This window comes from Centropristis striata, chromosome 22 (assembly GCF_030273125.1).
Source record: "Centropristis striata isolate RG_2023a ecotype Rhode Island chromosome 22, C.striata_1.0, whole genome shotgun sequence".
NCBI lineage: Eukaryota > Metazoa > Chordata > Actinopteri > Perciformes > Serranidae > Centropristis > Centropristis striata.
The window spans coordinates 29274288-29418323 of record NC_081538.1 but is presented as its reverse complement, the minus strand read 5'-3'; the positions used below and the strand labels follow the sequence as shown (position 1 = coordinate 29418323).

The window sequence follows — 144036 nt, the reverse complement described above, 5'->3', positions numbered from 1 at the left end:
GTATTTTTGAGATCATTTTTATGTCTTTTCTTGCTATTTTGTGACATTTTTAGTATTTTGAGGGGTTTTTATGTCTTTTTTGTTGGTAATTTTGTGTCTTTATTATTATTTTTAAAAAATATGTCTTGTGTTCTTTATGATGTTTTTGGGTAATTTTGGGTCTTCTTTGTATTTTTAGAATTTTTTTATGTCTTTTGTTGCTCTTTTGTGTCTTTTTTAGTAGTTTTGAGGTAGTTTTTATGTCTTTTTTCTTTACTTTTTTGTTAATTTTGTGTCTTTTTTAGTATTTTAAAAAATAAATACAAATATATGGTGTATTTTGTCCTGTTTTTGACTGAAATAAAATTAAAAACAGATTTTAAAAAATGTCCTCTGACCTTTTTCTAATAGATACGTTTAGAGTGATTAAGAACATCATTAATTCAACCTCATTATATCTCCATTTGCTGAAGACGAATTGGAACAGGGAATGGTGATTAGTGTCATTTTGTCTTTAGTTGTCATTTTGAGTCCTTTTTTAGTATTTTATTTATTTTTTTGTAATTTTTATGTCTTTTGTTGCTCCTTAATGACTTTGTGTTGTTTTGCAATTTTTTTAATGTTTTTTGTTGCTCTTTTTTTTACTTTTTACATTTTTTTTTTTTAGAATTTTTTTTTATCTCTTTAGTTGCTCTTTTATGACTTTTTTGACATTTTGTCTTTTTTTTGTCATTTTATGTCTTTTGTTCCTCTTTAATTACCTTTTTGTCTTGTTTTGTAATTTTTTTATGTCTTTTGTTGCTCTTTTTTGACTTTTGTCATTTTGTGTTTTTTTGTCATTGTGTGTCTTTTTTAATTTTGTAGTTTTTTATGTCTTTTGTTGCTCTTTTATGATTTATTTTGGTCATTTTGTGTCTTTGTCTTGTTTTGAAATTTTTTGTTTTTTGTTGCTCTTTTTTGACATTTTTTGTCATTTTGTGTCTTTTTTTGTAATTTTTTAATGTTACTCTTTTTTGACTTTTGTCATTTTTTGTCTGTTTGATTTTTATGTCTTTTGCTGCTCTTTTATTATTATTTTTTCATCATTTTTGTCATTTTGTTTCTTTTTTTTCCCCCTTTTTGTCCTTTTGTGTCTTTTTTGATAAATAAAATGTCCTCTCACCTTTTTCTAATGGATCCAACATTTTGGGTGATTAAGAACATCAGTTGAGCTTCCTTTTCATTCGTCACGGCACTAACTGCTGTCCACACAGCCGGCTAATTAATTCAACCTAATTATATCTCCATTTGCTGAAGACTAATTGACTGCAGATCTGTCTGCAGAACGGCCAATTAGAGACAAGACGCATGAAATAAATCTTAATGATTTAATCAAATATATGAATGAAACAGAAGCAGCAGTCTGAAGGTTCGCAGCTACCAGACAAGATTATTAAGACGGATGCTCTTTTTTTATACAGAAATATATGTAATAAAACTTCAAACGCACCAAAGTCCAGCCACAAAATACAGGATCTTAGTTTCAGCCTCATTTTTATCAATAAACTCATTTTAGTTTATTTTGTTGTTCAGGAAAAGATTCAGCAACACACAAAAAATAGAAAACATAAATAAATACAGTGTGTATTTATTGGTCATTCTTGTGTCTTTTGTTGCTTTTTTATGACTTTTAAAAAAAATAATTTTGTATCTTTTACTTAACATTTTTTGTGTGTGCTCAAAATATTTTTATATGTTTAGTTGCTCTTTTATGACTTTTTTTGTAATTTTGTGGGTTTTTTGTCTTTTGGCAATTTTTATGTCTTGTTATTCTCTTATGCCTTTTTTGGTTATTATGTGTGTTTTTTGTATTTTTGAGGTAAATTGTATGTCTTTTGTTGCTCTTTTGTGACTTTTTTGGCATTTTGGTGTCTTTTAGTATTTTTCTGTACATTTTTATCTCTCATTTTGTGTCTTTTTAGAATTTATTTTATGTCTTTTGTTGCTCTTTCTGTCTTTTTTTCTAGTAATTTGTGTCAAATATTTCTGAAAATTCTACTTGTATGCTTGAGTGAATAAAACAAAGCTAAATATCTGTGTATTCCACACTGTAACATTGTGTTTATTCCTCTTTTAGACCTTTCATTTGAGCAGGATCAATCTTTTTGGTCTCTTTTTTTTTTTTTTTTTTTTAACTTTTTTGTTCATTTTGTGTCTTTATTTTGTATTTTGTTGCTCTTTTATGACCTTTTCATGGTCATTTTGTGTTTTTAGTAATTTTTTTTTGTATTTTTTTTAAAGGTCTTTTGTTGTTCTCTTGTGCCATTTTAGGTTAATTTATGTCCTTTTTTCGTTTTTTTTTGTAATTTTGTGTCTTTATTTTGTACTTTGTTGCCCTTTTATGACTTCTCTTTTGGTCATTTTGAGTCTTATTCTTAGTCTTTTTTTGTCGTTTTGTGTTAAATATTTCTGAAAATGCTTCCTGACTCTTTCAGTGAATAAAACATAGATACATATCTGTGTATTCCACACTGTAACATTGTGTTTATTCCTCTTTCAGACCTTTACTTTGACAGAATGAGTCTCAGAGTAAAGCTGAGGCCTCGTCATGTGTTTAAAGAGCTTCACATGTTCCTTCTCCATCGTACAGCTTTCTCTCTCTCTCTCTCTCTCTCTCTTTTCTGCTGCCAAGTCTTTCCATTTTCTCCTCGCCAGCTGGTCAAGGGTCTCCTGCTGCCGCCAGGGCCCGCAGCTCCCTTCCTACTTTCTCCAGCACCTGTTCCTGTTTGGCGAGGCCGAGCGGGATCCTGAGAGCTTGGAGACGAGCCATCTGCTGCCCGGCTCTGCACCGTCCCCCCCGGGCCGCTGAGCGCTGGAGGAGGCCGAGGTGGGTTTTCTGGCAGCTCCTGAAATGTGTGAAGCGTCGGGCTGAATGAAGCGACGGGCTGAATGAAGCGACGGCAGGTTAGATCAGAGGAGCGGTTACCTCACGCAGCTGCAGCGACTCGTCCTCCTCATCACAAAGCCAAAGTTATTCTCTATGAGGGTCAGAAGAATAAGACCTGAATAAAAAACAGGGTCCAAGTATTGAGTCCGGCCTGCAGACTCAATACTACTACTACTACTACTACTACTACTACTACTACTAATAATAATAATAATCATCATCTTTTATTTATAATAGTGCACGACTCTTGAGAGTTTATGTCATTTGTTGCTCTTTTATGACTTTTCTTGTCATATTGTGTCTTTTTTTTTTAGTATTTTTTGGTTATTTATGTCTTTTGTTGCTCTTTCATGACTTTTTGGTCATTTTGTGTCTTTTTTGTAATTTTTTGTATTTTTTTGTCATTTTTGTGTCTTTTGTTGCTCTTTTATGACTTTTGTCATTTTGTGTCTTTTTTGTCATTTTGTGTCTTTTTTTTTTTTAGTATTTTTTGGTCATTTTATGTCTTTTGTTGCCCTTTTATGACTTTTGTCATTTTGTGTCTTTTTTTTGTCATTTTGTGTCTTTTTTTTAGTATTTTTTGGTCATTTATGTCTTTTGTTGCTCTTTTATGACTTTTTGGTCATTTTGTGTCTTTTTTGTAATTTTTTGTATTTTTTGGTCATTTTTGTGTCTTTTGTTGCTCTTTTATGACTTTTTTTGTCATTTTGTGTCTTTTCTTTTTAGTATTTTTTGGTCATTTTATGTCTTTTGTTGCCCTTTTATGACTTTTTGGTAATTTTGTGTCTTTTTTTGTCATTTTGTGTCTTTTTTAGTATTTTTTGGTCATTTATGTCTTTTGTTGCTCTTTAATGACTTTTTGGTCATTTTGTGTCTTTTCTTGTCTTTTTTGTCAATTTGTGTCTCTTTTTTAGTATTTTTTTGGTCATTTTTATGTCTTTTGTTGCTCTTTACGGACTGTTTTGTCATTTTGTGTCTTTTTTGTCATTTTGTGTCTTTTTTAAATCTTTTTCTTTCCATTTTGTGTCTTTTTACAATTTTTTTTTAGTTTTTTTTTGTGTTTTGTTGCTCTTTTATAACTTTGTCTTTTTGTGTATTTTTTTTTTCTTTTTTGTAATTTTATGTCTTTTTTGTATATATTTTTTAATTTTTAGGTCTTTTGTTGCTCTTTGACTTTTTTGACTTTTTAGTGACATGAGCGTGTCATAAACATGACATGGGATGTGTCATGAACATTAATGACACTTTGAAGTAACATTAATGCTCATGATACTTGTCATGTCATGTTTATGACAGGCTTGTGTGACTCTTATCTAGACACCTTCAAAATAAAGTGTTACCATATCTTGCTTAAGTCACAAAGGCATGTTCAAAAAATGCCAAAGTCATTTATTTCTCTTAAGTTACATAATTTACACAGTGTTATTACTATGACAATAGCCATTCTTTGTTACATCCTTTTTGAGTGAAATTATCAATATATGTCATATGTTACACTTTTGGTGAAGTTTTTTGTGTTTCCTGCAAAACTTGAAAAAATGAGTTAGGCGATTATTTTAACAGGGTGATGATTTGTTTCTTGTAATCCAGGGGTCTCAAACTCAAATTACCTGGGGGCCGCTGGAGGCAGTATCAAAATGACCAAAAAATACATAAAATTATTTTAAAAAAGACACAAAATGACCACAAAAATACACAAAATTACCCAAAAAAGACACAGAATTACCAAAAAGACACAAAATAATTTTAAAAAAGACACAAAATGACCCAAAAAATACACAAAATTACCCAAAAAAGACACAGAATTACCAAAAAGACACAAAATTATTTGTTTTAAAATGACACAAAATTACCAAAAAAAGACACAAAATTACCAAAAAAAGTAATTAAAGGGACCTTCGTCACACAACACGGTAAAGTGTCATTCAAATAAAACTCACATTAAACTTTCATACCAAGGTGGGGGCCACAAAATATCGTCAGGAGGGCCGCAATTGGCCCGCGGGCCGCGAGTTTGAGACCCCTGTTGTAATCGCTTTTTGTCTGACCTCATGATTGTAATGTTCCTTAATTGTCAATAAAGAAAAAAAAAGAAAAAAAAGGAAGCAGGGACGGCCGGGTCTGCTGCGCATGCGCAAGGAGGTGGGGCATGGCGCGAACCCATGCGGATATACCGCTATGTAAAATGGCGGCGTGAGAGAGACTCTTTTAAAAACAGAGAATCTTTTTACCTGAGAAGGTGTTCAGCTCACATCCACACCACAGCCTGCACCGCCCGGGACTCAGTCACAGCCACAGGTCGGAACTAACGTCCCCGAACAGGTAAACGGAACAGAAACTGCGTTAAATAAACCGGTGTGAATGAGAAGCTCCGGGCCGTTTAACCGGACGGGTCGGCTGGCTGCTGGTGACCGGGCCCGGTTAGCTCTACCAGCCGCTAGCTCCATGGCAACCGGCCCGGGGACGGCGGGAACAACCCCGAATTACCATGGTGATGAGCCTTTAACCGCGCGGACAGGAGGACGGCAGTTAGGTCACCAGGTTAACCGTTATTCGGTCTGAAACGTTAATTACGGTGTAATTTAAATGGAGGTCTGATAGCCCGGAGCTAACGGTTACCTAACTGACGCTCTGATGCTTTTAATTTGGAAATAAACCTGAAACCTGCTTTATAAACACCGCAACAACAAGACAAAGAGGCGTTTTAACAAACATGAATTCCTACTGTATTTAAGTATCATTTTTATTCACTCTTACTGCATTTAAGTGTCATTTAAATGTACGTATTTATTTTAGTGGTTTATTACTTTCTCTGTTTACATCCGGCCACATTAGTGCTTCTGTATTTTTCTATATTATATATATATATATATATATATATATATATATATATTATATCTATATTATATAATATATTATATATACTATACTGTGATTATCTCTGCATGCACATATATGAATATTTATAAATATTATTATTATCTTCATGTACTGTTTGCACTCATTGTTTAATTTAACTTTTTTAAATAAATACTATTATTAATTACTATTATTACTATTATTATTATATTTTTATTAAACATTATATATATATAAATATTATATATTATTATATATTTATTATATTATTATTATTATTATTATTATTATTATTGTAATACTAACAATTATTACTCAAACTGTTCGACCAAATTATTTTCCAGCATTTTTACAACACGACATTCTGAATTTTTATCTTTAATATTTTCTCATCCTTAAATTAATGTATTTTTTTTGTTCTTAAATTACTTATTTATTATTAACTTTTTAAAAATGATTAGTATTATTATGATCAGCTTTTGTTATTTTGATTAAATATTACTGAAACTGTTCGACCAAATGACTTTTCTGCACTTTTTACAGCAGGATAAACTGTTTTTTTTGCCTGTTGTGTTGTTGTTTAAATGCTTGTTTTTTGTTTGTAGTTTTTTAGTGTGTCCATCTCCATGTCCATAAGATAACGTGCTGCTTTGTGTGTGTGACAGAGCCGGTGGGATGGCGAAGAGGATCGCTGATAAAGAGTTAACGGACAGGAACTGGGATCAGGAGGAGGAGGGCGAGGAGGTGAGGCTCACAAACCAACAAACTGACTCACAGTGAAGCACAAACGCCATTAAATGCACCATAACGGGTTTTGTTGATGGTTGATGTTGTATTAAATTATGACTGTGTTGTTGTTGTTGTTGTTGTTCAGGCCGGAACGTTTTTAGTCGCCAGTGAAGACGTGTTGAAGAGCCGAGCCATCAAGAAGGCCAAACGCAGGAATGTGGGAGAGGTAATAATTATATATATATTTATGAAAAAGTATTGGATTGGGAATTTCTTTTATCCTTTTGCCTTTTTTTTTATTTTTTTAAAAGGATAATTTAAATTTATTTTTTTAAGGTATTTATATATGTTTTTATATTATATATATTTTGAATAACACTTCCGTCTTGTTTTTCGATTTTCTTTTTTTAATCAAGGTTTCTTTATTGGGAGGTAATTATATTTATATAAAAAAATTGATTGGGAATTTCTTTTATACCTTTGCTTTTTTCAAAGGGTAATTTATATTTTTCTTACTTTTTAAAGGTTTATTTTTAATATTATATATTTTGAATCACTTTTGTCTATTTTTTTTATTTATATTAATTTTAACGGATAATTTCTATTTTTCTTTTTTTTTAAATTCAATACTTTTTTTTTTAAAGGTGGTTACATATGTTTTTGTAATCAAGGTTTCTTTATTTATTATCACAATGTCAAAATATAAGTTAATTAGATAAAATCTAATTAATAAAGATATAATGTAACTTACTTGAGTTTCACATCAACTTGTGAGTTAAATATGGTCGATGTGCAGATTCCTCCGTTTCTCTTCATTAGTTGTTTATCCCACACACTTTTCATTAAAGAGCTCCTAAACGTCGTTGTAAACGTGTGACTGTTGCTGTTTTCAGACGGAGGGCAGTGGAACCTTCAAAGGCTTTAAGGGTTTCTCTCTGACGGCGCCGGCGGCGGGCGGAGGCTCCACGGCGTTCTCCGGCTTCGGGAACGGCGGAGGCTTCAAGGGCCTGAGCGGTCTGACCAACGGGAGCAGCGGCGCTCCTTCCTTCGGAGGATTCTCGGCTCCTGCTGCCTCCACCGCTGCACCTGGTGAGGACACAACTTCAGTTATTAAAGTTTAACGGCTTCTAGCAGACGTTGAGTCACGAGGGAGCGCCTCTGGTGGGTCAGAGCGAGTTCAGCCGGTCCGCAGGGGAACCGGTCTGCAGGTGAACTGGTCCGCAGGTGAACCGGTTTGCAGGGGAACCGGTCTGCTGGGGAACCAGTCTGCTGGGGAACCGGTCTGCTGGTGAACCGGTCCGCTGGTGAACCGGTCCGCAGGTGAACCGGTCCGCAGGTGAACCGGTCCGCAGGTGAACCGGTCTGCTAGGGAACCGGTCCACTGGGGAACCGGTCTGCAGGTGAACCAGGTGATCCTGTCTGCTGGTGAATCGATCCGCAGGTGAACCGGTCCGCAGGTGAACCGGTCCGCAGGTGATCCGGTCCGCAGGTGATTCGGTCTGCAGGTGAACCGGTCCGCAGGTGAACCAGGTGATCCTGTCTGCTGGTGAATCGATCCGCAGGTGAACCGGTCCGCTGGGGAACCGGTCCGCAGGTGATCCGGTTTGCTGGGGAACCAGGTGATCCGGTCTGCTGGTGAACCGATCCGCAGGTGAACCGGTCCGCTGGGGAACCGGTCCGCAGGTGATCCGGTTTGCTGGTGAACCAGGTGATCCGGTCTGCTGGTGAACCGATCCGCAGGTGATCCGGTCCGCAGGTGATCCGGTCCGCAGGTGAACCAGGTGATCCGGTCTTCTGGTGAATCGGTCTTCTGGTGAACCGGTCTGCTGGTGAATCGGTCCGCAGGTGATCCGGCCTGCTGGTGAACCGGTCTGCATATGAACCGTTCGGCTCCTGACAATGAAGTCAACCGGCCGACCTGCTGCAGAGACAAGTTCACGTTGTCGGCTCAGGTCTGACACAAGGTTGTTATAGTTAACGAAAACTAACGAAATAACAAGAACTAGTTGTTTAAATTGTAAAAAACATTTGTTAAATAAAAATTAAAACGAGAGTTTAAAAAAAAAACTAACTGAAACTGTATTTGTGATTACAAAACTAAACAAATTAAAGAGAAAATGTCCTTAGTTTTCGTCAGCTTTCTTCATACTTAAACCTTTTTGGTTGATATGAAATCAATTTGATCTATTTGTTATGACTTAATAAACTTATTAGGGCTGAGATGGATCAGACAAAGGAAATAAAAGCAAAATTTATTGTGAACGCACCATAGCTGTTCCGACGCTATTGAATGCACCATACCTGTGTGTGAAGTGCCGTGCTGTGAATAGTTAGTTTTCCCTCGTTACAGTGGCGGGTAGTTAATAAATTCCAAAAATCGAATGCAAGAGCCTTGAATTCATTTTTGCAAAGTTTGAAAAATGTTTAATTTGAGACATGATATTTCTATGGTTCGGAAATGATGAATTTGAATATTATGTAATAAAAATCTAGATTTAATGTCCTGTATTGTTGTTTTAAACAAAGCAGCTTTTTTTTGCGTCTTTGAACTCGATCGTGACCTGATTTCGCGTCATTTTATGATTTGATTTCTATAGAAAGCTCTCTCTGCTGGCTGTCTGTGGGAAACGGAGCTGAAAATGTGTATATATGTGTATTTACATATCTAAATATAAAAAAAGAAAAAAACTTTAATATCTGATAATCAGTAAATACAGTGAAGATGAGATTGAAATAAATCCCAAAAATCAAATGAAAGAGCCTTCAATTCATTTTTGCAAAGTTGGAAAAATGATTTATTTGAAACATGATATTTTATGGTTTGGAATATGATTGAATTAGAATTTTATATAATAACAAACCCAACACATTTAGCAGCTGTTTTGAACTCGATCGTGACCTGATTTTGCATAATCTTCTGATTTGTGATTCCTATAAAAAGCTCTTTCTGCTGGTTGTCTGTGGGAAACAGAGCTGAAAATGCATATATATATAGTTTAAACATCAAGGAAAAGAAAACGTTATGATAATCCATAAATTCAGTGAATATGAGATCGAAATGAATTGCGAAAATTAATTCAAGGCTCTTGCATTCGATTTCTGGAATTAATTTCAAAGTTGGAAAAATGTTTATTGAATATGCTTTAATTTGAATATTATATAGTAAAAAAAACAACATTTAGCAGCTGTTTTGAACTGGATCGTGACCTGATTTTGCATAATTTTCTGCTGGCTGTCGATGTGAAACGGAGCTGAAAATGTGTTTCACTGTCGAGTGTTCTTGGTATCTGAGTGTAACGGAGCTGGATCAGCGCCGTGTGTGTTGCTGTGTGTGTGTGTGTGTGTCTGTGTGTGTGTGTGTGTGTGTGTGTGTGTTGCTGCGGGGCAGGATGGGGGAGGGGCTTCCAGCTGCTGTCACTAACTCGTCTCCCTCCTGGTCTCAGGTCTGACGTTCAACAGCCCCGCCCCCTCCAGCACCAAACAGACCAACGGCTCGGTGGCGGCGGCGGCGTCCAGCCCGGCGCCGCACTCCGGCTCCTCCGGCAGCAGTAAGGAGTACAGCCGGCAGCTCACGGCGCTCAACTGCTCCGTCAGAGACTGGATCACCAAACACGTCAACGACAACCCGCTGTGTGACCTCAACCCCATCTTCAGGGACTACGAGCGCCACCTGGCCAGCATCGAGCGCCAGTACGGCGCCGGAGCTGCTGCCGCCGCCGACGACGACAAGAAGCTGACAGCCTCAGCTACAGCTACCCCTCCTCCTCCTCCTGCTGCTGCTGCCTCCTCCTCCTCCTCGGCTCCTCCAGCCTCCACTCTCTTCTCCTTCTCCAAGAACACGACAGAGAACTCTGCGGTGGCGGCGGCGGCTCCGCTGGGCGGCGGCGTGACGTTTAACTTCGGTCAGAAGGTGGACAGCTCGGTGCTCGGCTCCCTGGCGGCTCCTCCCAGCTTCTCCTTCTCCTCCAGCCAGACCTCCTCCCTGTTCGGAGCTCCTGGAGCCGCTGCAGCCGTCTCCTTCAGCGGGAAGAAGCCGGAGGACGCCCGGCCCGCAGGTACAAACACCCACACACGCTTTATATGTGTCTGTTTGTTTGTTTGTTTATTTATTTTAACTTCATCTCTTCAGTTTATCTGTGAGAGTTCGGGAGAGTTTGTTGGTATAGTCGCTCAGAGGAAATTAACCTCAAACTATTTTAATAACAAGTTCAATATTTACTGTTTCCAGATTCTCACATGATGTTTAAATACTTGTGTATACATAAAATTAAGTTATATAATAAATTGAATGAGAATAAGTTAAAAGACAAACAACAAAGAGCGCAAATAAATATAAATGAAATATTTACGTATAATATTTGTTATTTGTTTATATTTGTTTACTAGTATAATAATAAGCAGGGGAAAGCAGCCCACAGACATAAATATGAATAAAGGAAAAAATAGTACTTGAAGGGAAGGAATTGATTACGTAACACAGACACGCGTGTGTCACTTTCATCGACAAACATCGTCGGTAAAACAGGATTAATGTTCCGTTAGTTAGATTATTTATATTGCAGCACACATAGAGTCCGGCAGCTAATGGTGCGTTCAAGGTCTACACAAATGTCAACATTTTCGGTGTTGTTCCGAGATCCAAGTTCCGACTTTCAGTGTTAATATAACACACCATGAGGCGTTACGGTAAGAACGTGTTAGACCCGCCTTCAAAATAAAAGCAAACACATGCTCCTTTCAAAATAAGAGCACATGGATGTGTTGGCAGTGTCCACCACAGAATATACAAGAAGACTGTCAAAATAAGACGCCTTAAATAAAACATAGAAGAACCCTTCTTCTCCTTTACAATAATTCTCTTAATTATGCAATGATTCAGATGGAATAGTGGCATTAGAATGTGTGAGAGGAACCAAATTTAGGCTTTAAGGGCAAAAATGTTCTCCAGGGGAGCATGACCCCCGGACCCCCAGATTTATTTATTTAAGTTGCTGTTGCACTACTGTTTGTTTACTGTTTTATTTAAAAATAAATGGCTTTAATCTGCTGTATTTATTCATGTTTTATAAAGGGTCTAACCTGAGCCAGGCCTTACCATAATGATAATCATATCACAGTCATGCAGGTGGAGGATGATATATTTTTTTTATAACATACTGGTATCGGATCGGTACTCGGTATCAGGAGGGATAAAAAGTTATCGTAACATCTCTAGTTTAGAACATTAGGAAGGAGACAAACAGCTGAATGAATGTAACATTACCACAATGACTCGATTATTAACATAAAAACTGATTCATTTTCGACTGATTGTCTAATCTGATCTCGTTTTTTTTGTTGAGAAATGTGAAATAATAATAATATAATAATGTTTATTCATTAGACGAGAACGGGGAGGAGGAGTCGGAGGAGCCGCCCAAACCGGAGGTGAAGGAGGTGAAGGAGGACGACGCCTTCTACTCCAAGAAGTACGTCTGTTTATTATTTATTAAATGTTAAATTATGTTAAAACTCTCATTACGGTTTATTGTTTCAGTCACATTCCTCTTTTCAAATAGTTTAATTTTAATAATTTTAGGGGACTTAAAAGAGGAAAAAAATCCACTTTCACAAGAAACCTGATTTATATTTTATTTTAATTCAGAATAAAGATTATTATTGTAATAAAACGCCTGATTAATAGTAATTATTTTTAGTTTTTTGTATTTAATGTTCAATAAATGGTAAATGACTAGTATTTATTTATTTTATGTATTAATTTTACTCTTTGCATCTTATGTATCATTATGTTTTTGAACAATGGATAGTACTTATATTTCATTTTTATCTAATTATATTAAAGAATTGATTGAGATTAGTATTTTATTTAGTAGTTTAGTATTTTTTTTTAGTTTATTTTGTATGTAATAAATATATTAACACATAATGGATTTTAGTATTTAATTAAATTTTATCACTTAATTTAGTTGTATTTCATGCATAATAAATATTATAGATAAATATATAATATAAAAAGATAAATATATATATAGTATAAAGAAAAAATATATAAAGAAAACTAGAAAAATAAATAGGTACAAAAGTGCTGACAAGATGAATTCCTTTTTTAGATTTTAATAAATTATATTAATGGACACTAGTTGAAATTTGTTTTTATGTTTGTTTGTTTTTTGCTCTCAGGACTAAATCTGAATCAACTGACTATTTGTAAAATTATAATACAAACTAAATTAAAATCCTCAGAGCTTCACTAAATATATTTCATGTTTGTAACAACACAGAATCTCAAATTAAGTTTGTTTTCTTTCCATTAAAGTTTGTTCCACCAGACTCAATTAAAAACTCAGATTTTAATTGAATCCAGATATTGAATATGTTAGACAGTGAACATGTGTTTGGTGTGTTTCAGGTGTAAACTGTTCTACAAGAAGGACTCAGAGTTCAAAGAGAAAGGCGTCGGGACGCTTCACCTCAAACACATCGAGGACGGAAAGACTCAGATGATCATCCGCGCCGACACCAACCTGGGTAACTAAACCAACGCCAACGAGACGTTTCAGGACGCTTTTACTCTCTAAACATTCTCCTCTCTCTGTCCTCGTGTTTCACTGCAACATATAAAATCTCTATAAATCTCCTGCAGCTCAATCAGAACAACTCAAACAGTCTTTGTGCAGAATAACACAGTTAGAATGACAGAAATCAGAAAAAAACTGTTGATTTTCTCTGATAAAGTATTTTTTTTAATATGTTAATAAAATGGATTTTATATATAAACACTTTACCAAGTTTCACGAATGTTGTAGAATTTTTTTAACCAAAAAAAAAAAAACACAAAATTACCAAAAATTATGCAAAAGTACTAAAAAGACGTAAAATTACTAAAAAACACGTAAACTTACCAAAAGGCAAAGATGTTAAAATGCTTTCTCCACATATTTAAGTATTGACATGTTTCCAGCCTCTCCTGTCCTCTCCTCTCTGCTTTGTGTAAACAGATTCTCAGAATTTAATGTTTTTAACAGGATCTGGTTTATTTTAAATGACACGTGGAGAATAAAGACATTCTGACACTAATATCAACATTTAACGGTCACTTTTTATAACAGAAACTTGTTTTGTTTCCTGTTTTCCTGAGGATTCTTTGAGATTTTTTAAGGAAAACATACGTGGGGTTTAGAGAGTTCAGAATTTAAAAGTGGTCCCAGAATTGAACCCTGAGGAACTCCAGAATATAACTGACACAGAGCTAAAGCCCCAACACTGACACATGTAGAATAAAGAGATTCTGACACAAATGGCAACATTTAACACAAGTTTTGGTCACGTTTTTATAACGAAAACGTTCGTAACTGATTGAAGGACCGTCAGAAAGTTCAAACTCTGACGATAATGTCTGTTTTTACAGTTTCTTTCTATGTTAAACGTTGGATTTTTGGCGATCTTTTAAAGAATACGTGTCAATCGAAGTTAATGTGAAGCTGGATTCAGATGTGAGATTAAAATGTTTGAGTCCGGATGTTATTTTGAGGTTTTGGTACCTTGAAAGAGCCTGAAAAGTTTAAGCTTAAATTCTGCTGTTTAAGGCATTAAAACGCTGCATGAACCGACCTTGAAATGAACAGAACCAGAGTCCCTGAAGTTAAATGAGTTGAAGGAAAAGGAGACTCACATCAGGACCAGCAGCTCATTAAAGTCCAGTCGGGTTCTTTCTTGGTCCTGAAACTGGATCAAACTTTCCTCCATGTTGCTGCTGTTTGTCTCCCTCCCCCGGTCTCACAGGTGTGTCTCATTTATCTCCTCAGCTTCCTGTCCTCGTTGAAAACACTCTCACTCTTCTTCTCTTCTCTGGATTCACTCTAGAGCTGAAACTCAAGTGGTTCTGAACCTGCAGGCCCGTTTAAAAACGTGCTATCTGTAAAAAAAAAACAAAATAAAAATCTTCCGTTAATCATAGAAAGAAACTGTAAAAACAGACTTTATCAGCAGTGTGAACTTTCCCACAGTCCTTGAACGCATCATCTGTTACTGAGCTTTCTGCTTGGTCATTTTGAGTCTTTTTTTTGGCATTTTGCGTCTCTTTGGTGATTTTGTGTCTTTTGGGGTGATTTTGTGTCTTTTGTTTATTTTATGTCTTTTGTTTTTTTTTGGTTATTTTGTGTCTTTCTTTTTGGTCATTTTGCGTCTTTTTTTGGTCATTTTGCGTCTTTCTTGGGTTATTTTGCGTCTTTTTTGGGTTATTTTGCGTCTTTTTTGGGTTATTTTGCGTCTTGTTTATTTTAAGTCTTTTTGCCTTTTTTGGTTATTTTACGTCTTGTTGGGTTTTTTTGTTTGGTGTCTTTCTTTTTGGTTATTTTGCGTTTTTTTTTGGTTATTTTGCGTCTTTTTAGAGGTATTTTGCATCTTTTTGTGTATTTTTTGATTATTTTGCGTCTTCTTTTGGTATTTTGTTTTTGCAACAACATTCATGACACTTATAATTCATAATTTATCAGAGAAATTCTCATTTTTTTCTGGTTTCTGTCATTCTAACTGTGTTATTCTGCACAAAGACGGTTTGAGTTGTTCTGATTCTGTAGAGCTGCAGGACTTTAAGATTTTTAGAGATTATAGTTAATAAAAGGACACAGAGGAGAATGTGACCTGAAGCTCTTTGGGGCTCAGAGGGTTAAAAATATTTCTCCTCCATCAGCTGACTGACTGTGGTGTCATAGCGCCTCCTGCTGGTCAGACTGAGGAACTGCAGCAGACTCACTGAGTTTAATGTGATTAAATTAAATCAAATCAGTTTTTAGACTAATTTATTTGTTTTTAAATAATTATTGAAATGTGTATAGAGCCGAATTATGCACATTAATACATTTGTTGTTTTTATTAATTTTTCAGTTTAATTTTATATTGAAAAATAAAAAAAATATTCTATAAATATTCCAATTAGGATTTTTATTTTACTAAAAATAAATAATAATAATACTAATAATAAAGTGATATTAATATTCAAACATCATCGTGGAGTCTTTCGCGCTGTTTTTCTAATTTATAAATAAAAAGTGTCTGTAAACAAGTCAATTTAATACATTGTTTTTATTTTATTTTTTTACATTATATATATATTATAAAAACATTTAAAAAATATTCTATAAATGTTCCAATTAGGATTTTAATTTTCACTGACTAAAAATAAATAAAATAAATTGACAGTAATACTTAAACATCACGTGGAGTCTTCCATGCCGTTATTCTAATTTATTAAAATGTGTATATATACACATGGATATTAATACCTTAATTATTAAAAAAAATATTTATTTATCAAATTAGTTCTTATATATATATTTATGTTAATATATACATTACTATTTCTAATAATAATAGTAACAATGATAATGATAACAATAAGACTACTACTACTAATTAAAAAAATAATGTTAATAATAATAATAATAATATTTTTAATAACAATAATAATAGTACTAATCGTGGTGGTGTTTGGTGTGTTCAGGGAACATCCTGCTGAACATCCTGCTGCAGGCGTCCATGCCGTGCTCCCGCCTCGGGAAGAACAACGTGATGGTGGTGTGCGTCCCCAACCCGCCCGTCCAGGACCAGAACCCGGAGGGTCCGGTCCCGCTGCTGATCCGCGTCAAGACGGCCGAGGACGCCGACGAGCTGCACAAGACGCTGGAGGAGAAGAAAGGCTGAGAGCCCGCTGGCCCCGCCCCCTCCCCCCCGAGCTTTTAGACTCCACCCCCTCACACACACACCTGCCCCGTCGCCCCGGTAACCACCTCACACACACACACACACACGGTTGGTGGTCGTACTGTGAAACCAGAGCAGCGTCTACATTCCTCCGTCTCTGTTTGTTTCTCTCTCCGGACGGTTCGGAGCGTCGAGTTCCTCCAACGATTTGGTTTTACAAATTAACCCTCGCAGCACCACTTCACCTTTTAACGTCCGTCGGGGCTCAAAGCGTTTATCTGGATCTATTTATTGAGTCGGCAGGTCGAAAGCGGAGAGTCGCTCTTTTACTTTGTTTTTCTGTAAACGGACTCGGTTGTTGTTGTTTTGTTGTTTTTTTGTTCCAAGTGTCCTTCGTGTGGCCTTCGGCTCGTCTCACAACATTTGTAAAGACGTTTATTGGGGAATAAAAGGAAACAAACAAACAAACAAACGTCTGCTGCTTCTTCATTTTGTGTCTCATTATTACAGATTAATATTTTTCATTTAATGCATTTTATTTTCTGCAGTGTCTGAGGAATAAAATGAATAATTTCTCACTCACCTTCAAACTGTTGAAACTCCTTCTTGTCTGTCCACAACTCAGTCTGGAAGTTTCTTTTCTCTGGATTCACACGAGATGAAACCATAAATACTATAAAATATAAAAATACTGGACTAACAAACTGCTAACATACTATACAAAATATGCTAAAAAGACTAAACACTAAGCCACTAAAATACTGCATTTAATGTTCTAAAAAACATCATACTAACAGCACAAGGAGTACTATACAAAAAAATGCCAAAATTAACACTGTAAAATATATTTAAATAAAACAAACCCCCCAAAAAATACAAAAAACCTATTAAAATTGCACAAAAAAACCCCAAAACATTAAATTATATATAATAAAAAAGTGCCTAAAGAAACTGTACTGAAACAGCTATAATACATTAAAAACCCTTAAATGTAATATTAAAGTACAATAAAAAAAACTGCTAAATACTGTCAAAGATTACGAGATTAGTATTTTCCACTTTCACTCACTCAAAGCTTTTTATTTAGTGCATTTTTCTGCAGTGTGAGTAATAAAAGGAACTAGAAAATTTCTAAAGAAATTTTGATTGTGTGCTTGCCTCTGGACCATCATTCTCGTGGCTCAAATCAACAGTCAAACTGGGACTCTGTCCTGAGTTCACAGACACCTCATACAAGTCTGTAGGACAAACGGTTCACAAGTTAGTAAAAGGGGGCGTGGTCACTCAAAGGGGGCGTGGATTAAATCAGCAGTTAAACCGGGACTCTGTCTTGAGTTCACAGACACCTCATACAAGTCTGTAGGACAAACGGTTCACTAGTTAGTAAAAAGGGGAGTGGCTACTAAAAGGGGCGTGGCTACTCAAAATGGGCAGGGTAATAAACCACCAGTTAAACAGGGACTCTGTCCTGAGTACACAGACACCTAATACAAGTCTGTAGGACAAACGGTTCAGTAGTTAGTAAAAAGGGGCGTGGCTATTAAAAGGGGCGTGGCTACCCAAAAGGGGCGGGGTAATCAACCACCAGTTAAACAGGGAGTCTGTCCTGAGTACATAGACACCTCATACAAGTCTGTAGGACAAACGGTTCACTAGTTAGTAAAAAGGGGCGTGGCTACTCAAAGAGGGCGTGGCTTCAATCACCAGTCAAACAGGTACTCTGTCCTGAGTTCACAGACACCTCAAACAAGTCTCTAGGACAAACGGTTCATTAGTTAGTAAAAGGGGGCGTGGCTAGTCAAAAGGGGCGGGGTAATCAATCACCAGTTAAGCAGGGACTCTATGCTGAGTAATCTGACACCTTATACAAGTTTCTAGGACAAACGGTTCATTAGTTATGAAAGGGGGCGTGGCTAATCAAAAAGGGCGGGAATTTATGAAATATTGTTATGTAGACAATCAGTGATGAGCCATCATCATGTATGACAAGTTTGAGGCAGATTGGACAATGTATGGTAAAGTTAAAAGAGTTAACTGTTTCCAGTTAAAATGTCTGTGTTGGAGGAGGGGAGAGGGAGGGGGGGGGCTTTGGTAGCTAAGCAACCACGTGGCCAGGTGGAGTCGACCAATCAGAGCAGAGCAATCAACAGAAACTAACTGTCACTGACAATGCTTTGCTAAAGTGAGCAGCCAGAGGTGGACAAACTGAAAATTCTGGCCTCGAACAGAAAGCATTTTTGGCAAAACCATAATACCTATCATTGATCCGACTTCACTTTGAGCGTCCTGAGTTCTTCCTCAACGTCTACATATATTTTTTTTTAAGAAAAATGAAAAAATAGCTTTGTTAGAGCGATTTTAAAAAACTCTTAAATCTGATTTTTTCAAAAATCCTCGTGTGATTTTAATATGGGACACAATGGGGCAGTTGGTCCGTTTTGGTGGCACTTCTCTGTGTCCTCCGCCCAAACTATAACTCTGACAGCTTTACCAGAGGATTGTGAGTGAGAGGACAAATTTTCCTACGTTTCTATGTATAAATTATTTCTGTAGAGTGAAATTTGCGGCCTGGAGCGCAGTTTTCAAATTTATTTTTTGACAATTCGTTCTCTCCCTCTACACTCTGTTTGGTGACATCACCACTCTGGACTCTCCATAGGGTTACATTGGGGGGATTTTTTGACGTGTTTTTGCCCAATAATTTGAAAACCGTTTGTCGAAACCCTTATAAAAGTCATAGCACACTTGTCATGGGCGAGCCGGTCGATATGATACCTTTTTTGTGCATGTGCGACCAAAACTCTGGGAGGAGTAGTCGACCGAAAAAAACACGGAAGAAACGGAAGAATAAAAATAAGAAATAGACCCGGTGAATAGTAGTTAGTGTGCTTTTGCAAGCAAGCACACAAAATAATTTCTCACTTACCTTCAAACTGTCAAAACTCCTAAAACTGCCAGAAATACTATAAAATATAAAAAACTAAAAAAAAGTAATACTTAATAACAAACTACACGAGGGATACTATAAAAAAAAAAATCCAAAATAAAATACTGAAAAATGTTTTTAAAAAACAAACTGCAAAAATGCTAAAATAATATACAATAAACCTTAAAACTGCTAAAAAAAAATTACAAAATACGACACTAAGATACTGAACTAAAAAAACATGATACTATATTAAAAATACTTTCAGTGGATTATATTTTTCATAAATTTACAGGAAAATAATTCACATTTTGTTGAAATTAAGCAGAAATCACTATAATATAAAAATTAAACACTACACTAATATACTGCACTAAAAAAATAAAATAAACATGGAATACTACATTAAATAATTCATTATATTTTGTAGAAATAAACATCACTTCAGTAAAAAGAAATCACTATAATAGAAAATGCTAAAATAATATTAAAACTGCTAAAAATGTAAAATACTACACTAAGATACTGCACAAAAACAGAAAAACAAACTACTCACAAGCCCCCGGCTGAGCGCCGCTGTGTTGGAGTTCTCCCCGAGGAACGAGAGGGTCGCCTCCTTGCGAAGGAGTACCCGGCCTTCTTGGAGTCTCTGGGTGGTGTCCTGGAAGGGGAACCGCCTGGGGACTCTATAGTTCTTCTGGGAGACTTCAACGCCCAAGTGGGTAACAATGATGGTACCTGGAGGAGGTGATTGGGAGGAACGGCCCGATCTGAACCTGAGTGGTGTTCTGTTATTGGACTTCTGTTCTAGTCACGGTTTGTCCATAACAAACACCATGTTTGAACATAGAGTTGCTCACAAGTGTACCTGGTACCAGAGCACTCTAGGCCAAAGATCGATTTCATTATCGTATCGTCAGATCTGCGGCCGCATGTTCTGGACACGCGGGTGAAGAGAGGAGCGGAGCTGTCAACTGATCACCACCTGGTGGTGAGGTGGATCAGGTGGTGGGGGAGGCTGCTGGACAGACCTGGCAACCCAAACGTGTAGTGAGGGTGAACTGGGAACGTCTAGCGGAGGCCCCTGTCTGCAGGGTCTTCAACTCACACTGGAAGAATTTCCCCAGCATCCCGGGTGAGGCTGGGGACATGGAGTCCGAATGGGCCACGTTCAACATGTTCAAAGCCTCAATTGTTGATGCGGCTGGTAGGAGCTGTGGTCTGAAGGTAGTTGGTGCCTGTCGGTCGAACCCGAAAGGGGGACCGGAGGGTGTGTTCCAATTACCGTGGAGTCACACTGCTCAGCCTCCCCGGAAAAGTCTACTCCAGGGTGCTGAAAGGAGGCTCCGGCCGATTGTGGAACCTTAGATTCAGGAGGAACAATGCGACTTCCGTCCTGGTCGTGGAACAACGGACCAGCTCTTTACCCCCCGAGGTTCCTGGAGGGGTCATGGGAGTTTGCTCATCCAGTCTACATGTGTTTTGTGGACTTGGAGAAGGCTTACGACCGTGTCCCTCGGGGAACCTTGTGGGAGGTACTGCGGGAATATGGGGTACCGGGCTCGTTGCGACCAGCTATCCGGTCCCTATAAAACCAAAGTGAGAGCTGTGTCCGCATACTCGGCACAACGTCAAACACGTTCCCAGTGGGTGTTGGCCTCCGCCAGGGTTGCCCCTTGTCTCCGATTCTGTTTGTGGTTTTCATGGACAGGATCTCAAGGAGCAGCCGGGGGGAGGAAGGGATCCGGTTTGGTGACCTAAGAATTACATCTCTGCTTTTTGCAGATGATGTGGTTCTTTTGGCCTCATGAAGCCGGGGCCTCCAGCACTCACTGGGGCGGTTTGCAGCCGAGTGCGAAGCGGTTGGGATGAGAGTCAGCACCTCCAAGTCTGAGGCGATGGTTCTCTGCCGGAAAATGGTGGACTGCCCCCTCTGGGTGGAGAGAGGTACTGCCTCAAGAGAAGGAGTTCAAGTATCTCGGGGTCTTGTTCACGAGTGAGGGTAGAACGGAGCGTGAGATGGACAGGCGGTTTGGTGCGGTGTCAGCAGTGATGCGGGCGTTGTACCGGACCGTCGTGGTGAAGAAGGAGCTGAGCCGGAAGGCAAAGCTCTCGGTTTACCGCTCCATCTACGTTCCAACCCTCACCTATGGTCATGAGCTTTGGGTAGTGACCGAAAGAACGAGATCGCGGATACAAGCGGCTGAAATGAGCTTCCTCCGTAGGGTGGCTGGGCTCAGCCTTAGAGATAGGGGGAGGAGCTCAGACATCTGGAGGGAGCTCGGAGTAGAGCTGCTGCTCCTTCGCGTCAAAAGGAGTCAGTTGAGGTGGTTTGGGCATCTGGTAAGGATCCGGCCCGGATAAGCGGAAGAAAATGGATGGATGGATGGATAATTCATCATATTTTGTAGAAATGAGGCAGAAATCACTGTAATGAAAAATGCTGAAATAATATTAAAACTGCTAAAATTAACAAACAAAATGCTATATTAAAAAAAGTACTTTCAGTGGATTATTTTTTTTAATTTACAGTAAAATAATTTTATTATAATTATTTTCATATTTTGTAGAAATGAAGCAGAAATGAGACAGGCATTTTTCTGGTTTCGTGTATTTAATAAATAAATCCAGTAAAATGTGAATCACAGAAACAAACAAAATCTGAAACGCTTCAAAAAGTCCAGAAACGTTTTTTTTTTTTTTACGGAGCGAACCGTCGAGTCGCTCGTCGTATCAAACGGTCGCCGTGGTTACATTCAGCTGAGAGGAAGTCAACAAACACTTTGATCAGGACGGCTCAAATCAATAATCAATAAACGATCAATAACAACAACAACAGCCGGCTGCCACTCCGTTAACTCTTTAAACGCCAAAATCCTCCACAGCATCAGAGTTTGATTTCAGTCGTTTTTTTCATATTTTGTCCTGAACGGCTCGATTTTAATACCAATAATCAATAATAAATCTAATTATTAGCTCCAACTTAACTGTTTATAATGCTCCAATTCTATTTTGTATTTATTAAATTATATTTAAAATTAATAAAATTGTAATGTTTTTACAGTAGTCTGTATTTGGAAATATTTGGAAAAAAATAATTTATTAATTTATTATTATTTATAATTTTATATATTTTAGAATTATGGCATCAAGAAACTGAATAGGCAAAAACAAATAATTCATAATAAATCTAATTATTAGCTACAACTCTCATTTACTGTGGCCCAATTTTGTTTTACTATTCATTAAATTATATTTAAATTTTTTTATTTTTTTTTATGTTTTTAGTTTGTATTTAGAAATATTTTTGTTGAGCCCACTTATCGAAAAAAGATATGTTTCCCCTTATTATTACACTTTTGTCACAATGAATTCTACATAGAAATAAAAAATGTAAACATTAAATTTTTTTATCTCTCCATTAATTTAATTTTTAAAGCCAATTATCGAGCATGAAAAAGACTTTGATCTCTGAGAACTTGTGTTATTATTTTAATAATTTGCTCTGGCTCTGATGGTGTTGACAGATTTTGGCGTTTCTGCAGATAATAAACGTGAAAAATGATCTTTGGAGCCTCAGCTGGTCAGTATGGAGACGAGATGAAGGTGAGTCAGATTTAAGGCTTCAGGAGCTCAGAGGGACCAACAAACACCTGGATCCATCAGGACCAACAAACATCTGGATCCATCAGGATCCATCTGGATGAATACAAACATCTGGATCCATCAGGATGGACCAACAAACATCTGGATCCATTAGGACCAATAAACATCTGGATCCATCAGGACTTACAAACACCTGGATCCATCAGGACTTACAAACACCTGGATCCATCAGGATCCATCTGGATGAATACAAACATCTGGATCCATCAGGATGGACCAACAAACATCAGGACCAACAAACATCTGGATCCATCAGGACCAACAAACATCTGGATCCATCAGGACCAACAAACATCTGGATCCATCAGGACAAACTCAAACATCTGGATCCATCAGGACAAACTCAAACATCTGGATCCATCAGGACAAACTCAAACATCTGGATCCATCAGGACAAACTCAAACATCTGGATCCATCAGGACGCTGCTTCACGTTTTATTCCCTTTTAAAATCTTCTTCTCTGGTTTTTATTCCCGTTTTCAAGTCTCTTCCAGTTTTTGAGTCGCAGTTCTTTTTTTAATTTTTTTTTTCTTTCAACAAAAGTAAAAAGTCGGAGCTGAGTTTTTTCTTTAAGTCGACGAACAGCTGATTCTAAATACAGATGTTGTCCATCCAGCCGGAGTTTCAAAATAAAATAAAATCAAACAAACTAAATAAACAAGAAGTTCATGTGTCAGAATAAAATGAGTTAAACCATTAAACTGTCTGTTTCCATGGAAGCTGCCAAAATAAATTAAATTAATTAATATACCATTAAATGTAACAAAAACAAATGTAGACATTAATTAATAATGCAGATGTAACATTGCTGCCTGAATTTATTTTTAAATAATTTCCCATTTATTTACTTTAACCATTTCATTTTGCATTTATTTTTATTTAAAGCAGCTGTATAGTTTATTTTTAAATAATTTGTAAATGTATTTTTTCCATTTTCTTTTCTTTTTTTTAAAGTATTCTTTTCCGTAAAATTATTTATATCTGTCGTTGAATAATATTTATGGTACATTTAATGGCATGTTAATTCATCTGACGTGTCATTTTTTTCCCTTTGCACACCCCCATTAATTATTTCCCAATAATATTTATTTGTTCTTCAGGGGGCGTGGGGTCAGATTTGTTTTTATGATTTTATTAATTATGGTACATTTATTGGCATAAAAAAGCAACAAAAAAACTTATTTTGGCATTTCTGTGCAGTTCAATCTAATTAATGTCTCAAACAGATTCACCTTCACTCACTACTTAGCCATTAATTTATGATTTAATTAAGCAAAAATGATTAATATGCTGCGATTAAACATGAAACACGTAGAAATAGTTAATAACTGCTGGTACAGGCTCTCAGCTGTGCTTCTTGTTGGTATTTCAGCACTTTTGAAAAGTTTTTTCTGACAAAATAATCGACGTGAAGTCAGAGTTTTTATATATCAGAGTGAACCGAAGAGTGACTCGTCGTGTTATAAACGTGTCGGCGGGACTGAGCCTCGCCGTCCCTCTGACATCACTTCCTGTGGTGGTGGATCCGTTAAAAAGTGGAACAGAAACAGAAGAGTGTGGTGAGAAGCAGAGCCGTGGTGAGTCGAGGCGTCTCAGTGAGGAAAAGCAGCAGGATATTTACAGGAAAATCACACATTCTTCACTTCCTGTCAGAGTTTCAGCCAAAGCCTTTGTTTCACACTGAGGTCGTCATGTGATCCCGACGGACGCCGGCCCGTTTCCACGGAGACGACCTTGCTGGACACAGCAGGGACGGAAAGGAGGAGGGGGAAGAGGCACTTCCTGAATGGCTGGTTTATTTGTTTGTTTGTTTGTTTCTGGCGGTGTCCTCTGAAGCTGATGTTTGGTTGTTGGTCTCAAATGTGGACACCGGGGGGCGCTGCTGCTGCTGCTGTGTCTCAGTGTGGACACCGGGGGCGCTGCTGCTGTGTCTCAGTGTGGACACCGGGGGCGCTGCTGCTGTGTCTCAGTGTGGACACCGGGGGGCGCTGCTGCTGCTGCTGTGTCTCAGTGTGGACACCGGGGGCGCTGCTGCTGTGTCTCAGTGTGGACACCGGGGGGCGCTGCTGCTGTGTCTCAGTGTGGACACCGGGGGGCGCTGCTGTGTCAGGAGGCACTTGGTTGTGATGCTCTGAGGGAGTCCAGCTCTGCTGCTATGTCATCAGGATCGGCTTCTGCCTCACCTCCAGGATGTCTGGAGCACAAACAACAACAACAGCAACACAGAGACACGTCAACAACACAACAACGACACGTCAGAGACTAACACTAAAAGTAAACAACTAACTAAATAGTCAACCAACAAAGTGAGTGCAAATAAAAACTTGAATAAGCAACTAATGAACTTACTGATAACTTACTAAGTAACTAACTAAGTAATTGACAAAGTAATTAATAATCAAAGAGATCATCCAACTATCTAACTAATTAACTAAGTAAGAAGCTATTAAGGCTCATACCCAAATAACTAAATTAGTATGAAACTTCAGGTCTTTAACTAACTTACTAACCAACTAAATAAATAACTAACAGACTAAGGTAAATAACCATGGTTATTAACTAAGTGACCAACTAACTAAATTAACTGACAAAGTCGTGAACAATCTAAATAACTAAGTAACTGACAGACTAAAGTTATAATACAACTATCTAACTACCAACTAACTAAATAAGTAACTAACTGAAAAAGCAAGAAACTATCTAGGTTCTTACCCAAATAACTAAATTGTTAAACAGCTGCAGGTAACTAACTAACTTAGTGACTAAATAAATAACTGCCAGACTAAAGTAACCATCCAACTATCTAACTACTTAACCAACTAACTAAGTAACTAAGCAACTGATGGACTAAAGTAATAAACTATCTATTCTTACCCAAATAACTAAATTAGTATGTAACATAGTTACCAACTAACTAAATAACTGAGTAACTGACTAAGGTTATTAACTATGTAAGTAACCAACTTACTAAATAACTAATGAACAATCCAGGTAACTAAATAAATTAGTTACTGACAGACTAAAGTCATCAACCAACAATCAAACTACTTAACCAACTAACCGAAAAGCTAAGAAACTATCGAGGTTCACACCCAACTAACTACATTAGTATGTCACTGCAGGTAATTAACTTAGTTACTAAATAAGTAAGTAACTGACGATTAAAGTAACCATCCAACTATCAAATGACTTAACCAACTGACTAACAAAGTAAGAAACTATCTAGGTTCATACACAAATAATTAAATAGCTGCAGGCAATTAATTAACTTAGTTACCAATTGACTAAATAACTAAGTAACCAAATAAATCTAGAAATAAATAAACAATCAAAGTAATGTAACCAACTAACCGAATAAGTACTGACAAAGTAATAAACTATCCAGGTTCATACCTAAATGAACTGACTGACTAAAGTTACCATCCAACTATCTAACTACTTAACCAACTAATTAAATAACTTACCAACCAATAGAGTAATGTAATTAACTGTCAAGGTTCATAGCCAAATAACTAAATTAGTACGTTACGTATGTATTAGTACGTTTCTCATATAAATATATTTATTTCAGAAAAAGATTGGCCTATTTTATTCCATAGGCTACTTTTATTTAAATGTGCACTTTATGGAGCTTGGATTTTTTTTTTCAATAAAACTACTTGTGACATGTCATGTTTGGCTTTGACTGAACATTTGCTCTCACTTTGCGATAAAAATATCAGGATGTATATCAATATTAAGCCTAAATATATCGGGATATGACTTCTGGTCCATATCGCCCAGCCCTAATTGGGCCTACACCAACAATCAATGAAAATTTTAATGTAAAGAAAAGAAATTTCTTTTGGTATCATTTTTTTTGTCGCAGCCACAAGGAGCCACTGTACAAGACCTGAAGAGCCCCTGGTCCAAGCAGTAGTAGTAGTAATGGTGGTTTGGGGTTCAGTGAGTGAGTGTGTGTGTGTGTGTGTGTGTGAGACCTGTGGTGATGCGGTGCAGCGGCAGGGTGACGTAGGTCAGGTGTGAGTAGAGCAGGAAGAAATCTTCTGTCCGGTTGAGTTTGAGCCAGGAGCCGACCAGAGAGCGTCCGGTCCCGGAGAGAGAGCGAGATCGCAGGTTGGAGGTGGTGTGAAGGTCTGAAACACGGTAAAACAACATTATGTCACACTGTTAGTGCTCGCTAGGGATGGGTACCTTTCACATCTGAACCGGGTAGAGACATTGGAGAGATAGCAGCTGACGGCTAGCAGGCCTAGAGCCGGGCTGTTCGTCTCTGCGCCGCGGTGGAAGAGGGCAGCAGCTAGTGGCCGCGGTGAGCAGACAGGACCAGACGAGGTGGTAAATAAAAAAAATAGTGCGATCGTCAGCTCACTTGTTAATCAAAGACGTCAAATGAAAACAGGTTGAAATCAATGATCAGTTTAAAGTTAACGCCGTTTAGGTACCGAAACATGGTACCGTTTGATTTTACATGAATCGGTACTCGGTAGTACCGACGGAATTCGGTCGGTACCTATAAAAGTACAGAATTCGGTACCCATCCCTTGTGCTCGGGCCCTAATAATATGAAAATTATATATTAATATGTTGGTCATGAGTTGCCTTAAAAGGTGAAAAAAAAAGTTGTTAATAAAAAAATTCTACATGTCCGAAAACCAGTCTGATGTCATGAGGACCATGGGTGCTATAAAAATGTATAAAACACATAAAAATGTATGAAGAAAGTTGAAATTATTTTATCTATACAGGATGCAGAGGGGCACATATGCTGAAATATGAAAGTTGAGCTTTAATAATGGTATGATGAAAATGATTTAGGGTCAAAAAGGAGCCCAGGACCACAGGAGGGTTAAATATGTTAAAGTTTGGTTGTATTTGCGGTTTAGTATTTAAGTGATTTGTACCTTCGTCGTCCTCCTCCCTGAAGAACTCCTCGCTGTCGTTGGCAGAGTGAGACTTCTTCATCTCCGCGATCCGGTTTCTGGGAACTTTACGTCTCAGAGACGGAGAGAAGAAAGACGGACGGTTCCTCTCCGGGGTCGGAGGCGTGCTGAACGACGTCACCTGCAGGACGCACAATATTTAGACATTAAATATTTGTATTATATATATACACATTTATACTTATTGATGCTTTAATGCTGCAGCTGGTAAATATGGAGCTCATTTCAATCATAATTTATTAATTTATGATATTTTGTTGTTAATCTGAATCTGCAGAAGATTTAAAAATGTCAAAATATATAAAGATATAGTATATTTATTATTAGTATTATTATTAGTATAAATTTGTATTGTTATTATTATAAACTGTTTAAATAGAACATTTCATAACATAAAATGCATCTCAATGTGTTCTTTAATAAAAGAAAGTCAATAACACAAATAAAATACACTGATACATACTTTTAATGCAGGGATTTTAATTTATATTTGATTCTTATTAATTCTTATTGATTCTTAATAGAATTTTAAACAGTAATTTTGTACTTAATTTTTTAAATATATTTTATTAAATTTTCCTGTCTTGTGTATGCTTGTTTTTTGAAATTATTTATCTAAAATCTTAATTAATTTTAAACAGTAATTTAGTATTTAATTTAGCATTTAACCCATAAGAACCCATGCTGACACATGTGTAACAAACACTTAAAATGTTCTAGAATCTCCCATATACAGCTTTATGCTTCACCTTAACTCATTAAGTCCCTTAGACTTAAAACCCATTTAACAATTCTAATCCGTTAATATCCTGTTGTGCAAATTTGTGTTTCTGTAAGCAGAAAGGGTGAAAAAAAAAAACCCATCAGAAATGTGTTCTATGTTGTCCACTTGGTCTGTGGTATATCCCCCATAATTTTCCTTCAAGGATAAATAGGTGTGGGTTGTTATGGGTTAAATTTTGAATATATTTAATTAAATTTTTTTGTCTTGTATACTGATATTGTTCCGTGTCATTTATGTTTATTAAAAGTAAATAAAGAGAGAGAATGGTAGACGTGTTTCCTGACACATCTGGAGCAGCGACTGTTAGAAGATGCAGCGTTTATTATTGATGCGACCTGATTCCAGACTCTGTGTGTTTGTGTGTGTGTGTGTGTGAGTGAGTGTGTGTCTCACCCTCTCGTGCATGGGGGACACGCCGTCCTCCTCGGTGCCGCAGGGCGACGTGTCTCCGGTCGGCACCCTGCTCACCGCCATCTCAGCGTGACCTTTGCCCTGCGGACCTTTCATACGCACAAACTCCATGTTGTTGTATTTATAGAAGCCGAAAGACATTCGCTGGGCCATCTTAGCCGCCACGCTCACCTGGAGACAGGGAGGGAGAGAGAGAGAGAGACAGACGATACTGTTATTAAATAATACAATAAATAAAATATGTATTTACATTTTTTTATTTTTTCTAAACTCCTGCATGACGTTATTCTTCAGCTTCAGCTGTGATTTCAGATTAAAACCATCAACAGTGAACTCGTAGTTCAGTATTACCAGAATCTAATGAAATATGTCAAACTGACATTATTCATTAGATGACTGAAACTAAAACTGACTCAAAGACCAGGAGGAGCAGCAGAAACACACTGATGGGGTTTTTCAAACGGGAGCCGGTTCATAGCTGGTTCAGCTCTTAAGAAAAATGCTTCTTAAGTGCCACTTTATTCTTAACTTTGCTCTTAAGACAAAGTTTAAGAAGATTTGGTATTCATGAAGACATTCTTTTCTTCTGTTTTTTTCTAAGATAGAACTTGAGAACAAATGAGATTCTTGAAAACAAAGTTCTTAGATTTCTTCTTAAATTTCTTCATAGCTTTAAGAGAAGCCCTCAGCAGACTTACCCTCAGATCAGATCACATTTTATGACAAATTAATGCAGAAAACTAGATCATTTAAAAGGGTTCACATAATTTTTCTTGCAACTGTATGAAAGCACATCATCTGCATACACAACTATTTGATGTTCATCACTAATTTGTATAGACAGACGGTCTCACCCGGTTGTCGTAGACCTTCTTCAGCGCCTCGTAGCGGATGGATCCCTGGAAGATGACGCCCTGGAACGTGTTGCTCTTGTCGCTCGCCACCAGCTCCACACACACCATCTCTCCCTCGCCCACCGTCATGTCGCTGAACACCTGAACACACCGTGACATCACAGTTATTATCATCTATTTTCATAGTAAGTAGTAGTAGTATCAGGGCTCTTGTTTCTGTCTGGAGGTGTTCCTGAGTTAAAGAAGCTGCGTCGGCCTCCGTTACCTCCTCGAAGTTGTCGATCATGAAGAAGATGTTTGGGTAGCTCATCTTAGACTCCTCCCCCTTGCTGTCCATGGCGTGTTTGCTGGGAGACGCGAACACTTCCTGACACTTCTTCTTGTGGATGTGGATGTCTCCGGCGTCTGAGCGCGTGCAGACCGCACATGTCACCACGTAGTCCAGCTGCAACACACACACACACACAAACACACACACACACGCTTATTAGCAACACATCATCTGCATAGAGAGACACACACACACTTATTAAAGGTACTGAGTCATATGTTCAGGGTTGGTACGGCTGCTTGAAATCCTTGAAAATGCTTGAATTTTAATGTTGAATTTCAAGGTTTGAAAAGTGCTTGGATTTTGGATTTAGTGCTTGTAAATGCTTGAAATTCTTACTGTATTTCTCTTACAATCTGACTATAGATAACCACATTTCCAATGGAAAAATATATATAAACTGAATAGCCTATAATCTGAAATGAAGACCGCTCCGCCTGCGTCTTCTTGTTTCTGAGATGTTTCTTGTTGCTCTACTTTATATCTTCTTACTGAAGGGAGTTTTTCTAGTTCCTAGTGGATGTGAGGGCTCCTGAAGTAGCCTATTTGTGGGTCTTTCCTCCTAGTTTGATGATTTTTTTTTAGCTTTACTTTTGCTCCTAGCCCCTAGATTCCCATACCAGTATGTTTTATGAGATTAGCAAACTACCTTTAGCTGTTAAAAGTGTAATACCATTGCTGGTGGTTTGGTTAAGTGAAATTACCCCTTTTAGTATGGAAGTACTCATCTAAAACATGACATTTACAACTGTTGAAAGGTCCTGGAAAAGCTTGAAAATGGACCTTGGAAAGTGCTTGAATATGACCACTGAAACAGTGTTCGAACCCTGTCTGTTCTGTTTATGAGGATTTATTGTTGGAGGAAATGTGTTCAATGATCAATGCACCAACACATCGTCTGCACACACACACACACACACACACACACACACACACACACACACACACACACTGCTGACCTTCTGCAGGATGAGGTTGAGGTACACGCTCTCCTCCCAGTCGATGTCGGGGTCCCCGAGGCCCGGCAGCTTCTTGGAGTCCCTCCTGTAGACCTCCACCTCCACCTGCAACACACACACACACACACACACACACACACACACACACACACACACACACAGTTAGTTGGTCTGAGGACTCTGCAGACTTGCCGTCATGTCGTCTTCAGGAGGAGACCTGCTGCAGATGTACTCATCTGTTGCCATGGCAACATCAAACCATGCTGCATAATAACCTCATTAACAAAGAAACAAAAGGGTTCAAAAGTCAAAAGATTGCATCTCTTAGCTTTGGCAAACAGAGCTCAGATGCATCAATAATATAATAATAATCTAATGATATATTTGGAATATATAGAAACAATCTGCAGAACAAGAACTCTTACTTTTGATACTGTACAGAAATCAGAAAAAAAGAAAAAGGTGAATTTTCTCTATATATTGTTTAAAAATGTTAAAAAAAAAAAAACTTAAAAATTAGCAAAAAATATGTAAAAATTCCACACACAAAAAACATAGAAAATGAGCCCAAAAGTTTTTTTTTTAAATGAGCAAAAAAAGATGTAAAAATGACCAAAACATTACTTAAAAATGAACAAAAAATACATAAAAATCACACAAAAAATATCAAAAATGAGCAAAAAAGATACACTTAAAAATTAGCAAGGACGTAAAAATTAAAAAAAATATAATAAATATTGTCATGTTTTAGCAGAATTTAATGTTTTTAACAGGATCTGATTTTAAATGACACATGGAGAATAAAGAGATTCTGACACAAATATCAACATTTAACACAAGTTTTGGTTCCTTGTGTAACCGCGGCGACGGATCCTGAATGTTTCAGTTTAAAGGTCAGTTTTTCACTTTGATTTACACTCTGAAGGAGGAAAGAGGAAGCGTGTTAACTGGCTGCAGGAAGTGAAGCGTCTCGCCGCCACAGACACATTTTCCCTTCGTGTTTATTTTATGGAGTTCATAATGTTTCTGCCTCTTAAAGCTGCAGGATCCAACTGAACGGTTTCTGTTCCTGCAGCAGGAAACAAACTGCTCCGTCTCTGAGGAGTTCTCTTACATATTTAATTATTATTTTGATTTTTCATGATTCATGATTTTATTCAAAAATTAATGTTCCTCTCAGTCATGCTTAATTTATTTATTTTTAACCTTTTTAAAACTGCATTTTTTATTGTTTTGTATTTATTTTTAAATTAATATGTTAATACTTTTTTAATACATTGTTTATTTCAATTGATTTATTTTATTAGTTTTTTCTCTTGTAACCTTTATTTAAAGTTAAAAAAAATTTAAAATTATTTTGTATTTTTTATTTTATTTGGAAATTTACATTCCTCATATTAACGTTTATATAAAGAGACGCCTGATCGTCTCTCACAGCGTAACCACGGCAACCATCCCTGCGCTCTGATTGGCCCGTGAGTGATACGAGTCGTGGCGTTAAAATCATCATCAGGTTTATTTAAACGTCTCAAACCATCCACACGACATTTCTTTGTTCTTTCAGGTACAATGTAAACGGTAACCATGACAACCGTCAGTAAATATCTGTTTTTAAAAATATAAATCTGTAGAATAACTGAAGTTTTTTTATTCTAATATGACAGGAAGTGTTTGGAAAGGCAATGAAATACAATAAGTGTGCCTCCCTGTCACAGACTCATTCAGGAGAAATCCTCAATTAATAATATTTTATCAATAATAATAATAATAATAATATTTTAATAGTAATAATTATTGACCTTCTTGCCCTCGGTGTTGTCGGCGCTGACGTAGGCGAGCTTCCTGCGGACGTAGAACAACATGTCGTCCTGACGAGGAGCGAACTTCTCCATGAAATACGTCGAGAACATCCAGGTCCAAAACACGATGCGGTCGTCCTTAAAACAGCCTGCAGGATAAACAACAACAACAACAACAACAACAATAGGTCAGCAACAACAACAACAACAAGGAGCAGAGAGGAGAGGCTGTTTACACAGAGCTGAGAGGAGAGGACAGGAGGAATATGTACAATATGTGGAGGAATCTCTTTATGGTCAGTTTGGGGTCTTTTTTTGGTATTTCTGTGTCTTTTTAGTGTCTTTTTTGGTATTTTTTTGTCTTTAGGTCTTTTTTGGGGTAGTTTTACGTCTTTTTGTGTGTTTTTTGTGTCTTTTTATTTACTTTTTGTCTTTTTTATGTCTTTTTTGGGGTAATTTTACGTCTTTTTGTGTCTTTTTTTGTATTCTGTGATTTTTGGGGTATTTTGTGTCTCTTTTACGTCATTGGTTGGTAATTTTGTGTTTGTAACAACATTCATGACACTTGAAAAAAATGTATTAGAAAAATTCAACTTTTTTCATTTTTGTCATTCTAACTGTTATTCTGCACAAAGACTGTTTGAGTTGTTCTGATTGAGCTGCAGGACTTAGAGATGATATATATTTTATATATTTTATATATTACAGTGTGATACAGTGATGAAGATGTAAAAAGAGAAACTGCAGCAGCTCGTTGGGATCTTTCTCTCTCGTTGTGGTTAATCGTTGAGTTTAAAGCTCCTCCAGAGTTGTGCAGCAGCCTCGGAGACGTTCAGAAAAGTCCCGCTCTATTTTTAGCTCCGCATCCCATTTTAAAAATACATCAACTGTTCTGAAGCTCAATCTGCTCGTCTGATGGAAGAGAGAGATCCAGAGGACCAAACATTCACTGGATTATTTTACACCTTTCTACTGCTTCTATACATTCACTGCACACGCCATTAACACAGGTACATTTACACTTTTACTACAAATATTAACCAATAAATAAAAGCTGAAATCTGTAAATTAATATAATGGGACGTTATAGATTTTTTTACACTATTATTTAATTGTTTGATGGTCTTGAATGTTAAATTACAGTGAATTCTGTGTAAAAATACAATAAATACCGATCATGTTATTGAATATAAAATTTAGGAAACTTTGTGTTTTCTGACTTTACATTTAATGTAGAAAATAATATTTTAAAAAACAGTAAAAAGTTTACACTACAGCGTCTTATGTAAATCTGTAGAATAACTAGTTTAAAGTTTTTTTATTTTAATATGTAAATACAGATATTAACTGATTACTGTCTGTATGTTTAAAGACATTATCTTTTAAACATTTGGTTTTTTACAACTTTTTTTTTTACAGTTTCTGAAAAACGACAAAGAATGAGAGAAAAAAAAGTTGTAAAAACAAATACTTTACAGATAATTTATTTAAAAATACTTTTTTTTAATTTTACGTCTTTTTGGGGTATTTCGTGTTTTTTTCTATTTTTGTGTCTTTTGTCATTTTTCACGTCTTTTTGTGTCTTTTTTTTGGCCATTTTACATCTTTTATATGTCTTTTTAAAATATTTTTTGTCATTTTACGTCTCTGTCTTCTTTTTGTCATTTTACGTCTTTTTTGTCTTTTGTCATTTTACGTCTTTTTTTGTCATTTTGTCTTTTTTTGTCATTTTACGTCTTTTTTTACTTTTTTTGCCATTTTAGTCTTTTTTTGTTATTCTACATCTTTTTTGTCTTTTTTTGTATTTTTGTGTCTGTACCAGCATTGATGACACTTCAAATTAACTTATCAGAGAAATGTAACTTCATTCAATCCCAATTAATTACTTTATTAATCCCACAATGGGGAAATTCAACCTCTGCATTTAACCCTTCCTTGTTTACACACAAGTGAACACACCATGCAGTGGGCAGCACATTACTGCAGGAGGTCAGGAGCCGTGTTAGTGTCGGTACCGGGGTTCGAACCCGCGACTCTCCAGTTACAAGCCCGATTCCTAACATTTAGGTTACTATTTGTAATTAGAGTAAACAGGTTGTGCTGCAGGACGACGGGGACCGTGTGACTGTCTGTCATGTGACATGTGATGTGATGCTGCAGGTGACGAGGCAGCAGGTCGGCTCAGAGGATTAACCGTGAAGACGTCACGAGTCTCTGCGTCTCTGCAGGATCCTCCTGACAGATCTCACCTAATCCCACTGACTGAAGAGTTCGACTTCAACTTCAACTAACTTTCTGTCCAATCAAACTGCACAAATATCACCAAAAATAACCCGTTTATCATAGAAAGAAACTGTAAAAACAGACATTATCGTCAGAGTTTGAACTTTCCGACGGTCCTTGAACGCATCATCACTTTTAAAAAGTGACCAAAACTTGGTGTTAACTGTTGATATTAGTGTCAATTAAAATTAGTGTGTGTATTTTATTTTAATATTTTATTATATTCTTTTTTAGAAGTTTTGCTATTATTTAACTGTTTTTATTACAGTATTTCTACTTACTTTTATTTAACTGCTTTAATACATTTTATTTTATTGCTTTGTTTTATCCCAGAGGGCACCTTGTTTATTTTATTTATTTTAACACATTATTATATATATATTTTGCTATTATTTATCTGTTTTTATTACAGTATTTCTACTTTTTTTTTTTTTTTTTTACTGTTTATTTTATTTGAACGTTTTTTTTTTGTTTGTTTGTTTGTTGTTGTGGAGTTCAGGCTGAACACGTTCATGTTGTGACACAAACAGCGATTCGGATGTAAACAGACGGAGACGTCCTGCTGAGGCCTTCTGTCTGCATAAAGTATAAATAATATTACATAAACATCAGGAGACTTTGGAAAAGACTCCCAGAAAACTCTGGTGTCCCAGAGTGTGTAGATCAGGGGTCTCAAACTGGCGTCCCGCGGGCCAATTGCGGCCCTCGTGACGATATTTTGTGGCCCCCACCTTGATATGAAAGTTTAATGTGAGTTTTATATGAATGGCACTTTACCGTGTTGTGTGTGGAAGGTCCCTTTAATTACTTTTTTTGGTAATTTTGTCCTTTTTTTTTGGGTCATTTTGTGTCTTTTTAATTTTTTGTTAACTCTGTGTCTTTTTTGTTGTTAATTTTGTGTCTTTTTTAAGTCATTTTGTCTCTTTTTGCCTTATTATCTCAAAATATTACATCAAAATGACTTAGTAACTCAAAATATCTCAAAAATAATTAATAATCTCAAAATACATCAAAATTATTACAACGTAGTATCTCAAAAATAATGATTCTGTATCTTGAAATAATAACTCGACACTCTAATATCGCAAAGTAATGACAGAGAATCCCAAAGAAGTTTCAGAATAATGACTTCATATCTTAAAATAATGACTTCATATCTCAGAATAATAACCTAGAATCTCTAATATTGTGAAACAACGCCTCAGTATCTGAGGATAAAGACTCTCTAGCTTAAAGAACGTCACAATATCTCAAAACGATGATTTAGTATCTAAATATTGACACTGAGACGGAGTAATTAGTCCTGTCACTATAATTACTATATCGACTTATTGTTCGATATATTAAAATGAACACAATCGTTTTTTCTGGACTCAATATATTGTTGTTTACATGTGTGACTTTTGTGTTTAAAGTAAAGCTGTAAATGTTTGACAGGCAGCACGAACTGCTGAAACAAATCTATATTCCCAAGCAGCCAGTCCAGCTGTTTATATGATATTTTAATAATAAAATGATTTAACACATAATGATTATCTCAAAACTCAGTTTTATTAACAGAACCTGAAAGTCTATTTTATTTGTTTTGGTTGTAGTTTATTTATTTACGTTTTATTTATCGAGGATATTATATATTAATATTTCTTTTCCAATGTTTAATATTCTCCAGATTTAAAAATGAATTGTTGTGACAGAGAGACAGACAGAGAGACAGACAGTGAGACAGTGGGTGAGACAGAGAGTGAGACAGAGAGTGAGACAGAGAGTGAGACAGAGAGTGAGACAGACAGAGAGACAGAGAGTGAGACAGTGGGGGGTGTGGCTCCTCTGTAGATCAAAGGTGATTATCTATTGATTAAATCAGCTGCTGATTGTAAATAAACTCATCAGATGATCTGATCCATCAGGGGACACACAGCAGGTACACAATAATAAATAATAATAATAATATATGAATAATAACATAAATAATAATGATAAATAAATCCAGCTCACTGAGCTGCAGGGCCCGGCAGGTACACACAATAATAAATGAATAATAACAATAATAATAATAATAATAAAAATTAATAAATAATAATTAAATAAATAAATAATAATAAATACTCTGACCGAGCTGTGGGGCCGGCAGGTGCACACATTAATAAATAAATAAATAAATAATAACTGACCCAGGCCGCTGATCACCTGGCGGACATTCAGCCGGCTAATATAAATTATTATTATTATAATAATAATAATAAATGATAAAAATAATAACTAAATAATAATAATAATAATAATAACTAAATAATAATAATAATAATAATAATAATAATAATAATGGTGCTGACCCAGGCCGCTGATCTCCTGGCGGACGCTCAGCCGGCTAAATAAATAAATAATAATAATAATAATAATAATAATAATAATAATAATAATAAAAATAACTAAATAATAATAAATAATAACTGACCGAGGCCGCTGATCTCCTGGCGGACATTCAGCCGGCTAAATAAATAATAAATAATATAAATAATAATAATATAAATAATAATAATAATAATAATAATAATAATAACTGACCCAGGCCGCTGATCTCCTGGCGGACATTCAGCCGGCTAAATAAATAATAAATAATAATAATAATATAAATAATAATAATAATAAATGATAACAATAATAATAAATGATAATAATAATAATAATAATGGTGCTGACCCAGGCCGCTGATCTCCTGGCGGACATTCAGCCGGCTCCTCTCGTCGCTGATGGCCTTCAGCATCTGGATCAGAGAGCCGTCCGGTTCTCCGGTCTCCTCCGCGGGCCCGACGGCCTGACACGAACCGGGGAAGGACGCCATCTCCGCGCTGCTGGGACCATGACAGTCCGGATCCACTACCGACGGACCGAGGCCCGGCACCGAGGACAGACAGGGGGGACACCGAGCCGCGGACCCCCCCGCCCCCCTCGGGTCTTCCCTCTGATAGTCCCGGTAGAGATCCGTCCGGTCCGGTACCAGGTCCGGCACCGGGTCTGTACCGGGTCTGAGCCGGTCGGTCTGTGGTCGGTCTGCGGAGGGAGACTCCGGTCCTCCTGGTGGATCAGCTGGAAACACCCAGAACACTTCCTGTAACAACACGAGGCTCTTAAAGACACACACACACACACACACACACACACACACACACACACAGAGAGAGGCGGGCACCCGCAGCTGGTGTTACACAGGAAACTGTCACCGGATCATTCTGTGACCAGGAAATTCAGATTTAAAAAATAATGATTATTAGATTTGAATTATTATTATACCATAGTTTGTATTATTATTATTATTATTATTATTATTATCGTTATTATTTTAAGTATTATTTTAGTGTTATTTTTATTTTTAAGAGTTTTATTTATTCATTTTAAGAGTTGTATTTATTATTCTTATTATACTTTTTATTTTATTTTTTACAATTATTTTTAAGAGTTGTATTTATTATTCTTATTATACTTTTTATTTTATTTTTTACAATTATTTTTAAGAGTTGTATTTATTATTATTATCATTATACTTTTTATTTATTTTTTTTACAATTATTTTTGTGAGTTGTATTTATTAATTTTAAGAGCTGTATTTATTATTATTACACTTTTTTTAATTATTATTTTTATGAGTCGTATTTATAATAATCATCATCATAGTAAGTTAATTATTATTTCCATTTGATTACAGTAAATAAAAATAAATATACAATTAAATAAAAATAAAAAGGACAGATTCAGTGACCCCAATCACGAAATTCTGCCGATTTTTTAAATAATAATTACAAATATTAAGTATATATATATATACTTAGACTACTTTTATAAATATTATATTTTATTATTATATTATATCTAAATTACAGCTATTGATTATTATATTTTTATTATTATTAAATTATATCTAAAATACAGGTATGTATTATTATATTTATTTTTATACTATATCTAAATTACAGCTATTTATTGTTATATTTTATTATTATTATTATATCTATATTACAGCTATTTATTATTATAAGTCTGTTTCAAGCAGTGAACAGGTCGTGACTCCGGCCCCTCCGGGCTCAGCGGGTCGTGAATCAAACGCACCCTGTTAGCATTGATGCTAAGCGGCAGCAGCGAGCAGCTAGTCCCCGCCCGGCTGGGAAATAAATACAGGAAACAGACAACAAAGTCTCCGTGAAGCGACTAAAATATGAATTAACATAATAACTGAAAGGTTAATGAGTCGATATTTACTCTTTGTTTACTTACCGGAGGAACTTCTAAACAACGGTACCGGAGTAAACAACGGAACAAATCACGGGAGAGTTTCGGTGCTTCTCCGGAGGGATGAAACCGTTAAATAACCGTTAAATACCCGTTAAATAACCGTTTAACAACCGTTAAATAACCGTTAACTGTGTCTGTTTATAGCCGGTTCGGTGGTTCATTAACGGACAGTTTAACGTCCTGTTGTCGGTTGGATTGTTGCAGCAGGTGTTACAGAGAAAACTGTCACCCGTTAAATCCTGTGACCCAACAGACACTAACGGAACACGTTAACCGGCTCCTTCTGTTTATATCATTTAATAAATAAGGCGAAGAATACAAAATAAACTTAATAAATAAATCAACATTTTTAAGTTTTAAAATGTTGTTTTTAATTTGCTTTATTATTATTATTATTATTACTACTACTACTATATTATTATTATTATCATAATTTTTACGAAGTTTAAAATCTACAAAATGTACAAAATAGAACAGCTGTAAATGCTGTTAGTGCATGTGTGTGTTGCCTGTAGAGTGAATAAAAATTATTTTCTTTTTTATTATAATTCATTACTGTTATTAGTAGTATTATTATCAGTGTAAAAATTTTGTTTAATTTGGGTTTTTTTTGTCTATTTTTGTCACTGCCACGTTTTGTATTATTTTATTGTGGGATTTTAAATGTGTGACGCAAGCATTTAAAAAAAAAAAAATATATATATATATATATATTATTTATTTATATTTTTATTATATATTATACTATATATTATATATAAATAATAAATATTTTTAAGTGTCATAAATGTGACACAAGCATTTTTTTAAATAATATATATATATTATTTTTTTATTATTTATTAATTTATATATATATATATAATTTTTTTTATTGTGGTACAAATGTGTGACAGAAGCAGTTTTTTCTTCAATTAATAATAATAAAAGATTTAACTAGGTGATATGAAACAGACATCATGAGGACTCTACCTAATTACAGTCAGGTCACAGGATGTGACGGGTAACAGAATTCTCCGTAACACCGGTGTTTCACCGCAGCAGACCCCGCCCGCCCCGCGGCCCTCTCCGGCGGAGAAACAAGTGCACCCTTTGTTTCAAGACAAAAGATGACGTCATTGTCTGCTGAGCTCAAACCATGGAGGAAGTGGTTTGTCTTTTTGTTTTGTTTTTTATGTTTTTATTTACAGAACTTTATTCAGTCCGTCTCCAACATGATTATTAAATGTAATAAATTGATAATTCATTTTTAATAGGTTTTATTTGAGGATTTAGAGGTTTTAAAAGACTAAAAAGATGCATAAAAATGTATATTTATCAATGTTTTCATTAAGATATTCACTCTTTTGAATTGAAATATTATTCAAATGTATATATATTTATTATATTGCATTGCTTTTCAGATTTGTTTTATTTTACTCTATTTGATGTCTTTTTATATTTACATTTGTTTATATTTTATTTCAATACATTTTGGCTTTTCATAATTTAATGTCTGCTTTTTTTTAATGTTTAGTTTTTATGTTATGTATTTTTAATATTATTTAATGCTTTTTCTTTAATTACCTTTTTATGTTTCATTATTTCTTACAATTGTTATTTTTTTGATTGTATTTTATTTAAATATATGTGATATATGTATTTTTTTAATTTCCTTTAAGTTTTAATTGTATTTTAGAATTGTATTATATTATTTTTTATATTTACTGTATCTTACTGTCTTATATTTATTTATATATATATATATATATATATATGCTTCTTATACTTTGTTACATTTTATTTATTTAATGTTAAAAATATTTCATATTTATAATCTTACCTGCACTTTGAAAAATTGTAAAAAAAAAAAAAAATGTATTAATGTATACATTATTTACATCTTTTTATATTTATTATTTACTTTCTTAAATGGATTTTATTCATCGCTTCTTTAATTTTTTAATTTTGAAAAATGTAATTCTGGTTTTCAAGTTAAAAGTGATGAAGAAACAGAGGAAAGTTCTGATTAATAGAATAATTTTATCTTTTATTGAAGCAGTTTTTGTGTCTTCGGCGAAACACAAAAAACAGAAAACAAACAGAAGAGAAATTTAAGAAAGAAATCTTTGACTAGAAAAGTTACAAAATATTGCAGATTATTCCAGTTTAAAGCAAAAAAAAAGAAACGTCTTTCTCCGTCCTGCAGAAACAATCAGGAGGTTTTATTTGGAAATAATGAGACTTTTTTTGAGCCAAAATTAAAATAAAAATGTTCAATTTCATGTCATTTTTTCTGTTTTTAATGACGTGTAGATCGTTTTTTTGGACCTGTGTTTATGAAATAAAATATAATTTAAAAAAAAAACAATAAATAAAATAAAATAAAATAAAAAATACAAAAAAGAAATAAAACAAAATGAAACAAAAATAAAGAAACAAATGAAATTAAAAATAAAATGAAATATGAAAATAAAATAAAACGAAATGAAAAAAAAATATATAAAAAAAAAAAAATTAAAATAAATGAAATAAAAAATAAAATAATGTAAAAAATAAAATAAAATAAATTTAAATAAAAAATGTAATTAAATAACATAAACAATAAAACAAAACAAAATTAAATAAAAAAATAAATAAAACAAAAGTCTAAATTCTGTTTTGCAGATTATTCCAGTTTAAAGCAGAAAATCATTAAAAAAAAAATTTTTCCTCCGTCCTGCAGAAACAATCATCAGAAAAATCGTTTTTATTTGGAAATAATGAGATGAAATGAGACTTTTTATGAGCCAAAATTATAATAAAAGTGTTCAACTTGATGTTATTTTACTGTTTTTAATCGTTTTAGATGGTTGTTTGGACCTGTTGTTCTTGTTGTTGTTGTTTTATTGTTGCAGAAGAAGAAGAAGAAGTTGTTGTTATTGTCGTCTCAGATGAATCCTCGCCGGACGTCTGCAGGGCGTCCTCCCGCCCAGCGGCTCCTCGCCGGCCTCCCGTCGGGGCCGAAGGATCCGAGGGGTCCGTGGGGTCCGAGGGGTCCGAGGGGGTCGTGGCGAGGCCGGGGGAAGACGTGGTGCAGCGCCGGTCGCTGGTCGTACTCGCCCCCGATGATGCCGGGGACCAGCGGGGCCCCGGGGCCGACGGGGCCGACGGGGCCGAAGGGGCGCGGCAGCGGCGGGACGGGGACCGGCAGCGAGCGGCGCCGGAAACTCTGCAGACGCTCAGAACGCAGCTGATAAAACCTCCGGTAGAGCTGGACACAGACGTAAAACATTAGGTTTCATTAAAAATCTATTTAATAAATACATGAATAATTGACAGTAATCTAGACATAAAAAATAAATAAATAGAAAATAGTTGGAAGACATAAAAAATATTATAATACAATAAATAAATAAAAACAAGCATTTAGATAAAAGCTGAAGGTAATCTAGAGAATAAATAAATAAATGAATAACTGAATAAATAAATGGATGAATAATTAAATAAATGAATACAGAAATAAATAAATAGATGAAGTTAATCAAGAGATTTTTTAATTAATGTTCAACTAATAATAATTTCTGAAATATTTTATTTAAAAGAACAAGAAATTAATTCAGAATTTAATATTTTTTTATTTCCATTTCTGCCTCAGAAAACACATGAGCAAAAAAATATATATCTATAAAATTAAGCAGCCAAAAATTCCAATGAATTATTATTTATTATTATTTTGTATTATTATAAATTACTATTTGAATATTATTATTAAAAATGTTGACATTTTTGATATTTTATGTATGAAAATGTATATTTTAACTATAGGAAATATAAAGATAATATTAGTGTGTCACCTCTCTCCAGTCGGTGTCTCTGGACCTGCTGAGATCTCGATCTGAAACACAAATATTAATCATTTAATAATTCATCAACACCATAAAAAGTAATCAAGACATAAAAATAATATAATACAAATAAATTAATAAATTAAATTAAATAAATATAAAAATTAAGCAAGGTAATCTAGACCATAAAAAACAAGAATAAATAAATGTGTGAATAAATATGCATTTTTATAGCAGATGGTAATCTAGACATAAAAAAATAATACGAATAATAATTTGACGATAGCTGGAAGAAAATTAATGACACAAATAAATTAATAAATTAAATAAATATTTTTTTTTTCAAATGATGAAAGCTGAAGATAATCTAGACATGAAAAAAAATAAAAATAAATGAATGAATGAATGAATAATAAATTAAGAATATAAAATATAAAATAATTAAATGTAAAATAAAAAAACAAAATAAAATATGAAATATATCATAAAACAAAACAAAATAATAAATTAATAAAATAAAAAATAAAACAAAACAATAAATAAATACAATAATAAAAAATAAAATAAATTTAAATAAAAAATACCCCAAAAAATTGAAAATAAAACAAACAAAAGAACAAAATAATAAATAGATTAAATTAAATTCAATATCAAACAATTAAATTCAATAAATTCAACTGAACTGAATTAAAAAATAAATAAAATAAAATAAGATCAAATGGAATAGATTGAGCTGTGTGTGTCTCTGTCAGTGTGTGTGTGTGTGTGTGTGTGTGTGTGTGTGTGTGTGAGACCGTTGAAGTCTCGTCTCGTCAGGTTTCTCCAGATCGTCGAGTCGTTGATCGACGTGTTGAAGCGTCGACAGACGGACGACAGACGAACGACGGAGCGAACGTCGAGCAGACGAACGACTCGAAGCAGCAGCTCGGGAGGAAGAGCGGCGAGGCCGAACGCCACCGGCAGCGCCATCGCTACACACACACACACACAGTGATGTCACAGTGATGTCACACAAAACCTTTTACAATTAAATTAATTATAAATTAAAATGTTTTATTTTCTTGAAATATAATTAAACTAGAAAGAAAAGCAAAATATCTTAGAAAATAATAATAAAAAAAAAATTAAAATAATTAATGAACATTTACATTTAAATAAATATAATAAAATCATTTTTTAATTACACTGAAAATAAATAAATAAACATATTAGCCTACCATAGACTGACTGTGTTGTTGTAATGAATAAAACCATATTAGTATTAAATTAATTATTCTTAATCTGTGATTATTTTCTAAATTAAATTTAAAAATAAATTGTAAATGAATAAAAATAAATAAAACATTAAATATATACACATTTAAATATTATAAAATAATTTAAAAAACGTTGAAAATAAAAATAAAAATGTTAGCCTACCATCAACTTATAATAATAATAATAATAATAATAATAATAATAATACATTTATTTATATAGCGCTTTTCTAGATTCTCAAATACACTTGACATAGAAGAAAAAAAGAAAATATTTTTTGTTGTAATGAATAAAACTATATTAGAACAAAATTAATTATTCTTAATCTGTGATTATTTTTCAAATTAAAGTTTTTAAAAAAGTAATAAAATATAAATACAATTAATTAAAATAAATAAAACATATTACATTAATACATATAAATACATATTAAAATTAAAAAAATATAAAATTATTTTAAAAAATTACATTTAATTAAAAAAAGTAAATAAAAAGTAATAATTTTACTGCAGGTAAAACACTGACTGTGGATAATAAATACCTCATATTAAATTAAAATTAAAGTAAATTAATCTGAAATAATCCTTTAACTTGATCTGGAATTTAATGAAACAACTAAATCAAACTCAGTAATAATAATATTATATTTGTTATATAATGATAATAAATAAAGTAGATATTAATAAAGCGCTCCGACCTTCTCTGGCGGCGGCGATCAGCGGATACGCCAGCTGGTCTTTGAACAGTCGAGACAGTTTGTTCAGATCTCTGAACGCTGCAGCGGCACTTTCTGCTCCACAGACACACACACACACACACACACACACACACACATTAATATTGTTGATGTTATTAATATCGAGGTGGAGGTGGGCGGAGCTCTACCTGAGCAGCGGTCGGTGACGAAGCTCTGCGGCGTCACACAGATCTTCCTCACGGCGTCGGAGACGTCGTTCACCTTCAGAGTCGCTGCAGGAAAACAAACGTTTTTAGTTTTTATTTAATGCAAATAATAAGTAATTTAAAAACCTTTTTAAAAAAAAGGTTATAATGCTATTTTTTTAACAATAAATTCATTCTTTTTAAAATAATAATTAACTTAAAAACAGTATTAATGCTAATATTTTCAACAATAATTTCATTCACTTTTTCAATTTCGTTAAAATAATAATTGACATACAAAAGGTATCACTGCTAACTTTTTTAACAATTAATAATAATATACAATAATTAATTAGAAACCATGTAGACATGCCAATTTTTAAAAATAATAATTATTTTTCTAAGTGTATTTTTTTCCCCATAAAAATAATAATTGGTATTTAAAAGGGTATTAATGCAATTTTTCAAATACTATTTTATTAACTTTTTTTAATTTTAATAAAATAATAATTACCTTAGAAAGGTATTAATGCATTTTTAAACAATATTTTTATTAACTATATATATATATATAACTATATAATATACTATATAATATAATTTGTAGATTAATTGATGATAAAAAAAATAATCGTTAGTTGCATTCCAAAGAAAGATGTATATTTCAAATAATGATAATTATTATTATTATTATTATTTTCATTTACTGTACAGTGCAAACCCACACATTTTTAAGTCAAAAATTAAATGTATGATATTAATATTCTTGGTGGTGTGTGTGTGTGTGTCTCAGCGGACCGTTGATGACGAGTGTTGTTCCCATGGAGACGGCTACAACCAGAGCAACGCTGCCTTCACACAGAGGATGAGAGTAAGAAAACCTGAAGACTCCAGACGAGGAACGCCAACCTGCAGGCATCGACCCGGGGCACAGCACGCCCTACACACACACACACACACACACACACACACACGCACACACACGCACACACACACACACACACAGAGACACACACACACACACACACACACACACACAGACACACATACAGTCAGCATAAACTTTCCAATATAAAAGTATTTCCTTGCAAAATGTTCATAATTGTAAGATCATAATGAGCTGGTTATGTGTCTCAGTGTCCCCGTGTCTCGTGTCTTAGTGTCCCCGTGTCTCAGTGTCCCCATGTCTCAAGTGTCCCCGTGTCTCGTGTCTTAGTGTCCCCGTGTCTCGTGTCCCAGTGTCCCCGTGTCTCAGTGTCTCGTGTCTCAGTGTCCCCGTGTCTCGTGTCTCAGTGTCCCCGTGTCTCAGTGTCCCCGTTTCTCGTGTCTCAGTGTCTCCGTGTCTCGTGCCTTAGTGTCCCCGTGTCTCAGTGTCCCCGTGTCTCGTGTCTCAGTGTCCCCGTGTCTCGTGTCTTAGTGTCCCTGTGTCTCAGTGTCCCCGTGTCTCAGTGTCCCCGTGTCTCGTGTCTCAGTGTCCCCGTGTCTCAGTGTCTCCTTGTCTCGTTTCTCAGCGTCTCCGTGTCTCGTTTCTTAGTGTCCCCGTGTCTCGTGTCTCTGTGTCTCGTGTCTCTGTGTCTCGTGTCTCAGTGTCCTCGTGTCTCAGTGTCCCCGTGTCTCGTGTCTTAGTGTCCCCGTGTCTCAGTGTCCCCGTGTCTCAGTGTCCCCGTGTCTCAGTGTCTCCTTGTCTCGTTTCTCAGCGTCTCCGTGTCTCGTTTCTTAGTGTCCCCGTGTCTCAGTGTCCCCGTGTCTCAGTGTCCCCGTGTCTCGTGTCTCAGTGTCCCCGTGTCTCGTGTCTCAGTGTCTCGTGTCTCTGTGTCTCGTGTCTCTGTGTCTCGTGTCTCGTGTCTCTGTGTCTCGTGTCTCTGTGTCTCGTGACTCCGTGTCCCCGTGTCCCCGTGTCTCGTGTCCTACCTGAGGGACGAAGCCCGTCTCCAGCATCATCAGGTGTCCGGCCACCATGATGGCGTCGGGGGCAGCGTTGGGTTGAGCTGAGTGATGGAGGATCTCCAGAGAGAGAGGAGCCTGGCCGCGCTGCGCCTCGCTGCACAGCATCGGCTCCCAGTGAGGCGCCGCCGCCGCCGCCGCCGCCGCCTCCTCGTCGATGCACGCCGCCTCCTCGCTGCACGCCGCCACCTCCGGCCCGCTGCACGCCGCCGGCCCGCTGCTGCTGCGGCTCGGCTGATAATAATAATCACAATTATTTAACATCAGTAAAAGAGATCAAGAAATCGATGATGTTCCAAATATTGAACATAAGTGAAGTGGTTTCAGTCGCTGGAGGTCAACTACAACATTACTGAGTTCTAATATAGTTCAATAAAAAATAAGAACACAGCTGAGCCAGTTTTTAGGCTATTTTATTCTAATTTTTGTGAAAATACATTACACATATCAGATATGTGTTTATTAAGTTGTTGTTTAGTTTTTTTTTTTAAATATTCTCATTTTGCTTGTGTTTTATTAATTCTCAACTGTACGTCACTTTGGAAAAAAAGCGTCCGATAAATGACATTATAGAATTAAAGACATTTAACTTGTAGTTTCTCTTTTTTCTGTAATTTTGTGTTCTTTTGAAAATTTTGTGTCTTTTTTTGTCATTTTTGTGTCTCTTTTGGTCATTTTGTGTCTGTTTGGTCGTTTTTACATTTGTCACAATGTTCATGACACTTATAATTCATAATTTATCTGAGAAATTCAACTTTTTTCTGATTTCTGTCATTCTAACTGTGTTATTCTGCACAAAGACTGTTTGAGTTGTTCTGATTGTGCTGATTCAACAGAGCTGCAGGACTTAAAGATTATAGAGATTTATAGAGGTTTTATATGAGATGAAGTGTTTCTACAGGTGAATTGTCACCTGGTTGGATGTCATGCTGCCGGTCTGTTGGTTCTGTTGGTTCTCTGAGCCTCTGGAGGTCCTGCTGGAGGAACTGGAGGAGCTGGAGGAGCTGGAGGAGCTGGTGGTGTTGGCGGTGTTGGCGGCGTTGGCGGCGTTGGTGGCGGTGGCGGCTGCAGACTGGGGCAGGACGACGCAGAGCAGATCTCCGGAGACGATGCCGCAGGACGACAGAGTCTGACCCGAGTCAGACAGAAGCTCAGAGCCGTTCAGAGACAAACTGAACTGAGTGTCTGCACTGAAACACAAAACACTCTCACATCACAATGGAATAATAATATATTTACATATATATATATACATATTTATACATATAGACTGTTTATTATCTGTATTTTTAAAGAAATGATCTGTAAAGTAACTTGTGGTTGTTTACTGTTATTTAACGGTAAGCGTTTGGCAACTTTTCTGACTTTTTTTCAACAATATCTTTAACTATTTTTCAATTTTCTAAAAATAATTATACATTTAAAAAAATGATTATATTTATATGTATATTATTATTTAAATAATACAAAATAACTCCTAAGAACAGAATATGCTGGAGAATTATTATATGAATAAAAATAATAAAATATAATGAAGATAAGATATGAAGAGCAGAGAGAGTTGAGGCTTGTTTCCAGGTCTGTGAAGATGATTATTAATATGAATAGTTTGTGTTGATTTCTGGTGTCTGACCTGAGTCCGTGATCCGGCAGCAGTGAGTCCCTGATCAGGTCCTGCAGCTCCGTCAGACCCGGGTCCTCTCCCGGGACCTCCAGCCGGCTCGTCTGCCGGTTGATCCGAACCCGCAGCTTCATGCTGAACACAAACAAACAGACGCAGAAAACTCAGACTGAACCCTTTGACACGTCTCGACCCTCAGAGCCGGACTCGTACTGCTTAGACCAGAAGAACCCGGAGCCAGTTATCCTTTAAGTGGACCACATAGAACACATTCTTGATGTTCTAAAAAAAAAAATACTAGCCCTAAATGTCAAAAATCTGTGATGTGACATATACATTACCATGGGCGTTTATGGTATTTATGTTTATGATATTTTTTATTTTAAAATAGAAAAAAACTAGACACATTTTCTGCTTACAGAGACACAAATTTGCCTTTTTATTTTGCATCTCCATAACATTTATCAAAATTGTGACTTTAATTTGTTCAGGATATATGGTCAGAACAAGTTAAATACAACACAGGACACAACTATTAATGGATTAGAATTGTTAAATTGGTTTAAACTTAACCTAGTAACAAAAAATAAGCTTTTCAAAATTAGCTACTTTTACACATTTCTGTTTCCAGTCACACAGTATGTGTCACTTTGGGATTTAATGAGCTAAGGTGAAGCATAAAGATTCTAAGATTTAAAGTGTTTGTTACACTGGTGTCACCATAGGTTCTTATGGGTTAGACCAGCGGTTCACAAACTTTTTTAGCCACGCATCCCCAATCCCCCACACCTTCAAAAAAAAAAAAAATGCAACAAGCTTTATTATCACCATATTAAAGGCGGCATGTTTAATCATGCTCAAATGACCAGAACACACATATAATAAAATAATCACCATCACAACAATGAGTCTCACATTGGAATGAATCTGAAACACAGTTAAACAGTTTCAATATAATGCAACAAAGTTATGAACAAGCTTCCACTTTTAAGAGCAAAGAGGATGATGACAGGCTCAGGATCAGAGGCAGAGAGCAGAGAAGTCGGGAAAATGTTATTATTATTATTATTATTATTATTATTATTATATATTTTGAGCCGCGTTGAACAAAAATTGCAGCAAGTTTAAATGAGCGTGGAGCTAAACAACCCGTCATCATAACAGGCTCGAAACATGGAAGAAGAGAACTTCTTCTATGCTTCATTTTAAGATGAAGTGCATTTTAAATAGCCTGAATGTATTAATAAATTAATATTACAGTTTTTGATTTTACATTCCCTGGTTTAGAGCATAAAAAGCGATCTTTAAAAGCAAGCTATAAATATATTATACATTATATTCTTCTTCTTTCATTGTACTGGTTTTCCCCTCCTTCTGACTAAATGATTGATATCAAACACTAATTGATGTTTGAATATTTTAACCCTTTATATGCAGGTTTGTGTCATGATGTCACCATGTTTATTGAGCTGCTGCAGTCAGCTGATAATAATCTGTTTGTTCTGAGTTTGTGATTCAGATGATTCAGTTCATGCTTTTGTGTATATATTGAGTGTATAAATCTCTATATGCTGAATATGGTCAAAATAATGCAATTATTATTATTGTCTGTTTTTTTGGTAATTTTGTGTCTTTTTTCTGTCTTTTTGGAGAATCTGTGTAATTTTTCTGTAATTTTGTTTCTTTTTTTGGTAATTTTGTGTATTTTTCTGTAATTTTGTGTCTTTTTTTGTCATTTTATGTCTTTTTTGGTAATTTTGTGTCTTTTTCTGTAATTTTGTGTCTTTTTTTGTCATTTTATGTCTTTTTTGGTAATTTTGTGTCTTTTTTGGTAATTTTGTGTCTTTTTTCTGTCTTTTTGTAGAATCTGTGTCATTTTTCTGTAATTTTGTTTCTTTTTTTGTAATTTTGTGTCTTTTTCTGTAATTTTGTGTCTTTTTGTCATTTTATGTCTTTTTTGGTAATTTTGTGTCTTTTTTCTGTCTTTTTGGAGAATCTGTGTCATTTTTCTGTAATTTTGTGTCTTTTTTTGGTCATTTTATGTCTTTTTCTGTAATTTTGTGTCTTTTTTTTTGTCATTTTGTGTCTTTTTTGTCATTTTATGTCTTTTTTGGTAATTTTGTGTCTTTTTTGGTAACTCCTCTAGCCATTAAATAATGTTCTGTCTTTCTAGAACCAAACTCCATCAGGAATCTCTGGTCTTTTCTGGTTTGATGAGTCATTCTCGTTGTTTTCTGTTGGGAGAACTGAAGCTTTGTGTTAGTAAAAACACAGACTGTAATTAATCATTCGGCACTAAATTCAGACTGTTAAAACCTTTTATTTTCCGTTAACTAACGTTGGAAACTCAACGTTTGGAAGAAAACATTCACCGAGACAAAACTACCAACACATTAATAATAATAAGAAATAAACAGATGAAAGGAATTTAACAGAGTTTTTGGCATGAAATCTGCTTTTATTTCTTAAGAAATTAAAAGTTTCGTTTTCGTTTCCGGTCTGAATGTTTTTATAAACTGCTGCGTAACAGTGAGTCTCAGCTCGTTAACGTGTTGTTAACCAGGTTATAAGTTGGTTTGTTTAACCGCCGAATTAATGATCAAAGCAGTCGGAGCAGAAAAAACACTTACTTGGTGAGTCAAAGTGAATAAATCCGGCTTGTTTTAAGCCATTTCTCTCTCTTCAGTCTGTAAACAGGTGAAGCAGCGGAGGGACGAACCGTCAAACCGTCACCCAGCAACCGACCACTTCCGCTTTTCAAAGTAAAGAATGTCACAATAAAATCCTCGTTGGACAGAGCGATTAGCTCTTTAACCCTCCTGTCGTCCTTCCGGGTCAGATTGACCCAATCTGTTTTGACTATTCCTTCTTTCCTCCTTCCTTCCTTCTTTCCTCCCTCCTCCTGCCTTCCTCTCTTCTTTCCTCCTTCCTTCCTTCTTTCCTCCTTCCTCTATCCTCCGTCCTTCTTTCCTTCCCTCACCCCTCCTTTCTTTCTTTCCTTCCTTTCCTTTCCTCCCTCCTTCCCTTCTTTTCTTTCCTCCTTCCGCTATCTCCTTTCCTTTCTCTCTTCTTTCCTTCCTCCTGCTTTCCTCTCCTTTCCTCCTTCCTTCCTTCTTTCATCCCTCCCGCTTCCATTCCTTCCTCTATCCTCCTTCCTTCTTCCCTTCCCTCGCCCCTCCTTTCTTTCTTTCTTTCTTTCTTTCTTTCCTCCTTCCTTTCTGCCCTCTTTCCTTCCTGCCTCCCTCCTTTTCTCCCTCCTTCCTTCTTTATTTTTTCCTTCCTTTCTTCTCCTTCTCCCCTTTCTTTCCTCCATCCTCCTTCCTTTCTCTCTCCTTTCCATTCTTTCTCCTTTTCCTCCTCTCTTCTTTCCTTCCTCCATCCTTCTTTCTTTCCTTCCTTCTTTCCTCCATCCTTTTTTACTTCCCTTTGCGTCCTTCCCTCTTCTTCCTTCTTTGACCCGAGGACAACAGGAGGGTTAAGAAAACCATGTTAAATGTCTAGATATTAAATTAAATTAAATTAAATTAAATTAAACTCTTATCAGCTATGTTTGTTGTTATTATTATATTTGTCCAAACAAATGGACCTTTAATTGTACCAGACATTAAAATGAACAAGAAACTGAAGAAAACAATGGTGGTCTAATAATTATTTCCATGACTGCAGATATAGAAAACAGAAAAAAGAATATAAAAAATAAGACATATACATACCTACATTCTATACACATACACACATGTCAAAGTTATAATAGTTTAGGATTTTTAATTAGTTTTAATTTTGTTGTGAATTTTTGTTTTCAAATTCAGTTAGTTTTATTTTTTTGGAAATTGCTTAGTTTTAGTATAGTTTTTATTAGTTTTAGTTTTTTTTGTTATGGGGTATTTGTTGGGTGGTAGGTTCAATAAGGTCACAATAAATGTTTCCTTTATTTTCTTTGTCTGATCCATCTCAGCCCCAATAAGTTTATTAAGTCATAAAACCAGATAGATTAAATAGATTTCATATCAACCAAAAAGGTTTACGCATGAAAAAAGTTGACAAAGACGAAAACGAAGGACATTTTCACTATAATTTTAGTTAGTTTTAGTTAGTTTTGTAACCACACAATACAGCTTCAGTTAGTTATTGTTTTTTAAAAACTCCCATTTTTATTTCAGTTAACGAAAATGTTTTTTCAATTCTAGTTTTCATTATTTCGATAGTTTGCGTCAACTATAATAACCTTGACACATATACTTGAGCTGCTGTGAAAACTTAATTTCCACACTGCGGGATCAATAAAGTCTGAGCTTATCTTATCTTATCTTATCTTATCTTTTATTTTGAAGGTCAGCCGCTCAACATCCGGCTATATTGATGTGTTTTTGCTGAATTTGGCGAAACTTGTTTGACTACAACTACGGCGAGTGAGCCGTTTCATTTAGCGAACACTTCGACTTGCGAACACAATAACAAGCTGTCTTTAAAAATTACATGTTTCTCTACGAGCTCTGAAGGTTTATTGACACCATTAACAATCATATTTTATCCTTTTAAAGGTTTATTTTTTAAATGCGTCATACCAAATTAACAACCGCGTTTTTGTTTCTCCTGGGCTTCCGTAGTAGCGCTCTGCCTGCTGACTACTTGGCATTAAAACCATTAAAACCAGTGAAAGGCAGCTTTAAAAACCTCTGACACGTCAAAACTGCTGTGATCGGAACAATGAGCCGGACTTATAACGATGAGCTGCAGTTTCTGGATAAAATCGGCACAAACTGCTGGAGGATTAAAAAAGGTTTTGTCCCCAACATGCAGGTGAGAGAATGATAGCTAACAAGGCTAGCTGGTTAGCTTCCAGTCAAACATACAGTCATTCAGCACATGTTGGCAGCTAAAGGAGACTTTAACCTGGAAGGAAACTCCCTCTGCAAATATAACAACAACAAACTAAATGTGCTCACTGTAATCTATGAAAATCAGCCTTAAAATCAGCTGCAAACAATAGTTAAACCTGCTGATGGAGCTCAATGATGCAACTATTGGTAATAAAATGTTAGCAGAATTAAAGGGAGGATCCTATTTATATGAAAACATGTCAAATAAATAAAAAATATAACCTAAAGTTAGGCTACTTATGCATCTTTAATAATAATTGACAGTTTTCTAATTTAAATCAGCAGAGTATAATCTGACCAAGACCATTTATTAAACTATTTATATTGAAACTCTGTTTGTTTATCAATATTTAACATTAATATTTCACTAAGGATCCATTAAATTTGATTAAGATTCATGACAACAAAACCTGTTAGTTATATAGACTAAACAAGCAGTGACTCCCCTCTGAAAATATGTCAATAAATAACTTTATTTACTCACAATAATCAATGAAATCAGCCGCAAACAATAGTTAAACCTGCTGACGGAGCTCAATGATGCAACTACTGGTAATAAAATCTTAGCAGAATTAAAGGGAGGATCCTATTTATATGAAAACATGTCAAATAAATAAAAAATATAACCTAAAGTTAGGCTACTTATGCATCTTTAATAATAATTGACAGTTTTCTAATTTAAATCAGCAGAGTATAATCTGACCAAGACCATTTATTAAACTATTTATATTGAAACTCTGTTTGTTTATCAATATTTAACATTAATATTTCACTAAGGATCCATTAAATTTGATTAAGATTCATGACAACAAAACCTGTTAGTTATATAGACTAAACAAGCAGTGACTCCCCTCTGAAAATATGTCAATAAATAACTTTATTTACTCACAATAATCAATTTTTCTTTCAGGTTGAAGGAAACTTCTACGTCAACGATTCTCTGGAGAAACTGATGTTTGAGGAGCTTCGCAACGCCTGTAGAGGAGGAGGTGAGCCGCGCCGACCTTTGACCTGCTGAGGTCATCTCTAATGTCTAACTTTATGTATTAACTTTATGTATTAACTTTATTATTAACTTTATTTATTAACTTTATTTATTTACCTGCTGAGATCATCTCTAAAGTCTGACTTTATTTAGTAACTTTATTATTTACTTTATTATTAACTTTATTATTAACTGTATTATTAACTTTATTTATTAACTTCATTTATTAACTTTATTATTAACTATTTATTAACTTTATTATTAACTTTATTTATTAAATGTATTTATTAACTTTATTATTAACTTTATTTATTTACTTTATTAACAACCTGCTGAGATTATCTCTAAAGTTTAACTTTATTTATTACCTTTATTTATTAACTTTATTATTAACTTTATTTATTAACTCTATTTATTTACTTTATTTATTAACTTTATTTATTAACCTGTTTATCTCTAAAGTCTAACTTTATTTATTAACTGTATTATTAACTTTATTTATTTACTTTATTTATTAACTTTATTCATGAACCTGCTGAGATTATCTCTAAAGTTTAACTTTATTTATTACCTTTATTTATTAACTTTATTAATAACCTGCTCAGATTATCTCTAAACTTTCTTTCTGTCTTCAGGTTTCGGTGGATTCCTTCCAGCCATGAAGCAGATCGGGAACGTGGCGGCGCTGCCGGGGATCGTCCACGTGAGTATCCTGATTACTTTCTCTTCATGTGAGAATAAAAGTCTCCCGAGTGTTGAATCCTGGGACGTGTTATTGTTTCCTCAGAGGTCCATCGGCCTGCCGGACGTTCACTCCGGTTATGGATTTGCGATCGGAAACATGGCGGCCTTCGACATGAGCGACCCCGACGCCGTGGTGTCTCCAGGTACCAACATTTCTACTTCACTGTTCTGATGCTCGGTTGAGAGACGAAATCACAACTTTAATCTGGAAAATTATGGGTTGTTTTACTTGTAACAATGCCCCCCTCCCCTCCCCCTGCTTCATAATTACTTTTAGATGAAACTGAAAATCAGTTTGAACAGGAGAAAGACAACAAGAGTTTCCATGTTTTTTCTTGCAAATTTATGACTTTATAACCTCCTGAGAAAATTTTCATTCTTTTCATAATCTTAACCCTTAAATCTAACCCGAACTTAAATCTCAGAGAAAGTTTTTCAAAAAAATCTAATTGTGCAATACCAAAAAAACAACAACAATAATCTTTGATAGTGAACAAAAAGAGCTCATTATAGATACAATCATGGAAAAAAAATGATTAGAGCATCATTGCTTTCTTCAGTTTCTTGTTCATTTAATGCCTGTAGCAACTAAAGGTACATTTGTTTAGACAAATATAATGACAACAACAAAAATAGCCTATCAAAGTTTAATTTAAGAGCTGCTATCTAGACATTTAACATGGTTTTAATGATAATAACCAAATTCATTATAAAGAGAACCATGGAAATGTCTAGATATCGGCTCTTAAATTAAATGTTGATAGGCTATTTTTGTTGTAGTTGCACCTTTAGTTGTACCAGGCATTAAATGAACAAGAAACTGAAGAAAACACGGGTGGTCTAATCATTTTTCCATGACGGTATATAAAGGTATGAATCTGTATGAACAAAAAGATCACATTATAAATGTGTAGAGGTGTGAATCAGCATGGACTGTAGAGGTGACTGACCTGGTCTCTGGCTCCTGCAGGCGGCGTCGGTTTCGACATCAACTGCGGCGTGCGGCTGCTGAGGACGAACCTGGACGAGGGCGACGTCCAGCCGGTGAAGGAGCAGCTCGCCCAGTCGCTGTTCGACCACATCCCAGTGGGAGTCGGCTCCAAGGGGGTCATCCCCATGGGGGCCAAGTAAGCAGGGAACCTCGGGACTCGGTCTGGAGAGACACGCTCACCTGTTGACCTGTTGACCTGTTACCTGTTGACTTGTTGACCTGTTGACTTGTTGACCTGTTGACTTGTTGACCTGTTACCTGTTGACTTGTTGACCTGTTACCTGTTGACTTGTTGACCTGTTGTTGACTTGTTGACCTGTTACCTGTTGACTTGTTGACCTGTTACCTGCTCACCTGTTGACCTGCTCACCTGTTGACCTGCTGACCTGTTGACCTGTTACCTGTTGACCTGCTCACCTGTTGACCTGTTGACCTGTTGACCTGTTGACCTGTTGCCTGTTGACCTGTTGACCTGCTGACCTGTTGACCTGCTCACCTGTTGACCTGTTACCTGTTGACCTGCTCACCTGTTGCCTGTTGACCTGTTGACCTGCTGACCTGTTGACCTGCTCACCTGTTGACCTGTTACCTGTTGACCTGCTCACCTGTTGACCTGTTGACCTGTTGACCTGTTGACCTGTTGCCTGTTGACCTGTTGACCTGCTGACCTGTTGACCTGCTCACCTGTTGACCTGCTCACCTGTTGACCTGTTGACCTGCTCACCTGTTGACCTGTTGCCTGTTGCCTGTTGACCTGCTGACCTGTTGACCTGTTACCTGTTGACCTGCTCACCTGTTGACCTGTTGCCTGTTGACCTGTTGACCTGCTCACCTGTTGACCTGTTGACCTGCTGACCTGCTCACCTGTTGACCTGTTACCTTTGACCTGTTGACCTATGACCCGTGTGTCCCCAGGGACCTGGAGGAGGCGCTGGAGATGGGTGTGGACTGGTCCCTGAGGGAGGGCTACGCGTGGGCCGAGGACAAGGAGCACTGTGAGGAGTACGGCCGCATGCTGCAGGCCGACCCCAACAAGGTCTCCTCCAAGGCCAAGAAGAGGGGCCTGCCCCAGGTACACAAGGAGGAGGAGCTGCTGCAGCTTCTCCTCCTCCTCCTCCCTCTCCTCCTCCCTCCCTCTCCTCCTCCCCCCCTCTCCTCCTTTGAATTTTATCCAAATTATTTTTTCTTTAAAAGTCTAAAAATACATGAAAATCATATAAAAAGAATTTACAAATATTTATGGTTTGTATGAATAAAGATGTGTAACTATAAAAAAAAATAATAATAATAATCCCTTTGTTTGCAGCTGGGGACTCTGGGAGCAGGAAACCACTACGCTGAGATCCAGGTGGTGGACGAGATCTACAACGACTACGCCGCCAAGAAGATGGGCATTGACCACAAGGGACAGGTGTGTGTGATGATCCACAGCGGCAGCAGAGGCCTCGGACACCAGGTCGCCACAGGTAACGACTCACCTGACACGACACACACCTGCACGACACGACACACACCTGCACGACACGACACACACCTGCACGACACGACACACACCTGCACGACACGACACACACCTGCACGACGCGACACACACCTGCACGACGCGACCCACACCTGCACAACATGAAACACCTGCACAACACAAAACACCTGCAGGCACGACACACCTGCACAACACGAAACGACACACACCTGCACGACATGACACACCTGCACAACATGACACACCTGCACAACACGAAACGACACACACCTGCACGACATGACACACCTGCACGACACGACACGACACACACCTGCACGATGAGACCCACACCTGCACGACGCGACCCACACCTGAACGAAACAACACCACACCTGCACGACGCAACACCACACCTGCACGACGAGACCCACACCTGCACGACACACACCTGCACGACGCAACACCACACCTGCACGACACACACCTGCACGACGCAACACCACACCTGCACGACGAGACCCACACCTGAACGAAACGACACCACACCTGCACGATGGGACCCACACTTGCACGACGCGACACAAACCTGCACGGCACGACACATGTTGTGATGTTGTTAATAATAAATGTGTGTTGTTGACAGACGCTCTGGTTGCCATGGAGAAGGCGATGAAGAGAGATAAGATCACGGTGAACGACCGTCAGCTGGCGTGCGCTCGCATCACGTCACAGGAAGGACAGGACTACCTGAAGGGCATGGCGGCCGCCGGGAACTACGCCTGGGTCAACCGCTCGTCCATGACCTTCCTCACCAGACAGGTGATAACAACACATAAACAATAACAACAGGTACACACACCTGCAGGAGATAACAACACAAACGATAACTACAGGTTCACACACCTGCTTAGGACCAGATTTGACTGATTTTGGACTCGCCGGACAAAAGCACCACATTTTTCCCACATGCTCTCTTTCACTATAGGTTTCAATTATTTTTTTTCAACAAGATGGCGGATCAGAGATGGCAGCCATATAAAGTCTATGAGAACCAGTATATCTTCCAAGCCCCGTAGAAGGTCAATCTTGGTGTCAAAATCTACATTTTTTTGTGTCAAAGAATAATTTAAAGCTATTGAGAATATCACTAGATGATTATTTGATCAAATAAATACGTCATTTTGGCCATGTATTTACATATCAAGGTTCCTAAGCGGTTGGACATATATATATATATATATATATATATATATATATAAATAATAAGCGTGAAGCTAATAAAGTTCAATAAAATGTATGCATGTTATTCATTTTATAGAATACATGCACTGTATATGACCTATATCAATATATAATAAAATGAACATATCTATTTGATCAAATAATCATCTAGTGATATTCTCAACAGCTTTAAATGATTCTTTCACACAGAAAATGTAAATTTTGACACCAAGATTGACCTTATAAGTGGCTTGGAAGATATATTGGTTCTCATAGATTTTATATGGCTTAACTTATGGTGATGGAGAGCATGTGGAAAAAATGTGGAGCTTTTGTCCGACGTGTCTCTTTATTTAGCTCCGCCTCCTGACTATAAGAACAGGTACACACACCTGAGACTGATCCCCGGAGGTGTTTTATGTTCCAGGCGTTCTCTAAAGTGTTCGGTACGACGCCGGACGACCTCGACATGCACGTCATCTACGACGTTTCTCACAACATCGCCAAGGTGGAGGAGCACATCGTGGACGGGAGGCAGAAGACGCTGCTCATCCACCGCAAAGGATCCACCAGAGCCTTCCCCCCACACCACCCACTGATCCCCGTCGACTACCAGGTAACCACCTCCTCCTGCTCCTCCTGCTCCCCCTCTCCTCCCCCCACACCACCCACTGATCCCCGTCGACTACCAGGTAACCACCTCCTCCTGCTCCTCCTGCTCCCCCTCTCCTCCCCCCACACCACCCACTGATCCCCGTCGACTACCAGGTAACCACCTCCTCCTGCTCCTCCTGCTCCCCCTCTCCTCCCCCCACACCACCCACTGATCTCCGTCGACTACCAGGTAACCACCTCCTCCTCCTCCTCCTGCTCCCCCTCTCCTCCCCCCACACCACCCACTGATCCCCGTCGACTACCAGGTAACCACCTCCTCCTGCTCCTCCTCCTCCTCCTCCCCCTCTCCTCCCCCCACACCACCCACTGATCCCCGTCGACTACCAGGTAACCACCTCCTCCTGCTCCTGCTCCTCCTCCTCTCCCTCTCCTCCCCCCACACCACCCACTGATCCCCATCGACTACCAGGTAACCACCTCCTCCTCCTACTCCTCCTCCTCTCCCTCTCCTCCCCCCACACCACCCACTGATCCCCGTCGACTACCAGGTAACCACCTCCTCCTACTCCTCCTCCTCCTCCTCCTCCTCTCCTTCTCCTTCCCCCACACCACCCACTGATCCCCGTCGACTACCAGGTAACCACCTCCTCCTGCTCCTCCTCCTGCTGCTCCACCTCCTCCTCCTGCTCTTGCTGCTGCTCCTCCTTCTCCTCCTCCTGCTGCTTCACCTCCTTCTCCTCCTCCTCCTCTTGCTGCTGCTCCTCCTCCTTCTCCTCCTCCCTCTCTTCCTCCTCCTGCTGCTCCTCCTGATCCTCTTCTGGGCCTCCTCCATCTCCTCCTGCTGCTCCTGCTTCTGCTGCTCCACCACCTCCTTCTGTTCCTCTTCTGGGCCTCCTCCTCCCCCTGTCCTCCTCCCTCTCCTCTCTTACTCTTCCCCTCCTCCCATTCCATCCTCCCTCCTCTCTCCTCCTCCTACTCTACCTCCCTCTCCTCCTCCTCTTCCTTCTCTCTCTCTCCTCCCTCTCATCCCTCTCCTCCTCCCCCCTCCTCCTCCTTCTCCTCCCCCTTCCTCCCCTCTCCTCCTCCTCCTCCTCCTCCTCCTCCTCCTGAGGCCGTGTTGTCTCTGTGTCAGCTGACAGGTCAGCCGGTTCTGATTGGAGGGACGATGGGGACGTGTAGTTACGTCCTGACGGGGACGGAGCAGGGGATGACGGAGACGTTCGGCACCACGTGTCACGGAGCGGTACGACGCTTTACTTTCATTCATTCACCCGAAATGTGACTTAATACATCGTTTCAAGTTTTAATACCCAAATATCAATAAAAAAGATATTTACATCATTGTATTATGATAGTTTTCTGAAGATAAAGTTGAATTATATTATATAAAATTATAATAAAAAATTAAAATTCCAGGAATAATAAGTAATATAAAATCACAAACAATATGTTAAAATATATATCACACGATCAATAAAGTAAATTAAAAAATTAAATATTCTTTAGAATATTTTATAATTAGACCCTTTTTTTTTAAAACACAAAATATATGTATATTGCAAAAATATAAATATTACAATAAACCAGTTTAATTCCTGTAGAGAAAAATAAACATGTTGTATGAAATAATAATATTAATTGAATTAAACAGAAACTTTCTTTAAAGGTATGGAAGCAGCTCACTATTGAAATAAAATAAAATAAATAAATGACTAATTTAATATGCTAATAAATGTACCAAAAATGATATTGAAAAATATAAGCATTAATTATAGATAACAATTTAGCTTCTTTATTTACTTTTATATTAATTGTATATATTTAAGTTGAATTGGTTATTAAATGTTAAATATTTTTTATCTGTTTTGCATTTATCTTTTCATATATTTAAATGTTATTTTTAAATTAATGTATTTATTATTTTCCCTTTCAAGTTTTTTATTTTCCAAATGTTCTTTATGTATTATTATTTTCTTCTGCAGAAATATCACATTTTCACATTTTTTTAAATTAGTTAATGTATTGACATTTATTTATTTAATAATTTATTATAATTTGATTTTAATTTCTGCAGCTTCTATCTTTCATAAAACGTTGAGAGTTTGATGTTAAAAAATTGCTTTTATTTTGTTGCTTAAAATAAAGCTGGTTCCTGTGAGTGATGAGGACCTTTAGTCTTGCAAAGGCTTTGAAATTGATCGCAATTATTAAATTTAACATTCAACAAAAAACAACAAAGAAAATAACTCAAAAACAATTTCTTTTTTTTCTTTTTTTTTGTTGTTGTCCACTGATTAGGTTTGTTTGTTTGTTTTTATTATCTTGATTTTCTCTCGTTTTTGTGTTCATAAATAAAATAAAATCTTCATGAGGTACAAAATTAACAGTTTAAAAACTTCTCATTGACTGTAAATGTGACAGAAAAGCAGCTGATTAAAAGACGAAGGTTACTAAATAATAACCATGGCTCGTTTCAGGGCCGCGCTCTATCTCGAGCGAAGTCCCGCAGGAACCTCGACTTCCAGGACGTCCTGGACAAACTAGCGGATCAGGGCATCGCCATCCGGGTGGCCTCGCCCAAACTCGTCATGGAGGAGGTTCGAATAGTTCACCTTTTTATGGGGCATTGCAGGAGCAGCTTTTCTCTCATTAAAGCTTTTATTTAGTTTTTGTGGGGGAGTTTTACACAGGTACACACACTATAAGAACATCAGATAAACTGTAAAGAGGCTGTTCCTGTTCTGCTGAATATCTTCGTGGCAGTACATTTTAATTCTACTGATTTGTAGGGAAAGTAAAGTAAACATTTTTATTTGTATACATACATCTGAGAGCACCTGTTTAGAATAACGGAGACATAGCAAATTCATTTTTGCTAACCCTTTTGCTCTATTTTCCTGATTAATATATTTTGCTTTGTGTTTTCAAAGTAAGTGTTTTACTTTTTGATATTACTTGTTTAAACTAAAACTCAATGTTGTTGATTTTAGGACTTTTAGGTGAAGTTATTTGAGATTTTGAGCATGTTTAGCAGGCAAGAAATTAGGAGAATCCCCTTGAAAGATGAGATGAACTCCACAAAGCTGTACATTTCTCTGTAGAATTCAGATTTTTAGACTAATCACAAAACATGTCTTGTTTTTATACATTCCTTTCTTGACAGAAGTTAGATTTTTGTCTGCATTTACTGCAGTCAGAGGCATTCATTTAAACCCAGCAATAGATGAGACTTCATTCTCTGTTTGACTATAGTGCCATGGGAGCATTCACGTCAAAATTGTCAAAAATGTTTTAATCTTTGAAAAAGCTTTGAGGCCAGTCTTCTTCAGCTGCTCCACTAATTCTGCTAGCATGGTCCGATCACTTTCTGTATGTCGACGATCAATGATTGTTCTCTGAACGTTTTTTCTATATTTTTCAGGCTCCTGAATCGTACAAAAATGTGACGGACGTGGTGAACACGTGTCACGACGCAGGAATCAGTAAGAAGGCGATCAAACTGCGGCCGATCGCTGTGATTAAAGGCTGAAGCTGCAGAGACTCCTAAAGACTTTTACTCTGAAACAGGAAGTCGTCTGGACTCCTGGGAAGCAGAGGATGTTCGCTTCATTTTTTTTTCTTTATGTTGTGGGGAATGAATTTATGTTTGAAAATGTTATTTCTAACCTAGAAAAAAAAGGTGGATTTTTTTGTGTTGATGCCAAATGTGATGGAAATAAAGCGAAGCACTTCAAACTGAGTTTTTTATTTTTTATTTTAACTGAACACAAAACTCTCAAACTACTGACATTTTCTGAAAATTTAAAACCCAACTATAACTTTAAGTTTTACACCAATAATAACAAATTACAAAAGATATGCTTTCTTAAATCACATACAAATAAATGTAAAATAACAATAATTATCTGTAATTAAATATCTACAGCTCATTATCCAAAACAAAACTTTGAATTCAAGCTTAATGCCAAAAAGAGAAAAAAAATACATTTATTTCAATTTTTTGTACAATAAAGTTATAGTATTATTTAGTTTATTTTAACTTTAAAATTACAACGATCTGTAATTAGATATATACAGCTCAAGGTAAATCTTTTCTTTTATATTTACTGTATTATTTCTGTTTATTTCCTGAATATGAATAAAAACAATTAATAATACTCATCTCTAATTAAATTTGTTGCTCATTGAGGCTTTATGGTCATAACAATTTGCTGTTTTTCTTTGTAATTTTATGTTAAATCAGTTTCATATTTATGTGTGCTTTAAAATTTAAATCTAATAACCAGAAAATTATTTCATTTTATTAGTAATGTTTTTTTTAATCAATGTAAAACTTGATCAAATTAGGGACATGAACTATAAATTAAAAACCCAAGTGTTATTTATTAATAATTTAAAGTTGAGAACATTTTACTGGATTCACCCGCAGTGTCTTTAAAATGTTTAACTCACAGATTTCACAGTGAAACCTCATGAAGACAATTATGGTTGAGTTAGAAGTTTTCTTTTTAAATATGTAAATGAGGCGTTATCTAATGTTAACTTTTGGTGAATTTAGGAGAAATCTACAGACGCAAATAAAGTGAAGTTAAAGAAAAATGTTCTCTTTCCACCAGTCTGAAAGACGAACAACATTTAAATTTTACTTGAAATCTGAAGAGTTTAACCTGCTGCTCTTTACATCACTTTTGTTTATTTGAGTTCACAGACCTCAGCAGAGATTCCAAAAGCAAATATACCAAAAAAACGAACTCCAGCGTGGAGCGGCTGAGTGAACGTGGTCTGGACTCTGTGGAGGAGGGTCATGGTTTTAGAGACGCTGTAGAAGGACAGAATACCTGCACTGTGATCCAGGTACACTCCCACTCTGGAGGACCAAGGACCTGAGACAGGAGTTTTCACGTTGTTGTACCGAAAGGTATAACTGTTATTGTTACAACCTAAGGTCCAGGAATTGTTATTAAATCCAAACTTGCAGTCCTCTGAGCTCCCTTCTCTGCTGATGTTCTTGTATGAGACTGCTACAGAAACTAAACCTGTCCACTCCACCTCCCAGTAACAACGTCCAGTCAGACTCTCTCTATTCAGGGCCTGCCACACATCAGTGAATCTGTCTGGATGATCAGAATAAGCCTGTTGTTGTCTCATTAATGTTACTTTCCTGTTCCCCTCAGATAATAACAACTGTGTGTGTGCTGTGTTTGGATCCAGAGTGATTTCACGTGAATACTGTAAGAACTCAGCTCTGGTCTTTGGCTCTGCTGCCGGCAGTAAAACATCCACTTCAGTCAGTGAGGCGTCTGTCCATTCGTCTCTAAGAACGTCCTGCAGTTTGTCTCTGAGTCGTGACACGGCTGCTGTCACGTGATCAAGGCGGTGGCTGTCACTCCTTTCTGCTGCAGCTGAGACCGTGTCGTGGCCTTTATGTTCCTCCACAGAGCAGAGATAACAGATAGACTGCAGATCGGTCCGGCAGAACATCTTCATCACCTCATCGTGACGAGAGCAGATGTTCTCCTGCAGCTTCTTGGAGGGCTCCACCAGCTTGTGTTTCTTAAATGAAGCCACATCATAATGAGGCTGGAGGTGTTGCTCACAGTACGAGGCCAGACACTGCAGACAGGACTTGAAGGCTTTCAGTTTTCTCCCGCTGCAGAAATCACAGGCCACATCTTCTGGTCCAGCATAGAGGTGGTCAACAGGAGCAGCTTGGAGGCCAGTCTTCTTCAGCTGCTCCACTAATTCTGCTAACATTATGTTTTTCTCCAGGTTGGGCCTCGTTATGAAGATCTTCCTGCACTGAGGGCAGCTGTAGACCGGCTTCTGATCCTCTCCATCCCAGTGGTTGTTAATACACTTCATGCAGTAGCTGTGTCCACAGGAAAGAGTCACCGGATCCTTCAGTGGATCCAGACAGATTGAACAAGAGATGCTCTTTTGGTCCAGCTGAACTTTCTGCGCCATTTCACCTCTCAGAGACGAAGCCTGTGTGACAGTCAAAGGCTCAGTTCTATTGTCGTTACACAACACAGGGAGGAGTTAACAAGCTTTTCTACATTCCAGGATGAGGAGCAGCACAACTTTCAGATTTGTTTCTGTGTTCAAATGAAGCCTCAAATGTGAAACCTGCTCAGTTTCACAGTCCTCTGTTTCTTTGTTCACTTTCATCCATGATTCATTAAGTTTCCAGTTTTCATGTTTTATATGGGGGAAATAAATAACCTGTAGTTATTCTGCTCCTTAAAACGCATTTGTTGTTACACAACACAGAAAGGAATTATCAAGCTTTTCTACATTCCAGGACGAGGAGCAGCATGACGAGATTGAACTTTGTTTCCTCATTCAAATGAAGCCTCAGTTAACCCTTAGAGAGCCACAACAGATGGTCAGGAGACCTCTGACACCACATGGGTTCTACTGTAAAGAGTCAGACACACAGACCCCTCTCTCGCTCTCTCTCTTTCTCATCTGCTTGCAAAGGCAACATTTCTACCCTCCGTTCATGAGGGGACCCAGGTATGGGCCCTCCAGAGACCAAAGCCCCACCTCTTTCCTCACTTCCTGCAGAGACCTCCTGCAGCTTACTCTCCAGACTGCTATGCGCATCAAAAGTTGGATTAATGAACACAAAGTTCATTGCAACCGCCCGAGAAGACTGCCTCAACAAACAAGAGTGAGCAAAACATGTTTCAGCAAATTATTGAATTCCAGTCTGCAAGCAAACTTTTTTCTAAAGCCTTCTTTGCCAAAAGGATTTCTGCTTCCCCCCTCATCGATGGACTGTGGTAATGTACTGGGCTTTAGATAAGATAACCAGCAAGGACTAAGCACAACGTATTGACATGTAATCAATGATTTAGTTTATGTGTTATTTTCAGTATTATTAGTGTAATATTTGTGTAGCCATATCACTTGAAGTTGTATGTTAATCTTGCTTTACACAGACATAACGTCTTACATGCAGACTAATTCTACCAACTTACTTGAGTTGCTCACACACTAATTCACACATGATATACTTCAAAATGGCTTTTAAGAGACATAAAGCTTTGTAGAAGCTTACACAGCAACACATGGCCCATTGTCCTCTAAGACAGGAAAGGCTTTATGGTTTTATAACCCTTTGTTTTAAAAATGCGATTTGTCCATCTTGCCTAACACACACACACACACTCTCTCTCTTTTTCTCTTTCTCTCTCCTCCTCTTCCAAACCCTTATAAATAAATAAATAAATAATCTTAGATTACATTGTGTAGCTCTCTATACTCTATAGCTTGTGTGTTTTTGTTTACATTACACTAAATACCCTTTTGGAATATACATGCTATGCAATTCATGTTATACAATACGAACGATATGTTTGTCTCTTCTATGAAAACAATTCTAAATTCCTTCAACCACTACTTAATATGAATATGGTAATTTGATTATAATTATTAATATAATTATTAATGTTCATAATTGATAGTTTAGTAACTTTATGAGACGGATTTAGGTGAATTGGCCTTTTAAAAAAAAACATTTTGTTTTGTTTCTGAGGTGGAGCCTGATCGTTCACATATATTAATTAATAAATATGATGAATAAAATATATTTATATTCCTGCTGCTGTGAATGTTGCAGATCAACTCAAAGAAAATTCAGAAGATGAATGTTGTTGTTACACAGTTTGTCCAGCAGGGGGCGCTGTGGCATCAACTCCTCACAGAAGAGACGCTGTCCAGCTGCATGATGGGAAATGTAGGATCCAGTGTTTGTGGAGTAAAATAATCATACTTTTCTCCATCTTTTCTCTTCAAAAAAAAAAAAAAAATTACACCAATAACAACAAATTACCAAAAGATATGTTCAATAATATTCTTCTTTCTTAAATCACATACAAATGAATGTGAAATAACAATAATTATCTGCAAAGTGGCCCTAACCTTCCTCCCCTGTACATCACATCAGGCCAGACCCCACTTATCTACACGTTCCCCTCTCACATGGTGTTATCAGAGTTATAAGCTCACAGTTTGGGTTCCCACAAGGCCTTGTGTCTTGAATATCAAGTAGGTCACCGCCTACTTCATGTCCCACCATGACAGGAAACACCAACTTTCCTTCACACTTAGTAGAAGCCTGATTAATTCAAATGTAAAAACAACAAGCAAAACTGGTTTACAGAGGGCACAAATATCTTAGCAGTAGCTTAAAACGACCTTACAACGAGCTTAAAGCTAGCTCAACTGTTTCATAACACAAAATTATAATTCTTCCTACTACGTTGTTGCCACTGCTGCTGTTGTCAGTCTTATTATCTTGCCTCGCTCACATCACATCCCCTGCTAGTTACAAAGCTCCATAATATAACTGGCAAAAATACAAGAATTTCATGTATCGGCCTACAATGGGAAAATGGTTGAATTTGGTGGAATACAGTGAAAATGTCAAATATCACTAATTTTCTTCAAAATGAAATGCTGACATTACAGAATGCATGGTTTTATACCATAATGAAAGTGAGATTAATAAATGTGGTTTCAATGGAAGTCCATGAGGCATTTTTGGCCAAGAAGGTGTCCAGAGGGAGTATCTGGCACTACATAAAAAATACTAATGCAATCAAATCAGTTCTGTTGCTAATCTTTTAGTTGTTTTAAAAAAAAAATTAATTATGAAATAATTTATTCAAATATATAACCTGGCATTTTAAAGGTTAAAATAAAGACATTTTTTGAACAAGTCTGAAGTTGTTAAAGAGATTTATGAAAAAAGGCAGAGAAAAATATTGATGTATAGTGATTTAAAAGCAGTTTTTTGTGCCACAAAGGTGTCCAGAGGTTGCATCAGTACAGTATATATATGTAAGTTAGAGACATTGGATTTCAAAAAAATTACTAAAAAGAAAAGTTCTTGCATAAATTAATGCTGCTGTGAGGTTTGCAAACCAGCAGATGTCACTGTGCCGCTGCTGAGTCTGAAGCCTCAAAGCTTCACAAAGCTTCCTGCACCGTCCCTAAAAACACATACAATTTAATACAAGTTTATTACAGCATGTGTACATGGACACAGATACACTTTACATTCTTTCAGCTTTATACAGTGTGTCCAACAGAGTCACTTTTAATCACCGCACCAGGGAGGAGGCAGATGTTACACATCAGGAAATGTTTCTAGTGAAAAATGTTGATCCTCAAAGAGATGAAATCAGACAAATGAATGTTTTGTGTTTGAGTCTGAGACAGATCTGCTTCACAGTGCAGAGTGTGAGTGATGGTGAACAGACTGAACTTTGATTTCAGTCAGCAGAGTTTCTGTCCACAGGAGAGACTCTCAGACCTGCAGAGGACACAGAGACACTGAGGCACCAGAGGACCAGAACCCAAACCCAGGATAAAGAGGTTGAGTGAATGTGGTGTTGAAGGTGTGGAGGTGGATCAGTGAGTGAGAGGAGACTCTGTAGAAGGACAGAGAGCCAGCAGGACAGTCCACATACACTGCTACTCTACCAGAGGAGGAGGAGGAGGAGGAGGAGGAGGAGGAGGAGGAGGAGGAGAGGTTTGTTCTTCTGTTATTGTGGCAGACAGAGTAACCACCACCAGAGCAGCTCAGACTCCAGGACTGATCATTCCTTGCAAACTCACAGTCTTCACTGCGTCCTCTCCTGCTGATTCCTCTGTAACTCACTGATATATCAACTGTTCCTCTCCACTCGACCTCCCAGTAACAGCGACCAGTCAGACCAGTTCTACACAGCAGCTGAGGCCAGTAGTTAAATCTGTCTGGATGATCAGGATATGACTGATCCTGTCCCACATGTGTCACCTTCCTGTTGTTGTCAGACAGTTTGAGGTTTCTGTTTACTGTGTTTGTGTCCAGTTCCAGTTCACAGACATCTGATGGAGAGAACAAGACACAAAACAGCTGCAGGTTATCATCTGTTGATTTATTAACAACTTTACTGACAATTACTGAAAGAAAACCATTCAAAGTTTGACAGTGTAACAGTAAGTTAACATGAGAGTCAACATGTCAGTAATATTGTGTGTTTTTCCTCGTGTGGACTCGAGGATGACAGCTGATGGAGATCCACATCAATAAACACACGTAGTGAATAAAGTCTCTAATAAAAGTGACACATCATCTTCCACTGCAGCACAAAGCAGCTCTGAACCATCTGCTTTATTAAACTGTTATTAGCTCCACCAAAGAGTCACATTCAGCACAACGTTCAGATCTTTGATCATCAAATGTCAAACTGTCCACTGCTACAGAAAACTTTCACCACAGTCTGGATTTTTAAATGAATATCAGAGGGCTGTGGCTCCACCAACTGGCTTTAAGGTGCTTTTCATCGACCAGGGGCCAGATGCAAAAAACTCAACACACAAATATGCAAACACATTGTTTTCTTGTGTGTATGTGTCGTACATCTGGTCGCAGGTCTCCCAGTCAGGGAGGAACTGGAAGGTAAATCCACCTCAACTCACTTTATTCAACTTCTCAACAACTTTTCACATTAATTATGTCCTGTTTTGTTTTTGCCTTGTAAGGTTGTTGTTTTTTTAACACTGATTCATTAAAAACACCCAGAGAAGAAACTGAAGGAACACGTAAACTTTTATCAGTCAAACTACTGAAGTTTACGAGCAGCACCTGAAGGCAACAAAACTCTTGTATAAAATCAGTGAGAGTCAAGAGAAGAAGAAACACAGTCAGCTTTCTGTTGGCTCCACTCTTCATTAAATGTATTTATTAGTTTTGTTGGATAACTGTGTTCACTTTCTTTGTGTTTGTGGATTTTAAATGGATTGATTGAATTCTAACATCTTTCCAGCCACACTGACTGAAAACAGAAGCTGAATCCTGATTGAAACTCTGGAGAAATTCATCATCCAACTTCAGTCAATAAAAAGTCTAAATGTGCTGTAACATGTGCAGCTGAGTTCTGATGAATGAAGCTGAAACACACTCACACTTCCTCACACCAGGTCTCAGTCTCTGCAGTCCACCATGGTCCACCCTGCAGGAAGAGACACAGTCACAATCAGCTTCATATCACCATTAAACATCAACCAGAGACACTCAGTTAGAGACAGAGACACAGTGGCCCTCATTTATCAAGCGAGCGTAGAAACCAGCGCAGATCTGAGTGTATATTTCGTCTTACGAGAGGGTCCACGTGTGATTTATCAAACGATCGTATCTCTCCAATCACAGCGTAAGAATGATCAGCTGTTGATAAATGTGGCGGCTCGAAACATGCATAATTTAAATACCACGCCCTAATATATATAATATATATATAATATATACCCGATTCAGAAGACTCGCCTTCAGAGTTTACGACACCGAAGGGCGCAATGCGGCCGAAAAGAGGATTTTTTCACCCTCTAAAGTCAGCTTTATTAGCAAAGTGCACCGTTACAAATGACAACAGGGGCTATATAGACATATTAAAGAAATACGCAGCGACGGAGGTTTATGAAATAAAAGTACTAATAGTTATAAACTCAAACAAGTTCACTGAATATTTTACATTTGGAGCACGGACTTAGAAGTTTTCAGCTTTTTGGTTAAAGGAGGTAAACAATGTTTTAAAGTAAGTTTTATTTCAAAAAGAAGAGGAATTTCTCAGAGTCAGAAAGTGAAACGCTGACGTCAAACAGCTGCAACACAACAAACTGGTTTTGTTCGGCAGCAAAAAAAGTGAAAAAGAAGGAAATCAGTGGTGCTGTCAGCAGAGTAGCGGACTATTAAACTCCCGGCGAAGTTTGAGTAATTACATCGTGATATATAAAGCCTAATAATCTATATAATATCTGAATATTGCTATTATTATGATGGAGATATATTATTCACCTCTTTACATTTACTAATAATGATGTCCTAGTCAGAGGAGCGTGTGGCAGCGCTGATTGGAAATGTTTCTATTCGGGCAGCACCGCTGGTAAAAGAGACGCTGACGCTCCGGTGTCGGAGCTGGATAATAATAATAATAATCATAATAATAATAATAATAATAATAACAGTAAACAGCAGAAGACAACAACATTTAATATCCTCAGCTGGTATTCTGTTTAAAGAATTTCATGATCGCAGGGTGTATTTATTTTTGGATTATGTTTTAATGATAAACTATGTAGTCTAAACATGTTTTGCTTTGTCACTATTAAAAATCAAAACACCACAGAGTTTTATCAGCTCCAGGCATCGATACAATAGTCTAAGATCAATTCTCCGACTCAGACGTGTGGACTTCACGCTGACTCAGATTTGCGTACACGAGCTGAGAGCAGACTGAGATCTGATCGTACCGTCCGCTCACGTCCAAATTGATAAATGCCGAGGCTTGCGTAGAAATCATCTTACGCCCACTTTACGCTCACTTTCTGACGTACGCTCGTTTGATAAATGAGGGCCAGTGAGAGGTGCTGTCTGTCCACCTGTCCACACCTGAGAGTGTCCACCTGTCTCTCTGTTCATACCTTAGAGCCGGGTGTCAAACTCAAATACACAGTGGGCCAAAATTAAAAAAACGCTTCAAGTTGAGGACCGGACTGGTTCAATGTTTATTGCAACACTTTTTTAAATGAACTTTTTGCACATACTGACCTTGTAAATAACAAAGCTTACAAGATATTGAATATAAAAACAATATTGAGCAATAAATAAATGAAAAATCAGTTGCATTAATTTCTTATGGCTAAATCTGCAGCTTTTCCAAAGTAATTGCTAATGATAACATTTTTCCACAGGCCATCAACAGCCAAAAAATAATTTCCTCCAAAAACAAAAAACAAAAACGCATTTTGAATCCGTGTATCATTCGTTCTTACCATTTTCAATTGGCAATCAAAAATCAAATAATGAAAAATTGACTGGTTATTTTGTATTTTTACAAAAAAACTGAAAAAGTGCTTGTTTTTTCATATTTCAATATTAGGCTCAGATCAAAAATACGAAATGGAAAAACGGTTTTAATATTCAATTGTTTGACTGCGTTCCAGTGAGCCATTATTTGCTTCTCTGTAGTCAAACCAGCCGTCCCTATATAATGTAGTGCGCCCGTATTGTGATATTTATGGTAAATTCATTGAAACTGCTCAGAGCGAGCTGACATGAAGGATAAACACTTCACTGTCATTCTTTCTCACTTTTTTCATTACAAAACTCTTACCTGCAGAGAGGAAATGAACACATCATGTGAAATAATCAAATTGCATCGCGCCGAAAATGTATTTGTTGTGTCGACGTGCAGTTTTAAGATTTCAGAATAAAGTGTTACATAACCAGGCCAAATACCAGATAAATATGGAAAGAAGATTAATTGCATGATATTCACAGAACTGTCCACTGTAGTTTTTTTTTATTTAATAAAACACATTTTCGCAAAATTCATAATAAAATGCACTTGAATATTTACTGTACAGTAAATATCCAAGTGCAGGGATGAAACATGGAAACTGCAGCACCCACAGAGTCATACTTTGCTTTTAGTGTGTCACTAGACTGGAGTTCAATCAGCTCCATTTGGAGGTTGGATGGTGCGATTTCCACGTCAACTGCAAATGGCTTACTGAGCACCAAGTATACTCAGTTTTTCGGCGAACTACACGTTTGGGACCACAGCGGTAGAGACCTGCTCCTTCATAGTTTGGCAGCACTGAAAATGGCTCAAGTTTTCTTTCAGCATCTGTGTCTCCCACAAGCAGTTTGGTTTGAAAAGCTCTAACTTCAGCAGACATATCAGTGATCACACGGCCCCGTCCCTGAAGCTGCAAGTTGAACACATTGAGATGGCTCGTGATGTCACACAGAAACTTTTCATCCTGGAGCTCTGTTGTGTCTTTCCCTTTGCTTTCCATGAACTGACAGATCTCCTCACGCAACTCAAACATCTTTTCAGCACTTTTCCTTGGCTTAGCCATCGCACCTCTGTGTGATAAGGCAAGTCACCATATTCTGAACCCAACTCCTCCAGAGAAGACTTGAACTGGCAGTGATTTAAACCTTTGGCTCTTATGAAGTTAACTGCTCGTCTTATAGTGCTCATTACATGTTCCATTATCAAGGCTTTGCCACACAACGGCTCCTGGTGTATGATGCAGTGATAAGATGTCAGCTCACCTGTGCCGTTTTCTTCCCGCATCTTTTCTGGGATCCTGCCCACCAATCTACTCTTTTGACCGCACATCACAGGCGCTCCATCTGTCAGTCCCACAGGTTTATTCCAAGGCAGCTCCATTTCATTTACACACCTAGATACCTCTTGAAATACATCTTTTCCCGTAGTTGTGCCATGCATAGATCATAATCCCAAAAGTTCCTCTGTTACACACAGACTTTAGTCCACTCCATGGATGAAAATCGACAGCTGGGCAGTATCAGAAGTGTCGCTGCTCTCATCCACAGCAAGGGAGTTTGCAATGAAATCTTTCCCCTTTTCCACCAGCTGTTGTTGTAGATTTGTGGCAAGCTCACGTATACAATCTGCAACGGTGTTCTTGCTCAGGCTCACATTTGAAAATGCTTAACTTTTATCCGGGCACATGACCTCGCAAACTTTCATCATGCAGTTTTTGACAAATTCTCACTCGGTAAAGGGCCGGGCTGATTTAGCGACGATAAAACTGGCCTTTACAGCAGCATCACTTTGTGATTTGAAAATAGCCTGCTGTGACACTAGACTTTTTTATTAGTGGTGCGTGCAATATACCGACCGGACAACTCTAAACCAATCAAATATTATCCTGCAGGCCAGATGTGGCCATCTGGCCTTGAGTCTGACACGTGCCTTAGAGCGTCCACCTGTCTATCCATACCTGAGAGTCTCCAGTCTCCAGTGTGGATCCTTCAGTCCAGCAGGCAGAAGCTTCTCTCCTGAGTCTCCTGGATGATTGTAGCTCAGATCCAGAATTCTCAGATGGGAGGGGTTGGAGCTCAGAGCTGATGCCAGAGAAGCACAGCCTTCCTCTGAGATCATACAGCCTGACAGACTACACACACACACACACACACACACACACACACACACACACACACACACACACGGTCAGCACAAACTCTCTAAAATAAAAGTATTTTCTTGCTAGATGTTCATAATTGTAACCATTTCAGACACTGATGGAGCTAAAAAGAAGACTGCAGCTGTTAACATAGTGGGTTTACTTCTAAAAACACTTTAATTCTGACCTGAGAGTTTCCAGTCTGCAGTGTGGACTCTTCAGTCCAGCAGAAAAACTCTTCACTCCTGAATCCTGCAGGTCGTTGTTACTCATGTCCAGGTCCCTCAGACTAGAGGACTGGGAGCTGAGGACTGAGGACAGAGCTTCACAGCTTCTCTCTGAGAGGTTACAGCCACTCAGCCTGGAGAGAAATCAGCAAAACATGAGAGAACAAAGACAAACAATGGAAACTACATTTAATCTGGATAGTGATGCGATCACCTACAGAGCTTTGTTGGAGGCTTTGACCACTGGCAGCAGCCTCAGAAGAGCCTCCTCTGAAGCAGAGTATTTCTTCAGGTCAAACACATCCAGATCTTTTTCTGATGACAGTAAGATGAAGACCAGAGCTGACCACTGAGCAGGAGACAGTTTATCTGTGGAGAGACTTCCTGATCTCAGGGACTGTTGGATCTCCTTCACTAGAGAACGATCATTCAGTTCATTCAGACAGTGGAACAGGTTGATGCTTCTCTCTGGAGAAAGATCCTCACTGATCTTCTTCTTGATGTATTTGACTGTTTTCTGATTGGTCTGTGAGAAACTTCCTGTCTGTGTCAGCAGGCCTCTGAGGAGAGTCTGATTGGTCTGCAGAGAAAGACCCAAGAGGAAGCGGAGGAACAAGTCCAGGTGTCCGTTTGGACTCTGTAAGGCCTTGTCCACAGCACTCTGGTAGAGATGGGTTGATTTGCCCCCGAACACTTCAGACCACCGGGAGGTTGATTGTTGTTCTGTCATCAGATTGACTCCAGACTTGATGAAGGTCAGATGGACATGAAGAGCAGCCAGAAACTCCTGAACACTCAGATGGATGAAGCAGAACACCCTGTCCTGGTACAGTCCTCTCTCCTCTCTAAAGACCTGTGTGAACACTCCTGAGTACACTGAGGCTGCTCTGATATCGATGCCACACTCTGTCAGGTCTGAGTCATAGAAGATCAGGTTTCCTTTCTGCAGCTGATCAAAAGCCAGTTTTCCCAGAGACTCAATCATCTTCCTGCTCTTTTTACTCCACTGTGGATCTGTCTCAGCTCCTCCATCATACTTGACGTTCTTCACTTTGGACTGAACCACCAGGAAGTGGATGTACATCTCAGTCAGGGTCTTGGGCATCTTTCTTCCCTCTCTGGTCTTCAACAGATCCAGAACTGTAGCAGAGATCCAGCAGAAGACTGGGATGTGGCACATGATGTGGAGGCTTCGTGATTTCTTGATGTGGGAGATGATTCTACTGGCCTGCTCCTCATCTGTGAATCTCTTCCTGAAGTACTCCTCCTTCTGTGGGTCAGTGAACCCTCTGACCTCTGTCACCATGTCAACACAGTCAGCAGGGATCTGATTGGCTGCTGCAGGTCGTGTGGTTATCCAGAGGCGAGCAGAGGGAAGCAGTTTCCCCCTGATGAGGTTTGTCAGCAGCACATCCACTGAGGTGGACTCTGTGACATCAGTCAGGATCTCAGTGTTGTGGAAGTCCAGAGGAGGTCGACACTCATCCAGACCGTCAAAGATGAACACAACGTGGAACTCTTCAAACCTGCAGATCCCTGCTTCTTTGGTGTCAGGAAAGAAGTGATGAACAAGTTCCACCAAGCTGAACTTTTTCTCTTTCAGCACATTCAGCTCTCTGAAAGTGAATGGAAATGTGAACATTATGTCCTGGTTGGTTTTGTCTTCAGCCCAGTCCAGAGTGAACTTCTGTGTTAAGACTGTTTTCCCAATGCCAGCCACTCCCTTTGTCAGCACTGTTCTGATTGGTTCATCTCTTCCAGGTGAGGCTTTAAAGATGTCTTCTTGTCTGATTGTTGTTTCTGGTCTGTCTGGTTTCCTGGATGCTGTTTCAATCTGTCTGACTTCATGTTCATCATTGACCTCTGCAGTCCCTCCTTCTGTGATGTAGAGCTCTGTGTAGATCTGATTCAGAAGGGTTGGGTTTCCTGCTTTAGAGATCCCCTCAAACACACACTGGAACTTCTCCTTCAGGTTAGACTTCAGTTTACGTCTGCACACTGGAGTGTGGACATGAGTTCCTGAATTAACAAATAAAATTAAATCAGCGAGAGAATTATATCGACAATCAGAGAATCTAAACATTTAATTGTGTCTGTAGTTTTTGCTCCTTCATCTGATTAATTCCGCTCATCAGTTGAGGACAACAGCTTCTGATCTGATGCAGATGTGTGCATCATATTTATTGCAGAGATTGGAAGTGCAAACTTTGCCCATGTTGTTTCCATTTCATCTTTATAATGTTATATTATAAAAGAAAATCCACTTACTGTTCTTCAGACAGTCAGCCAGCTCCTCCTGCTTCATTCCTCTCAGGAAGTTAAGTGTGATATTCAGAAACTCCTCTCTGCTGCTCCTCCTCTGCCCCTTATAGTCCCACTGACTCTCTAAGTATTCTTGGTAATCTGGACTCAGAACCTTCTGGATCTTCTTCAGCTCGTTCTTCACAAAAGTGACGATGTTCTCCTCCAGCAGCTGGAACAGAATAATAAACTGAACATTTAGTTAAAAGCTCACATGTGACTCATCTGTCAGTCTGAAGGCCTGCTGGTCCAAACAGAGCAGCATCAGACTGTTAACACCTGAATGGTAGTTAAGCATTAATCTGTAGTTCATAGTGAAAGGTTTATTTATACATGTACGCACCATAAATATGGAGTCCAGATCTGTTTGTTGCTGTTGGGCAGACTGACCACTGAGGCCCTCTGAGCTCTCCTGATGAATTCTGCAGAGGAAACATCAAGTGTAGGAACATTTAATGACATAAATATGTAAACACCTTTAACTCTAAATGAGTTCTGTGACAATGACACAATGACAGAACTGTTGCTCCGTGGTCTACAAGCATTTTTACGGCAACATTACGTAAGCCTAATGGTGTCCTACTGGCAGAAGCTTTAAAGCAGGTGATCATGTTTGAGCTGACTGTACCCTGGGTCGGACAGAGAGAGGACCATATGTCAGCAGATGTTAGAACAGTGTCTGTAACTCTAACTGTTGATGTCAGATGTTGAATTGAATTAGAATAGATGTGAATTTTCAAGTCGTCCGGATCACATCAGAGGCTGCTGAAAGATCCAGATGGTGACTGACCAGAGGGAAGGAACTATGTGGTGTGGAAGGAAAAACTGGGACTTATAGTAATGTTTGTTGTTTAATCACTACATGTAATACATCACACAGTCACAGCTCAGGATGGGCCAACTGTAGGCTAATCTTCTATGGTTCATTAATCACACAGTTACAGCCATAGTTGCAGCAAAAGAACAGGGCCAGCTATAAGCTAGGCCTTTATGCGTGATTAATCACACAGTTATAACCAGCATGATTCTTTGATGAAGTTAGAAAAGAGCCAGAGGAAGGACTGAGCAGTGATTCTTTAATGAGGCTAGGCAGGGGCGAGTCTAGGGTCAGAGCTTTAGGGGTGCTGAGCACCCATTGAGCCCCGCTGCCACCACCCACCCTCAATCAACAGTCATTAGAATTGATTAGATTGAACTTTATTGTCACTGAACAAAGTAACAGCTACTTGGACAACAAAATGCAAAATATAGTCCATCTTTCTCTCTTTCCCTTGGCACTGACAATCATACACAAATATATTGTAGCAGACCATTTCCTACATTTTTAGTTATTTTGTGTCTTTTTTTTTGGTAATTTTGTGTCTTTTTTAGTTATTTTGTGTCTTTTTTTTGGTCATTTTGTGTCCTTTTTAGTAATTTTGTGTCTTTTTTAGTAATTTTGTGTCTTTTTTAGTTATGTGTCTTTTTTTTTGGTCATTTTGTGTCCTTTTTAGTTATTTTGTGTCTTTTTTTAGTAATTTTGTGTCTTTTTTAGTTATTTTGTGTGTTTTTTTCTGTCATTTTGTGTCTTTTTTAAGTAATTTAGTTATTTTTCTGTCATTTTGTGTGATTTTTAAAGTTATTTGTGTCTTTTTTTGGTCATTTTGTGTGTCTTTTTTAGTTATTTTGTGTCTTTTTTTGGTCATTTTGTGTCCTTTTTAGTTATTTTGTGTCTTTTTTTTAGTAATTTTGTGTCTTTTTTAGTTATTTTGTGTCTTTTTTTGGTCATTTTGTGTCCTTTTTAGTTATTTTGTGTCTTTTTTAGTAATTTTGTGTCTTTTTTCTGTCATTTTGTGTCTTTTTTAAGTAATTTAGGTTTTTTTCAGTTATTTTGTGTGATTTTTTTAAGTAATTTAGTTTTTTTTCTGTCATTTTGTGTGATTTTTTAAAAGTTACTTGTGTCTTTTTTTGGTCATTTTGTGTCTTTTTTAGTTATGTTGTGTCTTTTTAAGTAATTTTGTGTCTTTTTTCTGTCATTTTGTGTGATTTTTTTTGTTATTCTGTCTTTTTTCTGTCATTTTGTGTCTTTTTTGTAATTTTGTGTCTTTCTTTGGTCATTTTTTTTTATCCTTTTTAGTTATTTTATGTCTATTTTTGGTCATTTTGTGTCTTTTTTCTGTCATTTTGTGCCTTTTTTAAGTAATTTAGGTTTTTTTGGCCATTTTGTCTTTTTTTTTAGTAATTTTGTGTCTTTATAAGTTATTTTGTGTCTTTTTTTTAGTAATTTTGTGTCCTTTTTAGTTATTTTGTGTCTTTTTTAGTAATTTTGTCTTTTTTCTGTCATTTTGTGTCTTTTTTTTAAGTAATTTAGGTTTTTTTCAGTAATTTTGTGTCTTTTTTTGGTCATTTTGTGTCTTTTTTGAAGTAAATTAGGTTTTTTTCTGTCATTTTGTGTGATTTTTTTTGTTATGTTGTGTCTTTTTTCTGTCATTTTGTGTCTTTTTAAAGTAATTTAGTTTTTTTTCTGTCATTTTGTATCTTCCTTTGGTCATTTTGTATCCTTTTTAGTTATTTTATGTCTATTTTTGGTCATTTTGTGTCTTTTTTCTGTCATTTTGTGCCTTTTTTAAGTAATTTAGTTTTTTTCTGTCATTTTGTGTCTTTTTTAGTTATTTTGTGTCTTTTTTGGCTATTTTGTCTTTATTTTTTAATTTTGTGTCTTTTTTCTGTCATTTTGTGTGTTTCTTAAGTAATTTAGTTTTTTCAGTCATTTTGTGTCTTTTTTTAGTTATTTTGTGTCTTTTTTGGTCATTTTGTGTCCTTTTTAGTTATTTTGTGTATTTTTTCTGTCATTTTCTGTCTTTTTTTAGTAATTTTGTGTTTTTTTCTGTCATTTTGTGTCTTTTTTAGTTATTTTGTGTCTTTTTTTGGTCATTTTGTGTCCTTTTTAGTTATTTTGTGTCTTTTTTGGTCATTTTGTGTCCTTTTTAGTTATTTTGTGTCTTTTTTAGTAATTTTGTGTCCTTTTTAGTTATTTTGTGTCTTTTTTTTGGTCATTTTGTGTCCTTTTTAGTTATTTTGTGTCTTTTTTAGTAATTTTGTCTTTTTTCTGTCGTTTTGTGTCTTCCTTAAGTAATTTAGGTTTTTTTCAGTTATTTTGTGTCTTTTTTGTAATTTTGTGTCTTTTTTTGGTCATTTTGTGTCCTCTTTAGTTATTTTGTGTCTTTTTTTGGTAATTTTGTGTCTTTTTTAGTTATCTTGTGTCTTTTTAAGTAACTTTGTGTCTTTTTTCTGTCATTTTGTGTCTTTTTAAAGTAATTAATTTTTTTTCTGTCATTTTGTGTCTTTTTTGTAATTTTGTATCTTTCTTTGGTCATTTTGTATCCTTTTTAGTTATTTTATGTCTATTTTTGGTCATTTTGTGTCTTTTTTCTGTCATTTTGTGCCCTTTTTAGTTATTTTGTGTCTTTTTTGGCCATTTTGTCTTTTTTTTTAAATTTTGTGTCTTTTTTCCATCATTTTGTGTCTTTCTTAAGTAATTTAGTTTTTTTCTGTCATTTTGTGTCTTTTTTAGTTATTTTGTGTCTTTTTTGGCCATTTTGTCTTTTTTTTTTAATTTTGTGTCTTTTTTCCATCATTTTGTGTCTTTCTTAAGTAATTTAGTTTTTTTCTGTCATTTTGTGTCTTTTTTAGTTATTTTGTGTCTTTTTCTGTCATTTTGTGTCCTTTTTAGTTATTTTGTGTCTTTTTTGGCCATTTTGTCTTTTTTTTTTAATTTTGTGTCTTTTTTCCATCATTTTGTGTCTTTCTTAAGTAATTTAGTTTTTTTCTGTCATTTTGAGTCTTTTTTAGTTATTTTGTGTCTTTTTTTGGTCAGTTTGTGTCCTTTTTAGTTATTTTGTTTCTTTTTTTGGTCATTTTGTGTCTTTTTTAGTAATTATGTGTCTTTTTTCTGTCATTTTGTGTCTTTTTTAAAGTAATTAAAGTTTTTTTGGTCATCTTGTGTTTCTTTTTGTAATTTTGTGTCTTTTTTAAGTAATTTAGTTATTTTTCTGTCATTTTGTGTCTTTTTTTTTTTTCTTTTAGTAATTTTGTGTCTTTTTTTGGTCATTTTGATACTGCCTCCAGCAGCCCCCTGGTAATTTGAGTTTGAGACCCCTGTTCTAAAGTAACGATAAACTTTAACAACAGAGACACAAGTACACACTTCACAGGTACGCAGTTAATTTGTCGCACTGCTCTTTTTGTTTAATAAACGGACCAGTTTGACTGTAGCTGCGCTAATGGCGCTAACGAAGCTAACCGGGCTAACTGAACTAACTGGAAAACGGTGCCTGGACTCCAGTACTCGCCGATATGGTGTCGGAATCGGAACAACTCCAGGTAAAAGGAAAGTATGAGACAGAGCTTTGGAGCAACTTACTTAGTTGATTCACAACACTACAACTAAAGGATTCTCACTCTGTGTGTGTCTCGCTGGATGCCGGTCGGCCAGCGGAGCGGTGCAGAGGGAGCGGGTGAGAGGAGGATGGTACCATTTGCGAAGCGGGGGTGTTTTCATTTTCATCCTTTACATATACATTTAAACCACAAACTACGGAGTTTGTTTTGGATATAATTTAAGTTTTTCAAAGACGAACTAAATTTTTAGAATAACAACATTTCAATAATCTGAGATGCAGCTCAGCACTGCGAGTCAATGATTTTGCTTTGTTTTTTAAATCTTATTTAGCTTATGTAATAGTTAGAAGCAGGGCATGAAATTGGCACCCGAGCACACACTAAATACGGGTAAATTTTGTGATTGGCGGGTGAAACTGTCAATCAACCTGCCACGTTGGCGTGTAGCCAATAAGACAACACAACACTGAGCAAGTGTTGTGTGTTGTTGACCAATCAGGTAGCCTATTGTTGTTGCTAAAAAAGTCCTGCCGTTTTCTTGGATTTTCAAAAAAAACAAAAAAAAAACAAAAGGTGGCGGCATATTGCTGGCGTGAAGAGGCCGCTGGCTGTAACAGAACAAAAAGAGGATGAGCAGGACGATTCAAAGAAAAATTAAAAAAGACGTTTTAATACAAAGTGGAAAGTGGAAAGGGATGGCAAGGTTCGCGACTGGCTGGTGTATGACGTCACAACAGAGGAGATGCACTGTCGTGATTGCCGTATGTATGGCTCGGAGAAAGCTAAATCAAACCTATTTGTAATCGGGACACAAAACTTAAAGTTAGAGGCAATTAAAGACCACAAGTCCTCAAAAAGCCACTTGCACACGATCAGTTGTAAGGTGGGGAAGACGGCTCCCCCAGAGCAGACAGCTGCGGTCAAGGCACTGACGTTGATGAAAACAGCGCAGCTGGAGAGGATGAAGCTCCTGTTTAGGAACGTCCATGCCATTGGAAAGAATGCCATTGTGACTAATGGATTGCAGTTGGGTGTTCACTAAATAAATGAGACCATCAGTGAGATGATTGGCTGTTTGTATTTCTGTTATTTTCTATTCTAAATGCCTGCCACACCAGGTCAGATACAGTTGTAAGGCATTATCTAGGTCTAGTCATTAATGAGATTAAGTTGGTTGATAATTCAACAGCACTTTAACGTGTATTCAGGTGGATTTCAAAATCCATCTGCCACAGTGGCTGTTGGCCAAAAAAGTTGACTTCAGGCCCTGGTCAGAAGCATATATTTATGCAAATGTACTATATTCCTTTCAGTTTAAACATTTAAGTGTCATTACATTGATGAAGGCTGTGTAATGACTTGTTTACGACTCAGATCACAAAGTCTAAGACCTGGACATGAGACTTAATTGTAAGGGTGAGGTGACACGTCGATTAACGTAACGTACATCGATGCGTCGCAGGGAGAAAGTAAGATGGCATGGACTCCACGAGCTGCAAGCTGAGGTGAAAAAACCTTGCCAAATATTAATAGAATTGTAAGAGTATGTTGTGCGGAGACTGAACAACATGGTGCTCTGCCAGTTAGAAATGGTATATACAGCAGTACTACCACTATGCACGAGTACTTGAAGCAGAAGCATCCCAGTGAACCCACCGTAAGCCCTGTTTACTTTCTGTCTTCACCCAAAGTAAAATATATTACTATTATAAACAGGATGAATGTGTTGCTGCTGATAGTAATTGAGTTTCTCCTGTTAATGTCTGTTCCTGCATCACTGCTGCTGTTAAACGTTACGTTACACCACGTTTCATTTCACATTGTTATTGGCCGTTTCACATTTGATTGTTACAGTCTGTAAATCCTTTCAGCTATTTAAGCAACACTGATGGAAAAAAATATGACTCCAGGGATGAAATAAATGATTTTGATTTGTCCAGTATTTAAGTAGAAATTCTGATCCAGTTCAGGAAAAATGTTGATATTACATACTGACAATTATTTTGTCTATGTATGTATTATTAATATAATACAGCAGTAATACAGAAAGTATACTAATTTTTTAAAATATTACACACTTCCCTCTAAGTTAGGAAGGAGTTTACTGTTGCTAGATTGTTGAACTGCTTGACCGTTTTGTTACTGGTAATAAAAGTGACTTGAATTTTACATTTCATTTCACGATTACCTTTCATTATTTTGCTATTGTATTGCTAAAAGTAGATTTGCATTATATTCCTTTTAATTAAATGGAACAAGCTTTTGCATTAACTTTGTTTTGGAGAGTTTATGTTGAAGTGTAAAACACAGATTAGCTTGGGCTACTTTCTGTTGAGGAATAATGCCCTGCAGTGCATAGTTTGTCATATTTATGTAGTTAGTCATATTTATTTATTTTAAAGAGAAGATTAATGAATATAATATTGAAATATTAAAAAAAAGTTTAGAAAATATATATTTTGGGTAAATTGGTTGTTATACTGACGATAGTGCAGCAATACTTAATTGTGACTTGTAAAACAATGACTGTCCAACCGCTGGCATGCAGCGATCACTTTGTTAGTTCAGATAATTTAATAAACTTGTTAAATTAATTTTAATAGCATCCTGTTTTTGATCAAAAATCTAACTTTTTACTACCTTCAATGCAAAGTTCTGGGCGAGTCAGATATCAACAAATTTCAGTTTTAAATTCCTACCTTCCATCAGGAGCTTGTCCAACTTTAAAGTTAATAGGGCGACCCTTAGACTGGTCACTCTTCATGGACACACAGCTGGGTTCAGGTCCAGATCCAGGTTGTCCGACTTTAAAGTCAGTAAGGTGACCCTTAGACCGGTCACTCTTCATGGACACACAGCTGGGTTCAGGTCCAGATCCAGGTTGTCCAACTTTAAAGTCAATAAGGTGACCCTTAGACCGGTCACTCTTCATGGACACACAGCTGGGTTCAGGTCCAGATCCAGGTTGTCCAACTTTAAAGTCAATAAGGTGACCCTTAGACCGGTCACTCTTCATGGACACACAGCTGGGTTCAGGTCCAGATCCAGGTTGTCCAACTTTAAAGTCAATAGGGCGACCCTTAGACTGGTCACTCTTCATGGAGACACAGCTGGGTTCAGGTCCAGATCCAGGTTCAGGTCTCTCCTGATGCACTCTGATAAAAACAAGAAAATGGACAATAACATTCATCGAAATGTAATCAGATCAAAGATTCTGACTAATTTTTGTTGACTAATCAGATTTATTTTATGTCCAGGGGGCCTCATGTATCCATGAATCAACGCTGTGTATGCACAAAATCATTGCATTGCTGTTTTTCCTGCACACGCACCGCAAACGTTTGTTTGGCGGAAAGTACTGTCTTTCCTGCTCTATTTAAAATGTGTTTCATATCTAAACTCAAACTACACACAACTGGCATTATGTTTACAGTTCATAGCTCTCAGAAAATGGACGAAAAATGCCATTTTCCACCCTCAATAACCCGTTCTAAATATGAGGGGATAGATTTTATTTTTTCCATCTATTATCATATTTTAGATTTCACCTGCGTACTGCTGCTTACTTATGCAATAATAGTATGTTGAAGTCTATATTTTTTTTCAGATTGTATATTTTCTTAAGTCTATAAATTCTGCTATTTACACTTTTTTTTATAAATACCGAATTTCCCTCCGGGGATCAATAAAGTACTTGTGATTCTGATTATGGAGCGCACACATTTTTCACAGTTAACCTGTTTTAATTACTGTGTCAAAGTGCCGATCGCCGACCGTTTCCCCTTACTTTATTGGAAATTCGGTATATATAAAAATAGTGGAAATAGCAGAATATATAGAATTAAGAAAATATACAATCTTAACATCAAAACATATAGACTTCAACATACTATCATTGCACAAGTCAGCAGCAGTACGCAGGTGAAGTCTAAAATATGATAATAGATGAAAAAAAAACATCTATACCCTCATATTTAGAACGGGTTTTTGATGGTGGAAAACGGCATTTTCCTTCCATTTTCCGAGAGCTATGAACTATAAAAATAATGTCAGTTGTGTGTAGTATGAGTTTAGACATGAAAGACGTTTTAAATAGAGCATAAAAGACAGTAGTTTCTGCCAAACAAAAGTTTGCGGTGCCACCGCACATTCTCACGGCACCTCGATAGGTTGCTGAGCTGTCCGCACATTCTCACGGCAAGTTCACTTTTCATACATGTGGCGTGTGTGGAAAAAACAGCGTACGCAATGGTTTTTTGCGTACGCAGTGTTGATACATGAGGCCCCTGGACAGTTAGAGATCCTCATCTCACCTCTGAGCTTTGGTCTGGCTGTCATGTTCCCCACACAGAGTGGTTTCAGAGGGAGGGTCTCCCTCCTCTCTGTCCTCACACTGATCCATAGCAGAGTCCACACCTGCAGGGAGAGATTCACTCTGTCACTGCAACAACAACAACAACAACAACAATATTTCACAGTCACTGAGTCTTTGTATTTGTAGCTCTTGAGGAAATACACATATTGAAGTGGTTACAACTAATTCAACGAGTTAACTATAACCTCAATTAGCTTACAAGTAGCTTACGTAGAATACTATTAACTTACAACTAGCTAAACTGGTTGAACAATTAGTTTACACTCAACAGCTTGTTTACAACTCACTCAATAATAACTGAACAGGTTTACAATAATCTTAAAACTAGCTTAACTATTTTACAACCACTAGAAATAACTCGGCAGGTTTATATTGAGCTCAATAACAATACAAGTTAATCAATTAGCTAGCAACAGGTTTACAACAAACTTACAATGTCCAACTAGTTTACTAGCTTGCCAATAGCTTACATCTAGCTAAACTAGTAAACAACTAGCTCAATTAGCTTACTACTAGCTCAGCTAGTTTACAAATAGGCCCAACAAGTTTAAAATGTCCACACAAGTTAACTAGCTTACAACTAGTTTACAATCAGCAGTATCAGTTAGGTTACAACTGCTTTACAACTAGCTGACAGCAAGTTAACAACTGACTCAGAGCTTACTAGTTTACCACTAGCTCAACTAGAAACTAACTCAACAAGTTCACCATTAGCATTACAGGTAGCTCAGCTAGTTTACAACTAGCTTCTAACTCAGCTAACTCTTATAACTAATGGCGAGCCAGAGTACTCAGCTTATTCAACAAGCCAACAACTAGTTTACAGCTGGCTAGTTAAGCTATACAAGTCCTCAAAGAGGATGTGTGGGTTTTTTTTACAAGCTACATGATGTTTCACAAATTATTCCAGCAGAACGTTTACAAGAGGACCCAATTCCCAAATAGTCAAATTTAACTTTGCTAACAAAGTACGTTTACATGCTTAGTGCTACTCTTGTATTGTGTTACTGGACGTTTCGCCATAAATTTGAGTTTGAATCAGCTTCAAAATGGTTAGCATGTTAGCATGTTAGTTGCTGTCAAAGCAGTGGGTGATCCTGATAAACACCTTTTAGCAGAGTCAAACTGTGTTTAAAATTGTTATTATAAAACACTGGAACACAAACAGACAGACCTGAGATCAGCTCAGAGTGTTTAACAGTGAAAAGAGTCACTTACCAAAAGATTCACATTGAGGAAAAACAACTGCGTCACAACAGAAAAACACAGGAGGAGGAAGTAAAGGTAAAATACAGGTGAGAGAGAGAGAGAGAGAGAGAGAGAGAGAGAGAGAGAGAGAGAGAGAGAGAGAAACGTCCCACTCTAAACCAGTCGAGCAGAGGAAAAGTTTTAAGACAAGTCTGGACAACTGAAAGACTGTAACTGATGTAACTGATATGAAAGCGTACACTCAAGAATGATCAGCCTCACATGGGACTGGATGAAAATATGACAATAAACCATGTGAAAGTGTTTCTTGCTGACAGAAAGACTCTCAGACTCTTTATCCCTTTAAAAGTATCCATAAAACATATTAACAGGGAAATGACAGATCATGAAAGAAAAAAAACGCTTTCTCGAGAGTTTTGTCTCCCATTTATTATAAATGAAGAAAGTTGTCTGTGGTCTATTCAAAGCCACCAGACTCCATGAACAAAAACAGTCATTTTCACCTGACAGAACTGGGGATCTTCAGGTCCCGAAATGACATAATCACACAGTTTGGTTTGTTAGTTTTGATGCTTCCAAATTCTTTAAAACAAAAGCTTGAGAGCTGATGACTTCACGTGCGACTGCAAAATACCAAAATAAAACACATGCATTGTCCGTTCGTACTTGGGCTGCAACTAACGACTATCTTCATAGTCAAATACTCATCGATTACTGAAACAATTAGTCGAATAATTAATTGCACATTACTTCATGGCTCTTATTTAACTATCAAGCTTTTAAATTTAGTTGGAGGTTATTCAATGCATGTGCTAACAATAAAGACAATAAATATAAATTCCTCAATCAAAAATATGTCTAAACTGCTGATTTAGCCATGACTAATACAAAAGATAAAATAATTCAAATCACATTTTTATCCATTTAACATTGAGGACAGACAAAGTGCAAATGTTAAAAGTGTAAATTAAATCAAGGGTTTGTTGAAATAATGCTCTTTAAGGCGAGGTGAGAGCTTTAACCCTCTGATGGCGAGTCCCAGGTGGAAGAGGTTAAAAGCCAAAACAACTCTGTCTATAGACAGCTGATGTTAGCTAGCTGAGAAGCTAATTATCTCACCTGGACGAGTCGGCATCATCCACAATTCCCACGTGTCTTCTTTTCAAATGTTCGTGTGTGACCGACGTTGAGTTCCGCTTTACAAATCCTGCAGCCGATCCTCTTCTTTTACTGGTTAAAGGTGAAATACTTTTGACGTGATGGTGTTGCATCAGCTGCCATGTTGCTATATTGTGTATTTACCTGTTGCTTCCCAGTCACTGTTTGGCACGAGCAACTCTCAGCAAAGATAGAAATGATGTCAGACGGCTCACCGCTCAGAAACTCAGCTCCGGAAAACCACGACAGGTCGATGATGTCACAGACTAATTATTGACAATTCAATTAGTCTGCAACTAGCTTAAGCTAGCTCAACTATTTCATAACTATCTAAAACTCCCTTACATTTAGCTCAATGAACTTACAACTAGTTCAACTATTTAACAACTAGCTCAATTGTTTCATAACTATCTTAAACTAGCTTAACTTTGTATAAGCTCAACAAACCCACTCGTAGCATACAACCACCAAAACTAGCTTAAAAAGACTAAAACTAGCTCCATTAACTTACATCTAGCTCAACTAGTTTGCAACACAAAACTGCCACAAAAAAATTAAAGAAAGCTGAAAACTTCCTTCCAACAAAGTAAACTAGCTTACAAATAACTCAACTAGCTTCACTAGCTAACTGTGTGTTGCAGCAGTGCATTCTCTTCATTGATTTCTATAGTAAACAAACATTCAGTGCTAGATAACTATTTTACAACTATCTTAAAACCAGCCGAACTTAGTAAAAGTCGACTAATTCAAATGTAGAACTAGCACAACTGGTTTACAGAGAGCACAAATGAGTCATGCGCAGCATCAAACTAAAATAATTAATTTTTGGTGTTTTTGTGGAAAGAAACTATGAAATAATTCAAATATTAAAAATGGCATTTAAAGTGTTACATTTCTGAAAATTATTGAATATTTAGTAGTTTGAAGTTGAAAAAAAAAATTGATGTATGGTGATTTAATAGCAGCTTTTTTGTACATTTTTGCCACAAAGGTGTAAAAGACATGTAAAAGTAAAATACATTCGATTAAAAAAAGGTTAATACATTTTTTTTATTATTTGTTGCAAAAATGAATGCTGCTGTAAGGTTTACAAACCAGCAGATGTCACTGTGCTGCTGCTGAGTCTGAAGCCCCAAAGCTTCCTGCACCGTCCCTAAAAACACATACAATTTAATAGTTTATTACAGCATGTGTACATGGACACAGAAACACTTTACATTATTTCAGCTTTATACAGTGTGTCCCACAGAGTCACTTTTAATCACAGCACCAGGGAGGAGGCAGTAGGAAGATGTTAGAAGTTACAACTTGACTCCAAAAGTCAGCTATACATTTTGTAAAGCACTTTGAATATAAAAAGTGAACCAACATTAATCAGATCAGTAGTATTTATTGATGAAAAAGTAACCATGTGTTGTAATTTTAAAAAATGAAGGATGAGGAATCGAACAGAATCATGAATTAGATAATCAAATCTACTCTTGAGACCAGTGAAGATGCAAAGCCCTATTAATTACAGCAGCATGTTGAAATGTTGGGAAATGAGTTCTCTTAAAGTTGGAGAAGTTGTTGAGGGTCTGACTAGCTAATCTGAAGGGATCAGATGTTGATGTGGAGAAAAAAAACACTCACTATGTTGCAGCTGGTCAGACACCAAGCTGAAGTTGGTTTGAGGATTAGCGACCGTTGGTAACGAGCTGTGAAAGTGCCGCCCGCAAACCAATGCTAAACTAACTTCACTTACACACCAGCTAGCTGTTAACTAGCTAACGTTAGCCACTATTAAAAACACCACCAGGCTATTACTAACAGCTTTACAATTCATCCGCTACTTGAACCTTAATGTAAAAAATAACTGTTTTCACAAAATGACCGTGGCTGTTGAAACACCCTTTTTAAATTTAAACTGGCTAACATGACTTAGTGTTGCCTAGCAACATTAGCTGTTTAACGTTAGCTCAGTCAGTTCGTGTTAAATAACTGTTTCAACAGTCAAAACTCGACCGCTGCTATCAAGTTAAATTAACATCTAACATGTCTAACTAAGTCAGAACATTAATTAATTCACACAAGATGTTAAAATCTACCTTTCTGTCCACCTCTCCGGAGCAACTGAAACAGTGTTTTCTTCTTCTCTGTTTGTATTTCCAGTGTTATACCGAGTTGTGGCTGCCCGCCGAGAAATAGAGACAGAGCAACCTATTTTATACAGTCTATGGATTAAACTGATAATTAAATAAAGATAAAATTAGCATTTTAATGTCCCTCCTTAGATTAAATTAAAGGAATTAAACAAAGAATAGACAATGAAATAGCTGAATAAGCAAATAAATAAATAATTAATTATATCTACATTTGAACTTGGATTAAATAACTGCAGTAATTAAAGTGTGAAAATATAATAAAACATTTTTTGGGGTTTTGTCAGCAATCATAATGTAAGAAATTGTTTTTAAACCGTCTTTAATTTGATTTAATTATTACAAAAAGACCTTTTACCATCGCTAAAGTTTTTACTCAAGAGAAAACTGTTTGTACTAAATCTATGTTTACTGTGAATTAACTCAATATGTCTATTTCATCTTGTATTAAATTATCACAGTACTTGTTCATAAAGTATATTAATAAATACATATTGATTTAATGCAGTGTGGACATTAATAGTTAAATCAGAAACATTTGAGACATAATTAAATTATAATTAAATATATATATTATAATAATTTGAAGAAAAATATACAAGCTGAAGTAGCTAACTGTTAATAAATTGTATTAATAAATACACATTTTATTTATTTATAGAATTTTTTATCAATGCAGTGTGGACTTTTGAAATATAATTAAAGTGTTGAAGTATAATGAATGAATATAGGCTATATACATATATAAATTCAAAAATGAATAAATAATTAGTTTTTTATGTATTTGTCCCATTGTAATATGACTATTTAATAATTTAGACCATTATTTTTATTTATTATTTATATCATTTAGTATTACTTTTATTTAGTTATATCTTAAGTATTTGTTTTGTATTCAGTTTGTAAATTATTCATATTTTTAATTTTTGTCTGTTTTATTCTGTATATTAATTCTGGCCCCAGGCTAGCTGCTGATTAGCAATCTCTGGCTATCACAATGCATTGTGGGAAATGTAGGCGGCAGGTTTTAAAAAGAAAAGAAGACAATATCTCTGATTCTGCTGAACTGATTTGGATCCTTTTTGTGTGCAATGCGTCATCAGTTGAGTCTTGAATGAACGTGAAACTTTAAAGGTTAAATAATTAGTAGAAAATACTGTTTTTTTATATAAAATGTACAATCTTGTGGACATGAAGACTGAAGGGAAGGACGGAGATTCATCTAGTTTTATGACTTTGTTTTTCACCATTTATTCTCCCTTTTAATGGCGCTTTGCTCGCACTTAATGAACGTGTCACAGCGAGAAAAGAGAGAGAGGAGGAGAAAAAACAGTGAGCACCGCTGCAGTGTGTGGACATTATTTGATGTAAAGTTAGATGCTGTACACGTAGTGATAGGTAATTGTTTTCATGTGCATACATGATCCTCCATGGCAGCGGAGTATGGCTGGAGATCAGACGTGGGTTTTTTAGACAGTGGGAAAGGAGCCCTATGCGACTGTAAGCTCTAGCAGCGTTTAAAAACCCACGTTGAGCCGATAATTTCAGTGTCAGAGAGAAAGAGAAAGAAACACACACCGCCCGCTCACAGTGAGACAGAGACAGACTTTCATAGTGCAGATAATACAGCTAAATTAGACAGTTAAAATACATTAAAAGTTGAAAACTTACCCTTGTTGTTGGCAGTCTTCCAACATTACCAGCCGCTCTCTGCCAGGGAGGGAGGGGCACCGCATGGCCGATCAATGTGCTGATTGATCGGCCAACGCACGCACGTATCGGCCGAGGACGATACAAGTAAAAAACGCAAATATCGGCCCGATATATCAGCCGGCCGATGTTTTGGTCGACCTCTAAAAAATACTAATGCAATCAAATCAATTTACTTGCTAATCTTTGACATATCCAAGACTCTAATCACCACCAAAGCCCCAGCTCCCTAGTGTTTATTATATGGAAAATAATTATTTCATTTGTTGTATTTGGAAGAAATTATGAAATAATTCAAATGTATAAACTAGCATTTAAAGGGTTAAAATCCTGAAAATGATACAATGTTTGGTAGTTTTAAACAAGTCTGAAGTGGTTTAAGAGATTTAAGAATAAGAAAGCAGAACAAATATTGATGTATGATGATTTTATAGCAGTTTTTTGAGTGTGTACATTTTTGCCACAAAGGTGTCCAGACGGTGCAAAATGCATCAACAGAGTATAAAAGATATGTAAGAGTAAATGACATTGGATTTAAAAAATGGTACTAAAAAGAAAGGTTCTTGCAAAAGTTCATGCCTCAAGCTGTAACATGTCCAAAGTGATCACCAAATGAAAAAAAAAAAGAAAGAAATGTACAAAAATGCTTGAAGAAGGCATCTTGAGTTAAGAGCTGCTGTGAGGTTTATAAACCAGCAGATGTCACTGTGCTGCTGCTGAGTCTGAAGCCTCAAAGCTTCACAAAGCTTCCTGCACCGTCCCTAAAAACACATACAATTTACTACAAGTTTATTACAGCATGTGTACATGGACACAGATACACTTTACATTCTTTCAGCTTTATACAGTGTGTCTCACAGAGTCACTTTTAATCACAGCACCAGGGAGGAGGCAGATGTTACACATCAGGAAGTGTTTCTAGTGAAAAATGTTGATCCTCAAAGAGATGAAATCAGACAAATGAATGTTTTGTGTTTGAGTCTGAGACAGATCTGCTTCACAGTGCAGAGTGTGAGTGATGGTGAACAGACTGAACTTTGATTTCAGTCAGCAGAGTTTCTGTCCACAGGAGAGACTCTCAGACCTGCAGAGGACACAGAGACACTGAGGAACCAAAGGACCAGACCCTAAACCCAGGATAAAGAGGTTGAGTGAATGTGGTGTTGAAGGTGTGGAGGTGGATCAGTGTGTCAGAGGAGACTCTGTAGAAGGACAGAGAGCCAGCAGGACAGTCCACATACACTGCTACTCTACCAGAGGAGGAGGAGGAGGAGGAGGAGGAGGAGGAGGAGGAGGAGGAGGAGGAGGAGGAGGAGGAGGAGGAGGAGGAGGAGAGGTCTGTGCTTCTGTTATTGTGTCTGACATAGTAACCAACATCAGAGCACCACAGACTCCAGGACTGATCATTCCCTCCAAACAAACAGTCGTCACTGTTTCCTCTCCTCCTGATTCCTCTGTAACTCACTGATATATCAACTCCTCCTCTCCACTCGACCTCCCAGTAACCGCGACCAGTCAGACCAGTTCTACACAGCAGCTGAGGCCAGCAGTCAAATCTGTCTGGATGATCAGGATATGACTGATCCTCTCTCACACATGTCACCTCCCTGTTGTTGTCAGACAGTTTGAGTCTTCTGTGTACTGTGTTTGTGTCCAGTTCCAGTTCACAGACATCTGATGGAGAGAACAAGACACAAAACAGCTGCAGGTTATCATCTGTTGATTTATTAACAACTTTACTGACAATTACTGAAAGAAAACCATTCAAAGTTTCACAGTGTAACAGTAAGTTAACATGAGAGTCAACATGTCAGTAATATTGTGTGTTTTTCCTCGTGTGGACTCGAGGATGACAGCTGATGGAGATCCACATCAATAAACACACGTAGTGAATAAAGTCTCACTAATAAAAGTGACACATCATCTTCCACTGCAGCACAAAGCAGCTCTGAACCATCTGCTTTATTAAACTGTTATCAGCTCCACCAAAGAGTCACATTCAGCACAAAGTTCAGATCTTTGATCATCAAATGTCAAACTGTCCACTGCTACAGAAAACTTTCACCGCAGTCTGGATTTTTAAATGAATATCAGAGGGCTGTGGCTCCACCAACTGGCTTTAAGGTGCTTTTCATCGACCAGGGGCCAGATGCAAAAAACTCAACACACAAATATGCAAACACATTGTTTTCTTGTGTGTATGTGTCGTACATCTGGTCGCAGGTCTCCCAGTCAGGGAGGAACTGGAAGGTAAATCCACCTCAACTCACTTTATTCAACTTCTCAACAACTTTTCACATTATTTATGTCCTGTTTTGTTTTTGCCTTGTAAGGTTGTTGTTTTTTAACACTGATTCATTAAAAAACACTCAGAGAAGAAACTGAAGGAACACAACAACTTTTATCAGTCAAACTACTGAAGATTACGAGCAGCACCTGAAGGCAACAAAACTCTTGTATAAAATCAGTGAGAGTCAAGAGAAGAAGAAACACAGTCAGCTTTCTGTTGGCTCCGCTCTTCATTAAATGTATTCATTAGTTTTGTTGGATCACTGTGTTCACTTTCTTTGTGTTGGTGGATTTTAAATGGATTGATTGAATTCTAACATCTTTCCAGCCACACTGACTGAAAACAGAAGCTGAATCCTGATTGAAACTCTGGAGAAATTCATCATCAAACTTCAGTCAATAAAAAGTCTAAATGTGCTGTAACATGTGCAGCTGAGTTCTGATGAATGAAGCTGAAACACACTCACACTTCCTCAGACCAGGTCTCAACCACTGCAGTCCACCATGGTCCACCCTGCAGGAAGAGACACAGTCACAATCAGCTTCATATCACCATTAAACATCAACCAGAGACACTCAGTTAGAGACAGAGACACAGTGGCCCTCATTTATCAAGCGAGCGTAGAAACCAGCGCAGATCTGAGTGTATATTTCGTCTTACGACAGGGTCCACGTGTGATTTATCAAATGATCGTATCTCTCCAATCACAGCGTAAGAATGATCGGCTATTGATAAATGTGGCGGCTCGAAACATGCGTAATTTAAATACCACGCCCTAATATATATCATATATATATAATCTATACCCGATCCAGAAGACTCGCCTTCAGAGTTTACGACACCGAAGGGCGCAATACGGCTGAAAAGAGGATTTTTTCACCCTCTAAAGTCAGCTTTATTAGCAAAGTGCACCGTTACAGATGACAACAGGGGCAATATAGACATATTAAAGAAATACGCAGCGACGGAGGTTTATGAAATAAAAGTACTAATAGTTATAAACTCAAACAAGTTCACTGAATATTTTACATTTGGAGCACGGACTTAGAAGTTTTCAGCTTTTTGGTTAAAGGAGGTAAACAATGTTTTAAAGTAAGTTTTATTTCAAAAAGAAGAGGAATTTCTCAGAGTCAGAAAGTGAAACGCTGACGTCCAACAGCTGCAACACAACAAACTGGTTTTGTTTGGCAGCAAAAAAAGTGAAAAAGAAGGAAATCAGTGGTGCTGTCAGCAGAGTAGCGGACTATTAAACTCCCGGCGAAGTTTGAGTAATTACATGGTGATATATAAAGCCTAATAATCTATATAATATCAGAATATTGCTATTATTATGATGGAGATATATTCTTCACCTCTTTACATTTACTAATAATGATGTCCTAGTCAGAGGAGCGTGTGGCAGCGCTGACTGGAAATGTTTCTATTCGGGCAGCACCGCTGGTAAAAGAGACGCTGAAGCTCCGGTGTCGGAGCTGGATAATAATAATAATAATAATAATAATAATAATAATAATAATAATAACAGTAAACAGCAGAAGACAACAACATTTAATATCCTCAGCTGGTATTCTGTTTAAAGAATTTCACAATCGCAGGGTGTATTTATTTTTGGATTATGTTTTAATGATAAATTTTGTAGTCTAAACATGTTTTGCTTTGTCACCATTAAAAATCAAAACACCACAGAGTTTTATCAGCTCCAGGCATCGATACAATAGTCTAAGATCAGTTCTCCGACTCAGACGTGTGGACTTCACGCTGACTCAGATTTGCGTACACGAGCTGAGAGCAGACTGAGATCTGATCGTACCGTCCGCTCACGTCCAAATTTATAAATGCCGAGGCTTGCGTAGAAATCATCTTACGCCCACTTTACGCTCACTTTCTGACGTACGCTCGTTTGATAAGTGAGGGCCAGTGAGAGCTGCTGTCTGTCCACCTGTCCACACCTGAGAGTGTCCACCTGTCCCTCTGTTCATACCTTAGAGCAGGGTGTCAAACTCAAATACACAGTGGGCCAAAATTAAAAAACGCTTCAAGTTGAGGACCGGACTGGTTCAATGTTTATTGCAACACTTTTTTAAATGAACTTTTTGCACATACTGACCTTGAAAATAACAAAGCTTACAAGATATTGCAAATAAAAGCAATATTGAACATTAAATAAATGAAAAATCAGTTGCATTAATTTCTTATGGCTCAATCTGCAGCTTTTCCAAAGTAATTTCTAATGATAACATTTTTCCACAGGCCATCAACAGCCAAAAAATAATTTCCTCCAAAAACAAAAAACAAAAACGCATTTTGAATCCTTGTATCATTCGTTTTTACCATTTTCAATTGGCAATCAAAAATCAAATAATGAAAAATTGACTGGTTATTTTGTTATATGTTTTTTATTATAACACAAAAAAACTGAAAAAGTGCTTTTTTTTCATATTTCAATATTAGGCTCAGATCAAAAATACGAAATGGAAAAACGGGCACCAGGAATTAATTTGATTTTAATATTCAATTGTTTGACTGCGTTCCAGTGAGCCACTATTTGCTTCTCCGTAGTCAAACCAGCCGTCCCTATATAATGTAGTGCGCCCGTATTGTGATATTTATGGTAAATTCATTGAAACTGCTCAGAGCGAGCTGACATGAAGGATAAACACTTCACTGTCATTCTTTCTCACTTTTTTCAGTATAAAACTCTTACCTGCAGAGAGGAAATGAACACATCATGTGAAATAATCAAATTGCATCGCGCCGAAAATGTATTTGTTGTGTCGACGTGCAGTTTTCAGATTTCAGAATAAAGTGTTACACAACCAGGCCAAATACCAGATAAATATGGAAAGAAGATTAATTGCATGATATTCACAGAACTGTCCACTGTAGGTTTTTTTTATTTAATAAAACACATTTTCGCAAAATTAATAATAAAATGCACTTGAATATTTACTGTACAGTAAATATCCAAGTGCAGGGATGAAACATGGAAACTGCAGCACCCACAGAGTCATACTTTGCTTTTAGTGTGTCACTACACTGGAGTTTGATCAGCTCCATTTGGAGGTTGGATGGTGCGATTTCCACGTCAACTGCAAATGGCTCACTGAGCACCAAGTATACTCAGTTTTTCGGCGAACTACACGTTTGGGACCACAGCGGTAGAGACCTGCTCCTTCATAGTTTGGCAGCACTGAAAATGGCTCAAGTTTTCCTTCAGCATCTGTGTCTCCCACAAGCAGTTTGGTTTGAAAAGCTCTAACTTCAGCAGACATATCAGTGATCACACGGCCCCGTCCCTGAAGCTGCAGGTTGAACACATTGAGATGGCTCGTGATGTCACACAGAAACTTTTCATCCTGGAGCTCTGTTGTGTCTTTCCCTTTGCTTTCCATGAACTGACAGATCTCCTCACGCAACTCAAACATCTTTTCAGCACTTTTCCTTGGCTTAGCCATCGCACCTCTGTGTGATAAGGCAAGTCACCATATTCTGAACCCAACTCCTCCAGAGAAGACTTGAACTGGCGGTGATTTAAACCTTTGGCTCTTATGAAGTTAACTGCTTGTGTTATAGTGCTCATTACATGTTCCATTTTCAAGGCTTTGCCACACAGCGACTCCTGGTATGATGCAGTGATAAGATGTCAGCTCACCTGTGCCGTTTTCTTCCAGCATCTTTTCTGGGATCCTGCCCACCAATCTACTCTTTTGACCGCACATCACAGGCACTCCATCTGTCAGTCCCAGAAGCATACTCCAAGGCAGCTCCATTTCATTTACACACCTAGATACCTCTTGAAATATATATTTTCCCGTTGTTGTGCCATGCATAGATCATAATCCCAAAAGTTCCTCTGTTACGCACAGACTTTAGTCCACTCCATGGATGAAAATCGACAGCTGGGCAGTATCAGAAGTGTCGCTGCTCTCATCCACAGCAAGGCTTTCCCCTTTTCCACCAGCTGTTGTTGTAGATTTGTGGCAAGCTCACATGTACGATCTGCAACGGTGTTCCTGCTCAGGCTCACGTTTGAAAATGCTTAACTTTTATCCGGGCACATGACCTCGCAAACTTTCATCATGCAGTTTTTGACAAATTCTCACTCAGTAAAGGCCCGGGCTGATTTAGCGACGCTAAAACTGGCCTTTACAGCAGCATCACTTTGTGATTTGAAAATAGCCAGTTGTGACAATAGACTTTTTTATTAGTGGTGCGTGCAATATACCGACCGGACAACTCTAAACCAATCAAATATTATCCTGCAGGCCAGATGTGGCCATCTGGCCTTGAGTCTGACACGTGCTTTAGAGCGTCCACCGGTCTCTCTGTCCATACCTGAGAGTCTCCAGTCTCCAGTGTGGATCCTTCAGTCCAGCAGACAGAAGCTTCTCTCCTGAGTCTCCTGGATGATTGTAGCTCAGATCCAGAATTCTCAGATGGGAGGGATTGGAGGTCAGAGCTGATGCCAGAGAAGCACAGCCTTCCTCTGAGATCATACAGCCTGACAGACTACACACACACACACACACACACACACACACACAAACACACGGTCAGCATAAACTCTCTAAAATAAAAGTATTTTCTTGCTACATGTTCATAATTGTAACCGTTTCAGACACTAATGGAGCTAAAAAGAAGACAGCTGTTAACATAGTGGGTTTACTTCTAAAAACACTTTAATTCTGACCTGAGAGTTTCCAGTCTGCAGTGTGGACTCTTCAGTTCAGCAGAAAAACGCTTCACTCCTGAATCCTGCAGGTCATTGTTACTCAGGTCCAGGTCTCTCAGACTAGAGGACTGGGAGCTGAGGACTGAGGACAGAGCTTCACAGCTTCTCTCTGAGAGGTTACAGCCACTCAGCCTGGAGAGAAATCAGCAAAACATGAGAGAACAAAGACAAACAATGGAAACTACATTTAATCTGGATAGTGATGCGATCACCTACAAAGCTTTGTTGGAGGCTTTGACCACTGGCAGCATCCTCAGAAGAGCCTCCTCTGAAGCAGAGTATTTCTTCAGGTCAAACACGTCCAGATCTGTTCCTGATGACAGTAAGATGAAGACCAGAGCTGACCACTGAGCAGGAGACAGTTTATCTGTGGAGAGACTTCCTGATCTCAGGGACTGTTGGATCTCCTTCACTAGAGAACGATCATTCAGTTCATTCAGACAGTGGAACAGGTTGATGCTTCTCTCTGGAGAAAGATCCTCACTGATCTTTTTCTTGATGTATTTGATTGTATTCTGATTGGTCTCTGAGCTACTTCTTGTCTGTGTCAGCAGGCCTCTGAGGAGAGTCTGGTTGGTCTGCAGAGAAAGACCCAGGAGGAAGCGGAGGAACAAGTCCAGGTGTCCGTTTGGACTCTGTAAGGCCTTGTCCACAGCACTCTGGTAGAGACGTTTTAGTTTAGGTTTGTCTCTGAAGACTTTAGATAGACGAGATATTGGTTGTTCTCCTTCCATCAGATTGACTCCAGAGTTGACGAAGGTCAGATGGACATGAAGAGCAGCCAGAAACTCCTGAACACTCAGATGGATGAAGCAGAACACTCTGTCCTGGTACAGTCCTCTCTCCTCTCTAAAGACCTGTGTGAACACTCCTGAGTACACTGAGGCTGCTCTGATATCGATGCCACACTCTGTCAGGTCTGAGTCATAGAAGATCAGGTTTCCTTTCTGCAGCTGATCAAAAGCCAGTTTTCCCAGAGACTCAATCATCTTCCTGCTCGTTTTACTCCACTGTGGATCTGTCTCAGCTCCTCCATCATACTTGACGTTCTTCACTTTGGACTGAACCACCAGGAAGTGGATGTACATCTCAGTCAGGGTCTTGGGCAGTCTTCTTCCCTTTCTGGTTTTCAACACATCCAGAACTGTAGCAGAGATCCAGCAGAAGACTGGGATGTGGCACATGATGTGGAGGCTTCTTGATGTCTTGATGTGGGAGATGATTCTACTGGCCTGCTCCTCATCTGTGAATCTCTTCGTGAAGTACTCCTCCTTCTGTGGGTCAGTGAACCCTCTGACCTCTGTCACCATGCCAACACAGTCAGCAGGGATCTGATTGGCTGCTGCAGGTCGTGTGGTTATCCAGAGGCGAGCAGAGGGAAGCAGTTTCCCCCTGATGAGGTTTGTCAGCAGCACATCCACTGAGGTGGACTCTGTGACATCAGTCAGGATCTCAGTGTTGTGGAAGTCCAGAGGAATTCGACACTCATCCAGACCGTCAAAGATGAACACAACATGGAACTCTTCAAACCTGCAGATTTCTGCTTCTTTGGTGTCAGGAAAGAAGTGATGAACAAGTTCCACCAAGCTGAACTTTTTCTCTTTCAGCACATTCAGCTCTCTGAAAGTGAATGGAAATGTGAACATTATGTCCTGGTTGGTTTTGTCTTCAGCCCAGTCCAGAGTGAACTTCTGAGTTAAGATTGTTTTCCCAATGCCAGCCACTCCCTTTGTCAGCACTGTTCTGATTGGTTCTTCTCTTCCAGGTGAGGCTTTAAAGATGTCTTCTTGTCTGATTGTTGTTTCTGGTCGGTCTGGTTTCCTAGATGCTGTTTCAATCTGTCTGATCTCATGTTCATCATTGACCTCTGCAGTCCCTCCCTCTGTGATGTAGAGCTCTGTGTAGATCTGATTCAGAAGGGTTGGGTTTCCTGCTTTAGAGATCCCCTCAAACACACACTGGAACTTCTTCTTCAGGTTAGACTTCAGTTTACATCTGCACACTGGAGCATGAGTTCCTGAATCAACAAATAAAATTAAATCAGCAAGAGAATTATATCGACAATCAGAGAATCTAAACATTTCATTGTGTCTGTGTAGTTTTTGCTCCTCCATCTGTTTTATTCAGCTCATCAGTTGAGGACAACAGCTTCTGATCTGATGCAGATGTGTGCAGCATATTTATTGCAGAGATTGGAAGTGCAAACTTTGCCCATGTTGTTTCCATTTCATCTTTATAATGTTATATTGTAAAAGAAAATCCACTTACTGTTCTTCAGACAGTCAGCGAGCTCCTCCTGCTTCATTCCTCTCAGGAAGTTAAGTGTGATATTCAGAAACTCCTCTCTGCTGCTCCTCCTCTGCCCCTTATAGTCCCACTGACTCTCTAAGTATTCTTGGTAATCTGGACTCAGAACCTTCTGGATCTTCTTCAGCTCGTTCTTCACAAAAGTGACGATGTTCTCCTCCAGCAGCTGGAACAGAATAATAAACTGAACATTTAGTTAAAAGCTCACATGTGACTCATCTGTCAGTGTGAAGGCCTGCTGGTCCAAACAGAGCAGCATCAGACTGTTAACACCTGAATGGTAGTTGAGAATTAATCTGTAGTTCATAGTGAAAGGTTTATTTATGCATGTACGCACCATAAATATGGAGTCCAGATCTGTTTGTTGCTGTTGGGCAGACTGACCACTGAGGCCCTCTGAGCTCTCCTGATGAACTCTGCAGAGGAAACATCAAGTGTAGGAACATTTAATGACATAAATATGTAAACACCTTTAACTCTAAATGAGTTCTGTGACAATGACACAATGACAGAACTGTTGCTCCGGAGGAACATTACGTAAGCCTGATAGCATCCTACTGGTAGAAGCTTTAAAGCAGGTGATCATGTTTGAGCTGACTGTAGCCTGGGTCGGACAGAGAGAGGACCATATGTCAGCAGATGTTAGAACAGTGTCTGCAACTCTAACTGTTGATGTCAGATGTTGAATTGAATAAGAATAGATGTGAATTTTCAAGTCGTCCGGATCACATCAGAGGCTGCTGAAAGATCCAGATGGTGACTGACCAGAGGGAAGGAACCATGTGGTGTGGAAGGAAAAACTGGGACTTATAGTAATGTTTGTTGTTTAATCACTACATGTAATACATCACACAGTCACAGCTCAGGATGGGCCAACTGTAGGCTAATCTTCTATGGTTCATTAATCACACAGTTACAGCCATAGTTGCAGCAAAAGAACAGGGCCAGCTATAAGCTAGGCCTTTATGCGTGATTAATCACACAGTTATAACCAGCATGATTCTTTGATGAAGTTAGAAAAGAGCCAGAGGAAGGACTGAGCAGTGATTCTTTAATGAGGCTAGGCAGGGGCGAGTCTAGGGTCAGAGCTTTAGGGGTGCTGAGCACCCATTGAGCCCTGCTGCCACCACCCACCCTCAATCAACAGTCATTAGAATTGATTAGATTGAACTTTATTGTCACTGAACAAAGTAACAGCTACTTGGACAACAAAATGCAAAATATAGGCCATCTTTCTCTCTTTCCCTTGGCACTGACAATCATACACAAATATATTGTAGCAGACCATTTCCTACATTTTTATTTATTTTGTGTCTTTTTTTGGTCATTTTGTGTCCTTTTCAGTCATTTTGTGTCTTTTTTAAGTAATTTAGTTTTTTTTGTCACTTTGTGTGATTTTTTAAAGTTATTTGTTTCTGTTTTTGGTCATTTTGTGTCTTTTTTAGTAATTTTGTGTCTTTTTTGGTCATTTTGTGTCCTTTTTAGTTATTTTGTGTCTTTTTTAGTAATTTTGTGTCTTTTTTAGTAATTTTGTTTCTTTTTTTTCTGTCATTTTGTGTCTTTCTTATGTAATTTAGTTTTTTTTCTGTCATTTTGCGTGATTTTTTTTAGTTATTTTGTGTCTTTTTTGTAAAGTGTGTCTGTTTTTCGTCATTTTGTGTCCTCTTTAGTTATTTTGTGTCTTTTTTTGGTCATTTTGTGTCTTTTTTAGTTATTTTGTGTCTTTCTTAAGTAATTTAGGTTTTTTTCAGTTATTTTGTGTGATTTTTTTAAGTTATTTTGTGTGATTTTTTAAAGTTATTTTGTGTTTTTTTGTAATTTTGTGTCTTTTTTAGTTATTTTGTGTCTTTTTAAGTAATTCTGTGTCTTTTTTCTGTCATTTTGTGTGATTTTTTTGTTATTTTGTGTCTTTTTTTTGTAATTTTGTGTCTTTCTTAAGTAATTTAGTTTTTTTTCTGTCATTTTGTGTCTTTTTTAGTTATTTTGTGTCTTTTTTGGTCATTTTGTGTCCTTTTTAGGTATTTTGTGTATTTTTTCTGTCATTTTGTGTCTTTTTTAAAGTTATTTAAGTTTTTTTGGTCATCTTGTGTTTTTTTTAGTAATTTTGTGTCTTTTTTTGGTCATTTTGATACTGCCTCCAGCAGCCCCCAGGTAATTTGAGTTTGAGACCCCTGTTCTAAAGTAACGATAAACTTTAACAACAGAGACACAAGTACACACTTCACAGGTACGCAGTTAATTTGTCGCACTGCTCCTTTTGTTTAATAAACGGACCAGTTTGACTGTAGCTGCGCTAATGGCGCTAACGAAGCTAACCGGGCTAACCGAACTAACTGGAAAACGGTGCCTGGACTCCAGTACTCGCCGATATGGTGTCAGAATCGGAACAACTCCAGGTAAAAGGAAAGTATGAGACAGAGCTTTGGAGCAACTTACTTAGTTGATTCACAACACTACAACTTAGGATTCTCACTCTGCGTGTGTCTCGCTGGATGCCGGTCGGCCAGCGGAGCGGTGCAGAGGGAGCGGGTGAGAGGAGGATGATACCATTTGCGAAGCGGGGGTGTTTTCATTTTCATCCTTTACATATACATTTAAACCACAAACTACGGAGTTTGTTTTGGACATCATTTACGTTTTTCAAAGACAAACAAAATTTTTAGAATAACAACATTTCTTACTCCAAGTTTCAGGGGTGCTGAAGCACCCCTAAAAATAATCTGAGATGCAGCTCAGCACTGCGAGGCAATGATTTTGCTTTGTTTTTTAAATCTTATTCAGCTTATGTAATAGTTAGAAGCAGGGCATGAAATTGGCACCCGCCCACACGCCAAATGCGGGTAAATTTTGTGATTGGCGGGTGAAACTGTCAATCAACCTGCCACGTTGGCGTGTAGCCGATAAGACAACACAACACTGAGCAAGTGTTGTGTGTTGTTGACCAATCAGGTTGCCTATTGTTGTTGCTAAACAAGCCCTGCCGTTTTCTTGGATTTAAAAAAAAATAAAAAATAAAAAAATGTGGCGGCATATTGCTGGCGTGAAGAAGCCGCTGGCTGTAACAGAACAAAAAGAGGATGAGGAGAACGATTCAAAGAAAAAAACCAAAAAAAGACGTTTTAATACAAAGTGGAAAGTGGAAAGGGATGGCAAGGTTCACGACTGGCTGGTGTACGACGTCACAACAGAGGAGAGCACTGCCGGGATTGCCGTATGTATGGCTCGGAGAAAGCTAAATCAAACCTATTTGTAATCGGGACAAAAAACTTAAAGTTAGAGGCAATTAAAGACGACGAGTCCTCAAAAAGCCACTTGCACACGATCAGTTGTAAGGTGGGGAAGACGGCTCCCCCAGAGCAGACAGCTGCGGTCAAGGCACTGACGTTGATGAAAACAGCGCAGCTGGAGAGGATGAAGCTCCTGTTTAGGAACGTCCATGCCATTGGAAAGAATGCCATTGCCATTGTGACTAATGGATTGCAGTTGGGTGTTCACTAAATAAATGAGACCATCAGTGAGATGATTGGTTGTTTGTATTTCTGTTATTTTCTATTCTAAATGCCTGCCACACCAGGTCAGATACAGTTGTAAGGCATTATCTAGGTCTAGTCATTAATGACATTAAGTTGGTTGATAATTCAACAGCACTTTAACGTGTATTCAGGTGGATTTCAAAATCCATCTGCCACAGTGGCTGTTGGCCAAAAAAGTTGACTTCAGGCCCTGGTCAGAAGCATATATTTATGCAAATGTACTATATTCCTTTCAGTTTAAACATTTAAGTGTCATTACATTGATGAAGGCTGTGTAATGACTTGTTTACGACTCAGATCACAAAGTCTAAGACCTGGACATGAGACTTAATTGTAAGGGTGAGGTGACACGTCGATTAACGTAACGTACATCGATGCGTCGCAGGGAGAAAGTAAGATGGCATGGACTCCACGAGCTGCAAGCTGAGGTGAAAAAACCTTGCCAAATATTAATAGAATTGTAAGAGTATGTTGTGCGGAGACTGAACAACATGGTGCTCTGCCAGTTAGAAATGGTATATACAGCAGTACTACCACTATGCACGAGTACTTGAAGCAGAAGCATCCCAGTGAACCCACCGTAAGCCCTGTTTACTTTCTGTCTTCACCCAAAGTAAAATATATTACTATTATAAACAGGATGAATGTGTTGCTGCTGATAGTAATTGAGTTTCTCCTGTTAATGTCTGTTCCTGCATCACTGCTGCTGTTAAACGTTACGTTACACCACGTTTCATTTCACATTGTTATTGGCCGTTTCACATTTGATTGTTACAGTCTGTAAATCCTTTCAGCTATTTAAGCAACACTGATGGAAAAAAATATGACTCCAGGGATGAAATAAATGATTTTGATTTGTCCAGTATTTAAGTAGAAATTCTGATCCAGTTCAGGAAAAATGTTGATATTACATACTGACAATTATTTTGTCTATGTATGTATTATTAATATAATACAGCAGTAATACAGAAAGTATACTAATTTTTTAAAATATTACACACTTCCCTCTAAGTTAGGAAGGAGTTTACTGTTGCTAGATTGTTGAACTGCTTGACCGTTTTGTTACTGGTAATAAAAGTGACTTGAATTTTACATTTCATTTCACGATTACCTTTCATTATTTTGCTATTGTATTGCTAAAAGTAGATTTGCATTATATTCCTTTTAATTAAATGGAACAAGCTTTTGCATTAACTTTGTTTTGGAGAGTTTATGTTGAAGTGTAAAACACAGATTAGCTTGGGCTACTTTCTGTTGAGGAATAATGCCCTGCAGTGCATAGTTTGTCATATTTATGTAGTTAGTCATATTTATTTATTTTAAAGAGAAGATTAATGAATATAATATTGAAATATTAAAAAAAAGTTTAGAAAATATATATTTTGGGTAAATTGGTTGTTATACTGACGATAGTGCAGCAACACTTAATTGTGACTTGTAAAACAATGACTGTCCAACCGCTGGCATGCAGCGATCACTTTGTTAGTTCATATAATTTAATAAACTTGTTAAATTAATTTTAATAGCATCCTGTTTTTGATCAAAAATCTAACTTTTTACTACCTTCAATGCAAAGTTCTGGGCGAGTCAGATATCAACAAATTTCAGTTTTAAATTCCTACCTTCCATCAGGAGCTTGTCCAACTTTAAAGTTAATAGGGCGACCCTTAGACTGGTCACTCTTCATGGACACACAGCTGGGTTCAGGTCCAGATCCAGGTTGTCCAACTTTAAAGTCAATAAGGCTACCCTTAGACCAGTCACTCTTCATGGACACACAGCTGGGTTTAGGTCCAGGGTCAGGTTCAAGTCTCTCCTGATGCACTCTGATAAAAACAAGAAAACGGACAATAACGTTCATCGAAATGTAATCAGATCAAAGATTCTGACTAATTTTTGTTGACTAATCAGATTTATTTTATGTCCAGGGGGCCTCATGTATCCATGTATCAACGCTGTGTATGCACCAAAACATTGCATTGCTGTTTTTCCTGCACACGCACCGCAAACGTTTGTTTGGCGGAAAGTACTGTCTTTCCTGCTCTATTTAAAATGTGTTTCATATCTAAACTCAAACTACACACAACTGGCATTGTGTTTACAGTTCATAGCTCTCAGAAAATGGAGGAAAAATGCCATTTTCCACCCTCAATAACCCGTTCTAAATATGAGGGGATAGATTTTATTTTTTCCATCTATTATCATATTTTAGATTTCACCTGCGTACTGCTGCTTACTTGTGCAATAATAGTATGTTGAAGTCTATATTTTTTTTGCAGATTGTATATTTTCTTAAGTCTATAAATTCAGCTATTTACACTTTTTTTATAAATACCGAATTTCCCTCCGGGGATCAATAAAGTACTTGTGATTCTGATTATGGAGCGCACACATTTTTCACAGTTAACCTGTTTTAATTACTGTGTCAAAGTGCCGATCGCCGACCGTTTCCCCTTACTTTATTGGAAATTCGGTATATATAAAAATAGTGGAAATAGCAGAATATATAGAATTAAGAAAATATACAATCTTAACATCAAAACATATAGACTTCAACATACTATCATTGCACAAGTCAGCAGCAGTACGCAGGTGAAGTCTAAAATATGATAATAGATGAAAAAAAAACATCTATACCCTCATATTTAGAACGGGTTATTGATGGTGGAAAACGGCATTTTCCTTCCATTTTCCGAGAGCTATGAACTATAATAATAATGTCAGTTGTGTGTAGTATGAGTTTAGACATGAAAGACGTTTTAAATAGAGCATAAAAGACAGTAGTTTCTGCCAAACAAAAGTTTGCGGTGCCACCGCACATTCTCACGGCACCTCGATAGGTTGCTGAGCTGTCCGCACATTCTCACGGCAAGTTCACTTTTCATACATGTGGCGTGTGCGGAAAAAACAGCGTACGCAATGGTTTTTTGCGTACGCTGTGTTGATACATGAGGCCCCTGGACAGTTAGAGATCCTCATCTCACCTCTGAGCTTTGGTCTGGCTGTCATGTTCCCCACACAGAGTGGTTTCAGAGGGAGGGTCTCCCTCCTCTCTGTCCTCACACTGATCCATAGCAGAGTCCACACCTGCAGGGAGAGATTCACTCTGTCACTGCAACAACAACAACAACAACAACAACAACAACAATATTTCACAGTCACTGAGTCTTTGTATTTGTAGCTCTTGAGGAAATACACATATTGAAGTGGTTACAACTAATTCAACGAGTTAACTATAACCTCAATTAGCTTACAAGTAGCTTACGTAGAATACTATTAACTTACAACTAGCTAAACTGGTTGAACAATTAGTTTACACTCAACAGCTTGTTTACAACTCAATAATAACTGAACAGGATTACAATAATCTTAAAACTAGCTTAACTATTTTACAACCACTAGAAATAACTCGGCAGGTTTATATTGAGCTCAATAACAATACAAGTTAATCAATTAGCTAGCAACAGGTTTACAACAAACTTACAATGTCCAACTAGTTTACTAGCTTGCCAATAGCTTACATCTAGCTAAACTAGTAAACAACTAGCTCAATTAGCTTACTACTAGCTCAGCTAGTTTACAAATAGGCCCAACAAGTTTAAAATGTCCACACAAGTTAACTAGCTTACAACTAGTTTAGAATCAGCAGTATCAGTTAGGTTACAACTGCTTTACAACTAGCTGACAGCAAGTTAATAACTGACTCAGAGCTTACTAGTTTACCACTAGCTCAACTAGAAACTAACTCAACAAGTTCACCATTAGCATTACAGGTAGCTCAGCTAGTTTACAACTAGCTTCTAACTCAGCTAACTCTTTTAACTAATGGCGAGCCAGAGTACTCAGCTTATTCAACAAGCCAACAACTAGTTTACAGCTGGCTAGTTAAGCTATACAAGTCCTCAAAGAGGATGTGTGTGTTTTTTTTTTACAAGCTACATGATGTTTCACAAATTATTCCAGCAGAACGTTTACAAGAGGACCCAATTCCCAAATAGTCAAATTTAACTTTGCTAACAAAGTACGTTTACATGCTTAGTGCTACTCTTGTATTGTGTTACTGGACGTTTCGCCATAAATTTGAGTTTGAATCAGCTTCAAAATGGTTAGCATGTTAGCATGTTAGTTGCTGTCAAAGCAGTGGGTGATCCTGATAAACACCTTTTAGCAGAGTCAAACTGTGTTTAAAATTGTTATTATAAAACACTGGAACACAAACAGACAGACCTGAGATCAGCTCAGAGTGTTTAACAGTGAAAAGAGTCACTTACCAAAAGATTCACATTGAGGAAAAACAACTGCGTCACAACAGAAAAAAACAGGAGGAGGAAGTAAAGGTAAAATACAGGTGAGAGAGAGAGAGAGAGAGAGAGAGAGAGAGAGAGAGAGAGAGAGAGAGAAACGTCCCACTCTAAACCAGTCGAGCAGAGGAAAAGTTTTAAGACAAGTCTGGACAACTGAAAGACTGTAACTGATGTAACTGATATGAAAGCATACACTCAAGAATGATCAGCCTCACATGGGACTGAATGAAAATATGACAATAAACCATGTGAAAGTGTTTCTTGCTGACAGAAAGACTCTCAGACTCTTTATCCCTTTAAAAGTATCCATAAAACATATTAACAGGGAAATGACAGATCATGAAAGAAAAAAAACGCTTTCTAGAGAGTTTTATCTCACATTTATTATAAATGAAGAAAGTTGTCTGTGGTCTATTCAAAGCCACCAGACTCCATGAACAAAAACAGTCATTTTCACCTGACAGAACTGGGGATCTTCAGGTCCCTAAATGACATAATCACACAGTTTGGTTTGTTAGTTTTGATGCTTCCAAATTCTTTAAAACAAAAGCTTGAGAGCTGATGACTTCACGTGCGACTGCAAAATACCAAAATAAAACACATGCATTGTCCGTTCGTACTTGGGCTGCAACTAACGACTATCTTCATAGTCAAATACTCATCGATTACTGAAACAATTAGTTGAATAATTAATTGCACATTACTTCATGGCTCTTATTTAACTATCAAGCTTTTAAATTTAGTTGGAGGTTATTCAATGCATGTGCTAACAATAAAGACAATAAATATAAATTCCTCAATCAAAAATATGTCTAAACTGCTGATTTAGCCATGACTAACACCAAAGATAAAATAATTCACCATCAAATTTTTATCCATTTAACATTGAGTACAGACAAAGTGCAAATATTAAAAAGTATAAATTAAATCAAGGGGTTTGTTGAAGTAATGCTCTTTAAGGCAAGGTGAGAGCTTTAACCCTCTGAAGGTGAGTCCCAGGTGGAAGAGGTTAAAAGCCAAAACAACTCTGTCTATAGACAGCTGACGTTAGCTACCTGAGAAGCTAATTATCTCACCTGGACGAGTCGGCATCATCCACAAGTCCCACGTGTCTTCTTTTCAAATGTTCGTGCGTGACCGATGTGCTCCCGTGATACTCGAAGTCCGCTTTACAAATCCTGCAGCCGATCCTCTTCTTTGCTGGTTTAGGGTGAAATACTTTTGACGTGATGGTGTTGCATCAGCTGCCATGTTGCTATATTGTGTGTTTACCTGTTGCTTCCCAGTCACTGTTTGGCACGAGCAACTCTCACCAAATATAGAAATGATGTCAGACGGCTCACCGCTCAGAAACTCAGCTCTGGAAAACGCCACGTCAGGTCCATGATGTCACAGACTAATTATTGACAATTCAATTTGTCTGCAACTAGCTTAAAGCTAGCTCAACTATTTCAAAACTATCTAAAACTCCCTTACATTTAGCTCAATGAACTTACAACTTGTTCAACTATTTAACAACTAGCTCAACTGTTTCATAACTATCTTAAACTAGCTTAACAATATAAGCTTAACTAACCCACTCATAGCATACAACCACCAACACTTGTTTAAAAAGCCTAAAACTAGCTCAATTAACTTACATCTTAATCAACTAGTTTACAACACAAAACTACCACAAAAAAAATTAAAAGGAGCTGAAAACTTCATTCCAATGAAGTAAACAAGCTTTCAAATAACTCACCAAGCTTCACTAGCTAACTGTGTGTTGCAGCAGTACATTCCTTTCATTGATTTCTATGGTAAACAAACGTTCAATGTAGATCAAGTTTATTTCCACAATTTTAAACTATCTTACAACCAGCCTAACTTAGTAGAAGCCAGACTAATTTAAATGTAGAATACAACTAACACAACTGGTTTACAGAGAGCACAAATATCTTAGAAGCAGCTTAAAACGACCTTACAACTAACTGAAATTACTACAAGCTCAAATGAGTCACACATAGCATCACACTACTTTACAAAGAGCTTAAAACTAGCACAAATATCTGAGAAGCAGCTTAAAACGACCTTACAACTAGCTTAAAGCTAGCTCAACTGTTTCATAACATAAAATTATATTTTTTCCTACCATGTTGTTGCCACTGCTGCTGTTGTCAGTCTTATTATCTTGCCTCGCTCACATCACATCCCCTGGTAGTCACAAAGCTCCATAATATAACTGGCAAAAATACAAGAATTTCATTCATCAGTCTACAATGGGAAAATGTTTGAATTTGGTGGAATACAGTGAAAATATCAAATATTACTAATTTTCTTCAAAATGAAATGCTTACATTACAGAATGCATGGGTTTATACCATAATGAAAGTGAGATTAATAAATGTGGTTGGAATGGAAGTCTATGAGGCATTTTTTGGCCAAGAAGGTGTCCAGAGGGAGTATCTGGCACTACATAAAAAATACTAATGCAAATAAATTATGTTGCTTATCTTTGACATATCCAAGATTCTAATCACTACCAAAGCCCCAGCCCCCTACTATTTATTACATGGGAAAAAAATATTTTTTGGTGTTTTTCTGGAAATAAACTATGAAATAATTCAAATATATAAACTGGCATTTAAAGTGTTACATTTCTGAAAATTATTGAATGTTTAGTAGTTTTGAGCAAGTCTGAAGTTGAAAAAAAATATTGCTGTATGGTGATTTAATAGCAGATTTTTTGTGCATGTACATTTTTAACACAAAGGTGTCCAAATGGTGCAAAATGCATCAACAGAGTATGAAAGACACGTAAGATAAAAATATATTAGATTTAAAAAATGTTACTAAAAAGATAAAAGTTTTTGCAAAAATGAATGCTGCTGTAAGGTTTATAAACCAGCAGATGTCACTGTGCTGCTGCTGAGTCTGAAGCCCCAAAGCTTTACAATGCTTCCTGCACCGTCCCTAAAAACACATGCAATTTAATACAAGTTTATTACAGCATGTGTACATGGACACAGATACACTTTACATTCTTTCAGCTTTATACAGTGTGTCCCACAGAGTCACTTTTAATCACAGCACCAGGGAGGAGGCAGTAGGAAGTTGTTAGAAGTTACAACTTGACTCCAAAAGTCAGCTATACATTTTGTAAAGCACTTTAAATACAAAAAGTGAACCAACATTAATCAGATCAGTAGTATTTATTGATGAAAAAGTAACCATGTGTTGTAATTTTAAAAAATGAAGGATGAGGAATCGAACAGAATCATGGACTAGATAATCAAATCTAATCTTGAGACCAGTGAAGATGCAAAGCCCTATTAATTACAGCAGCATGTTGAAATGTTGAGAAATTAGTTCTCTTAAAGTTGGAGAAGTTGTTGAGGGTCTGACTAGCTAATCTGAAGGGATCAGTTGTTGATGTGGAGAAAAAAAACACTCACTATGTTGCTGCTGGTCAGACACCAAGCTGAAGTTGGTTTGAGGATTAGCGACCGTTGGTAACGAGCTGTGAAAGTGCCGCCCGCAAACCAATGCTAAACTAACTTCACTTACACACCAGCTAGCTGTTAACTAGCTAATGTTAGCCACTATTAAAAACACCACCAGGCTATTACTAACAGCTTTACAATTCATCCGCTACTTGAACCTTAATGTAAAAAAATAACTGTTTTCACAAAATGACCGTGGCTGTTGAAACACCCTTTTTAAATTTAAACTGGCTAACATGACTTAGTGTTGCCTAGCAACATTAGCTGTTTAACGTTAGCTCAGTCAGTTCCTGTTAAATAACTGTTTCAACAGTCAAAACTCGACCGCTGCTATCAAGTTAAATTAACATCTAACATGTCTAACTAAGTCAGAACATTAATTAATTCACACAAGATGTTAAAATCTACCTTTCTGTCCACCTCTCCGGAGCAACTGAAACTGTGTTTTCTTCTTCTCTGTTTGTATTTCCAGTGTTATACCGAGTTGTGGCTGCCCGCCGAGAAATAGAGACAGAGCAACCTATTTTATACAGTCTATGGATTAAACTGATCATTAAATAAAGATAAAATTAGCATTTTAATGTCCCTCCTTAGATTAAATTAAAGGAATTAAACAATGAATAGACAATGAAATAGCTGAATAAGCAAATAAATAATTAATTAATTATATCTACATTTTAACTTGGATTAAATAACTGCAGTAATTAAAGTGTTGAAATATATATATATATTTTTTAATTTGGTTTTGTCAGCAATCATAATGTAAAACATTTTTTTTAAACCGTCTTTAATTTGATTTAATTATGACAAAAAGACATTTTACCATCGCTAAAGTTTTTAATAATGAGAAAATTGTGTTTGTACTGAATCTATGTTTGCTGTGAATTAACTCCAAATATGTCTATTTCATCTTGTGTTAAATTATTGCAGTACTTGTTCATAAAGTATATTAATAAATGCATATCGATTTAATGCAGTGTCTACATTAATAGTTAAATCAGAAACATTTGAGACATAATTAAATTATAAAGAACAATTCAAAATATTAAAATAATGAAATGAAATATATATTATAAAATTTAAAGAAAAATATACAAGTAAATATAAATATAAATAAATTATATTAATGAATACACAATTTATTTATTTATCGATTTTTTAATGCAGTGTGGACTTGTGAAGCGTTAAAATACAAAGACATATATATATATATATATATATACAATTATATAATTATAATGACATAAATCATTCAATAAATTATCAAAAATATATACAAATGAATTTATAATTAAAAGGTTTCTATTGATTTTTCTCATTTAATATGATGACTATTTTAATAATTTATACCATTATTATTATTTTTATTTATTATTTTGTAAAAACAAAGGGGGAAAAAAGGAACTTACCTATTTTATCTGTATGTCTTAATTTGTAAATTATTTATATTTTTAATTTTTGACTATTTTATTCTGTATATTAATTATGACCCCAGGCTAGCTGCTAATTAAAAAAAATTGGACTATTGAGAAAGTGTTAAAATACAAGAAAAAATAATTTTAAAAAATATGTTTAATTATAATAAAATAATCTTGATATAAATTATCAAAAATATAATCAAAATGAATATGTAATTAAAATGTTTTTATTTATTTGCACCACTGTAATGTGATGACTATTTAATAATTTAGAACATTATTTTTATTTATGCTCTTAACTATATTATTTCTTTTTCTGATTTTGTAAATTATTATTTTTTAAAATTTTTGTCTATTTTATTCTGTATAGTGATGCTGCTGATTAGCAATCTCTGCCTATCACACTGCATTGTGGGAAATGTAGGCGGCAGGTTTTAAAAAGAAAAGAAGACAATATCTCTGATTCTGCTGAACTGATTTGGATCCTTTTTGTGTGCAATGCGTCATCAGTTGAGTCTTGAATGAACGTGAAACTTTAAAGGTTAAATAATTAGTTGAAAATACTGTTTTTTATATAAAATGTACAATCTTGTGGACATGAAGACTGAAGGGAAGAACGAAGATTCATCTAGTTTTATTCCTTTGTTTTTCACCATTTATTCTCCCTTTTAATGGCGCTTTGTTCGCACTTAATGAACGTGTCACAGCGAGAAAAGAGAGAGAGGAGGAGAAAAAACAGTGAGCACCGCTGCAGTGTGTGGACATTATTTGATGTAAAGTTAGATGCTGTACACGTAGTGATAGGTAATTGTTTTCATGTGCATACATGATCCTCCATGGCAGCGGAGTATGGCTGGAGATCAGACGTGGGTTTTTTAGACAGTGGGAAAGGAGCCCTATGCGACTGTAAGCTCTAGCAGCGTTTAAAAACCCACGTTGAGCCGATAATTTCAGTGTCAGAGAGAAAGAGAAAGAAACACACACCGCCCGCTCACAGTGAGACAGAGACAGACTTTCAAAGTGCAGATAATACAGCTAAATTAGACAGTTAAAATACATTAAAAGTTGAAAACTTACCCTTGTTGTTGGCAGTCTTCCAACATTACCAGCCGCTCTCTGCCAGGGAGGGAGGGGCACCGCATGGCCGATCAATGCGCTGATTGATCGGCCAACGCACGCACGTATTGGCCGATGCAAGTAAAAAAACACAAATATCGGCCCGATATATCAGCCGGCCGATGTTTTGGTCAACCTCTAAAAAATACTAATGCAATCAAATCAATTTAGTTGCTAATCTTTGACATATCCAAGACTCTAATCACCACCAAAGCCCCAGCTCCCTAGTGTTTATTATATGGAAAATAATTATTTTGTGTTATTTGGAAGAAATTATGAAATAATTCAAATATATAAACTGGCATTTAAAGGGTTAAAAATTATGAATGTTATTGAATGTTTGGTAGTTTTGAGCAAGTCTGATATTGTTTATGAGATTTAATAATAAGAAAGCAGAACAAAATATTTATGTATGATGATTTAATAGCAGTTTCTTGAGTTTGTACATTTTTGCCACAAAGGTGTCCAGAAGGTGCAAAATGCATCAACAGAGTATAAAAGATATGTAAGAGTAAATCACATTGGATTTAAAAAATGTTACTAAAAAGAAAGGTTCTTGCAAAAGTTAATGCCTCAAGCTGTAACATGTCCAAAATAATCACCAAATGAAAAGAAAAAAACTGAAAACTGTACAAAAATGCTTGAGGAAGACATAAGGGTTAAGAGCTGCTGTGAGGTTTATAAACCAGCAGATGTCACTGTGCTGCTGCTGAGTCTGAAGCCTCAAAGCTTCACAAAGCTTCCTGCACCGTCCCTAAAAACACATACAATTTAATACAAGTTTATTACAGCATGTGTACATGGACACAGATACACTTTACATTCTTTCAGCTTTATACAGTGTGTCCCACAGAGTCACTTTTAATCACAGCACCAGGGAGGAGGCAGATGTTACACATCAGGAAGTGTTTCTAGTGAAAAATGTTGATCCTCAAAGAGATGAAATCAGACAAATGAATGTTTTGTGTTTGAGTCTGAGACAGATCTGCTTCACAGTGCAGAGTGTGAGTGATGGTGAACAGACTGAACTTTGATTTCAGTCAGCAGAGTTTCTGTCCACAGGAGAGACTCTCAGACCTGCAGAGGACACAGAGACACTGAGGAACCATAGAACCAGACCCTAAACCCAGGATAAAGAGGTTCAGTGAATGTGGTGTTGAAGGTGTGGAGGTGGATCAGTGTGTCAGAGGAGACTCTGTAGAAGGACAGAGAGCCAGCAGGACAGTCCACATACACTGCTACTCTACCAGAGGAGGAGGAGGAGGAGGAGGAGGAGGAGGAGGAGGAGGAGGAGGAGGAGGAGGAGGAGAGGCGTGTGCTGATGTTATTGTGTCTGACAGAGTAACGACCATCATCAGAGCAGCTCAGACTCCAGGACTGATCATTCCCTCCAAACCAACAGTCTTTACTGTCTCCTCTCCTCCTGATTCCTCTGTAACTCACTGATATATCAACTCTTCCTCTCCACTCGACCTCCCAGTAACAGCGACCAGTCAGACCAGTTCTACACAGCAGCTGAGGACACCAGTCAAATCTGTCTGGATGATCAGGATATGACTGATCCTCTACCACACGTGTCACCTTCCTGTTGTTGTCAGACAGTTTGAGCTCTCTGTTTACTGTGTTTGTGTCCAGTTCCAGTTCACAGACATCTGATGGAGAGAACAAGACACAAAACAGCTGCAGGTTATCATCTGCTGATTTATTAACAACTTTACAAATGACAATTACTGAAAGAAAACCATTCAAAGTTTGACAGTGTAACAGTAAGTTAACATGAGAGTCAACATGTCAGTAATATTGTGTGTTTTTCCTCGTGTGGACTCGAGGATGACAGCTGATGGAGATCCACATCAATAAACACACGTAGTGAATAAAGTCTCACTAATAAAAGTGACACATCATCTTCCACTGCAGCACAAAGCAGCTCTGAACCATCTGCTTTATTAAACTGTTATTAGCTCCACCAAAGAGTCACATTCAGCACAAAGTTCAGATCTTTGATCATCAAATGTCAAACTGTCCACTGCTACAGAAAACTTTCACCACAGTCTGGATTTTTAAATGAATATCAGAGGGCTGTGGCTCCACCAACTGGCTTTAAGGTGCTTTTCATCGACCAGGGGCCAGATGCAAAAAACTCAACACACAAATATGCAAACACATTGTTTTCTTGTGCGTATGTGTCGTACATCTGGTCGCAGGTCTCCCAGTCAGGGAGGAACAGGAAGGTAAATCCACCTCAACTCACTTTATTCAACTTCTCAACATCTTTTCACATTATTTATGTCCTGTTTTGTTTTTGCCTTGTAAGGTTGTGGTTTTTTAACACTGATTCATTAAAAACACTCAGAGAAGAAACTGAAGGAACACAACAACCTTTTTCAGTCAAACTACTGAAGTTTACGAGCAGCACCTGAAGGCAACAAAACTCTTGTATAAAATCAGTGAGTCAAGAGAAGAAGAAACACAGTCAGCTTTCTGTTGGCTCCACTCTAAATGAAATATAGTTATTAGTTTTGTTGGATCACTGTGTTCACTTTCTTTGTGTTGGTGGATTTTAAATGGATTGATTGAATTCTAACATCTTTCCAGCCACACTGACTGAAAACAGAAGCTGAATCCTGATTGAAACTCTGGAGAAATTCATCATCCAACTTCAGTCAATAAAAAGTCTAAATGTGCTGTAACATGTGCAGCTGAGTTCTGATGAATGAAGCTGAAACACACTCACACTTCCTCAGACCAGGTCTCAGTCTCTGCAGTCCACCATGGTCCACCCTGCAGGAAGAGACACAGTCACAATCAGCTTCATATCACCATTAAACACCAACCAGAGACACTCAGTTAGAGACAGAGACACAGTGGCCCTCATTTATCAAGCGAGCGTAGAAACCAGCGCAGATCTGAGTGTATATTTCGTCTTACGACAGGGTCCACGTGTGATTTATCAAACGATCGTATCTCTCCAATCACAGCGTAAGAATGATCGGCTGTTGAAACATGCGTAATTTAAATACCACGCCCTAATATATATAATATATATATAATATATACCTGATTCAGACAGCTCGCCTTCAGAGTTTACGACACCGAAGGGCGCAATGCGGCCGAAAAGAGGATTTTTGCACCCTCTAAAGTCAGCTTTATTAGCAAAGTGCACCGTTACAAATGACAACAGGGGCAATATAGACATATTAAAGAAATACGCAGCGATGGAGGTTTATGAAATAAAAGTACTAATAGTTATAAACTCAAACAAGTTCACTGAATATTTTACATTTGGAGCACGGACTTAGAAGTTTTCAGCTTTTTGGTTAAAGGAGGTAAACAATGTTTTAAAGTAAGTTTTATTTAAAAAAGAAGAGGAATTTCTCAGAGTCAGAAAGTGAAACGCTGACGTCCAACAGCAGCAACACAACAAACTGGTTTTGTTCGGCAGCAAAAAAAGTGAAAAAGAAGGAAATCAGTGGTGCTGTCAGCAGAGTAGCAGACTATTAAACTCCCGGCGAAGTTTGAGTAATTACATGGTGATATATAAAGCCTAATAATCTATATAATATCTGAATATTGCTATTATTATGATGGAGATATATTCTTCACCTCTTTACATTTACTAATAATGATGTCCTAGTCAGAGGAGCGTGTGGCAGCGCTGACTGGAAATGTTTCTATTCGGGCAGAACCGCTGGTAAAAGAGACGCTGACGCTCCGGTGTCAGAGCTGGATAATAATAATAATAATAATAACAGTAAACAGCAGAAGACAACAACATTTAATATCCTCGGCTGGTATTCTGTTTAAAGAATTTCACGATCGCAGGGTGTATTTATTTTTGGATTATGTTTTAATGATAAATTATGTAGTCTAAAAATGTTTTGCTTTGTCACTATTAAAAATCAAAACACCACAGAGTTTTATCAGCTCCAGGCATCGATACAATAGTCTAATATCAGCTCTCAGACTCAGACGTGTGGACTTCACGCTGACTCAGATTTGCGTACACGAGCTGAGAGCAGACGTGAGATCTGATCGTACCGTCCGCTCACGTCCAAATTGATAAATGCCGAGGCTTGCGTAGAAATCATCTTACGCCCACTTTACGCTCACTTTCTGAAGTACGCTCGTTTGATAAGTGAGGGCCAGTGAGAGGTGCTGTCTGTCCACCTGTCCACACCTGAGAGTGTCCACCTGTCTCTCTGTTCATACCTTAGAGCAGGGTGTCAAACTCAAATACACAGTGGGCCAAAATTAAAAAACGCTACAAGTTGAGGACTGGACTGGTTCAATGTTTATTGCAACACTTTTTTAAATTAACTTTTTGCACATACTGACATTGTAAATAACAAAGCTTACAAGATATTGCATATAAAAACAATATTGAACATTAAATAAATGAAAAATCAGTTGCATTAATTTCTTATGGCACAATCTGCAGCTTTTCCAAAGTAATTGCTAATGATAACATTTTTCCACAGGCCATCAACAGCCAAAAAATAATTTCCTCCAAGAACAAAAAACAAAAACGCATTTTAAATCCGTGTATCATTCCTTCTTACCATTTTCAATTGGCAATCAAAAATCAAATAATGAAAAATTGAATGGTTATTTTGTTATATGTTTTTTATTATAACACAAAAAAACTGAAAAACTGCTTGTTTTTTCATATTTCAATATTAGGCTCAGATCAAAAATACGAAATGGAAAAACGGGCACCAGGAATTAATTTGATTTTAATATTCAATTGTTTAACTGCGTTCCAGTGAGCCATTATTTGCTTCTCTGTAGTCAAACCAGCCGTCCCTATATAATGTAGTGCGCCTGTATTGTGATATTTATGGTAAATTCATTGAAACTGCTCAGAGCGAGCTGACATGAAGGATAAACACTTCACTGTCATTCTTTCTCACTTTTTTCAGGATAAAACTCTTACCTGCAGAGAGGAAATGAACACATCATGTGAAATAATCAAATTGCATCGCGCCAAAAATGTATTTGTTGTGTCGACGTGCAGTTTTCAGATTTCAGAATAAAGTGTTACATAACCAGGCCAAATACCAGATAAATATGGAAAGAAGATTAATTGCATGATATTCACAGAACTGTCCACTGTAGTTTTTTTTAATTTAATAAAACACATTTTCGCAGTAAATACTGTACAGTAAATATCCAAGTGCAGGGATGAAACATGGAAACTGCAGCACCCACAGAGTCATACTTTGCTTTTAGTGTGTCACTACACTGGAGTTCGATCAGCTCCATTTGGAGTTTGGATGGTGCGATTTCCACGTCAACTGCAAATGGCTTACTGAGCACCAAGTATACTCAGTTTTTCGGCGAACTACACGTTTGGGACCACAGCAGTAGAGACCTGCTCCTTCATAGTTTGGCAGCACTGAAAATGGCTCAAGTTTTCTTTCAGCATCTGTGTCTCCCACAAGCAGTTTGATTTGAAAAGCTCTAACTTCAGCAGACATATCAGTGATCACGCGGCCCCGTCCCTGAAGCTGCAGGTTGAACACATTGAGATGGCTCGTGATGTCACACAGAAACTTTTCATCCTGGAGCTCTGTTGTGTCTTTCCCTTTGCTTTCAATGAACTGACAGATCTCCTCACGCAACTCAAACATCTTTTCAGCACTTTTCCTTGACTTAGCCATCGCACCTCTGTGTGATAAGGCAAGTCACCATATTCTGAACCCAACTCCTACAGAGAAGACTTGAACTGGCGGTGATTTAAACCTTTGGCTCTTATGAAGTTAACTGCTCGTGTTATAGTGCTCATTACATGTTCCATTTTCAAGGCTTTGCCACACAGCGACTCCTGGTGTATGATGCAGTGATAAGATGTCAGCTCACCTGCGCGGTTTTCTTCCAGCATCTTTTCTGGGATCCTGCCCACCAATCTACTCTTTTGACCGCACATCACAGGCGCTCCATCTGTCAGTGCCACAGGTTTATTCCAAGGCAGCTCCATTTCATTTACACACCTAGATACCTCTTGAAAGAGATATTTTCCCGTAGTGGTGCCATGCATAGATCATAATCCCAAAAGTTCCTCTGTTACGCACAGACTTTAGTCCACTCCATGGATGAAAATCGACAGCTGGGCAGTATCAGAAGTGTCGCTGCTCTCATCCACAGCAAGGGAGTTTGCAATGAAATCTTTCCCCTTTTCCACCAGCTGTTGTTGTAGATTTGTGGCAAGCTCACATGTACGATCTGCAACGGTGTTCCTGCTCAGGCTCACGTTTGAAAATGCTTAACTTTTATCCGGGCACATGACCTCGCAAACTTTCATCATGCAGTTTTTGACAAATTCTCACTCGGTAAAGGGCCGGGCTGATTTAGCGACGATAAAACTGGCCTTTACAGCAGCATCACTTTGTGATTTGAAAATAGCCAGCTGTGACAATAGACTTTTTTATTAGTGGTGCGTGCAATATACCGACCGGACAACTCTAAACCAATCAAATATTATCCTGCAGGCCAGATGTGGCCATCTGGCCTTGAGTCTGACACATGTGCCTTAGAGCGTCCACCGGTCTCTCTGTCCATACCTGAGAGTCTCCAGTCTCCAGTGTGGATCCTTCAGTCCAGCAGACAGAAGCTTCTCTCCTGAGTCTCCTGGATGATTGTAGCTCAGATCCAGAATTCTCAGATGGGAGGGGTTGGAGCTCAGAGCTGATGCCAGAGAAGCACAGCCTTCCTCTGAGATCATACAGCCTGACAGACTACACACACACACACACACACACACACACACACACACACACACACACACACACACGGTCAGCATAAACTCTCTAAAATAAAAGTATTTTCTTGCTAGTTGTTCATAATTGTAACCGTTTCAGACACTGATGGAGCTAAAAAGAAGACAGCTGTTAACATAGTGGGTTTACTTCTAAAAACACTTTAATTCAGACCTGAGAGTTTCCAGTCTGCAGTGTGGACTCTTCAGTCCAGCAGAAAAACGCTTCACTCCTGAATCCTGCAAGTCGTTGTTACTCATGTCCAGGTCTCTCAGACTAGAGGACTGGGAGCTGAGGACTGAGGACAGAGCTTCACAGCTTCTCTCTGAGAGGTTACAGCCACTCAGCCTGGAGAGAAATCAGCAAAACATGAGAGAACAAAGACAAACAATGGAAACTACATTTAATCTGGATAGTGATGCGATCACCTACAGAGCTTTGTTGGAGGCTTTGACCACTGGCAGCAGCCTCAGAAGAGCCTCCTCTGAAGCAGAGTATTTCTTCAGGTCAAACACGTCCAGATCTGTTCCTGATGACAGTAAGATGAAGGCCAGAGCTGACCACTGAGCAGGAGACAGTTTATCTGTGGAGAGACTTCCTGATCTCAGGGACTGTTGGATCTCCTCCACTAGAGAACGATCATTCAGTTCATTCAGACAGTGGAACAGGTTGATGCTTCTCTCTGGAGAAAGATCCTCACTGATCTTCTTCTTGATGTATTCGATTGTTTCCTGATTGGTCTCTGAGCTACTTCTTGTCTGTGTCAGCAGGCCTCTCAGGAGAGTCTGATTGGTCTGCAGAGAAAGACCCAGGAGGAATCGGAGGAACAAGTCCAGGTGTCCGTTTGGACTCTGTAAGGCCTTGTCCACAGCACTCTGGTGGAGACATGTTGGTACAGGTTTGGAGGTTGTTTGTTCTTCTGTCATCAGATTGGCTCCAGACTTGATGAAGGTCAGATGGACATGAAGAGCAGCCAGAAACTCCTGAACACTCAGATGGACGAAGCAGAACACTCTGTCCTGGTACAGTCCTCTCTCCTCTCTAAAGACCTGTGTGAACACTCCTGAGTACACTGAGGCTGCTCTGATATCGATGCCACACTCTGTCAGGTCTGAGTCATAGAAGATCAGGTTTCCTTTCTGCAGCTGATCAAAAGCCAGTTTACCCAGAGACTCAATCATCTTCCTGCTTTCTGGACTCCACTGTGGATCTGTCTCAGCTCCTCCATCGTACTTGATGTTCTTCACTTTGGACTGAACCACCAGGAAGTGGATGTACATCTCAGTCAGGGTCTTGGGCAGCTCTCCTCCCTCTCTGGTTTTCAACAGATCCAGAACTGTAGCAGAGATCCAGCAGAAGACTGGGATGTGACACATGATGTGGAGGCTTCGTGATTTCTTGATGTGGGAGATGATTCTACTGGCCTGCTTCTTATCTGTGAATCTCTTCCTGAAGTACTCCTCCTTTTGTGGGTCAGTGAACCCTCTGACCTCTGTCACCATGTCAACACAGTCAGCAGGGATCTGATTGGCTGCTGCAGGTCGTGTGGTTATCCAGAGGCGAGCAGAGGGAAGCAGTTTCCCCCTGATGAGGTTTGTCAGCAGCACATCCACTGAGGTGGACTCTGTGACATCAGTCAGGGTCTCAGTGTTGTGGAAGTCCAGAGGAAGTCGACACTCATCCAGACCGTCAAAGATGAACACAACGTGGAACTCTTCAAACCTGCAGATTCCTGCTGCTTTGGTTTCAGGAAAGAAGTGATGAACAAGTTCCACCAAGCTGAACTTTTTCTCTTTCAGCACATTCAGCTCTCTGAAAGTGAATGGAAATGTGAAGTGGATGTCCTGGTTGCTTTTGTCTTCAGCCCAGTCCAGAGTGAACTTCTGTGTTAGGACTGTTTTCCCAATGCCAGCTACTCCCTTTGTCAGCACTGTTCTGATTGGTTCATCTCTTCCAGGTGAGGCTTTAAAGATAACTTCTTGTCTGATTGTTGTTTCTGGTCTGTCTGGTTTCCTGGCTGCTGTTTCAATCTGTCTGATCTCATGTTCATCATTGACCTCTGCAGTCCCTCCCTCTGTGATGTAGAGCTCTGTGTAGATCTGATTCAGAAGGGTTGGGTTTCCTGCTTTAGAGATCCCCTCAAACACACACTGGAACTTCTTCTTCAGGTTAGACTTCAGTTTACGTCTGCACACTGGAGCATGAGTTCCTGAATCAACAAATAAAATTAAATCAGCGAGAGAATTATATCGACAATCAGAGAATCTAAACATTTAATTGTGTCTGTAGTTTTTGCTCCTTCATCTGATTTATTCAGCTCATTAGTTGAGGACAACAGCTTCTGATCTGATGCAGATGTGTGCAGCATATTTATTGCAGAGATTGGAAGTGCAAACTTTGCCCATGTTGTTTCCATTTCATCTTTATAATGTTATATTGTAAAAGAAAATCCACTTACTGTTCTTCAGACAGTCAGCCAGCTCCTCCTGCTTCATTCCTCTCAGGAAGTTAAGTGTGATATTCAGAAACTCCTCTCTGCTGCTCCTCCTCTGCCCCTTATAGTCCCACTGACTCTCTAAGTATTCTGGGTAATCTGGACTCAGAACCTTCTGGATCTTCTTCAGCTCGTTCTTCACAAAAGTGACAATGTTCTCCTCCAGCAGCTGGAACAGAATAATAAACTGAACATTTAGTTAAAAGTTCACATGTGACTCATCTGTCAGTCTGAAGGCCTGCTGGTCCAAACAGAGCAGCATCAGACTGTTAACACCTGAATGGTAGTTAAGCATTAATCTGTAGTTCATAGTGAAAGGTTTATTTATACATGTACGCACCATAAATATGGAGTCCAGATCTGTTTGTTGCTGTTGGGCAGACTGACCACTGAGGCCCTCTGAGCTCTCCTGATGAACTCTGCAGAGGAAACATCAACATTAGGGACATTTAATGACATAAATATGCAAACACCTTTAACTCTAAATGAGTTCTGTGACAATGACACAATGACAGAACTGTTGCTCAGGAGGAAGAGTGGGTGGTCTTAAAACATTTTCATGCCAACATTACTAAAGCCTGATAGCATCCTACTGGCAGAAGCTTTAAAGCAGGTGATCATGTTTGAGCTGACTGTACCCTGGGTCGGACAGAGAGAGGACCATATGTCAGCAGGTGTTAGAACAGTGTCTGCAACTCTAACTGTTGATGTCAGATGTTGAATTGAATTAGAACAGATGTGAATTTTCAAGTCGTCCTGATCACATCAGAGGCTGCTGAAAGATCCAGATGGTGACTGACCAGAGGGAAGGAACTATGTGGTGTGGAAGGAAAAACTGGGACTTATAGTAATGTTTGTTGTTTAATCACTACATGTAATACATCACACAGTCACAGCTCAGGATGGGCCAACTGTAGGCTAATCTTCTATGGTTCATTAATCACACAGTTACAGCCATAGTTGCAGCAAAAGAACAGGGCCAGCTATAAGCTAGGCCTTTATGCGTGATTAATCACACAGTTATAACCAGCATGATTCTTTGATGAAGTTAGAAAAGAGCCAGAGGAAGGACTGAGCAGTGATTCTTTAATGAGGCTAGGCAGGGGCGAGTCTAGGGTCAGAGCTTTAGGGGTGCTGAGCACCCATTGAGCCCCGCTGCCACCACCCACCCTCAATCAACAGTCATTAGAGTTGATTAGATTGAACTTTATTGTCACTGAACAAAGTAACAGCTACTTGGACAACAAAATGCAAAATATAGGCCATCTTTCTCTCTTTCCCTTGGCACTGACAATCATACACAAATATATTGTAGCAGACCATTTCCTACATTTTTAGTTATTTTGTGTCTTTTTTTTGGTCATTTTGTGTCCTTTTTAGTTATTTTGTGTCTTTTTTTAGTAATTTTGTGTCTTTTTTAGTTATTTTGTGTGTTTTTTTCTGTCATTTTGTGTCTTTTTTAAGTAATTTAGTTATTTTTCTGTCATTTTGTGTGATTTTTAAAGTTATTTGTGTCTTTTTTTGGTCATTTTGTGTGTCTTTTTTAGTTATTTTGTGTCTTTTTTTGGTCATTTTGTGTCCTTTTTAGTTATTTTCTGTCTTTTTTTAGTAATTTTGTGTCTTTTTTAGTTATTTTGTGTCTTTTTTAGTTATTTTGTGTCTTTTTTGGCCATTTTGTCTTTTTTTTTTAATTTTGTGTCTTTTTTCCATCATTTTGTGTCTTTCTTAAGTAATTTAGTTTTTTTCTGTCATTTTGTGTCTTTTTTAGTTATTTTGTGTCTTTTTTGGTCATTTTGTGTCCTTTTTAGTTATTTTGTGTATTTTTTCTGTCTTTTTTTAGTAATTTTGTGTTTTTTTTCTGTCATTTTGTGTCTTTTTTAGTTATTTTGTGTCTTTTTTTGGTCAGTTTGTGTCCTTTTTAGTTATTTTGTTTCTTTTTTTGGTCATTTTGTGTCTTTTTTAGTAATTATGTGTCTTTTTTCTGTCATTTTGTGTCTTTTTTAAAGTAATTTAAGTTTTTTTTGGTCATCTTGTGTTTCTTTTTGTAATTTTGTGTCTTTTTTAAGTAATTTAGTTATTTTTCTGTCATTTTGTGTCTTTTTTTTTTTTCTTTTAGTCATTTTGTGTCTTTTTTTGGTCATTTTGATACCGCCTCCAGCAGCCCCCAGGTAATTTGAGTTTGAGATCCCTGTTCTAAAGTAACGATAAACTTTAACAACAGAGACACAAGTACACACTTCACAGGTACGCAGTTAATTTGTCGCACTGCTCCTTTTGTTTAATAAACGGATCGCTCCAGTTTGACTGTAGCTGCGCTAATGGCGCTAACGAAGCTAACCAGGCTAACCGAACTAACTGGAAAACGGTGCCTGGACTCCAGTACTCTCCGATATGGTATCGGAATCGGAACAACTCCAGGTAAAAGGAAAGTATGAGACAGAGCTTTGGAGCAACTTACTTAGTTGATTCACAACACTACAACTTAGGATTCTCACTCTGCGTGTGTCACGCTGGATGCCGGTCGGCCAGCGGAGCGGTGCAGAGGGAGCGGGTGAGAGGAGGATGATACCATTTGCGAAGCGGGGGTGTTTTCATTTTCATCCTTTACATATACATTTAAACCACAAACTACGGAGTTTGTTTTGGACATCATTTAAGTTTTTCAAAGACGAACAAAATTTTTAGAATAGCAACATTTCTTACTCCAAGTTTTAGGGGTGCTGAGCCCATGAGGCTAGGTAAGGGCCGGAGTAAGGACTGGGCAATGATTCTTTGATGTTTTACCAAGTAAGAACTGACTGATGAAAAAACACATGCAGGCAACATCAGAAATATTGGTGTCACTCTGTAAAGTGTTTGAGAGTTCAGCGAGGGGTTCAAGCAAGAGTGTTAAGAAGCAAATAATGCTCATAGCCAGGCATCTGAATGGCCAATAAGGGGAGGGAGAACAGACACCAATGTCTCTGGGGCGTATGAATTGTTCTTCTTTGGAAGAGTGAGCAACAAGAAGTCCACCAATGAGGAATTGTGAAGAAAGAGTCTGTATGATATTTAAAATCCACCCCAACAGATAATTATTTAGTCATTCCTGGTCTGGACGATTGACTCGGGTTCTCGATTTCTGAATAAGAATAAACTCTACTATATCAAACTCTGATCATCTGATGAGTACTTTTTACCTCTGCATTTTGTATCAGTTTTTGGGAAATACTTGGTGCATATGTTGCTGTATTTGCGGACCAGTGCCCTAATCTGGCCCAGGCTTGGTCCACGACAATTTTACAAAACAGGGGTCAGATCAAGGTGGGCTTTTATCAAGTTTTTTGGGAAAGAATTGGTGCATCAAGGTGGGCTGGGTCACCTGGGAGATGGAGTCCACCATGAAGAGAACTGAAACACCCAATGACACCAGATCACATTGCTGATGTGTTAAAGTGCACCGGGAATATCTCAAACCATCAAGTCTGATTTAACCAGTGACGCCTGAAGACAGACTTGGAGACAAACAGCAACAGGTTGGTGATGACTGGAGGGACAGCTGGCAGCAGGAATGGTCGCAACCCAACCTGCATGTCCACTGAGAAAGAACTTAAGCGAGCTGCAGACATACCTTCAAACAGATAATTCCTGCAGTCGGTAGGGGATAAGCAACTCGGCAAGATCGATTGCAGGACACAGATTTTTTCAAATAAATAATTGTAACAAGTATGGCATACGTCTGCAGTAAAACCTGCAGCTGTGCCTCAGGAAGTAGAGCTGGTTGTTAGCTAATCAAATGTTTGTAGGTTTTATACCTCACAAAGACAGGAGTAAATGAAGGTTTCACCATCACAGCGGTATTTTTTAAATGATAAAGTTGATCAAAGCAGTTGAAACAACAGATGAATCCAACAGCTGTAAAAAAAATAGTTTTATGTGGGCAGAGATGGATCCAGATCCCTGGTACTGCTTCAGGTTTCAAATGGGTTTGAGCCTCTGGCATTGACTAGGTTCATGATGCAGAAGGATATTTTTGGCAGGGCAAAAACTGGAGAGGACGGTGTGGTAAAATACAGACGTAGCAAGTTTGGGCAAACAGTCTTCTCTGTGACCCCCTTCCATTCTGCACCCTTTTAAAGAGAATTTGGGGTTGTGGGCAGTGGATTTTTAGGGGGAGAAAGCAGGTCAACAGTACATGGTGTTCATCATCTGAAAGCCTGAACCTGAAGATTAATCTGAGATGCAGCTCAGCACTGCAAGTCTGGTCATAAATCTCTAATAAAAATGACTGATGATTTTGTTTTGGTTATGTTTTTTAATCTTATTCATCTTATTTAACATAACAGTTAAAAGCTAAACATTTTTTTTGCCTAAATATCATATTTAGAAAAGTTGGATCAGTTTTTTGTCTTTTCTGAAAAACCTGAAAACATAAAAAAACAAACACGAGAGTTTCAAATGTACTATATTACGAGTTATTCATCTTAAACATTTAAATGTCATTACATTTGATGAAGGCTGTGTAATAATTTCTGTAGGACTCGGATTACAAAGTCTAGGAGCTGGACATGAGACCTAATTGTGACTTGTACAACAATGACTGTGTCCAACCACTTGCATGCAGTGATGTCTGTTAGTTCAGAGAATTCATACAATAAAAATGTTAAATTAAGTTGAAAGTAAATTATATATATACAAATATAGTACATTTGATCAAAAATAAAATGTTTTACCACGTCAACTACAAAGTTCTGAGCGAGTCAGACATCAACAAATTTCAGTTTTAAATTCTTACCTTCCATCAGCAGTTTGTCCAACTTTAAAGTACTCAGGAAGACCCTTAGACCAGTCACTCTTCATGGACACAGAGCTTGGTTCAGGTCCAGATCCAGGTTGTCCAACTTTAAAGTTCAGAGGGAAACCCATAGACCAGTCACTCTTCATGGACAGACAGCTTGGTCCAGGTCCAGATCCAGGTTGTCCACCTTTAAAGTTAAGAGGGAAACCCATAGACCGGTCACTCTTCATGGACACACAACTGGGTTCAGGTTCAGGTCCAGATCCAGGTTGTTCAATTTTAAAGTTAAGAGGGAAACCCATAGACCGGTCACTCTTCATGGACACACAGCTGGGTTCGGGTCCAGGGTCAGGTTCAGGTTCAGGTCGATGTCTCTCCTGCTGCACTCTAATAAAAAAGAGAGTGGTTAATAATGTTCATCAAAATGTAATCACATCAAAGATTCTGACTCAATTTATTTGACTAATCCGTTTTATATTATATGGAGAAGAGTCCTGGACAGTTAGAGATCCTCATCTCACCTCTGAGCTTTGGTCTGGCTGTCATGTTCCCCACACAGAGTGGTTTCAGGGGGAGGGTCTCCCTCCTCTCTGTCCTCACACTGATCCATAGCAGAGTCCACACCTGCAGGGAGAGATTCACTCTGCCAATGCAACAACAACAACAACAACAATAACAACAACATTTCACAGTCACAGAGTCTTTGTATTTGCAGCTGTTAAGGAAATTCACATATGGAAGTGGTTACAACTAACTCAACTAGTTAATGATCATTAATCAACTAGTTAATGATCATTAATCCTCAATTAGCTTACAAGTAGCTGAACTGGTTGAACAATTAACTTACACTCAACAGCTTGTTTACAACTCACTGAATAATAAGTGAATGGTATTACAATAAGTTTAAAACTGGCTTAACTACTTTACAACCACAAGAAATAACTCAGCAGGTTTAACAATCACCAGTATCAGTTAGTTTACAACTGCTTTACAACTAGCTGACAGCAAGTTAACAACTGACTCACAGCTTACTAGTTTACCACCAGCTCAACTAGCAACTAACTCAACAGCTTGCTAACAACTCACTTAAGTGAATGGTATTACAATAAGTTTAAAACTGGCTTAACTACTTTACAACCACAAGAAATAACTCAACAATCATCAGTATCAGTTAGTTTACAACTGCTTTACAACTAGCTGACAGCACGTTATAACTGACTCACAGCTTACTAGTTTACCACCAGCTCAACTAGCAACTACCTCAACAAGTTCACAATTAGCTACATTAGATTACAGGTAGCTCAGCTAGTTTACAACTGGCTTCTAACTCAGTTAGCTCAACAAATTAACAACTATCTTATAACTAATGGTGAGTCAGAGTACTCAGCTTATCCAACAAGCCAACAACTAGTTTACAGCTGGTTACGACTATACCTGTATGCTAGTTGTTTGCTAGTTGAGCTATACAACAAGTCCTCGGACAGGACGTGTGGTGTCAGGTTTTTAACAAAGCTGCATAATGTTTCACAGATTACTCCAGCAGAAAATTAACTAGAGGACCCAATTCCCAAATAGTGAAATTTAACTTTGCTAACAAAGTACTTTTACATGGTTGTAGTGCTACACTTGTATTGTTTTATTGGAAGTTTCAACATAAATATGAGTTTATCAGCTCCATAATGGTTAGCATGATAGCATGTTAGCTGCTGTCAGAGCAGTGGGTGATCCTGATAAACAGCTGTTAGCACAGAGCTAAACTTAAAATAATTATTATTATAAAACGCCGGAACACAAACAAACAGAAAAGAGCCACTTACCAAAAGATTAACATGGAGGAAAAACAACTGCGTTACAGAGGTCCCAATCTCAATGGGTCTTTTATCTGGTTAAATAAAAAATCAGTAAAAAGAACAGAACAGAAGGAGGAAGTGAAAGTAAACTCCAGCTGAGAGAGACAGGGGGAAGGGGAGAAAGAGGAAGAGAGAGGGGGAGAAAGAGGAAGAGAGAGAGAGACGTTCCACACGAAACCAGGCGAGCAGAGAGGAAAAGTTTAAAGACAAGTCTGGACAACTCAAAGACTGTAACTGATATGAAAGCGTACACTCAGGAATGATCAGCCTCACATGGGACTTAATGAAAATATGACAATAAACGATGTAAAAGTGTTTATTGCCGACCGACAGACTCTCAAACTGTTTTTCACTTTAATACTATCCATAATATATATTAACGGGGGAAATAACATATGAAAGGAAAAAATGCTTTCCAGAGAATTTATTTCCCCATTTATTATAAATGAAGAAAGTTGTCTGTGGTCTGTTCAAAGCCACCAGACTCCATTAACAAAAACAGTCATTTTTACCTGACAGAACTCAGGATCTGCAGGTCCTCCACTGACCTGATCACATAGTTAGTTTGTTAGTTTTGATGCTTCCAAATCATTTAAAACAAAAGCTGGAGAGCTGATGGCTTCACCTGCGACTGCAGAATACCAAAATAAAACACATGCAATGTTAGTTTGTACTTGGGCTGCAAGTAACGACTATCTTCATAGTCAAATACTCATCAATTATTGAAACAATTAGTCAAGTAATCGGATAATTATTTGTGCAATTACTTAACTATTAAGCTTGTAGTTGGAGGTTCTTTTAAACATTTGCTGACTATCAATAAAGACAATTAATATGACGTCTTCATTCAAAAATATGTCTAAACTGCTGATTTAGCCATGACTAATACAAAAGATAAAGTAATTCACAATCAATTTTTTTTTCCGTTTAACATTAAGGACAGACAGAGTGCAAATATTAAAAAGTATGAATTAAATCAAGGGGTTTGTTGAAATAATGCTCTTTAAGGCGAGGTGAGAGCTTTAACCCTCTGATGGCGAGTCCCAGGTGGAAGAGGTTAAATGCCAAAACAACTCTGTCTATAGACAGCTGACATTAGCTACCTGAGAAGCTAATTATCTCACCTGGACGAGTCGCCATCATCCACAAATCCCACGTGTCTTCTTTTCAAATGTTCGTGCCTGACCGACGTTGAGTTCCGCTTTACAAATCCTGCAGCCGATCCTCTTCTTTACTGGTTTAGGGTGAAATACTTTTGACGTGATGGTGTTGAATCAGCTGCCATGTTGCTATATTCTGTGTTTACCTGTTGCTTCCCAGTCACTGTTTGTCCCGAGCAACTCTTACCAAATATAGAAATGATGTCAGACGGCTTACCTCTCAAAAACTCAGCTCTGGAAAACCACGTCAGGTCCATGATGTCACAGACTAATTATTGACAATTCAATTTGTCTGCAACTAGCTTAAAGCTAGCTCTACTGTTTTATAACTATCTAAAGCTCCCTTACATTTAGCTCAATGAACTTACAACTTGTTCAACTATTTAACAACTAGCTCAACTGTTTCATAACTATCTTAAACTAGCTTAACAATATAAGCTTAACTTACCCACTCATAGCATACAACCACCAACACTTGTTTAAAAAGCCTAAAACTAGCTCAATTAACTTACATCTTAATCAACTAGTTTACAACACAAAACTACCACAAAAAAAAATTAAAAGGAGCTGAAAACTTCCTTCCAATGAAGTAAACAAGCTTTCAAATAACTCACCAAGCTTCACTAGCTAACTGTGTGTTGCAGCAGTACATTCCTTTTATTGATTTCTATGGTAAACTAACGTTCAATGTAGATCAAGTTTATTTCCACAATCTTAAACTATCTTACAACCAGCCTAACTTAGTAGAAGCCAGACTAATTTAAATGTAGAATACAACTAGAACAACTGGTTTACAGAGAGCACAAATATGTTAGAAGCAGCTTAAAACGACCTGACAACTAACTGAAATTACTACAAGCTCAAATGAGTCACACACAGCATCAAACTACTTTACAACAAGCTTAAAACTAGCACAAATATCTGAGAAGCAGCTTAAAACGACCTTACAACTAGCTTAAAGCTAGCTCAACTGTTTCATAACATAAAATTATATTTTTTCCTACCATGTTGTTGCCACTGCTGCTGTTGTCAGTCTTATTATCTTGCCTCGCTCACATCACATCCCCTGGTAGTCACAAAGCTCCATAATATAACTGGCAGAAATACAAGAAGTTCATGCATCAGTCTACAATGGGAAAATGGTTGAATTTGGTGGAATAGAGTGAAAATATCAAATATTGCTAATTTTCTTCAAAATGAAATGCTGACATTACAGAATGCATGGTTTTATACCATAATGAAAGTGAGATTAATAAATGTGGTATGAATGGAAGTCTATGAGACATTTTTTGGCCAATAAGCTGTCCAGAGGGAGTATCTGGCACTACATAAAAATACTAATGCAAATAAATTCTGTTGCTAATCTTTGACATATCCAAGATTCTAATCACTACCAAAGCCCCAGCCCCCTACTATTTATTACATGGGAAAAAAATATTTTTTGGTGTTTTTCTGGAAATAAACTATGAAATAATTCAAATATATAAACTGGCATTTAAAGTGTTACATTTCTGAAAATTATTGAATGTTTAGTAGTTTTGAGCAAGTCTGAAGTTGAAAAAAAATATTGCTGTATGGTGATTTAATAGCAGATTTTTTGTGCATGTACATTTTTAACACAAAGGTGTCCAAATGGTGCAAAATGCATCAACAGAGTATGAAAGACACGTAAGATAAAAATATATTAGATTTAAAAAATGTTACTAAAAAGATAAAAGTTTTTGCAAAAATGAATGCTGCTGTAAGGTTTACAAACCAGCAGATGTCACTGTGCTGCTGCTGAGTCTGAAGCCTCAAAGCTCCACAAAGCTTCCTGCAGCGTCCCTAAAAACACATACAATTTAATACAAGTTTATTACAGCATGTTTACATGGACACAGATACACTTTACATTCTTTCAGCTTTATACAGTGTGTCCCACAGAGTCACTTTTAATCACAGCACCAGGGAGGAGGCAGAAGGAAGTTGTTAGAAGTTACAACTTGACTCCAAAAGTCAGCTATACATTTTGTAAAGCACTTTAAATATAAAAAGTGAACCAACATTAATCAGATCAGTTGTAATTTTAAAAAATTGAGGATGTAATGCATCATGATGCATCGGGGAATCTAACTGTATCATGGACAAGATAATCAAATCTACTCTTGAGACCAGTGAAGATGCAAAGCCCTATTAATTACAGCAGCATGTTGAAATGTTGGGAAATTATTTCTCTTAAAGTTGGAGAAGTTGTTGAGGGTCTGACTAGCTAATCTGAAGGGATCAGATGTTGATGTGGAGAAAAAAAACACTCACTATGTTGCTGCTGGTCAGACACCAAGCTGAAGTTGGTTTGAGGATTAGCGACCGTTGGTAATGAGCTGTGAAAGTGCCGCCCGCAAATCAATGCTAAACTAACTTCACTTACACACCAGCTAGCTGTTAACTAGCTAACGTTAGCCACCATTAAAAACACCACAAGGCTATTACTAACAGCTTTACAATTCATCCGCTACTTGAACCTTAATGTAAAAAATAACTGTTTTCACAAAATGACCGTGGCTGTTGAAACACCCTTTTTAAATTTAAACTGGCTAACATGACTTAGTGTTGCCTAGCAACATTAGCTGTTTAACGTTAGCTCAGTCAGTTCGTGTTAAATAACTGTTTCAACAGTCAAAACTCGACCGCTGCTATCAAGTTAAATTTACATCTAACATGTCTAACTAAGTCAGAACATTAATTAATTCACACAAGATGTTAAAATCTACCTTTCTGTCCACCTCTCCGGAGCAACTGAAACAGTGTTTTCTTCTTCTTTGTTTGTATTTCCAGTATTATACCGAGTTGTGGCTGCCCGCCGAGAAATAGAGACGTCATACTCAAAGACCACGTCCACCGTCTGCCACAATATACCATAGACATATATACAGCAATATACAACCATATAAAACGCCAAGAAAATATCTGTCTAGTTAAAAAATTAAGATTTAAGCATGCCAACTGATTATTTTAGCACTCTTTGTCTACCAGAGAGAACAAGGTAGCTGTTAGCAAGCTAAGATACCCGAAAACATCATACTATCATATATATTCATATTCCACTACAACACAAATTACATCTTTACAAACAAACTGAACAATCTTGGCAGTGGTGGTCCAGCAATTGCTATGTTCTGTGAGATTAAATTATTGTTTTTGTCAATGGAGTCTGGTAGCTTTTTTGTATCCCTGTACACCGGTTGTAAAACTCTTGCTCTCTCTTGGAAAGAAAAAATTATCTTGTTATTAGACGTCCTAATTCTTCCTTTTTCAGTTTCCATTCCTAAACAAGTCAAAAGGTTCTCTTCAGTAAAAGTAATAGGGCCTACAATATTACAACAATTTGACAAAAATTGCATTTTGCAATTAGTGCTAAAAATGTGTATTTATTTGATAAAACTGTAGAATGTATAAAGTCATCCACATGTATACAGCCCATGTTTAAAACAAGGACAGCTGGACTTTATTATAAGATAGTGCTGACATTGCACATCATAGTACTGAATTAAATAGTGCCTCAACAGAAAAGGAATAACGTTAATGTTTGTCTGTGAGACAACAGCAAAAATAAAAAAATCGGATTGGATAACAGGTTTTAGGATGGTAACCTGTTCATTTCTAACAGTGCGTTCAGACCGGACGCGTAGCGAATATTCGCGTCGCGTTACTCGCGCGAATTGATACGCGCGAGAATTGAATTTAATTCGCGTCACTCGCGCGAGTAACGCGACGCGAATTTTCGCCCAAGAGACTATTTAGCGCCAAATAATTGCCTCCATTTCATTCTGTCATCAACCATGACTGACATTACAAGCATAGCGTCCCTGTACCTGCTCTGCCGTCGTGTCTGGGTGAGTGACATCATCCGGAGGCACACTCAGCACGGAGAGAGGACCGCAGAGTACTTCCACCTTTTTCCTGTCCCTCCTGCCGACCCACTCCTCCTCCCTGCCTCTTTTCTCCTCTCTCTCATGTATGTATCTCGGACACTGTCGTCCAGAATCTCAACGCTGATAGGCTGTCCCGACACAGCGTCACGCGAATATTTCGCCAAAGTTGAATTTATTGAACTCACGCGAATTCGCGTTGTTTCATTCGCGCTGCGAAATTCGCATCAATCACGGCATTCGTGTCGCGCGAAACCCGCGATTCGCGCCGCCGGCAAAAATTCGCGTCTATTCGCGTGTTTGCATTGACATTGTATGTAATCTTGTCGCGCGAAATATTCGCTACGCGTCCGGTCTGAACGCACCGTAAAGCAAACTTGGTTTAAATTGAGGCTAAAATAAGAATAAGAATTGAATAATGAATAATGAATAAATTTAAGGTATTACATTTTACTGGAGGAGCCAAAAGGTGTATTAAGCCTGTATCTGTTGACCGTCAAGCTTTGTGTTACGTTTGTTTACTTATTCTGATAGTACAACTGCCTGTCAGTTCCCTTTTTTGTTTGTTTAACCCTTTATCAGGCACTCATTGAAATACTTGGAAATTCACAATTTCAACCCTAAAGTGTCATTGCAGGACACTACAAGACTTTTTTACTTTTCTGACATTTTTAAAAATATTACATTTTTATGTTGAAAATCAAGATCAATTAAGTGACCATATATGGTTCCTCGCCTGTCTAGGGTAAAACATTTTTTAAAAGGTGTATGTATAAAAAATATAGGAAAGACACATATAAACTTAAAGGAACATTGATTTTTATGTTGTTAAATGTTTTATGGAACATTTAATACACATGTATATGTATACATTTGTTATTTATGTGATATATAACAATATAACGTATATAATATAATATATAATGTCGGTCCAGGAGCAGGAGGTGTAAAAAAGCCGTACTTCGCGCGTCCGGTGAAAGAGGGAAGTTAGAAAGGCGCATGGCCACTGCTGATTGGTCCGATGGTGTGATGTCACTATCTGTGACATAGCCCAATATTTGCTGATTGACTGAGAGAAGTCACGTGGTTCTCTGACCTCACTGGGCTGCATAGCAACGCCATTTTGGATGTTCACGGAAGTGACCATATACAGTATAGTTCCTTACCGGATAAAGGGTTAATAAATCAGTTTAAAGACACATCTCTCACAGAAAGAGGCAATTCTACTCTGCACCCCACACCAGATCTGCTTATCGTCCATGAGCAGCATCACCTTTCCTGTCCCTTGTCCTGACATTCCTCTCTCTCCAAACGTCACCACTCTGGGCATCAAAATGGACCCACATCCGACCTTTGAGTCCCACATTAAACATCTGTGCCAAAGCTAATTCTACCACCTCAGGAACATTGCCAAATTCTGCCCCAAACTCTCCCTGTCAGACGATGAGAAACTGGATCAGGATCCCTAGAAAGAGCATCCACAAGCTCCAGTACATTCAAAATGTACATTTTAATTTTCTGCCATCCTTATTTTTATCCCATGTTTTCATTGTTGTATATTTTACTCACTCTCGACACTGTAGCACTTTGAGTTTTTGTTTAAAATGTAAAGTGTGTCACAAGTAAAATGTATTATTATTATTATTATTATTATTATTATCATCTCTGGACTTCAGTATAGATTTGTTGTAATGCATCAGTCACTTTGCCTCTTAGCAGCTTTTTTTAATTGATAGTAGTCGCTTCAGTTACATTTAAAGAGGTAAACAGTGAATGAGGAGAGGAACCAAGTCATGAATCAGAGGGATGAAACTTATTTTCCGATTGTTTTCACAGTCTGTGATTTATTTGAATGTTGCTTTCATGTGATGACACAACAGATAAATCAGGTGCAGATACATGCAGTAAATCACAGTGTAGCCAACAATGACAACAATGTTAGTGACAAATCATCCTCACAGTGTGAAGAGTAGGGCGCCACTGTAGGTGCTGTAGTTATCGCTGTTGTCAAAGAGAAAATAACTTGATGGGAGAACCAGGTGGATTTCATCTCCTGCCATCAGCTCCAAGACAACAGAGTTAGTGACAAATTCTGCACCTGCATCTTTCTTCCACTGCCCATTACCCATGACCCTCTGGTTGTTCTTCAACACAATTACACCCATGGCACCTGCTTGGTAACCACATGCAGTGAACTGGAGGTAGTAGACGCCTCTGACTGGTGCTGTGAAGAAACCTACAGAGTAGAAAACAAAAATTGTTCAGAAAAACAAATTCAGAATCAGAATCGCCTTTATTGTCATTGCACACAGTAACAAGTACTAGGACAACGAAATTAGCCATCAACCCGTCCAAACATATACTTAGCACACATACAATATGAAAAAGAGGCGGACAGGACAGGGAGACAGGGATGAAAGAAAAGAAATACAGCACAACGTGAGGAGAGGGGAGGAAAAAATAATAATAATTCTCTGCAACATAAGCATACTCAATGCACTTCACAACATGAACAGACTTATGACATGCCACAGGGGAGGAGAGAACCATGTGACCTGCAGTAAATTACCTGTATTAGGATTGTAAGCATCTCCAATGTTGGTGAAGACTTTGCTGTATTTCAGTGTGATGTCTGTGCTGAATGGTCCAACGTGTCCTGCATCAGTCAGAGCTGTGTAAAAGGCCACCTTCGGTTTCTCTGGTAACGCAAAGAAGTCAGTCATTTAACTTCACCTGGACTATATATGTAATGCATATGTGTGTGTGTTGTGATTAAGAAGATAAAATCTTCACCTGCATTTCCTCTCTCCAGCTGCTCGATCCTGGACTCACTGCTGCTCAGTCTGGTCTGCAAGTCTGGAGTTAATGCAATGACATTACAGAGCGCGCTGTTAACATGCACAACACATTATTTACAGTAATTTAACCCTCATCTTACCTGTTAAATTAACACTCAAAATGTACCAAAACTCTTATAAATGTCAGAAAGGAGCGATCAAACCATAATATGAAAAGAGGGAATTTGCTGGAACCATCCGAAGCAACTTATCTGACAAAATAATTCACCAAAGTAATTTTTCATCTGTCCAATGAAGGTTTGGTGAAGTTTAAGTGATTTAAACATTTCACGCAAATTCTGAGAAAAAAAAAGAGGCCAGAGGGCAAATAGCCACAAAAAGGCAGTCTGACAATAAAGCTGTTATTCTATTTCAGTGTTGCTGGAGATTTTGACCATTTGAAACACTTTCCCCTGTTCATGCACATTGTTAATACTTACTCTAGAGTTATATTTTTATGTAAATGCAACTAAATTTGCATTCAGTAATACAAGGGCAACACGGTGGTTTGGTGGTTAGTGGTTCCTGTGTGGCACATATTCAATTAAAAAACTCTACAAAGACAGGAAATGTTTTATTACTCTTTATGTTTTCTGCAGTGTCACAACTTTTTTGAATGAACATTGTACGTATGTATTGAAACATTCAACACAGGTGGAAATAATGACAACAAAGCATGAAGCTTATTAAACATCATGTTTGTTAGTGAAATACCTGCATTCTCTTTTTCAAGGTCACTTGTTTTGCTCTCGGTGGCAGTCAGTCGAGTTTCCAACGACATCAGGTCTGCAGCTTGGACTGAAACACAGAAGAAGTTGGATTCTGTTTGAAAGCCTCTCATGCAGTCACAACCCTGTTTATTAATACACACAGACACACACTTATCTTAATGCTGAGGCCTTTTAGTGCGACTGGTTATCAGTTTTTCTTCTCTCTGATAAATTATAAATTAATATAAAAACTGACCTTTCAGAACACTGTGACAGTCTTTTATATCATATATTATAATATATTTCATCCTTAAAAGTCATTAAATAAAATATGTGTTCTCTTGAGCCCTCTGGTGGAAACGAAAAGTATTGCCATGTTTCAAAGCCTCTCCTGTCCTCTCCTCTCTGCGCTGTGTAAACGAATTCTCAGTGAATATTTGTCACGTTTCCGCTGGTCTCAGCAGAATCAATCATGTCTTCACAGTGTCTCTGAAGAGCAGAATTTAATGTTTTTAACAGGATCTGGTTCGTGCAAACGTTTTATTTTTGGCAACGTTTTAAAGAGACATGTAGAATAAAGTGATTCTGACAGAAATATCACAATTTCCAGCTTCGTTTTGGTCACTTTCTCCAACAGAAGCTTTTGTAACCTTTGACATATTCAACATTAATGACTCTTTTACAGTTTGGGGTTTGTTTTTTCCCGGCTGCCACCTGTTTGGATGCTGTCAGAGTGTTTGAAATAAAAAGTGATCTCAGAGTCTTTTGTCCCAGAGTGACCAAAGTAAAAAAATAATGGATTTTTGTTTTGTTTTTAATAGACAACATGTCTTGGCATTTTTCTGCTCAGTGTGACTGTTAGTTGTGTAATTTTCTAATGTTATGAAAATTTTCTTGATGTTCACAACAGGGTGCCACAGGAATGAGTTCTTAAACCAGGAAGTGTAAAATACCTGCATTTTCTTTTTCTAGGTCACTTGTTTTGCTCTCGGTGGCAGTCAGTCGAGTTTCCAAAGACATCAGGTCTGCAGCTTGGACTGAAACACAGAAGAAGTTGGATTCTGTTTGTAAATGATCACATGATCTTCTAAAGCCAGATAAATCATCATGTCCGTCTTCATATTGATTTAAACAATAAGTTCATCAGTGCGCAGACACACGTCATCACCTGCATTTTCTCTCTCCAGCTGCTCGATCCTGGACTTGCTGAGGAGAAGTTCAGTCTCACTGCTGCTCAGTCTGGTCTGCAAGTCTGGAGTTAATATAATGACATTACAGAGCACGCTGTTAACAAGCACAACACATTATTTACAGTATTTTAACGCTCATCTTATCTGTTAAACTAACATTCAAAATGTAACAGAACTTTTCTAAATGTCAGAGAGGAGAGATCAAACCTTAATATAAAAAGAGGGAATTTGCTGGAACCATCCGAAGCAACTGATCAGACAAAATTATTCACCGAAGTAATTTCTCATCAGTTTAAGAGACTGAAACATTTCACAGAAATTCTGAGAAAAAAAGAGGGCAAATAGCCACAACAAGGCAGTCTGACAATAAAGCTGTTCTTAATATTTCAGTGCTGCTGGAGATTTTGACCATTTAAAACACTTTCCCATGTTTATGCACATTGTTACTTCTTGCAAGTGGATAATGTTTCCTGCAAATGACCAACATGGATCAAAGCAGTGGGTCAGTCATGTTATATTTCACTTTAATACTTCAGATGTGTTTGCAAGCACAAAACTGAAATGGTTAAAGTCATAAAACATTCATCTAAAAACCTTTAAGAGATCCTCTTCAATTTTTACATAAACTGCAACTAAATGTTGATTCAGTAATAGAAGGGCTACACGGTGGATTGGTGGTTAGTGGTTCCTGTGTGGCATATTTTCAATCAAAAACTCTACAAAGACAGAAAATGTTAATTTGAGACAGATTATGTTTTATTACTAATTATGTTTTCTGCAGTGTCACAACTTTTTTGTCTAAAATTTAACACAGGTTGAAATAATGTCAACAAAGCATGAAGCTTATTGAACGTATTGTTTGTCAGTGAAATACCTGCATTCTCTTTTTCTAGGTCACTTGTTTTGCTCTCGGTGGCAGTCAGTCGAGTTTCCAACGACATCAGGTCTGCAGCTTGGACTGAAACACAGAAGAAGTTGGATTCTGTTTGTAAATGATCACATGATCTTCTAAAGCCAGATAAATCATCATGTCCGTCTTCATATTGATTTAAACAATAAGTTCATCAGTGCGCAGACACACGTCATCACCTGCATTTTCTCTCTCCAGCTGCTCGATCCTGGACTTGCTGAGGAGAAGTTCAGTCTCACTGCTGCTCAGTCTGGTCTGCAAGTCTGGAGTTAATATAATGACATTACAGAGCACGCTGTTAACAAGCACAACACATTATTTACAGTATTTTAACGCTCATCTTATCTGTTAAACTAACATTCAAAATGTAACAGAACTTTTCTAAATGTCAGAGAGGAGAGATCAAACCTTAATATAAAAAGAGGGAATTTGCTGGAACCATCCGAAGCAACTGATCAGACAAAATTATTCACCGAAGTAATTTCTCATCAGTTTAAGAGACTGAAACATTTCACAGAAATTCTGAGAAAAAAAGAGGGCAAATAGCCACAACAAGGCAGTCTGACAATAAAGCTGTTCTTAATATTTCAGTGCTGCTGGAGATTTTGACCATTTAAAACACTTTCCCATGTTTATGCACATTGTTACTTCTTGCAAGTGGATAATGTTTCCTGCAAATGACCAACATGGATCAAAGCAGTGGGTCAGTCATGTTATATTTCACTTTAATACTTCAGATGTGTTTGCAAGCACACAACTGAAATGGTTAAAGTCATAAAACATTCATCTAAAAACCTTTAAGAGATCCTCTTCAATTTTTACATAAACTGCAACTAAATGTTGATTCAGTAATAGAAGGGCTACACGGTGGATTGGTGGTTAGTGGTTCCTGTGTGGCATATTTTCAATCAAAAACTCTACAAAGACAGAAAATGTTAATTTGAGACAGATTATGTTTTATTACTAATTATGTTTTCTGCAGTGTCACAACTTTTTTGTCTAAAATTTAACACAGGTTGAAATAATGTCAACAAAGCATGAAGCTTATTGAACGTATTGTTTGTCAGTGAAATACCTGCATTCTCTTTTTCTAGGTCACTTGTTTTGCTCTCGGTGGCAGTCAGTCGAGTTTCCAACGACATCAGGTCTGCAGCTTGGACTGAAACACAGAAGAAGTTGGATTTGTTCGTGAATGGTCACATGATCTTCTAAAACAAGTTCACTCTCACTGCTGCTCAGTCTGGAGTTAATGCAATGACATCACAGAGCACGCTGTTAACATGCACAACACATTATCTACAGCAGGGATGGGCAACTGGAGGCCCGGGGGCCGCATACGGCCCGCACCCTCACTTGAAGTGGCCCTCAGTACATGTAACTACATGCATTTGAGCATGAAATCTTAAAAGTGCAGTGTAAAAATGCAAAAAAATTACTTTTTGCAATTAATGTTGACTTGCTGTTCTTGCACTGAAAAAAAAAATCACAGTTTTTTATTTGCTTCAAACCTTTTGTATTCCTATTTATACTGTTAAACATGCATTTGAGGATGAAATATGTTAAGTTACTGCACTGTAAACATATTTAAAATTGCAGTTTCATCAAATCTGGTTAAGTGCATGGTCCTATATGTGGCCCTGTGGTAGTGAACATGAAAAATTGTGGCCCCCTGCAGCATTTAAGCTGCCCATCCCTGATCTGCAATATTTTAAACCTCATCTTACATACTCATAAATGTCCCTGAAACTTCTGTAAACATCCATAAACACATCACACATTAATGAAACTCTTAAACAACACCACTAAAAGTAATCAGTGTGTACCTGAAGTCTCTCTCTGCAGCTGCTCCACCTGCATCTTGGTGACGATCAGCTCAGCTTTCAGTTCAACCACCTGGCTCTCGCTGTCCTTCACCGTGGCC

The 144036-nt window shown here is 37.5% G+C and overlaps 9 protein-coding genes and 1 pseudogene across 12 annotated transcripts in view; 3 read left to right on the top strand and 7 right to left on the bottom strand.

Moving 5' to 3' along the window:
• LOC131960437 (E3 ubiquitin/ISG15 ligase TRIM25-like) overlaps window positions 1-2108 on the top strand; it is a 3137-nt pseudogene extending 1029 nt beyond the window's left edge.
• Window positions 2109-4885: 2777 nt separating this feature from the next.
• On the top strand, window positions 4886-16441 carry nup50 (nucleoporin 50). The gene is made up of 8 exons (XM_059326095.1): window positions 4886-5227; window positions 6430-6508; window positions 6639-6719; window positions 7387-7582; window positions 9937-10548; window positions 11877-11961; window positions 12903-13021; window positions 15996-16441. The coding sequence occupies exons 2-8, from the start codon at window positions 6440-6442 to the stop codon at window positions 16193-16195; spliced, it is 1362 nt and encodes a 453-aa protein (XP_059182078.1). The 5' UTR covers window positions 4886-5227; window positions 6430-6439; the 3' UTR covers window positions 16196-16441.
• A 7592-nt stretch (window positions 16442-24033) lies between these two features.
• On the bottom strand, window positions 24034-39687 carry kiaa0930. Of its 3 annotated transcripts, none has more exons than XM_059325805.1 (10): window positions 39422-39687; window positions 37853-38279; window positions 32870-33018; window positions 31071-31175; window positions 30046-30225; window positions 29781-29921; window positions 28909-29097; window positions 27693-27852; window positions 26769-26924; window positions 24034-24982 (listed from the first exon to the last, which is right to left on the bottom strand). In XM_059325805.1, the coding sequence occupies exons 2-10, from the start codon at window positions 37992-37994 to the stop codon at window positions 24942-24944; spliced, it is 1263 nt and encodes a 420-aa protein (XP_059181788.1). In that variant the 5' UTR covers window positions 37995-38279; window positions 39422-39687; the 3' UTR covers window positions 24034-24941. The 3 variants fall into 3 exon arrangements, with proteins under 3 accessions (XP_059181788.1, XP_059181787.1, XP_059181789.1); XM_059325804.1 differs by having other exon boundaries at window positions 37853-38261; XM_059325806.1 differs by having other exon boundaries at window positions 37853-38239.
• Window positions 39688-41447: 1760 nt separating this feature from the next.
• On the bottom strand, window positions 41448-51848 carry fbxo7 (F-box protein 7). The gene is made up of 10 exons (XM_059325865.1): window positions 51580-51848; window positions 48962-49084; window positions 48242-48518; window positions 47296-47562; window positions 46183-46324; window positions 45388-45471; window positions 45200-45292; window positions 44040-44216; window positions 43255-43295; window positions 41448-42671 (listed from the first exon to the last, which is right to left on the bottom strand). Exons 2-10 carry the CDS (start codon window positions 49081-49083, stop codon window positions 42348-42350), a joined length of 1527 nt encoding a protein of 508 aa, XP_059181848.1. The 5' UTR covers window position 49084; window positions 51580-51848; the 3' UTR covers window positions 41448-42347.
• Window positions 51468-63679, top strand: rtcb (RNA 2',3'-cyclic phosphate and 5'-OH ligase). Of its 2 annotated transcripts, XM_059325867.1 has the most exons (13): window positions 51468-51582; window positions 53557-53749; window positions 54740-54818; window positions 55450-55517; window positions 55602-55701; window positions 56529-56685; window positions 57465-57621; window positions 57856-58015; window positions 58658-58833; window positions 59663-59851; window positions 60983-61093; window positions 62328-62447; window positions 63272-63679. In XM_059325867.1, the coding sequence occupies exons 2-13, from the start codon at window positions 53657-53659 to the stop codon at window positions 63377-63379; spliced, it is 1518 nt and encodes a 505-aa protein (XP_059181850.1). In that variant the 5' UTR covers window positions 51468-51582; window positions 53557-53656; the 3' UTR covers window positions 63380-63679. The 2 variants fall into 2 exon arrangements, with proteins under 2 accessions (XP_059181850.1, XP_059181849.1); XM_059325866.1 differs by lacking the exon at window positions 51468-51582 and having other exon boundaries at window positions 53366-53749.
• A 613-nt stretch (window positions 63680-64292) lies between these two features.
• On the bottom strand, window positions 64293-66280 carry LOC131960612 (E3 ubiquitin/ISG15 ligase TRIM25-like). The gene has a single exon (XM_059325868.1). The coding sequence runs from the start codon at window positions 65812-65814 to the stop codon at window positions 64543-64545; it is 1272 nt and encodes a 423-aa protein (XP_059181851.1). The 5' UTR covers window positions 65815-66280; the 3' UTR covers window positions 64293-64542.
• A 782-nt stretch (window positions 66281-67062) lies between these two features.
• On the bottom strand, window positions 67063-87401 carry LOC131960607 (NLR family CARD domain-containing protein 3-like). The gene is made up of 9 exons (XM_059325863.1): window positions 86063-87401; window positions 84449-84904; window positions 77713-77791; window positions 77337-77541; window positions 75287-77087; window positions 75029-75202; window positions 74659-74832; window positions 70810-70856; window positions 67063-69729 (listed from the first exon to the last, which is right to left on the bottom strand). Exons 1-9 carry the CDS (start codon window positions 86149-86151, stop codon window positions 69167-69169), a joined length of 3588 nt encoding a protein of 1195 aa, XP_059181846.1. The 5' UTR covers window positions 86152-87401; the 3' UTR covers window positions 67063-69166.
• A 5353-nt stretch (window positions 87402-92754) lies between these two features.
• Window positions 92755-133007, bottom strand: LOC131960608 (NLR family CARD domain-containing protein 3-like). Its single transcript, XM_059325864.1, has 10 exons — window positions 131368-133007; window positions 108189-108316; window positions 106827-107030; window positions 102009-102087; window positions 101633-101837; window positions 99581-101381; window positions 99323-99496; window positions 98968-99141; window positions 95099-95145; window positions 92755-94016 (listed from the first exon to the last, which is right to left on the bottom strand). Exons 2-10 carry the CDS (start codon window positions 108275-108277, stop codon window positions 93421-93423), a joined length of 3369 nt encoding a protein of 1122 aa, XP_059181847.1. The 5' UTR covers window positions 108278-108316; window positions 131368-133007; the 3' UTR covers window positions 92755-93420.
• Window positions 115930-130315, bottom strand: LOC131960606 (NLR family CARD domain-containing protein 3-like). The gene is made up of 9 exons (XM_059325862.1): window positions 130072-130315; window positions 129548-129937; window positions 125114-125192; window positions 124738-124942; window positions 122712-124488; window positions 122454-122627; window positions 122085-122258; window positions 118259-118305; window positions 115930-117176 (listed from the first exon to the last, which is right to left on the bottom strand). The coding sequence occupies exons 1-9, from the start codon at window positions 130233-130235 to the stop codon at window positions 116596-116598; spliced, it is 3591 nt and encodes a 1196-aa protein (XP_059181845.1). The 5' UTR covers window positions 130236-130315; the 3' UTR covers window positions 115930-116595.
• A 5274-nt stretch (window positions 133008-138281) lies between the features above and the next one.
• LOC131960932 (peptidoglycan DL-endopeptidase CwlO-like) overlaps window positions 138282-144036 on the bottom strand; it is a 6039-nt gene continuing 284 nt past the window's right edge. The window contains exons 1-9 of the mRNA XM_059326195.1: window positions 143939-144036; window positions 143191-143274; window positions 142080-142163; window positions 141184-141267; window positions 140969-141052; window positions 140020-140103; window positions 139262-139324; window positions 139038-139166; window positions 138282-138704 (exon numbers count right to left, since the gene is read on the bottom strand). The exon at window positions 143939-144036 is cut by the window's right edge and continues 284 nt beyond it. Coding sequence (XP_059182178.1) covers window positions 138424-138704; window positions 139038-139166; window positions 139262-139324; window positions 140020-140103; window positions 140969-141052; window positions 141184-141267; window positions 142080-142163; window positions 143191-143274; window positions 143939-144036 — 991 coding nt within the window. The 3' untranslated portion in view covers window positions 138282-138423. The remainder of the gene's footprint in view (window positions 138705-139037; window positions 139167-139261; window positions 139325-140019; window positions 140104-140968; window positions 141053-141183; window positions 141268-142079; window positions 142164-143190; window positions 143275-143938) is intronic.

Coding starts and splice junctions, on each gene's coding strand:
- nup50 (XM_059326095.1), top strand. CDS start 6,440: ATGGCGAAGAGGATCGCTGATAAAGAGTTAACGGACAGGAACTGGGAT. Junction 6,509..6,638: donor AGGAGGAGGAGGGCGAGGAG/GTGAGGCTCACA, acceptor GTTGTTGTTCAG/GCCGGAACGTTTTTAGTCGC. Junction 7,583..9,936: donor TGCCTCCACCGCTGCACCTG/GTGAGGACACAA, acceptor TCCTGGTCTCAG/GTCTGACGTTCAACAGCCCC.
- kiaa0930 (XM_059325805.1), bottom strand. CDS start 37,994: ATGGCGTCCTTCCCCGGTTCGTGTCAGGCCGTCGGGCCCGCGGAGGAG. Junction 27,853..28,908: donor TGTCCCCCATGCACGAGAGG/GTGAGACACACA, acceptor TGCGTCCTGCAG/GTGACGTCGTTCAGCACGCC. Junction 24,983..26,768: donor GCTGCACCGCATCACCACAG/GTCTCACACACA, acceptor TTTGTGCTCCAG/ACATCCTGGAGGTGAGGCAG.
- fbxo7 (XM_059325865.1), bottom strand. CDS start 49,083: ATGAAGCTGCGGGTTCGGATCAACCGGCAGACGAGCCGGCTGGAGGTC. Junction 44,217..45,199: donor GATCGCCGCCGCCAGAGAAG/GTCGGAGCGCTT, acceptor GTGTGTGTGTAG/CGATGGCGCTGCCGGTGGCG. Junction 42,672..43,254: donor GAGACACCGACTGGAGAGAG/GTGACACACTAA, acceptor GTCTGTGTCCAG/CTCTACCGGAGGTTTTATCA.
- rtcb (XM_059325867.1), top strand. CDS start 53,657: ATGAGCCGGACTTATAACGATGAGCTGCAGTTTCTGGATAAAATCGGC. Junction 58,834..59,662: donor TGACCTTCCTCACCAGACAG/GTGATAACAACA, acceptor TTTATGTTCCAG/GCGTTCTCTAAAGTGTTCGG. Junction 61,094..62,327: donor GCACCACGTGTCACGGAGCG/GTACGACGCTTT, acceptor GGCTCGTTTCAG/GGCCGCGCTCTATCTCGAGC.
- LOC131960612 (XM_059325868.1), bottom strand. CDS start 65,814: ATGGCGCAGAAAGTTCAGCTGGACCAAAAGAGCATCTCTTGTTCAATC.
- LOC131960607 (XM_059325863.1), bottom strand. CDS start 86,151: ATGGATCAGTGTGAGGACAGAGAGGAGGGAGACCCTCCCTCTGAAACC. Junction 77,542..77,712: donor ATCTGGACTCCATATTTATG/GTGCGTACATGT, acceptor ATTCTGTTCCAG/CTGCTGGAGGAGAACATCGT. Junction 77,088..77,336: donor GGCTGACTGTCTGAAGAACA/GTAAGTGGATTT, acceptor TTGTTAATTCAG/GAACTCATGTCCACACTCCA.
- LOC131960608 (XM_059325864.1), bottom strand. CDS start 108,277: ATGGATCAGTGTGAGGACAGAGAGGAGGGAGACCCTCCCTCTGAAACC. Junction 102,088..106,826: donor GGACAAGCTCCTGATGGAAG/GTAGGAATTTAA, acceptor TTTCCTCTGCAG/AGTTCATCAGGAGAGCTCAG. Junction 99,142..99,322: donor TGCAGACTGGAAACTCTCAG/GTCAGAATTAAA, acceptor GTGTGTGTGTAG/TCTGTCAGGCTGTATGATCT.
- LOC131960606 (XM_059325862.1), bottom strand. CDS start 130,235: ATGTTGTTGTTATTGTTGTTGTTGTTGTTGTTGCATTGGCAGAGTGAA. Junction 129,938..130,071: donor AGCCAGACCAAAGCTCAGAG/GTGAGATGAGGA, acceptor CTTTTTTATTAG/AGTGCAGCAGGAGAGACATC. Junction 124,489..124,737: donor GGCTGACTGTCTGAAGAACA/GTAAGTGGATTT, acceptor TTGTTGATTCAG/GAACTCATGCTCCAGTGTGC.